The sequence below is a fragment of the Leguminivora glycinivorella genome, chromosome 7, assembly GCF_023078275.1.
Source record: "Leguminivora glycinivorella isolate SPB_JAAS2020 chromosome 7, LegGlyc_1.1, whole genome shotgun sequence".
Classification (NCBI taxonomy): domain Eukaryota; kingdom Metazoa; phylum Arthropoda; class Insecta; order Lepidoptera; family Tortricidae; genus Leguminivora; species Leguminivora glycinivorella.
The window spans coordinates 46,673-190,851 of record NC_062977.1 but is presented as its reverse complement, the minus strand read 5'-3'; the positions used below and the strand labels follow the sequence as shown (position 1 = coordinate 190,851).

At 41.8% G+C, this 144,179-nt stretch overlaps 3 protein-coding genes across 3 annotated transcripts; 1 reads left to right on the top strand and 2 right to left on the bottom strand.

The window, feature by feature from the left end:
• Window positions 1-69,524: 69,524 nt before the first annotated feature.
• LOC125227982 (probable G-protein coupled receptor Mth-like 1) lies at window positions 69,525-75,546 on the bottom strand. The gene is made up of 5 exons (XM_048132417.1): window positions 75,483-75,546; window positions 74,262-75,281; window positions 72,998-73,076; window positions 70,480-70,806; window positions 69,525-70,296 (listed from the first exon to the last, which is right to left on the bottom strand). Exons 1-5 carry the CDS (start codon window positions 75,544-75,546, stop codon window positions 69,918-69,920), a joined length of 1,869 nt encoding a protein of 622 aa, XP_047988374.1. The 3' UTR covers window positions 69,525-69,917.
• Window positions 75,547-82,472: 6,926 nt separating this feature from the next.
• On the bottom strand, window positions 82,473-117,610 carry LOC125228384 (protein-tyrosine sulfotransferase). The gene is made up of 5 exons (XM_048132934.1): window positions 117,237-117,610; window positions 100,319-100,845; window positions 98,585-98,674; window positions 97,236-97,399; window positions 82,473-82,757 (listed from the first exon to the last, which is right to left on the bottom strand). Exons 2-5 carry the CDS (start codon window positions 100,835-100,837, stop codon window positions 82,499-82,501), a joined length of 1,032 nt encoding a protein of 343 aa, XP_047988891.1. The 5' UTR covers window positions 100,838-100,845; window positions 117,237-117,610; the 3' UTR covers window positions 82,473-82,498.
• A 1,243-nt stretch (window positions 117,611-118,853) lies between these two features.
• Window positions 118,854-142,350, top strand: LOC125227981 (helicase domino). Its single transcript, XM_048132416.1, has 21 exons — window positions 118,854-119,433; window positions 123,240-123,439; window positions 125,623-125,845; window positions 128,029-128,223; window positions 128,371-128,511; window positions 129,176-130,186; window positions 132,488-132,684; window positions 132,768-132,957; window positions 133,032-133,168; window positions 133,258-133,426; window positions 133,503-133,731; window positions 133,848-134,064; window positions 134,227-134,755; window positions 134,846-135,007; window positions 135,462-135,683; window positions 135,814-136,431; window positions 140,008-140,052; window positions 140,242-141,187; window positions 141,220-141,420; window positions 141,848-142,012; window positions 142,147-142,350. Exons 1-21 carry the CDS (start codon window positions 119,359-119,361, stop codon window positions 142,314-142,316), a joined length of 6,042 nt encoding a protein of 2,013 aa, XP_047988373.1. The 5' UTR covers window positions 118,854-119,358; the 3' UTR covers window positions 142,317-142,350.
• Window positions 142,351-144,179: the final 1,829 nt, after the last annotated feature.

Here is a 144,179-nt window from a genome sequence, read left to right as displayed (position 1 = left end):
CGGAAATATATCCTGAAGGACGGTACGGTCGACATTTGTCGGGCATGCCGCCGTCCCGGAGAGTCACTCAGGCATATCATCTCCGGTTGTTCTCATCTTGCTAACGGCGAGTACTTGCACAGACATAATCTCGTAGCCAGGATTATTCACCAGCAACTTGCTCTTCAATACGGCCTTGTGGACCGCGAAGTACCGTACTACAAGTACTTACCTGCGCCAGTCCTCGAAAATGGTCGTGCCACGCTCTATTGGGATCGATCTATTATCACTGACAGGACTATTGTAGCCAATAAGCCTGACATTGTGATAATAGATCGACTGCAACGCCGGGCAGTGCTCGTTGACATCACCATCCCCCATGATGAGAATCTCGTGAAAGCCGAGAAGGACAAGTCCAGTAAGTACCTAGACTTGGCTCACGAGATAACCGCCATGTGGGATGTTGAATCAACGATCATTGTTCCGATAGTCGTTTCAGCGAACGGTCTCATAGCGAAGAGTCTCGACCAACATCTTAAGAGACTCTCGCTAGGTGGCTGGATCAAGGGCCAGATGCAGAAGGCGGCGATCTTGGACACAGCGATTTAGTTCGACGGTTCCTCTCTCTGCGGCCCTAACCACCGGCAGCTTGGGCCCTGCTCCGCTGCTGGCGGCACCCTAGGTTAAGTTTCTTATAATATGTTTATATGTTTTTATATTGTTTTGTAAGTGTTTTTTTATTTTACTTTTATACTCATATTGTAAAAAACCTAGCATAAGAGAAAAGATAAATAAAGGAAATAATAACAGCAAGTTATCTCTTAACGTCTCAAGTAAATAGCTCTTTGTTGATGCTGTATCCTATTCTGCAGAAGGCGGACTAAGATTGATTTGTATTCGCTAAGTGGACTTTATCAAACCAAATCAATCACTTTGTACTGACAGCTCATTTCCTTCCACTTTCGTCACTCTCATCTCATATATATATGTATTATACTGGAAATACAGTTGGTAGTACATAGAGTAACAACAACAAGTTATAGACAAGGTAAGGGCACGCTATCTGACGAGGTTACCACACAAGTCACGAACTCGTCGTCTCGTACAATTTCTCCGAATGCGGACTCCGTGCGAAATGCGAGTGATACGCGATCTAGTAGCTGTCGACGTGTGATGGGAATCTCATTTTCTTTGCGGAAAATTTATGAGATCATGACGATCCTTCGTGACCGTTCCTATTAACTCTTTGACAGACTCTACAGCGACAGAAGGCCAATTATCAAGTTATACATAGACAGCCGTGTCGGTTGGATGTTAAGCACAAAACCAAAACTCTTAAAAAAATCATAGCAACTTAGTAACTTGCAACCGAAAACAAAAACAAAACATAGCTGAGCTAGTTATTTAAGACACTTTTTATTCCCGAGCTACGAGAGCATAATAAAGAAAACTTGTCGCATTCGTGCCAAGTCGTATCTCGTAGGTACATTGTAGTTATGCACGGGCGCAATGCAGACATCCTCAATACAATAACAGCCGGAATGCACAATGTGCTGACAGGTGGAGCCGGTACTGTCGCCGGCAGCGCGCGCGGCTGACTGCCGCTGATAAGAGCACCGAGCGTGCAATATTGCTGAGCCAGCGTCAGCACGCTTCACTGCGCCGAACATTCCCAGAGAACGCGCTCCTCACGCGAACTATATGCGGTTAAGTCGATCAACCACTGTAGTATGGCCTCGAGATCCATATTCTTCCTGTAGATTTGTAGACGAGCAGCAAGCGTGTGACATTGCTGCGTCAGAACACTTCATTTCATTACACACGGTGTTCGGGTATTCAAGTGGGATACGCGAATTACGGTATAAAGAGCGATTCAACGTATGCGCGGAAGTCTAGCAGGACCTGCACAATAGGCAGACTTAGCCCGTGTAAAAATTATGAATGAATTCATTGATAAATTCGCCATGCACTTTTGCAGCTGATAGTATTGTACATAATATTTATTTGTTGTCTCAGAGATACTCACATGAGTTTTGTTCCTCCGAGTCCTTACTGCATTCTATGCGCTATCTTTAAGAACTTGGCTGCGGTTGGAATAATCCCTCTGGCAGGATGTATGCGGAAGTGCAGCGCGCCGGCCGCGGAATGGCAATCTAACGACAAACAAACGAACTCGAGTGCAGGGAGCTGTTCGCGAAGCGGACCAGCACTGGGTGCCCGGTAGACTGAAGCTAAGCTGGTCCGTCTGAAGTCTGAGATTTATAAAGAGTTTTAGTTTCTCATTATCTTTTAGGTATATTGTTTTGTGACTTCATGGACAAGCGTAAAGTTCCACTTAGTTAATGCGATGAAATTCATACTACGTAAAACGCTGTCTCGGTGATTCAGTGAATTAAATTCACTATTACTCTTTGGCACGTATTTAACCGGGCGACTAAATAACCATAGAAATGGGTATCAAAAATAATAGTTTGGCGACTAAAATGGGGCCTCAAAATATTTCAATATGAGGTAGCATTTTAATGTCATTACGGCTACGGTTTATTCAGACGCGAGTACCAACTATTTATTTGGCAACTGAATTATTATATTGGAAACAATTTAAGGGATACAGTTTAATAGGAAAACGGCTGTCTATTAATATAAAACTTACAGTTCTTTTAAAATATTTATATAGCAAATTAACATAAAAAGTACATTTATAATTTATACATCGGCACTCATCACCTGAGCTGTCATTTTAATAAACAAAAGGATTCTTATAAAATATAACGGTCGACAAAATATTATACTTATGGGTAAGAAATTAGGTGTTTGTGGGTGCTGGCAACTTCGTCTATACAATTAATTTAACTTTTCATGACGTTTACTCTATCGAATCTAAGGCTGGCCTTACGCAGTCTTAACATCATTCTGAAATATTCATTTTTTTGGCAGGAAACCTTACTCAGAATATGCTTTGGCATAAATCGTTCCCCAGATTTTATAATATCGAATCTTATGCTGGCATAATGTTCATGAGCAAAATAATCTTCTAAATTAAGAGTACTTCCGTAGATTTTTGTTTGCATAATATTTAGGCGGTAAAAAGTTGCCCATCTTCTTCCTATTTCTGTTTTGATAGCGAGTCATGTGTGTTGGGGATGCATGCCTCTGGGACTGTATTTCATTTCCTTTTTGCTATCGTTGTTTTGTTCATACAAAGTACCTAAGAATTATGCCATACTTAGCAAATTTGGTACGACTTATAAGAATAAAAAAATAACCTAATCCTAACCCACTTTTTGTTAGCAGAAAATAATTCTGCTCTTGTATAGGTATACTATACGATTATCATGGCAATTTTTTTGAATACCACGTCGGTGGCAAACAAGCATACGATCGGCCTGATGGAAAGCGGTCACTGTAACCTATGAACGCCTGCAACTCAAGGGGTGTCACATGCGTGTTACCGACCCATTAGAAGCTTATGACACTCCTTTTTGCTGTGTACTTATTATACCTCTAAAATAATTTGGTACGCGTTCCCTCGCTTGCAACTCGCTCGAAAATAGATGTGAGATATTTAAATACTACTTGTGGTTTACGGGTCGCAAATACGATGTTTGAATAGAATAAATATTTATTCGTGAAGGAGGAAACTGGGGCTGGCAGTCCCCGCACATAGACTGCAGAAAACGGGCAAGTCTCTCAAGGTAATGGGCGCTAAAGTGTACAATAAGATTCCTGAAGCTATCAAAAATGTTGACAATGAACGCCAATTTATACATAAGTTGAAAATGTATTGCCTAATGAAGGCCTATTACACAATAAATGAGTTCTTTGATGAATGAAAATTTAGCTAAAAATTAAACATGACCTAAAATGCCATAATAAAATTGTATTTACGAATTCTTATTTATTATTATTATTTTTAATTGTAATTTCATTGATTTTCGAATTGTGTTGTAATTATTGTATTGATATCACTTTTCTGATCATTACTATTATTATTTATTTTTTAATGTACAAAATGGCATCAAGTTCCTTAGATCAAATTAGACATCATTTTATTGGAATTTTATTTGAAAGATTGTATTTTTATTTTTTACATAATTGTAACAGTGTTTGACGGTGTATGATTAGTACCAATAAATGTATCTATCTATCTATCTATCTATCATAGGCAAGACAAAATACACATAATAACAACAAGACAAAAAGGAATGAAGTGCCACGAAATGGCCTCATCTCAGCGTGTTGCTGGTGACTTCCAGCGCTGATCTTCCGATGAAACCATCGTTTCCATAAAGAAACGATTTTATATGTGTTTTAAAAGAATCTACATCCCAATATTTTTTTTAGTTGCCTCCGCAATTTAAATACTTCTTTAAACGATGAGCTAAGTACCTATAATTATTTAGGTGCTAACATCTATATGACTACAAATATTAAAAATTTTACGCTTTACAATACTAGGTGCCAATTATTATTTTAGTCGCCAAAGTATTGTTTAATGTTCCTCGGCAATATTTTTGTCGCTTGAAATTTGCTGCCGTTTTTTCAATAATAATGATGCTTAATATTTGAGGCTCATATATTTTTTTTGTCGCCACAATATTAAAACACAGCCAATTTATATTATTGTATGCCCGACATAACTTCCCGATTAATATTTTAGTTGCCCGGTTAATTATATGCCTTACTCTTTTCTTTCAGGTCGAGGGTTATTTATGGTACTTATTTTGTATTATGCATAAAATACATTTGGTTTAAATGTATCAAACATGCGTCGGTAAGTTAGATCGGCAAAATCGCTGCCCAACGAAGTAAACGTTTAGTGAATGATCGTGCAACACTGCAGCCGCAACGCAACTGCATCGAAGGGGGAGAGGGGGGTGGATAAGGACGAACAGAGATACGGCGTGTCCCGCTGTCCGAGCCGCTCCGAGCCACTTCCGGAAACTGCAGCACGGGTAGCTAAGTTGGAATAGATAACATACGAGCAAGTTCTTATCGTCATGAGGAAAGGCTCTACAACAGTGGCTGCTGGAGTTTAGAAATAGGCATTCTGTCGAATCAAACTCCGTCATTATTCATTGAAACATGCGCTGTCTCAGTGTTAAAAACACTTCGTTAATGAAAAGTTGAGCACTTTTATACTTTACTCATATTGTTACTTATCTCTAACAGGCGGAGCTGAGTTTTTAAAAAAATGAGTGCGTAGCCTTCTCAACGACGCTGTTTTGAGCATGACGTAGGACGATGGTGGTAAGATGATTTCCTGCGTCAATTTCTCTGGTAAATACCCGTCCTAGGGTACAGAGTTGTTACCCCGAAACACTTCTTCACTTTTAAACTATCTCTATTACTATGAAATATTTCCAGATCTGAACTGCCTGATATTACCATAATCCCACGTCCCGAATGGCTATAGCTTGCTGACGTCCGCTATACGCTCGTCAGTCATCACGTCACGCCGTCGCCTATCTCGTGCGCTCGTGACATGCGTGGACCCGTGACTCATTACAACACAGCTATAATAATGACATGCATTCGATGATTTATTACCAACAAACAACATTATCTATTCATTTATGCCTAATATAATTAATTGAGGGTAAAACTCCTAACCTATCTATTACACAAACACATTGCTGTTAGGTGAGCAGATAAGTGACATTATGTTTTATTGTTTTCTTTGAGATAACAAAAAGCCTTTGTACCTTTCAAATCATAAAATACTAAAGCGTTTAGTCGCGCCGCGTTTAACTTCGTCTACATTTAATCAAAGACTGCCCAGTTTCGTTTCGTTTTCTGCAGACTCTTGTCATCTTGTCTACCCCGCGAGTATTTGACAAATTGAAGGCCATTCTAAGTGAGCACCTTAGCTTTATAGTTATAGTCGCCTTGTATGTTATCTTCGCAGCCTCTCTCTGTAGACAGTGGGTCTCGGCGAGTCGGCGCGGCGGCGCTCGCCTGCGCGGAACAGTTACGGCGCGGGCGCGGGGTCGTCAGCCGCGCGTGCTCGCGCTTGCGGCAGGTGACCGCGGTCAGCCTTTACCTATCTTTAAATACCATCGAAGAATAATCATCGCATACTAAAAAAAAGTAACTGATCTAATTCTACCTAATATCAACTTACTTTAAATTGCGAATCTTGTGATCTTCGCACAGGATAAGCCCTGTTGAGCACTAACTTGTAAAGCATCATCAGATATAGGTACGCGACATCAGATAACAATGGTGGCTTGAATGGTTTCAGATAACAAATACTTATATCACGTTGCTTTGATCATTTTATCTTTATTTTGTCAACTAGGCCAAAAGCCAGTAGTAAGCTAGTGAAACCAACAGGAACACGACACGTGGCCGTCGCCGTCGGTCGGGCTCTCAGGAATCAGGGATGCACCACGTGCGCGAGCGCGCAAACAAACGCCCGTTATAATAACAGTTTGTCTTCAAAAACTCACTCCTCGAACACCGCCGTTTTATGGTAATAAACAGATGTAATTGTCTAACTAACGCCGTGGCTTGCGTGGGCGACGGTCGCGCGATGGTCGCGCGACGGCGATGCGAGTGATGCGACGCATACGAAATCAAACCTTATCGATATGGAAGTAGACGATGCGATGAGAATGCGACGGCGACGATCGCGCGACGGTCGCGCGACCGTCGCCCACGCAAAACACGGCGAAAACAATATCATCCTTAAACCGAGCAAAACAGAACGAGCTAAGAACAAGAATGGTTGGTCCCGTGTGTGACCCGTTCTCACCAGGTTGCCTATGTTACAACTACCAAAACAAATGCTTAGGTACATTAAAATTAACTGTATCTTACGTATGTTTAAGTGAAAATTTGACCTTAAAGACGCCACAGGAGTACAATTTATGGTTTTTTGTTTGCAAGTAATGCACATGCCCAATGTTTCTAATAATATTTACGTAACACGAAAGATAAAACATCTAATATTGTCTTCGGTTACCGCGATAGTTACTCATGAAATAAAACTATGGAAACTTTATTAATAGTGTGTGAACCAGCCTTAAAAATCTATATTATTTGTGGTCATGGTTCGTTAATATTTCTTGTGAGTTGGTAGCTTTTGCACATTGTAATTTTTCCTCAGTCACCCGTTGACCACGAACGCTGTTTAGAGTTCGAAACGTCGGGATGAATTTTAAATTCATTATACGCGATTTAATCCGTTTCCATAGTTTTATTTCATAAAAATATAACTCTAATTGTATAAAATTTCTCGTCATACATTTTACTCGTAAAGAACTAATAAGTTCTATAACCATTAGGTGCAGTCACCGACATAAATAAGTGATGATTTCTGTACCTTATCACATTAACATTTGCATCACATTAACAGCGTTGAACTAGAATTAAGTTAAGTAGTAAGATATTCTCATGTAAGTGAATTTGTAATTCTTATGGGAATAAATAATCTTTAACCGTAACATCTTGTCTGAAATGTCATACGAAGTTGTCAATGGTTAAAAGCGACAAGGTACAGAAATCATCACTTATTTACTTTCCTCCCTCCACTACTGCGAGTGGATGTGGATTGGATAGTCGTAACACAAACGACCCGCAATAACAAGCGACTAAACTATTATGTATATGTACTCACCTACCTACGTTACGTTATAAATACATAATTAGGAATGATTTGAGGCTAAGCTTTGAATGAACTCATTGAACGGTAGATAGTGAGTCATTAGATATCATTATTAATGAGCACGTTGTGGTGCCCGTGGCCGCGGTCTAGGCCACGGATAACAACACAAAGCATTCCTTGTATAATCGGATAAGTATATATCGATGCTGCAATGAGAATCGAGAAACTAGACTAGCGTAAAGCAGACAGACGTCATCATGGGTCTGACAAATGAGTACCTATCAAACTTGACAAAATGTCAAACATTGATTGGGTCTTTGACCAATTTAAATTACGGAATGAGAGCTAATTTGATGGCAACCCAGCGTCGTATTTTTAAATACAACGTGATTCCAGTGATCACATATGTTCAATTAAATCTGCCACAAACTGACATAAGTTCATCATCACCGCTAATGGAGGCAGAATTTTGGTAACAACCTGACATATTAGCTAATGAAAACGTCTCTGAGTGACAGACATGGTGTCGATGAGGTGAATGGAAACGTTGAACTCCAGTTGTACGCTGACAACAACAACAACAACAACGGAAACTTTGACCCCGGTGAAAAGCGGGCATGACAACCCTTCTCATCATTTGAATAAAGCAGTCATAAAGTCAATCAGCGGCCCGTTTGTCGCTCGCGTGAGAGATAATAAGTGCTCGTGCTATACATAGAGGTATAGGTATATTTACCTATGAAGAGGCTCGACAGTTTTCTCTCCTCATTCTGATAAATTGCGTTGTAAAATCATGAAGTGATTTTACCAAGAAGTTAAGGGGAGAACTGTAGCCTATCCAACCTAAGTGCCCTAGCACCCTAAACAACCCTACACATCCCTACAGCCCTAGCCCTAACTATAAATTAATAATACATATATTTAATAAGTACAGGATATCTGCACCATGAGACCTAAGGTACAGACGGACAGGGAAGGAAATGGGTAATGGAAAGGATTTTCTCACTGCTACCAACAGTGAGAGGAAAACCTTATACTCAAATGATACAGCCACGATGTCCAGGATCAAAGAGATTTATTTACACTTTTTACAAGCTATTTATACTAAATTATTCTATGTTTGCGTAATACCACGCTGCAGTTTCTTCATATTTTATGGTAGTTTTTGCACGTGAGCCGAGCATGTCCCAGATTGATGCTGTATGTCAGTAACTCACTGATAACATGCGTAAAGCATTGTATTAACTCGATAACCCTTTTATTACCTCTAGTACTAGTAGCACTAGAGATTCGTTATCCTGAACCCGCCATATTATTAGAGAGAGATCAAAGTGAAGAGCTTAAGCAGTTTGTTTAGTCACATCTGTAACTACCTACTAGATACTACTACTACCTACATAAGTACATACCTACTAAAAATATCTGAAACCCGAACGTGACTGCATAAATATACGAGCGTATTGATGTAATGTAACTGAATGCGAATATAATTTGGCTGATTTTAATTCCATTACTCAGGTTCTCAGGCTCAGGCTCGGGTTCGATTGTAATGTTTTGATGCACATTGCAATAACATTTACCTATATCACCGAAGTATAAAATACGTGAAGTTATTTCTATCCATTCGTAAGCGGTACCAGACCAAAGACTGGTGGAAGTGGTGGGTTCACCCTTCGTCCGATAACGGTCATCCGTGTCCGTTTAAATACATGTTAAGTAGCACTCACTCTAATGAGGAGTGCAGCTAATGGCCCGCGATAATGCGCTGTTATGTAAATACTAAATACTAACAGTCACACACTTCACGGGCTAAAGGAGGACCGTATCACGTCGCAGGAAGGTGGAGGAGTGTGCAGCGAATATCAGTGTGTACTCGACGTACTCGTTAGCGCGGCCCCAATCCCGCCGCGGACTCGCGCAAGGACTCGTCCCGGCGGCGGCGCTCGACCGCGACAACTTACGCTCTTTTGCCTCCGCTAGGTGTTTGTTGATAATTAATCGTAACCATTGTGGATCTCTGCCACTACGCGGCTTTGTAGAGGTAATAATGGTAATATAAATCTTTTAAAATGATGAGGCAAGCCAATCGATTGTTCGGGGAAGAAACGTACCTATATGCATGACATAAAGTGGCTGTAAATACACATTACGCGCCTCTAGGGTTAGGTACTTACATAAACACATGCATTCTCAGGAAATATGCAAATGAATACTTAAATAAATATCCTATCCTTATTCGTAGGGGACGGGTATAGGCAGCCGCCAGCGCCACGCCACGCAAGCGAGTAGGTGCGCGCAGTTTCATCGTGATTACACTGATCATCTATTGAGCTCATTATTAAGTACAGTGAAACCTGGTTAAGTGGGACCTGGATAAGTGAGAAACCTTTTTAGTTGGGATCCAAGCTGCGGTCCCGACACTTTCGCACCGATTTACCTCTATTATAGTGAGATCAAACAGACCTCTATAACTGAGATCAGCCTCTTCGATTTTATAGTCACATTTCTCTCTATTAGTGAGACAGAGTGTGTATTTTACCTCTGTTACTGAGACTATATTTGATTTTTTTTTATTTTATTATACATAAATGGGCTTACTCTTGGCCACAGACTAGCCAAAGGCAAAGACGTGGACTACGATGGAGTGAGCCCGCCCAGAAGATGTCTGTAAATGTATATTAACTTAATTGTTTATTAAGAATTTTATAGGAATTTACCTCTGTATCTGAGATACAGTCAATCTATGACCTCTTGTAACTTGGACTTTATTGAAAATCTATTTCCATATTTTTAATAATGCTTAGCCTATCTTTAAATTACGTGATTGATCCTTCGTATTCTGTATTTTAAGTAATTAAAGCTAAAATCTCGATAAGTAACATAAAAATAAAAAATAAAAATACTTTCATAACATACATACCTATAAAATTTCTAAGACACCATGACGTCTTATACGAATGAGTCTTATATTTGATTTAAATGCAAGGTCTATTTAAGTACCTTTTCTTTTAAGTAGTGTGCAACAAATAATAACTACTACATTATGTATATGCAAAACACCTTATTTATCACCTCTATACCTGGCATATCCCCTATTCTGGCCTCTATTAGTGATACCCTCTGTAAATGAGACAAACATTTTATTACGCCTGTCTAACTGAGACCCTGAATAAGTGGAATACCTCTTTAAGTGAGATACATTCTGTCGTCCCTTGAAGTCTCACTTATCCAGGTTTCACTGTAATAGGTAACGGTGTGCAATTGCAATATGAATAATAATAAGTATAATACTCTCTACCTCTGGCTTGCCTTGGCTGGCCATCCAGAGTGGAGTCGTTAGGGCTACATGCCCCAGGGGTGGAAGTGAAAATTTGCATAAGACGCGAGTTGGTACAGTGGCTTAACAGCCACTGGGCAGAAAGCGGTGTACACCTCTCGACACCCTTGAGTTCTCACACCGGTGTTGCCCTTGAGCCATCTTGGATGTCGCCTTTTGTGGGGGCCCATCTTGTGGGGACGAGTCACCGTCTGCCGGAAATAAAATTGGATACCGTTTTATTAGGCAGGCGTCCGGTTTTTTATCCATAGCCCGTATTTAGTCCATCACTTTCATCAAAATAGACCAGTTCATTTTAGATTCCATTAACTCTCAAATAGTCCTTACACCCTGGCGGGTGTTGCCTCTGCGTGTGTCCCATGATATGGGCAAGGGCAACAACCGCTCGGTGTACCCCTTACATTTCATTAAAGTGTCGAAAGGGCCTCTACGCGTTGGCTTCGCCCCGCGATCCCAAAGAACACCATTGTTCCGTGATGGGAAAGACAAAAAAAAAAGTATGATAACAAAACAATATTATGTTCATTTAATTTGTTTTTGATGTAGAACATGCATATTTGCCAGAATAGACAAAAGCAATTCCACAAACAGATATTCGAATAAATAAATAAAACACACTAAACTAAATAAAGCCTCAAAATTTAAAATAGCCTATGGCCCGCCACGTAAGGAACTGGGGCAAGTAGACGAATCCAGTGACTCATCAGGGGCCTGTCCCACGATTCCGAAACAATGCTCAGGATTATATTGGGGCTGCCCCATATCCTGCTCAAGATTGACGCAGACCTCTTTCGCATGATGGCATGGAAACCATCTATTCCTGCATCGACAAACATGTCAGAGGCGCTACAGAAACGAGGCAACCCCGTCAGAATCCTGTACGCATTGTTATATTGCACGCGTAGGTAGAACATTGTAATACCTCTGCCACACACTCGACGAGCGGCGTGGGAAGTAGCGAGGGAAGCAGGCAGAGGCATAGTGTGGCCGCGCTACTCGTCATGCCACTCATGCCGCTCGTCATGCTCCTCGTCATGCCCACGGCTCCCTATTTTGTCGGTTTTTTGGCGCGAGTCAAAGGGACGGAACCAACCTAGTGCGATAATCGCGCGAGTAGGCCGGGGAAGGCAACATCGCGGCAGCGGCAGCACGAGAAGCAGCGCGAGGAGCATAGTGTGGCAGAGATATATGCCTTCTGCGTGTAGTTGGACCCATAGGCTACAGGTACAGGTGTAAAAAGATTGGCAATATTGCCGTAAATAGCGTCGCCTTGACTTGTTTCGTACACCGTGAACCTACGCGCCAACATGTTGCATCTGACTGACAACGCTCTATGCTCACGCTCCATGTCCAGGTTATCACTCAGATCTTCCGTGACCTAGATACTTCAATTTGTCGACTTTATTTAGAGGAGTCTCGCATAGTTTAAGGAGTATTACGTCCGGGTAAAATTTGGAATCAGCCTTCAACACAAGCCACTCACTCTTCTCATAAAAAGCTCAGGTAATGAGAAGCCATTATATCCGGATATTAATCGGAAAATGATGAATGAAATTTGAGTGATGAATACTACTGGTATAACATTTAAGACTTGGCTGTCCATTTGTCAGCCTTGCTACAGTGACATAAATTGTGCCACTGGTCTGCGAGTGTTCACGTCAATTCTAGTAGCGCCACCACCGCACCCTCCCGGCCCGCGCGGGCTCGGGGGCTGCGGACGGTGGTCACCGCCGCTGCACTGGACAGCCGGACAATTTCCCAAGCGGCCCGCCGACATCGCGGACATCGTGCTGCCTAGCTGTGCTGTGCCGTCACGTATCGCGTCCTACTAGTTATGTAGCTATAGTAGGAATTAGCCATATTGTGACAAGTTGACAACGTACTCAAAAAGCATTTACACATCCATTTCATAAAACATTTATAATATATTCATCTCCCATAATAGTACCTACATTAGGTTAGGAATGTTAGGATACAAGTGCGAAAAACAGGAAGTTCGAAACGAGTTGCGATAAATTAAAACACGACCGATAGGTGTTTTAAATCGACACGAGTTACGAATTTCCTTTTTGCACGTGTCGTACGACGTTTTTTCAGTACAGATGGCCATCCTAAGTTTCCACCCACAGACCAAGGGTGTTCTGTGTTTCCACCTGACATATGATGAACCACTTATCGCACTAGTGCGTAAAAAAAAACACCGTCAACCGTCACCGTCACTGTCGTTTCGAACTTCCTTTTTTTCTCACTTGTATCGTAATGTACTATTATGTTATGGCGTAGGTATACGTTGCAGAGGCATTATGTGTGTGTTCCTATGTACATTTCTGAGGTTGTGCAATAAAGTGTATTGTATTGTTTGTATTGTATTGTATTGTATTGTATGGCTCTTTTTAATGCTGACTTCTAGTGGTGTATTTTTTACACCATTTACCAAAAATATTATTGCTTACTTCCTGTGGCACAAATCACACAAATGAAATTGTTACTTGACTTTGTCTTGTCTGCAATGAACACAATAATGCGCAAAATACAATGCGCTGTGAAATTAATCAACAAAATCACAGTTTTCTATGCTGACCATCCTTGCCTTGCTGACAAACCTTATTGCAAGCAAATACATACAAAAAGCCCACAATTAGTAAATGAAGTTGTGCCTGTCAATACTTACAGTAACTGCATGAGGGGATTGAGGGGTGAATATAACTGAGGACGCCGCGCCGGCGCCGCCAGGATTCAGGAAGCCACGTCGCCGTCGGCCTCTTGTCCGGCGCATAACATTTTCATTGTAAACCGAGCGTGAATTCAAGCCGAGTTTGCATTGTGTGCAAGTCGAGACTCAACACTTGGCAAGCGAAGCTTAAGTATGTCGTCCTCTAAACGGATTGTGTTGTGTCAAACTTTGTAACGCGTTCGCGAGCTCAGCAATACTGACTGCCATTCCCTGACCACACTAATGTAAAGTGCGACAGGCAAACAAACAACGCAGCATGCGGTTACAGTTTACCATCTGAACATCAATCATGAAAATCGCCTGGACGTCAAGTAGTTACATTAGATTAAGGTGGCTCGCCTAGGTTACCCGAAGCTCAGGCTGCGTTAGATGGCGTTAATCTGCAAATTACCGGTCTTATTTTTTTTGTGGAGTCGTACAGGCATTTATATACTTTCAATTATGCTTCGCGAACATTTAATATTAAAATTGACGTATTACAACATACATTCAACTTTTCATTGTAACGTAAATCCCCTTAATGTAAACTAATTTACTATTTTACACTATTTTTAAGTACCACTCACACATACAAACAGTGTTTTTGTATTCCTTCTAGTCGATAATTTCACGCGGCGACAGCTTGTTTAAATAGCCTTGCGGTAAATACGTGTTATCGCATGATTTGCATGGAAGTACTGGGTTCGAATCCAGGACTTTTTCTCTTTTTTTTTTAAATACTACGTCGGTGGCAAACAAGCATACGGTCCGCCTGATGGAAAGCGGTCACCGTAACCTATGGACGCCTGCAACTCAAAGAGTGTCGCATGCGCGTTGCTGCCCCATTAGAAACTTGTACACTCCCCTTTGCTGTGTGTGCACAGCAAAAAGGAGTGTACAAGTTCAAAGGAAGGTTTGGGTTGCCGACGACTCAAAGGACAATAGACGGAACAAATTAGTTCCGTAAGTCCTCCCGTCGTCAGCACCCCGCACCCTCGTTGAGCTCTGGCAGCCTTACTCACCGGCAGGAACACAACACTATGAGACACTATTTTTTGTTTTATTATTATACATAAATGTATATGTACTCGTACAGTAGTTACTGAGCGTTTTCCACAAAAAAGATTAAAAACCTGTTCTCTTACATGGTAATAATTTTTGGGTTCGTCGAACTCAGAATTTCTAACATAATTATCCTAATCTGATATTTTAAAAAATTCCAAAAAGTATAGATAAATTTTAGTTTCTAAACTACGATTCGAATGTTTTTTTTTCTAATTGTTTATTTTCGATGGAGCAAGGGTATTCAAATCGCTTTTGAAATCTTAAATTAGTAAATGAAAATGCAATAGTTAACTGAGTAACGTAATGCTTTAAAAACTCAAGTGGACTTTTTTTATCTAAGGAGCAATTTCGAGAAAATATTATATTTAGCGAGGGTATTAAAAGTTGTGTTTTATATCTCAACTTAATAAATAGAAAATCAAAATGACAATAAAAAATTAATATGTTCTCTAAGATAAAATTGATACCTTCGGCTCTCCATTCTTGCTCGGTCAATAAAAAATACGAAATTTATATCCAAAAAAATACAAAAAGTTTATTGAATCCTGGGAATCGAACGCACCTTCACGGCGTGACAGACGACTGTTTCACCAATGACGCCATTACATAACACGCTGTTACCGACGAAATTGGGCTATACATATATAATTATTTAAATATAAATAATAATGTCAAATCCATACTAATATTACAAATGGGAAAGGGTGTTTGTCTGTTTGTTTGTCCGTCTTTCACGGCAAAACCGGAGCGACGAATTGACGTGATTATTTAAGGGGATTTAGTTGAAGGGATGGAGAGTGACATAGGCTAATTTTTGTCTCTTTCTTACGCGAGCGAAGCCGCGGTCAAAAGCTAGTTTATTACAAAAGGGAAAAGCTAGTTACTCTATAATCTGAAGTGGAAGAATTCGTTATTTCACCAAAGATAATGTGTGTTTGTTTGTTTGTCCGTCTTTCACGGTCAAACGGAGCGACGGATTGACATGTTTTTTAAGTGGAGATAGTTGAAGGGATGGAGAGTGACATATGCTACTTTTGTCTCTTTCTAACGCAAGCGAAGCCGCGGGCAAAAGCTAGTACAGCACGGGTAGCATGGTCGCACGATAGACGATAAAATATCAGGCCGTCCCTGTCGCACTATTAGTAAGTGCGATTATAGGGACGGCCAGATGTTTTATCATTTATCGCGCGACCATAATTGCCTGCCTAGACCAGATTATATTGATGATAATTATTATTTGTAACCATTTAGTTAATATTGTCTTCAGTTACCGCGATAGTTACTCATGAAATAAAAACTATGAAAACGGATTAAATCGTGTATAATGAATTTACAATTCATCCCGACGTTTCGAACACTACAGCGTTCGTGGTCTCTGAGCTCAACGGGTGACTGAGGAAAAATTACAATGTGCAAACGCTACCCACATATGTACCTACATACATATTCATATATATAACTATTTAGTTGTTGAAGAAAAACATTCACACAACAATAACATAGGTCAACTAGCTCAGTAAATGTAAGGAAGTCAGCACATTACTAATACTATGCCCACACTATGACCTATGTACCTGACCTGACGTGTAATATTTTATTTTATCAACAAAGGCATAATAAAGATTGTATTGTATTTTGTATGGAAATAAAAAATAGGAAAGAAATATAGTAAGAGTCTTTTTTAATAGAATGTTTATTCTATTAAAAAATATAAAAAAAAAACTTAATAAATCCAAAAAAAGTTCAAATGATTAAAAAGACTCCGGAATGGAACTCGAGATCTCTTGCTTCATAGTCAATGCATTTGACCGAGACGCCATTTCGATTTACACTAGCAGTGTCAGTGTCGAAATACACGATATGTATCTTTATTGACAAAATGCGTCATTATTTTATTTCTGAGTCTGCTTGAGTTAAGTAAACCAATATCTTTAAATAATTACTTGTCAGGAGCCAAGTGTCACTGATGACAATGTCAACTAAAAATGCGCGAAATATGACGGCTCTGTGTCTGTACACAAAATTTGGCACGCACATTTTCGTAAAATTAATAAAAAATTCACATGGATTTATCCATGATTTCTGTATGAAACAATGTATTTCGTTCAATACTGCGACGATGGATAATGTATAGTAGATGTATACGCATATTTTTATTTAGTTGTAGTGTGCGGTGAATTACATATTGCACCATAAGGACAACCACCGAGTCAGCTGCGCACGTTCACCGACCTGCCGCACGAGGCGCAAGATCAGCATAACACGACTTTACCTAACTAATGCAATTCTATTAGCACGCACTCTTGATTCAGACTTCGAACAATTGTCATCGCACTTAGGCTATAATTTTTGTATCTTTGATTTTAATTAAATTAGTAATAAAAGTTTTTGGTTTTTTTTCGGACCTCCGATTGTAGCTATCGTAATTGGCGCAGTCGGTAGGATACTCGCGGGTCGAATTCGTGAATATTTCGGGTTCTCTAAAAATCGAGACCGCGCGTTCGCGAGCTACCCGGGTTGGCTATCAAGCACCGCTGCCGAGTATCCAGAATCTACGAGCTGCAAACCGGAGGCGAATCCAGCTATCGATTCCCGTGAAGGACCAAGAATGAAGCATATGTGAGTACCCCTGAATTGTTCTTGTGTGCTTGCTTCCCTATACTGTATATCCTTATTTTCCATAATTTTTCATCCCAAAAAATCGGGATCTCGAGAACCTGCACCGGGTCAGGTTCGACGGGCAACACTAGATTTACGTAGGAATATAGACAACTTAGAGTTAGGAGGTCCCTTAGATAGTTCAGTAACCTTACTTGAATCCGATACGAGTATATCACTCGAGCCAAGCAAATAATTACTTCGAGGAAATAATCCCGGCAGGCACGTCGAAAATAATAAAAGCCCCGATTAACACCGCAGACGGTGAGGTCTTAGTAAGAGACCAGATAATTAGCAATTGCATGATTCATGCCTGTTTTACAGTGGTTAAAACAGCCGTGGATATATAGAGGTTGAAAACCAATCCCAGAATGACGTCATTTTCTCGCTCGACCAGCCAGCTCAAGCTGACCTCCATAGTATCGAGTGCATGCGCACCGAACTGTGCCCTAGTACACGCGCAGAGGACGTAGTATCGCGCCTGCGCACGGAACATTTGAACGAGGAAGAGGCGACTAATTTAAAATTACTTTGTTCCCAATATGCCGACGTTTTCTATATTGAGGGAGAAGCCCTTACATTTACCAATAAAATTAAACACCGAATTAGGACTACCGACGAGGTACCAGTTTATACGAAAAGTTATCGGTATCCGTTTATACACAGACAGGAGGTTCGAGATCAGATAGCTAAGATGCTCGAGCAAGGAATAATTCAACCCTCCGACTCTGCTTGGAGCTCCCCTATCTGGATTGTACCCAAAAAGGTGGATGCTTCAGGGAAGCAAAAATGGCGCCTTGTGGTCGATTTCCGCAAGTTAAATGATAAAACAATTGAGGACAAGTACCCGATTCCAAACATCGCGGATGTGCTAGATAAGTTGGGAAAATGTCACTATTTTACCACACTGGATCTAGCCAGCGGGTTTTATCAAGTTGAAATGGACCCCCAGGACATACCAAAGACAGCCTTCAACGTAGAGCAAGGTCATTTTGAGTATCTCAGGATGCCGATGGGCCTCCGTAATTCACCCAGCACTTTCCAGAGGGTCATGGACAACGTGCTGAGAGGCCTCCAAAACGAAATTTGCCTCGTGTATCTCGACGACATAATTGTTTTCAGTACATCGTTACAGGAACATATGACCAATCTTGAAAAGGTTTTCCAGAGGTTAAGAGAATCAAATTTTAAGATCCAGATGGATAAGTCTGAATTCCTGAAACTTGAAACACCTTACCTTGGACATATAATAAGCAAGGACGGCATAAAGCCGAACCCTGAGAAAATCTCTGCGATACAAAACTACCCGATACCTAAGACACCAAAGGAAATTAAGCAGTTTTTAGGCCTCCTTGGGTATTACCGAAAATTCATCCCTGACTTTGCCCATACTACTAAGCCCCTTACTATTTGCCTAAAGAAAGGAAACAAGATTACTCTTAACTCTGACTATGTTAGCTGTTTTGAAAAATGCAAAACTCTCCTTACAAATGATCCTGTGCTACAATACCCAGATTTTACCAGAGAATTTATCCTGACAACAGACGCCTCTAATGTCGCTTTGGGCGCTGTCTTATCCCAAGGCCCAATAGGGTCTGATAGACCAGTATGTTACGCTTCCCGAACCCTTAACGAGAGTGAGCTTAACTATAGTACGATTGAAAAGGAATTACCCGCTATAGTTTGGGCCACAAAGTACTTCCGACCCTACCTTTTTGGACGTAAATTCAAAATTCTAACTGATCACAAGCCCTTGCAGTGGATCATGAATATAAAGGAACCAAACTCACGTCTCACCAGATGGAGACTGAGGCTAAGTGAATATGATTACACAGTCGTATATAAAAAAGGTAAATCCAACACAAACGCCGATGCCCTATCCAGAGTGGAAATCCACAATGAGGAAATCGAATCCATCGTAGCCGACGAGCTTTGCTCAATACTACCCAACCCTACAGAAATACCGGAGACGTTAGGCAATTCTTCCACAGAAACTGTGCATACCAGCGAAGAGAGCCCCATATTGGAAGTACCAATTACCGATGAGCCACTCAACAAGTTTCACAGACAGATCGTGCTTACAGTCGTAGATGATGTAAAAAGGAAACCGACCGTGACTAAACCTTTCGACACTCACACCCGCGCATCCGTCCAAGTATCAAATTTCAATTTAGAGACAGACGTTGTTAACGCTATCAAAGAGTACGTCAACCCGAAGGTCAAAACCGCCCTGCTTATACAGCCCCCACTCGCCATGTATAAAATCATCCCCATCATCCAGAGCAGTTTCAAAAGCTCCGCTATGAATATTGTGCTTTCCAAAGTAGAATTGGAAAATGTAAAGGATTATCTTAGACAACAGGAAATCATTAATAACTACCACGATGGGAAAACCAATCACCGTGGCATTGCCGAATGCTACCTAGCACTCTCCCGAAAATTCTATTGGCCTAAAATGAAAGATCAAATCACGAAATTCATTAACGAATGCACTACTTGCGGTCAGGCTAAATATGACCGAAATCCGGTAAGACCTAAATTCAATATCGTACCCCCGCGACTAAGCCTTTTGAGACAGTTCATATGGACCTATTTACAGTTCACAATGAAAAATACGTAACTTTCATGGATGTTTTCACCAAGTATGGTCAAGCATATCATTTACGAGACGGAACCGCAGTTAGTATTCTTCAAGCCCTTTTGAAATATTGCACGCATCATGGAGTTCCCATCACTATAATTACTGACAACGGAACTGAGTTCACTAACCAGCTCTTTGCCGAATTTGTCAGGTTCCACAAGATAAATCACCATAAAATTTTGGCTCATTCCCCAAATGATAACGGCATCATAGAACGTTACCATTCTACGATCCTCGAACATCTCCGTATACTAAAATTAAAACAGAAAGATGAACCTATTATCAACCTTATGCCCTATGCTATCATAGCCTATAATAGTTCTATTCACAGCTTCACTAAGTGCAGACCATTCGACTTATTGACAGGTCATTTCGACCCCAGAAACCCTCTCGACACTGACATAACCGAACGGCTCTTGCAACAGTACGTCCAAAACCATAAGATGCAAATGAAACAAGTTTATGATATAATTAATGATACATCCCTTTCAAATCGAACCTCCCTAATAGAGAGTAGAAATAAAAGCCGCGAACCCGAACCAGAATATACCCCGCAGCAACAAGTATTTATAAAAAACCCTCTAGCAAGCCGACAGAAAACCGCCCCTCGTTTTACCCAAGATACAGTACTAGCCGATCTCCCAATACACATTTATACCTCGAAAAAACGAGGACCCGTAGCTAAATCACGCATAAAACGCGTCCCTAAAGGAGATCATCCCTTGTTACAGAGTTCTTTTGCTGCTGACAATTCCCCTGATGCAGGGCTCGGAGATAAAACTTGAGAGCCTAGATGATGGACCCGGAGTTCTGCCCTACAAACTTGGACCCATGCGACTTACGACTCATTACCATACCTACCTGCAATATATACAACTTGACGAAATAAAAGATAAAATTAGTTTAACCTTTGGACAGCTACAGATATGCAAAGCTAGACTAGCTAACGACACGTACCTTTTATATGAAAATCAAATAATATATCTAGTAAATAAATTACAGAAAGTGGCAAGTCAGCTTGAAACCTTAGAACCGGCACGAGTTAAGAGAGGTCTCGTGAACGGACTGGGGACAGTAATTAAAAGCATCAGCGGAAACCTAGACCAGTCGGATGCCATTAACTATAATAACCTTATCAAAAACTTACAACTGAACCAGAATAAAATAGTTTCAGAGTTAAATAGTCACGTGAGCCTAAGCAAGGATTGGGCAAGTCGCCAAGGCAGTATATTAGACACCCTGGTGGAAAATCAAAAGAAAATTAACGCCACCTTAGAGGTAATTTTAGATAGTAATGCTTACAGAGAAAATAGTTTAATTAAATATGCAAAATTTGCCCAACTTTTAATAATTTTAAGCGAAAACGTGGAAGATTTGAGCCAGGAGCTTTTAAGAATAGAAAATAGTTTAGCATTTATCCGTAGTTCTAGTGCTCATCATTCTATGATAGAGATTAGCGTTCTAAGAAGCATGTTAGACAAGTTAAAATTATTATACGGTAGCGATAGAGTCCTAGACTTAGAGTTGCGAGAATATTATGACATAATACGCCCGGGATCCTATTACACCGATAGCGAAATAGTAATTACATTTCAATTTCCTATAATAGCGTCGGAGGTTTTCGACCTATTTAGACTCTCCATTGTACCCAATCGAAACCAAGAAGTCCTCATCCCACCATATCCCTTCCTAGCAACACATGAGGATTCATTCATGTACATGGAGGCAGAATGCCCGAAGTTTAACCACCACTATGTCTGCGAGAAAGGAGCTAGCCTTCAACTTCGGACATCACCAGACTGCATCAACAGATTGATCAAGAATGAAGACACGGAAGGATCCTGCCATCCCGCTACAGTATCCCTGTCAAGGCCAGCCATGGAGGAACTGGATGGTCAACATTATATCATCTCACTTCCGCGACCAACGAAAATACAGTTATCCTGCAACAGAGAAGATTTCACTACACTACAAGGAAGCTATCTAGTTACTATCCCACTGAAATGTTATCTACGAACAGCGGAGTTTACAATCACCAACGACAAGGATGTAATAAAAGGACATCCTATAAAACTAGCCGACATCCCCCGCGAAGCTAACGATCAAGCTAATACGGTACGCCCTCACATCAGTCTGAAATCCATGGACCTCAAAGGACTACACGACGCCGAGAGTAACCTCATATTCGAGACTCCTCTCCAGTTGGATGCGAGTCCGTCAAACACGTTATACCACACAACTATACCGCTGTACGTCACCCTAATACTAGGTGCAGGCGCACTTACGTTCGCAATCTTAAGAAAATTCTACAGGCACCGTTCAACTGAAATCTCACCAAAACCAGAGCCAAGTAGCAGAACACTCAACGACGGAGCCTCAGTAAACTTAGAGACACACCGAACACAGGATAAACTCCCGTCGATATTTTCACTAAACGTGGGAAAATAATCGCCGATCTGTGGATGGAGGAATTACATATTGCACCATAAGGACAACCACCGAGTCAGCTGCGCACGTTCACCGACCTGCCGCACGAGGCGCAAGATCAGCATAACACGACTTTACCTAACTAATGCAATTCTATTAGCACGCACTCTTGATTCAGACTTCGAACAATTGTCATCGCACTTAGGCTATAATTTTTGTATCTTTGATTTTAATTAAATTAGTAATAAAAGTTTTTGGTTTTTTTTCGGACCTCCGATTGTAGCTATCGTAATTGGTGACTAAATAAATGGTAGATGTTTTTTGTATGGAAAGCGAGCCACCTTAAAGGAAAAATGTAGGAGTTAAGTGTAGGTATATACAAATAATACTTTTTTGGGCTGGCAACACTGCCATTGCGAACATCATATTACGGTTGCTCCGACAATAAAAATAAAATAATGCGGAAATAAGTGCTGTGGACTATGTGAAGTGCTAAAATAACGCGAATTAGGACTAACAATTTATCCAGGACAAATAAAAACAGTGCTAAAACTCCATAAAGTGAAGAAAAAGTCTTATCATTGTGTGGCGGCGTCTGCCGTCAAACATACAAAGGAGGATTGTTTCGTGCATATAAACAAAGTGCAGCGTAAAAATATTATTCTACATAGACATTACCACTAATAAATCGAAAAACCGGCATTAACAAAACAGTGCGAAAATACTAACCTCGAAAATAAATTTCGATCTGTGAAAACGATCAGTCATACCGCCATTACGAGACCTGTGTTGCCATCTATCGGCAAATCTGAACACTACGATTTGTCACCTACAAAACGTCAAAATGACAGACGTCAACCTCGAAACACTAGAGAATCTCATTAAGGGTTTAAGAATAGATCTGAAAAAAGACTTACAAGAATCACTGAACGACACAGAGACCAAACTTTCAAAGAATATAAAGGAACTAAATGAAAAATTGCAAGATACGTTTACAAACATCCGAAAAGATATAGAAAATGTCAAAGAAACAAACACGAATCTTGACAACAAAATGTGTGATATTGAGAGACAAATACGGAAAAGAAATATAGTGTTCTTCGGAGTGGAAGAAGCCGAAAACACATATGAAGAGCTGGAGAAAAATATTATTTCAATAATCACAGAAACCGTGAAAGTTGACTGTAATCATCTAGATCTGGAGATAGTGCGTAGAATAGGAAGAAAAACTGAAAATAAAATAAGACCAGTGAAAGTAACTCTCACAACATTCGGCAAGAAAATATATATTATGAAGAATAGTAGAAATTTAAAACAGACAAATATGTATATTAAAGAAGATTTTACCCCACAAGTACTTGAAACCCGCAAATTACTTCAAGACCAACTACAAAAGGCTAGAAAAGAAGGTAAAAAAGCTTTTATACGCCACGACAAATTAATTATCAAAGAACCAGATAACAAGCAACAGACAGATAGAAAAAATTCCCCTCGAAACTCAAAAAAAAGGGAGTTAGAAGTAACCCCGCCAAACCAGGTAGGAAGTTCTTATCACAGACAGGAGAGCTCGAAGAGGCAAGTAGCCAAAAAGAACAGAACACAACTAGAGAACCAAAACACCATACTTAGCTATATGAAGAATACTGAGAATGGTCCGCACAACCGTTCACCTTCAGTGACATCCATAGAAGATAGCGAGACATAGCAATTACCAAGGCCTCCTTCAAAGACACTAGCCCAAAAACCAAAATCAATACAACATTTAAAATCAAGTTCAGAAAACCGCAATAAAAACCCTCCCCCAATACGGCTGGTCACCGCGGGGGCAGTAGACTTCAACCCTTCAAAGCAAAATAATCCAAGCTGCCACATGATTACACAAAGTACAAACAAAACTAAATTAGAAGAAAATAGCAATCAAATGGCAAAACACAAACAAAAACAAATACTATATGTGACAACTTACAACGTCCGGACACTGTCATCTCACGAGCGACTAATAGAATTAATAGAAGCATTTAAATCAATAAAATATGATATTATGGGAATAGCAGAAATGCGACGTTTGGGAACAGAAATCCAAGAATACAAAGATTTCTTACTCTGCTATTCAGGCCAAACACCAGGAAAATATGGAGTGGGCTTCCTAATAAAAAAATCATATAAACAGAATATCGAAAGCTTCGTGGGACTAACAGAGCGCGTTGCCCTCTTAAACCTCAAGTTTGAAACACACAACATATCTATCATTCAGGTTTATGCCCCTACTGAAGCAGCCACAGATGAAGAAATCACTTGTTTTTACAATACTGTCACTCAAGCCATAGGAAGAGCCCACAGAGACTATATAATAATGGGAGACTTTAACGCAAAAATAGGGCACCCGAAGCAAAATGAATATCTGGCGATGAAACAGTATGGGTATGGTGACAGGAATGAGCGAGGACAAGCCTTGATTGATTTCTGGTCTACGTGAATGAAAGACTCACCGCCGAGGGTCGGCGGTTATTTCGTAACGCTAGAACATTCGCGTCCGACCATGGATATAAATACTGCTGGGTCAATCACGGAACCATATTCATTAGAAAGAAAGACGCAAATGCTGGTAGCCCCGCCATACGAATCAACTGTGATGACGACCTCAACGGCCTCCTCCGCACGGCAAATCCACCGCACCCCGACTCATCCTAACTGGCTTTTCTATGACATTACTTACCGGTCACTACTCAAATTGGCTTTCCTTGTAAATAGTCTCTCATTTTTGTATAACCTACAGTTTTATAATTATTTGTTTTTTACGTTAAACACCTATACTGCGCTACACTCAAATCACCAACACATTTACTTACACACTTTTTCACAACATAGCTTGCTGAATTTTATTATAAAAACCAAAATTAATACTAACACTATCGCACAATTTTCAAACGGTGTAAGCAAATTAAATCTATTTTTAAAAGTGGCAATATTAACCATCCTGTTATGTAAAAAAACTTTTTTCCCAAATTTATACCCCTGGATACCCTAGGTCTTTTAAACAATATTGATTCTTCTTTTACGAGCAGTTGCCACAATATAACGACTTTGGAAAATTGTTCGTATATAATTTCCAAATATAATATGAAAATATTAAGTTTAAACATTAGAAGCATCCAAAAAAACTTTGTTAACTTCACGATTATGCAACAAAGGATGAAAATAGACTTCGATGTTATTGTTTTGAGTGAATGCTGGTTGAATGAGTATTCGGTTCCGGGAGTTATTCAAGGGTATACGTCATTCTACTCAAAAAAATATATAAACAAATCGGGAGGTGTTGCGATCTACGTTAGGGATAAATGGTCACCACTGTTTTCGGAGCTAGACGTCGAAGAGGCAAATTGTATTATGGTAGAGGTCCCAAATTGTTTTAAAGTAATAGCTGCATACAGATCCCCTAGCTTCAAAAATCCTGACCGTTTTATTTCGTCACTTGACGCAATACTTAAAGATATTGGCTCTTCACCTTGCCTTGTATTCGCCGGTGATATTAATCTGGATATCCTGAGCGAAGCATCTTCTGACTCCCACGTTTTGGATTACTTAAATGTTCTGTCTGAACATGGACTCTTTCCTAGCATTGATAAAGCCACCCATGGAAAAACATGCCTGGATCACTTATTCACACCAGCTAATATCCAAACTGAATCTATTATCTGTACGGCTGATTTAACTGATCACGACATTACTATGGCAGGTCTTTCCGTTGAATTTCATTTAAAAGAAAAACCCACCCGTGTGAAAAATATAATTGATTATGAATCTATAAAGTCAGAACTGCAAACTGTTGACTGGTCATCTATACTGAACGATAATAATCTAGACAACGCTGTGAATTCATTCTCCACCATCATTTCTAACACTTTAGCGAAATATTCTAAAACCGTCAAAGTAAGCCGATCCAAGTTCTCTATTCACCCTTGGATGACACCCGGGCTCATCAAGTGTTCTAGGCACAGAGACGCATTACACGCACAATACCGAAAGGACCCCAATAATGAACTAAAAAGGCGTATTTACACCCGGTACAGAAACTTTTATACCCGCCTTGTTAGAAGGTTAAAATTTGAATTCGATAATAAGGAGTTAGCTCAAAACAAACATGCACCTAAAAAACTCTGGGATACAATTAAGCGAATCACTCACAGAACTAAAAAAAGGACTTCAGCCGACGATCTATTGAGAACTAAGTCATCTGTAGAAGAATCTCTCGATTACTGTAACGCATATTTTTCAACTGTGGGCTCAAGTCTTGCGGGATCTATTTTATCTAAAACAAACGTAACCCAGGAAACTCTTGCCTCAAATTTCAGTATTAGTTCTTCTCGCAGCCCATCCTCGTCCTTTTTCATTGAGGGCACTAACCAACATGAAGTCTACAGCCTCATTCAAGCCCTAGACACCACTAGCTCCCCTGGAATGGACGGTATAAATAATAGACTCCTTAAGGAAATTGGTAGCGTCATATCTGAACCTTTAGCTGCAATTTTTAATCTCAGTATATCCACGGGTATGTTTCCGCAAAATTGGAAAACAGCTACTGTTATCCCAATCCATAAAGGTGGACCCAAGGATATACCCAGTAATTACCGACCCATTTCTCTTCTCCAAGCTTACTCTAAGTTACTAGAACGTATAATTAATAAAAGATTAATCAAATTTCTAGAAAAACATAATCTTATCTCTGATCAGCAATACGGTTTTAGGCAAGGGAGGTCCACGGAGGACGCCGTTACACGTTTGACTGAGACGGTCGTCTCCCATTTGGATGAGGGCCAAAACTGTATCGGCGTCTTCCTGGACCTCGCCAAGGCTTTTGATACGGTCTCTCTTCCCATCTTGCTTCGTAAGTTGGAATCCCTCGGAATACGAGGTTGTGCTCTTAAATGGTTTCAGAGCTACTTAAGCGACAGGGACCAGTGTGTCAGTATCAATAGACTTCATAGCCAAAAAGAACGGGTTTCATTTGGAGTCCCACAGGGAAGTATACTTGGTCCCACCCTCTTTTTGGCTTACATAAACGATATAACATCGGTGCACCTTAAAAGTGGCAATATCCTGTGCTATGCAGACGACACTGCTATAATTTTTCATGGTCAGTCTTGGGAAAACGTCCACGATATAGCCACTTCTGGTCTCAGAAATATATCTGCATGGTTGAGTCAAAACCTTCTAACCTTAAATACTGGAAAAATTCAGTTCATATGTTTTCACAAAACCGCTCGATCTATGCCCCCTTCCTCAATTACGTATCTAAAAATACATAATAATGATTGTCGCTCCACTGATCATATGTGTAGCTGTGGCAAGATATACAAAACGAGCTCAATTAAGTATCTCGGAGTAGTGTTGGACGAAAACTTAAATTTCAAAAAGCATGTATGTCTCACAGCAGCACGAGTTCGCAAACTAATTTATACAATGAAACTACTCCGAGACGCTACCAGTGGACACCTCTTAAAAACAGTATATTTTGCCTTGTGCCAATCTGTCATAAACTACTGTATTCTTGTATGGGGAGGGATCGCAAAGACAACTCTTTTGATACTTGAAAGGGCTCAAAGAGCTGTCCTAAAGGTGTCCTTGCGTAAACCCCGCAGGTATCCAACTGTGGACTTGTACAGAGACGCCCAGGTCCTCAGCGTTAGAGGGTTGTTCTTGTTGCGGGCCGCCATGCGCGTACATAAGACCACAATCAACCTCTCGTCGTATGAGGAGATGTTGTCGAAGAGAATTTTTAAAGTTCCCACCGCTGCAGTTAAAACCACTTTTGCTAAGCAATTCCCTAACTTCCTTCTGCCTTTTATTTACAACCAACTCGTCAAAGATATTGAGATTGGAAGCTGCACCGTCCTAGAGGCTAAAAAGAAATTGCAAGTTCTTCTGTTAACTTGGGATTACGATAAAACCGAATCAATACTTCATGTAATATCGTAATATCTTGGCTTGGACGCTTTTTACACACATGTATGCATATTAACATACACACAAACTCACACACATACAACGCTCGCACGCACACGCACACGCACACGCACACACACACACACACACACACACACACACACACACACACACACACACACACACACACACACACACACACACACACACACACACACACACACACACACACACACACACACACACACACACACACACACACACACACACACACACACACACACACACACACACACACACACACACACATTCATTCCCCTTTCTGCACTTCACATACGCGTAGTTACATAGGTACTGCAATGTAATTTAAGTTAAATAGTTTAATACTAGTTTAATATTAACTAGAATAGTTTTAAAATTAATTAGAATAGGTACTTTTTGTTTGCATTGTTTCAAACCTAAGCCGCATGGCCTGTTAATCCGTAATTGCTTGGTTTCCACGGGACAGGCTTCGCCTAGTGTGGGACCATAGAACTAATTGTCTGTAAATCTTTATGTTAAATAAATATTTCATTTCATTTCATTTCATTTTGCTATGGAAAATAAACTACAAATACTTAACACCTTTTTTAAGAAAAAATCAACCCGGAGATGGACATGGCGCTCACCAAATGGCCAGTATTATAACGAGATAGACTATATTCTATCTAACTGCCACAACATGTTCCAGAACATTGAAGTACTAAGTGTAAATTTTCCTTCAGATCATCGGCCTGTCCGAGCAAGTATAACACTTACAAATACCAAGAAATGCAGAACCAGCTTTAGAAATAACTCAATTACAACACTGAAAACGGATGAAGAAACAAACGAATATAGAAAACTACTAGCAACCTATGTAAACAATCGGCAAGAAACGAAATGTGTCCAGAAACAGTATGACATGCTAAATGATGCAATTACTCTAAGCCTTAGAGAAGCTCGCTCAGTAAATTCCAATCAAAGGGAGCATGGAGTATTATCAGAACGTACATTAAAACTTATGGACAGAAGAAGAATGCTACATAAAACCAAAAACAAATCACACAGTGAAAAAAATGAACTCCGTGCCTTATACAAGCTAATCAGTAAGTACATCAAGAAGGACTATACAGAGTACAGGAAGAACACCCTCATGAAGCATATAATGCAGGCAGGAAGTACTAAAAAGGCATTCAAAGACCTAACACAAAACAAAACATGGATCGGAGAACTGCATTCTTTGGGAAAGTCATCGCACAACCGAATTGACATTATAGAAGTAGCAACTACATTTTATAGAGACTTGTATAGTGAAAAAACCGATAAAAACTATACAAATAATATTATATCTACATCCATATCACAAAATTTAAAGAAAAAATTGGAACCTATCTCTGAAACTGAAGTAACAAATGCTATAAGAAGCCTTAAAAGAGACAAGAGCCCAGGCGCAGATCAAATCAGCAATGAAGCTCTCAAAGCTGCAGGGGATATCTTAGCTATACCTATATCAATATTATTTAATAATATAATTGAAACCGCTGCAATACCATTTCAATGGACAGAATCAAATATAATCCTAATATACAAGAAAGGAGACCCTAAAAACATCTCAAATTATCGGCCGATAAGTCTGCTACCTGCAATGTACAAACTTTTTTCATCAATTGTCAATCATAGAATAAGTGCCACATTAGAAAACAATCAACCAGTAGAACAGGCAGGCTTCAGAAAGGGCTTCTCAACCATCGACCATATACACAGCTTAGAACAATTAATTGAAAAATTTCAGGAAAAACAAAGAAGTCTCTATATTGCCTACATTGACTACCAGAAAGCTTTTGATACAATATCACATAAATGTATATGGGAAACTCTGGAAAGCCAAGGAATAGAGCAACAATACATAGAAGTCATCAAAAATCTATATAAAAACAGCACAGGTAGAGTGAAATTAGAAACTATTGGCCCTCGCTTCCCTATCAAAAGAGGTGTAAGACAGGGTGACCCTATGTCCCCAAAACTGTTTATAGCAATCCTAGAAACTGTATTCAGACAACTAGACTGGAAGAACAAAGGAATATATATAAATGGCACATACCTAAACCACCTTCGTTTTGCAGACGATCTGGTAATACTAGCAGAGACAAGCTCACAACTACAATATATGATTACCTCGCTACATTCAGCCAGCGTCCAAGTGGGACTAGAAATGAACCTTTCAAAAACTATGGTAATGACAAATGGAACTGAGAGAACCATAACAGTAGGAAATGAACCACTGACTTACACAAAACAATACATATATTTAGGAAAACAGATAAGTTTCAATAAGATGAACAACTACTTAGAAATTGAAAGAAGAACACAACGGACCTGGAACAAGTACTGGCAACTCAAAGAAGTATTCAAGAGCAATATGCCTGTCAGATTGAAGACTAAAGTCATGAACAGCTGCCTCCTACCCTGTCTGACATATGGCTGCCAGACATGGAAGTTTACACAAAAAGATATGGAAAAAATAAGAACTTGCCAAAGAGGAATGGAGCGCAGTATGCTTAACATCAAGAGGATACAAAAAATCAATCACATAAAGATAAGACAGTACACAAAAAGCATAGATGCTCTCAGCTACGCCAAAAAACTTAAATGGAGGTGGGCGGGCCATATAGCTCGTATCCAAGATAGACGCTGGACACTAAGGCTAACGTCATGGAAGGGCCCCCAAGGAAAAAGAGGTAGCGGGAGACCCACTACGAGATGGCAACACGACATCACCAAAACTGCCGGGCCAAATTGGATACAAGTGGCCAAGGATAGAGATACATGGAAGGCTTTGGAGGAGGCCTTCACCTGTGAAAACGGGGTTCTTGAATAATTTAATAGTAACTTACATTAATACAAATTAGCAGATAAGAAAACTTGTAAAAAATTCAAGAAATAAAAGGCTTTTTATTTTATTTTATTTTATTATTTATTTATATACAAATAAATACATATACAGAGAAAAACATTTATTAATATATTTTTTGGTAAGTTTCAAACTTTCAACAAAAATTGGTACTGGAGCACAGTTTTTTTTATAGTTACACCACATATTAGGATATCTTCTTACACAAATAACATTTCTCCACAGGCTTATAATATGTAGGTAACCACTTTATTAGTTTTATTACCCACCACGACGGCACGGAGAAGGTATACTATATGCGTTTAAGGTGAGAGATTGTGCGTTTGTACTTGTTTGTTTGTTTTTACAAATGGGCGGGTGCAGTGCACTAGCATCTATTTATTCGATCCTGAGTCTCGAAACTCTCGAACCTCTGCTTGACCGACACCACGACACGCACACGCGGCCGCGTCAGCTGGTCATTTCCAATTCGTCACATAAGCTCTCTAGCTTTCTATACTGTTGGGACTTTTGGGCTTTAGTCTGTGCGCGCCTGCGGACATACCAGCGCCGGACAGGAGCTACCCCTGAATTGATTACCATCAATATCGATTGCTTTGTTTGGGTTGAGATGAGATTATTACCGCTACAGAGGTGGATTTTGCGCAAAATCTCCAAATTCGCGGTTTCGACTATGCTGTATGTAAAGCAGCACGACTCGATGTTCAAATCTGATAGTTGACACGCGCCACGCCACGTAAATATGTACATATTTAAAAAAACAAAAGAAGCTAAATATGCCGAGACAGATATTGATCAATATCGATACTCGATACGTTTATGAAGAAATGAGCACTTCTGATACCTCATAACGTAAGATCAGTTTATGATGGGATGTGATGGGATGGGTTTTGCTATCGTATTGAAGTTCATTAACTTGTACTGACATCTCCTATCCACTATGTGTTCATGGGTTCTTTCTTATATATTGTCTACACATAATAGTACATCTACATCTACCTATCTCTCGGATAAGACGCGAAGTGTATCAGCAGCACTCACCCGGCGTAGCATTATTGCTGCCATCATCATTAGCGTATCTGGTGTGTGACAGGTAAAGTTCCACTTCAGCATTGTGTTGCACGCGTTTAGGTGCAATGACATTAGGCGCGGCGGCCATCAAACACCTAAGTACACTCTTCTCGCCTTTGATAGACTTTATTACCATGGCAGTGAGGGTTATCTACAAATAGTCGATGGTCGTTGGCACTCGTGGAAAGGCAATTAGCCTCGTGGTGGTCGTCAGTCGTCACGTTCACGTACCGTCGCCGTCGCCGTCGCGATCTATAGACAACCAACGGCATCCTCACGGCTCGCGCACTCATCACAACATTCACAACACAACCCGTAACCGTAACGGAACCTCACAAACAAACAGAGATGTTAACTATTTGAAATAAAAGCATTTCAAATAGAAATACAAAATATATTTTGTATTTGGTATTTTAAATACTTATATCAAAAACTATTTTGTATTTTATTTGAAATACTTTTTAGTACAAGTATTTTGCATTTTCTACCACTTCAAAATACAAAATGCTTTTTGTCACTTTTTGACGTAAGATAGATGGTACCGAGCGCGTATTCTATTTTTTCTTTGTCTGCCTAAGTTATGTACTGACCGGGACAACACGTTTAGATCAGTCAATGAATGCTCAAAAGGGGGGTCTAGGTGGAATGGCCGAAAGCAGAAAGTTTCACTTCGGGATGTTGTTAGGGGTAGTCAGTAGACATACATACTAAAAGTCCTCGGACTTTGGACGTGAGCTCGAAGAGGGGGATGAAAAAAGGTCCCATTTTTTGGTTTTTTGCTCATATTTCAAAAACTATGCGTCATACGAAATTTTGGTTTACTACACCTTGAAAGCTTATAAAATTCTCTATAACTTTGATCTAGAACCTTTTTTTCTATTCTCAACCATTATCTAGGTATGAGCTCCTAAAAACTGTTAATTTTTTAAAAATCGTTTTCCCCCCCACTTTTTGCTTCATACATTGCTCCATATCTTGAAAAATATTTATCTTAGACAAAAGTTTTCTTAAAAAATCTTGTAGATCATTCAAATACCTTTGATAATATGTGTACATATGCTTCTGGGTCATGTACCGTTGAATAATTATACGACTTTAAAACGAAATGAAACAACAAATGTATGTGATAAACGTGTAAAATATGTAAATATGTATTTCATGAACATGATTGTATTACGATGCTGTATAAATTCATTCACACAACAGGTAACAATACAATTAGCTGTACATAAAGGCCTTGTCATACCCACATCTACCACTACTACAATCTGTAGTGCACCGGCAAAATATTAACTTCAGTATTTCTTCCGGAGCAGCTAGTACTTTGGTTTGTACAGCCCCTCTAGCACAACTTGCCTTGTCGCGCGCGAGTCCATACTTGAAGTCGCGTTTGATGTATGGACTCGCGCGCGACAAGGCAAGTTGTGCTAGAGGGGCAGGAATCAGTAAGTTGCTTTCGTTCCGTGCCCATCCCCATTCATCATCCTCCTTGCGTTATCCCGGCATTTGCCACAGCTCATGGGAGCCTGGGGTCCACTTTGACAACTAATCCCAAGATTTGGCGTAGGCACTAGTTTTACGAAAGCGACTGCCATCTGACTTTCCAACTCGAAGGGTAACTAGGACTCATTGGAATTAGTCCGGTTTCCTCACGATGTTTTCCTTCACCGAAAAGCGACTGGCAAATATCAAATGACATTTCGCACATAAGTTCAGAAAAAAGTCATTGGTACGAGCCGGGTTCGAACCCGCAACCTCCGGATCGAAAGTTAACGACACCCCCAGGATAGAGGAAGACACTGATGATAACGGCGGGGAGGATATTGTCTAAGATACAGTTGTCTCATCTGATCCAGATGACATGGAAGAAACAGTTTCAATTTGTTTGATTTATTTGGGACAACAAACACAGTAACACACAAGGTTAGAGAATTGCAGTGTTGATAGTAGTAAGGTGTGAGACCGACAGCATTTCAAACAAACAAAGAAGACCGATTAGTATCATCCCGCCCAAAGAGGCAGCGAGTAAATTAAAACACGTGTAAGTTATATCCATACCTCCTAAGGATACTGAGGCAAGTGCAAACTCATGATTTTGCAGAGGAGAGCCGCTCAAAGGTACAAAGTAACATAACTAACATATTTGTTCACGTAATAACATAAAAATTCGGATTTGTTTTAACGAAATCATTTCTGCATTCATGAGAATTTCAAATTTATAACAGTTTATGATCTAAGAGTAGGTACTTGGTCCAGTATACGAGTATTTTAGCGCACTTGGTCCAGTATTCGTCAAGTAAAAACCTTTTTTTTTACGTTAAAATTTGATTTAAAGTAGAATAGTAGTAGAAAACTTTTAAGAGTTAGGACATAATTGTAACTTAAGCTGTTTTTACCTCCGAAACTAAGTTCGTTAGTTGTATTAGTATTCCACACTTTTTTTACCTCCCTCACTAATATACCAATGACTTTTTTCTGAACTTATGTGCGAAATGTCATTTGATATTTGCCAGTCGCTTTTCGGTGAAGGAAAACATCGTGAGGAAACCGGACTAATTCCAATAAGTCCTAGTTACCCTTCGGGTTGGAAAGTAAGAAGGCAGTCGCTTTCGTAAAACTAGTGCCTACGCCAAATCTTGGGATTAGTTGTCAAAGTGGACCCCAGGCTCCCATGAGCCGTAGCAAATGCCGGGATAACGCAAGGAGGATGATGAATGGGGATGGCACGGAACGAAAGCAACTTACTGATTCCTGTGCAAACCAAAGTACCAGCTGCTCCGGAAGAAATACTGAAGTCAATATTTTGCCGGTGCACCACAGATTGTAGTAGTGGTGGATGGTAGATGTGTACAGCTAATTGTATAGTTACCTGTTGTATGTGAATGCATTTATACAGCATCATAATACAATCATGTTCATCAAATACATATTTTACACGTTTATCACATACATTTGTTGTTTCATTTCGTTTTAAAGTCGTATAATTATTCAACGGTACATGACCCAGAAGCATATGTAGGTACACATATTATGAAAGGTATTTGAATGATCTACAAGATTTTTTAAGAAAACTTTTGTCTAAGAAAAATATTTTTCAAGATATGGAGCAATGTATGAAGCAAAAAGTGGGGGGGAAAACGATTTTTAAAAAATTAACAGTTTTTAGGAGCTCATACCTAGATAATGGTTGAGAATAGAAAAAAGGTTCTAGATCAAAGTTATAGAGAATTTTATAAGCTTTCAAGGTGTAGTAAACCAAAATTTCGTATGACGCATAGTTTTTGAAATATGAGCAAAAAACCAAAAAATGGGACCTTTTTTCATCCCCCCCTCTTCGAGCTCACGTCCAAAGTCCGAGGACTTTTAATATGTATGTCTACTGACTACCCCTAACAACATCCCGAAGTGAAACTTTCTGCTTTCGGCCATTCCACCTAGACCCCCCTTTTGAGCATTCATTGACATCTATTATGTCAAAAAAGTATTTTATTTGAATAAAGGTATTTTGAAAATACCTATTTTGCATTTTGTATTTCAAATACCTTTTTGTAAAACTATTTTGTATTTTTATTTGAAATAGGTAAAAAACCAAAGTATTTGCATTTTGTATTTAAATACATTGCATTAGGGTCGGATGTCCAACAATTAACCAGTAGTACACATTTAACCATTGCTTTAATTTGAATATGCGACGTTGCCAAACCGTGCTAATAGCAAAAAAATGTTGCAAATTAGTCTCCTTTGACGTTCCCCAGTCGATGACAGTCCAGCACAAACATTACTTGAGAAGTGAGGTGATTAGTGATTTTTGATAACATAACGAAGAAAAATCTTTCTGTATTTTTTCGTTATTTTACTTGCTTATTGTATTGAAACCCTGGAAAATATATATTCTGTAAAATTACTTCTTGAGTACCAATGAAACCTTCGCAAATGCCGCTACCCTGCACTGATTATTTTTTATTTATTTTTAAATATACAGTTTGGTAGGTGGTGCACAATGAGTCAAAATGATAGGGTACACAGTTAACCAGGCAAATGTATTGAGAAACTAGTGTAACTAGATATCACGTATTTACTTGTACTATATTAAAATACCAATACCTAATACAATAATATGTAAGTTTTTCAGCACGTGATTTCATGCATTATAAATGGCATAAATTAAAGTATTAAATAAGAGCAGCTTTTATATCCGTTTATCACCATTAATATACACAATCATAACTTTTTCACATAATAAAAACATTACATAATTTACAAGCGTAATATTATCCTATATTGGTTTTCATAAATACATATATTTAAGGTTATTAAATGCAATGGTTCATTGTAGACTTAGCTGTGGTTGACTGTGTACATATGGTTGTACACAGTTATCCATTTCTCTTTTTTTTCTTAGCCGTACAAAACGTCAACTTCTTTTAGATTTCTATTTAAATTTTGAATGCCAAATTAAAGCCAGATAACCAAGGAATACTCCAGCAAAAACATATTTGCATACGTTTAAATACTTTAAATATGACTGATTTATGAGAGTCCGAATTTTAGGTGGTTAACTGTTAAACACGTCACCCTACCTATTTTTTAACATCTCTGCAAACAAAATGTTCATTCAACATGATTCTTGTTCTTAACCCTGTAGGTGTTCAGTTCGCTTTTTAATAAATTTATTATTACGAAATTATCATTCGTTATATTAAATATTTGATCTGACGCGAACCGATGTAATAAGGCCTGATTCGTAACGGATTTGTCAAATTCAGAGTGCTTTTTCTTGTATAATTTCTAGCTTACTTTATATATACATTACACCATTCAAATTGCCAGATTCACAAAATTATTATGTTAGAATCATGTTTAAAAGCAATTCTCAACTAACTAGATAGATAAAATTAAAGTGATCGCTGAAAATTATTCGGCGACAAATTGCTGTCAAAAACTTGATTCCTGTTGACGAAACTTGCATTTAAATCATTTTCAACACTACCAGGCAACCAACATTATACCTTATCTGAAAGGCAATTTCTTTACGATTCCTATGAAACAATGATAATGTAGATGAGTCTCCAAATATCCACTTTACTAGGAATTCAGTCGATGCAGTGTCCGTTACTAAGCATTTAAAGCAAAGTAACCACTTTTCGATAAAAAATCTACAACAAAAACTGCTGAACGAAGCTGTTCGCAGATTTTATTTAATAATATGATCTTTCAACTTTATTCTGACAATAGCTGGATATCATCCACCACAGCTATGAAGCCAGCAGCCTGCTAAAGCCAACGCTCTTCAAATCGGGTAAAAAACTTAATTTAACGAAGTCTCATAGTATTCACCTATTAACCGGAATAGGATGGAGTGTCTAAGAAATTCATTCATTTAAATGACACCAACCATAAGCCACCAAAATATTTAAAAAAAGATAGTCCTTGATAGGACGAAAACTAAGAATGTGTCGAAAAACACTGTCGGATGTACGATCGAGGGCATACAACAAAACTTACAACATGAGCGAGGAGAAATGGAGAATGATGAATTTACTAATAAATAATAAATTTTAAATACATTTTAAACACAGTATAGAAAAACATACTTTGATTCGGCCGGCTCTGGTACCGTTAAAACAGTTTTGAATTTGACAAATCCGTTACGAGTCAGGCCTTATTCAACTGATGTAAATTTTAATTGATAATTGACTGAATTTGTCGAGTTTCCCTTACAGCAGCCGAAATTGATATTTTATAGGGGATAAAGCAATTACTTCATGAATAGCACTCGAAAGGCCTCGCCCGACGGCCCACCGGCCCAAAGGCTACACAAAATGTTCACTGCTCGTGCTCGTTCGTTTTATAAATCAATTAAAATACAAGAATCCGCCGAGGCCAAACTGCCCTTATACATAGTTGGTATTCGATATTCAAATTCTATACTTTTAACCTGACCTGACACAGTAACATGAGCTGAATGTCGTTTCTACATATAACGACATCTCTGATGCATGCCGATTGCCGATTTTCATGTTCACCGATGTCTGTAAAATGGTGACTGTGATACATTTCAGATAAAATAAAAGCCTTGAAGAGATACATTGTCACATTTTTAGGCTAGCTATGATACATATGTTGCACATCAAGGACGCGTTATATTAAACTCCTGTCTTGAACGTTTTCTGCTGATGGGACATTAATAATTCCGAGAGACTTACAACAGGCTTGTCGAGTTCAGTCCCTGTCCGATATGACAAGTTCCGAGCGGCCGAGACACCTACCTCGGTGCGAGTTTATGTGATCTTGCATCGGTTATGTAGATGTATTAATGCAATCGTCAACACTATCGTAATGGCCTCCAGTGAAAGCTTCGTGCTTGAAATGGTGGTTGCGCGCAATGCTTTCATTTCCGTCTCAACACTCTCAACATCCGGATTTCAGTATTGTATTCCACAGGTATTGTAAACTTGTGAAATTCTATGTTGTGGGTGGTGGTAGTATGACTGGTGGTGGTAATAAAACCGGCCAAGAGCGTGTCGGGCCACGCTCAGTGTAGGGTTCCATAGTTTTCCGTATTTTTCTCAAAAACTACTGAACTGACTTGAGTGGTTCATGTGCTCTGCCAACCCCTTTATGGGATACAGGCGTGATTGTATGTATGTATGTATGTACTACTGAACCTATCAAGTTCAAAACAATTTTCCTAGAAAGTCAAAGTTCTACTTTTATGATTTTTCTCGTATTTTTTAACCGACTTCAAAAACGGAGGAGGTTCTCAATTCGACTGAATGTTTTTTTTTTTACATATGGTTCAAAGGTTAGAGGGGGGGGGACACTTTTTTTTCCTTTAGGATTGGAACCGACAGAGGTTTTTTTTTTTTTTTTTTCAGAGGTGGAGGTAATCCTCATTGGATACTGCCAACCCGGTATCCTGGCAGTATGCCCGACTCAGCTGGGCGTGCTCCAGCCGCCTACGGACTAAAGCCCTCCACCCTGTTCAGTGTAATGTTTTCGGAAACTCGGCGCTATCGGTATACACGTTGTTTCCGGGTGTGTGATTGTGTAGTCCGGGATATAGTGTTTGTGTATTGTGAATGTGGAGTGTAAAGTGTGTGTTTGGAGTTTGTTTGTCGAAAGTTTGTTGACTTGTGTAAGGTAATCGTAGATGCCATTGAATTTTATGTGCCATTAAAAGATTTTAAGTTTTTAACTATGTGTTCTATTAAATCGTGGAAACATTCTGTACTTGATTCTTTAGTGAGTATGGCGTGTAAGTTATTTGGGTCAATATTTAGGTTTTGGCAAGTCATTATTAAATTATGTCGTTTTGGAGAGAATCTGGGGCAGTTGTAGATCAAATGGTCTATTGTTTGTGGGATGTCTGAATTTGGATCGCATGGACATTTATTGTCAGTGATTATTTTAAATCTGTATAGATACGTTTTGTGATAGCCGTGATTACTTAAAAATTGAGTTATAGCAAAGGTAAGAGTCGTTTTTTCTATGTACTTCATGAGGTCGTCATAGGTGGGAAATAGTGTTTTAGTGTAATGGCAGTTGTTCGGGTGGTTATAATAGTCTTTCCTGTCGTTCTGGAGGTCTGATTTCAATTGGTGTTTAATATGACTAATTGGTATTCGTATGTAGTCCGGGGCACGGTGCAGTTTAGTGGCAGCCTTTGCTGCGACGTCCGCTAGCTCATTCCCTCGGATGCCGCAATGAGCCTTGGTCCAAAATAGTTCTACATTTGTTTGAAGTTTTTCTCTGTCAATCAAAGTTTGTATTCCGTTAGTAAGATGGTTGTAACTGCTTGGGTTTGATATTTCAGTGAGTCCCGATTTGCTATCTGAAAATACAAGAATTTTGCGTGGACGAACTTGTTCGCCAAACACAAATCTTAGTCCTTCTCGTATTGCCAGTAATTCGGCTTGGAATACCGAACAGCAGTCGTGCAGCTTCAGTTTCTTAACGATCGGCTGATGGTTGGGCTTTTCTATAACAAAAGCTGCTCCGACTTTTCCATCGACTTTGCTTCCATCTGTGTACATGTGCCAAGTGTTGGTAGTTTGTTCGTTTGCTAAAATATCGTCCAGCTCTTGCTGATTATTAATAGGTGTATATTTGATTGTACGTCTATGGGCTGGGTGAAGCAGAGATGCCGGTGGTGCGGGGGATTCCACAGGTAGATCATTCGGGAGTAAGGTAGAGCATCTGGTGATGCGTGTTGACTCTACTTCCGCCGCATAGCGCACAATGGAAGGTAAGGGTGTTAGTTTGGCTAGTGTGATGGAAAGTGGTGTATTAAGTGTTTTAAAACCGCGGATACATTTAATAGCAAAGAGTCTCTGTAATGAGAGTAATTTTACATTGACTTTTTTATACTTCAGGGCGTCAATCCATACGGATGCAGCATACGTAAGTATCGGCTCCACTACGTGTTCGAATATGGTTCTAATGTTACCAGGATACTATGCGCGAAATATGTAATATTTTAGGTACTAAGCAATTGCAATCAACCGCTTACCACCATGAAAGCCAAGTAAAAATAAATATAATAAATAAATAAATAATACGTCCGTTCCGCGTCTCAGGACATGCGTCGCTTGTGTGTGGATGGTCCCTAAAGCAGACACATAAAAATAACTATTTGAGAATCACAGCCATAAACAAGGTGATATGCGGGGAACACGGGATGTGGCGGTGGCGGCGGAGTGGCCATGCAGGGCTGCGCGTGCACATGTGGCGCGCTCGCCGCGCCGCGACGCACAGTAACACAACGGCGCAAGCGCCTCCGCGGGGCCAGCGACATGCGCCGCACCTCTCCGCCGCGGCGCCGCGCACCGGTGTCGGGTTCCCAACCCAGCCCAGCACACCAACCCGAGACCTCGTTGCTCAGCGTTTCGTTACACGACCTACCTATTCACTAAGGAGTACATTTTCATTGAGTTATTGGCTTCTACTATATGCTGACCTTTGAAACTGCCGATGCCTCTACACTTTGAAACTGTCGACGAGTACATAATCCACCAGCACGGTGTGTAACTGGCTCGACTGAGTTAATCGTCGCCGAGCTTTGTGAACTCGTCGGAGTCTTCTGTTTAACTATGTTTTCTCACAACATTCAGACAATCGGGACGCGCTGTTAGTCGTGATCGTGACACCGTAATCTGCTCATTTCACACCGAATGCGCACCACAGGTTGAGCGAGTACGCTGCCGCACTTAAAATCCCCGTTTCGCACGTCGCAGAAACGCCACTCGGTTACGGGGCCTGTAAAGATATGAAACCCTTGGAACAAAGTTTCGTAACTTTTTTTTCTGTATAATTCTTACACAATTCGACATACTTACGTAAGGACTTGGTAACTTCGAGTCACCTTCGAGTTTACATATTGAGCCGGAACACGATCGAAGCTGACGAAGTTGCCAAATCTATACAATGCGACGGAGGCACTGCTGCTCAACTTGCGACTTGTCAGGGCTGTGCAAACAGGCCGGCATGAAAGTATTCGCTTCTGCACTTGCAACTGTAAATGAACATGCGAGTGATGTTTGTCCAGCGATAAGGGCGCGCTATTTGCTCTAGCGGCTATTATCTACAGCTAGTACAAGGAACAACAGAAGCAAAGGGCAACGACACTTGTCTTGATAACGCTTTCACCGAGTCCCGGCGGCGGAACCAGTACACGAGGCACGCCCACCACTCGCAACACTAAAAACGAGACGGGGACTTACGTATACCTTTCCATAATCCAGCTATCAGGTATTACTATACTATTACTAGTTAACTAGACAAGGAACAAGAAGAGGGCAGCAAGCCAACAACACTAATAGCGCTTTCACTGACTCGCCAGTCGCCAGCTGCGAAATAAGATAAGCCTGCTACACGTGCCCGCGAAACTAGAATTAACTTTAAACGAGTGATCCCTTCACAAGGCACATGGTTTGTTAGATATAGGTACTGCATAGCTTAAGTGTGTGGTGTGTGTGCCTGCGGATAAGTATGTCTGCGCTGCGCCTGCTGCGCCGCCGCCGCCGCCGCGCCGCGCGCGTTCCGGAAGATGCGCAAGAGCACGACCTTCATTGTGCGCTTCACTTGACCTGACCTCCTTTACGCCGAGCCGTTCCGCTTGCCCAGTGCGCTTCTTACAAGCCACATCTTCTATCAATTACTTTTTCATCCAAGTCAATTCTTGCGTTTCACGACTTTATTATTCCCAGAACCATCCAAACTATTTCTAAATTATTTAAAGAATTGCCTATTTAAAAGAAGCTAGTAGTGCTAGTACCTGCCTATAAGTTAGCGAAAGACTAAGATCAATTTGAATTCGATGACGTAAAAGTCTTGTACAAACGGATTATCACCAATCTTTGACCTATTTAAGAGTACAAGCTTGCGAAAGTGAGAACAGCCACCTGGGCGGCCCCGGCGGCGGCGGCGCACCTCCGCGTCGGCGTCGTTGTATGTCAGCGTCTGCGGCCGGGTCTGCTCAGCCCACCCCACCCGAGACCGTGTGCCGTCCGCGTAAAACCCCGTGTCGCCTGATGTGCGCTGTTGCGCAAGCGATCGCTGACGCGTTGTACGTGCATATTTAGCGAAGATGTGCTTTCCAATCCGTGAATCATCGATTACAACACGTTGCTCAATCGAGCCATTGTATTCCAATATGTTCGCACTCTTGTCAAAGTAATTATCCGCTTTGAAGAACAACTGCGTCAACTGACATCTAATTTCGTCGTTTTAAGGAAGTCAGATAACTGAGAGTGCCAAAGATAAGAGTAAGTGCTGCAACTAAATGGTCTGTTATCATAAATACCAGTGAGTTATCGGCAGCGACGGACACAGAGGCGCAGAACCGACACAAGTGCGTACATCTGTGCCGAGGCCGGTGGAACCGAAAGGTAGTAAAGACGTACGCACTTGACTGTGCTTGCTGCCTGTATCGCGGGAGCTGGGCAGGGTGGCGGAATGGTCGAAAGCAGCTATCAGCGACGCCGTGCAGATAACGGACTAGGGCTCCACACATAAACATGCCCGAATGAATATTTGACAAGTTTTAAACATATCTACCTCACGTCACAGATGACTTATATTTATTTTCGGTAAGGGGTCACGATATTCACGATCCTGTTCTGATTGCATAATACAATATTCTGTAAGAGATAGATAACAACATAGCTTATCTAAACAAATTCATTCAAAAACGACTCACCCTTCTGACTTCAATGTACAATTACGTCTGCTTTTTATGTCCTTATTACAGCACAAAATATTCGGATACGATTTTTACCAACATAGTAATTAAGATTCCAAAAGGGGTCCTTCGTGCTATTTATTATTATTTTACGAATCGTCACAGAAAACAAAGTTCACTTCTTTACGCCGAAAAAACTAACTGACAGCCCGCGCTCGCGCCGCCGAGGTTGCCAACATACAAAAAATATATCAATCTTTGGGTAAAATTATGAGATATTTAACATTGTCTTAAAAATATTATATAAATAATTTGTGAAGTTATGAGATTCTTAACACATGGTATTATGTACGTGGTGATATGATAATATGTAGGTAGACACGTGACAAGAGCCGTGTGCTTACATGAGTGCATGGCAGCCCTGTTGATGCGCAGGCGCAGCATCAGCCGCACAAAGAGTCGCTATCCGCGCCGCCGCCGCGCCGGTGACGCGCGCGTCTCGGCGGCCGCGGCGCCTGCGGGAACGAGGCCGCAGAGCCACTTCACAGCTCTCCAAATAGAAAACATAAACGTCAAGTACCCGACATGTTCGATTTTGCAACCCATATTTGTTCTTACAACGACCGCTGTTTTGAGATGAGTCGTGATCGACGCGCCCTACTTGCGACGGCGACGGCGCAAATCGCACCTACGTAGTACGTTGTAAGTATCGCAGAGAAGAACTAAACTGTCGCTTCAAGTATACAATACAAAGTATGTAAAATTGTTAATTTTATGATATGAATATGAATATATTGTAAAAAACCTGTTATCTTACGCCGTTTTCACATTATCCGATCCGATATCGGATGTCGGAAGGATTTCCATAGAAAAAATCCAAGATGGCGCCTGTAATGTATGGGATATCGGTCCGACATCCGATATCGGATCGGATAATGTGAAAACGCACTTACGCTAAAGTTCAAACAGAATTTATTTCTACCATGAAATATTAGTAAGTGTCATCGTCACCATCACTAAACTTCATCAGTAGTTCAGTACAGTATTTTATTCGAAGTGCAATTTTCGCAATTGCAAAACGGAACTGCTGACCGAAGCTCTGACCCCAGCTAGAACAAGGCGACAAACCGCAAATAACTGCTTATCAATCGAGCGGTCGCTACTATTTCTAGCACCGAGTCCGCTGCAGCCATATCACGTTACATAAATCATTGTCATGTTGTCGAAGGTCGCGGCGGCGGCGGCGGCGACCGGAGCGACAACGCTCGGTTTATGTAACCGCATCCTGCAGACGTGAAAACAACGGTATTGTGCGTTCACAATGCCGGCTAAGTAATCGCCATCCAAGCGAACAATGCCGCATTATTTAAGCGATTCCCCTCGCGCTGAACCCAGAGCGCGACCGACACAAGCGCTTTCTTTGTGCAGAGATGTACTCTTCTTGTGGTCCCTTTCATAACGTCTCGTAAAGCACCCATCACTCCAGAACGTTTACCCTTTCTGAACAAGACTCTAAGTGGTAAGGCTTAACCTATCATTAGCCGTGCTCGGTGCTCGGCGAGAAGGACCCTGACCGATGCCTTTGTTTGGATGGAAGGATATTGGTGGCCGCGCCGTGTGCGTGCGCCGCCTGCTGATCGCCTGCAACTTGCAACCTAACAATCCAAATCATTTATTGTCTTAAGAGTAAAATCACGTAAGTACTTGTCTATAGAAGTATAGAACATACTTAGGTAATACAATATTTATTTTGCGAGCATACCCCGATTATATTTGATTGACGCATAAGTATTAAATTTAATATGTGAAATACGTGACCAAACGGTTGGATGACCTGTTGGATAACTGTCCCGAATTCGATACCCGGATGGGCCGGATGTTTGTCTTTATTTTACATACTGAATAATTTTAAAGATTATAAGTTTTATCCTATGGATTGGGTAAACGCCAAAAGCAGTTTCAGAAGGAGCTCCTTAATTTCCTGAGCGTATACTGATACGCGTAGTTACTGAACTACAATGATTGCTACATAGGTACTTTCCAATTTGGAAGTTGCAACACTTGCAACCATATGGCCTCGATCAAAATAACTACATACATATTTCACGGGACGAGTAGCACGAAATGATAAAATTGGCGGGTCGGAACATATGGCCGGCATTTCGCAACGCCCGCGGCCGCATCCTGCCGTGACGACAGGGTTTTCCACCGACGGCGCGAGAATATTCATGAGGTTGCCAACAAGTGTTGACTCGGAAAGAAGAAAGAGCAACTATTTTATGATCAATATACCTCTTGTAAAGACGATACAGTAAGGGTCAATTCTCCATACAAACGCTCTCGACTATTTCCTCCCTGGTTTTTGAAGATAGAGCAATGATTTTTTCAACACAGATTGTTATTATTTTTATCTGTGTCGGACCGTTTTGATTTTTTTGATATTCTGCTTTTTAAAGACTCTAGAGCCAATCAAAAATTTACAAAAACGGCCTTTTTCATTGTGGCGCAAAAAAGGTGTGATACTCAAGATTGGTAACAATTAACCAATAATTTTTAAGAAAAAAAACCGGCCAAGAGCGTGTCGGGCCACGCTCAGTGTAGGGTTCCGTAGTTTTACAGTTAAATCAACCTATCTCAAAAACTATAAGAGATACTTTGATCAAACCAAAAATCGTTGAAAGAGTTAATTAGCATGCATCACCTCTATTTTTTTTAGAATTTTATACCCCGTAGTTATAAAAATAGAGGGGGGGGGACATACTTTTTACGACTTTGAGAGCTGATATCTCAAAAACCGTTCACTTTAAGAAAAATGTTTTTTAGAAAACTTTATATCATTTTAAAAGACCTTTCCATTGATACCCCACACGGGTATGTACATCGAAAAAAAAATTTTCATCCCTCAGTTACACGTATGGGGGGCCCCACCCCCAATTCTTTTTTTTACTATTTAGTGTCATAATTTTGTAGCGGTTCATACAACACATATTCCCATCAAATTTCATCACTGTAGTACTTATAGTTTCCGAGTAAATCGGCTGTGACAGACGGACAGACGGACAGACGGACAGACGGACATGACGAAACTATAAGGGTTCCGTTTTTGCCATTTTGGCTACGGAACCCTAAAAAACCGCCTTCTTTTGGGGTTCTGGTGATAAAACATACTTTCAAATGTTGGATTATGTTATCAATTCGTCTGTATATTTTTTAATGTTTGTTATTCTATATCTCCGTCATTTCTGAACCAATTTTGAAATTTAGATGATTCTGAAATACTTACAGATGAGAATGATTATTAGAACGGAACTCTAACCAGGGGCGGCTCACTCTTCATCAGCAGTTCCACTGCACCAAATGTCACTGTTCTGGACGTAAGTGCATGCTCACATGCTGTTCTTATAAAAATACCAAAGTCACTATAAGTGTGCCGTTCAGATTTGAGGAGTTCCGTTCTGACCATCATCAGCAGTTCCACTGCACTAAATGACACTGTTCTGGACGTAAGTGCATGCTGTTCTTATAAAAATACCAAAGTCACTATAAGTGTGCCGTTCAGATTTGAGGAGTTCCATTCTGACCATCATCAGGAGTTCCACTGCACCAAATGTCACTGTTCCGTACGTAAATGCATGCTGTTCCTTTAAAAACACAAAAATCACCATATGTATGCCTTTCAGATTTGAGAAGTTCCCTCGATTTCTCCAGGATCCCATCATCAGAACTGGGTTCTGAGAAAAATGGGACCAATCTGTATGCATATACATTCAATCAAAAAATTTTTTTCAAAATCGGTCCAGTAACGACGGAGATATCGAGGAACAAACATTAAAAAAAAAATACAGACGAATTGAGAACCCCTTCCCTTGAGATTTGGAATGCGGTTAAAAATGTGCAGCAACATTCTAACGCTTTCTAAGGGTATTATTATTTACGTTTAATCTCGCCACGTAAGATACCTCCTATTAAAAATAACTTGATAGATGATACATCAACGTCAGCAAATAAAATTGACCGTACGGCCGCTGATCCCATTCGTGTGAGCGAGCCGGCACCACAACCGTCGCACTAGCAGTAAGGCCGGTTCATTAAGCATTAAGCAAGTGCGAGGAACCCATTCACTTACAATGCGTGCTGACCAGCTCACCATCGGTGGGCCAGTTCAAGTCCAGCCTCTGATTACGCATAGTTTTCGTGAATCTGGGGGTTAAGTTATGCTGGGCTAGAGGCACAATCGTGTAACTGCGATATCTTGTGAATGGTTGGTGGGCCACGGCGATCGGCATTGTTTCGCATACTTGGAGCACCCGAGCCGCTTGCGGCGGGCGCGGGCGCCGGCGGGGGGGGGGGCATTCCACAGAGGCCTTCGAGCCGGGGAGGGGCACCTGCTCCCCTGCGGCGATCGGAGCTTACTATAACTTCAATAATGCTTCATTCGAAGGATTTCACTTTTTGTGCAACAACATCATCGAACCGGTTTGGATTTGGATCTGGGTTTGAGTCAAAACATAGCACGCCACGTCACACATAGGTAATTTACAAATTTCATGTTACATCATTTTTAACCGACTTCAAAAAAGGAGGAGGTTCTCAATTCGACTGAATGTTTTTTTTTTTTTGTACGATGATTTTGACTATAAATTGTTTTATGCTTCGTTTAGTCACTTAAAAATGCCGTTCAAACTCAGCCTAAATTCTATTTAGAGAACTAGCCCACTCAAGATTTTCTATTTAAGTAGGTACATATTAACTGTCATCATCATCATCAATCATTTAAGAGTTGGACTCTTGTCGGTGGTGCAACTTCCGGTCTTCTGCCTTCCATTCCATTTGACTTCCTGATACCACACGACGTTGATTATTTCCTTTACGTCATATACGCTCATCTTGGTCTCCACTAGAGATGGGCCGAATATCGGTAAATATTCAGTATTCGGCATATTCGGCAAGTTTTTCAATGTTCGTATTCGGCCGAATAGTTCGGTTATATTGCCGAATATTTACCGAATAAACAAAGTAAATAAATCGTAATTCATCGGATAATGTCGTTTCGTAATTCATCGGATAATGACATCCTATATATTTCAGGATTCTAAGGAACGTATTCGGCCCATCTCTAGTCTCCACTATTTAATTCAGGTTTAGCTAAAAAAACAGCACTCTTCTGTGAGTTGTTAGGTAACTAATAAAGACATAGGCCGACAACGGTGACCGAAATAAGTCAATACATATCTGACGTACAAATGGAAACGGTCAGCCGCGGTTACATAACCGCGTGCGCGTGTCCAACAAGTGGCCGCCTCGCGCGCGTCGGCGCGGTGCGGCGTCGCGCTTCCGCGAAACTTTCTCATAACAATGCGTCCGGAATGCGCCGCACACTGCACTGCGCGCTGAGAGGAGAGGTACATATGAGATGAGGCTGCGCGAGAAACACACCGAACTAGGACGAATATAAAGCCACTGTCAGAGCTTCTCCCGAGCCCCGAGCCAATGGGTACCGGTAGAGTAAGCGCCGATCGTCTCCAACAAAATATCAACACAAATTTTGAACAGCGCATTTCTTATTTATTAACATACATATACTATTGGGTTGGTAAGAAAGTAATGAGCGATCGATTGAATTCCACATAAAATTTTTGAGAGAGTTCTAGAATCTTCTATGGTCGAAAGTATATAAAGGGCGAGTCGCACAGTTTCTCGTCAGTCATTCACTAGCTGTCGCCGAGCTAATATAAGGAAGAAAATGGATGAATTAAAAGTGCATGTAAGGCATTGCTTACTATATGAATTTCAGTCTGGCCATTCAGCCGCTGAAGCAGTGCGTAATATATGTCAGCGTGTTGCTCCTGAAGTTGTGTCTGAGGCCACGGCGAAACGATGGTTCCAGCGGTTTCGTAGTGGCGACTTTTCATTATCAGATCAACCTAAGTCTGGTCGACCGGTGAAGATTGATGTAGCCAAATTAACAACCTTAATTGAAGGAGATCCGAGGCTAACGAGTCGTACTCTTGCTACCGAGTTAGGCTGCTCTCATGTCACCATAGAAACACATTTACACGAGTTGGGAAAAAACTACAAATACAGTGTTTGGATACCGCACGAACTTGATAGACATCAACTAAACCGCCGTGCCGATATCTGCATACAACTTCTGTCTTTTCGCCGCACATTCAACTGGTTGGACCATCTTATCACTGGAGATGAAAAATGGGTCTTATATATAAATCACACACGCAAACGTCAGTGGCTAGCTCCAAACGAAAAAGGAATAGAGGCACCAAAAACAGAGCCTCACCCGAAAAAAGTTATGCTGTCCGTTTGGTGGGATATTCATGGTTAGGGTTTGCAATCCGGATATTCGAATATCCGAATTATTCGAATATCCGCCAATATTTTTATCCGAAAATATTCGAATAATCCAAGTGAAATTATCCGGATAAACGGATAATTTCTATAAACATTATTTTTTATTTATAAGTAATATATTAGTAATATATTTAATAGATAGACGTTACTGAAACCAATTTTGATCAATTATTAATACGGACAATGTTATTGCTAACAAGTTAACACCTATTTATCTTCAAAATCAAACTAATATTTACAAAACAAAGAAAGCATTCGTGGACAAGAAGTAAGCAGAATGCCTCACCCTACGCACTCAGTTCTTATCAAATATTCGATTAATTGGATGATTAAAAAAAACAGAAAAACGTTCAAGTATTATTTTTTAATATGAAAACGTTACCCCAACCTACTTTCATTACTGCTAATAGCTAACGTGAAGTTATCTGTAAAACCGTACTTAATAAGGGAGATTTATACCTAGATTTCCTGGTCCCTTGTTTTTTTGAAATTGAAATTTAGCGCCCCACTCCGAATTTAGCTGTTATCAGTTCCATGGCAATTTAGTACGCCAGAATTCCCTTCACTTCACTAATAAATATAAAGCATTTTTCTTTTAAGTCCTTAGTTACATGAATACACAAAAATCGGTCTAATTACTACTTATACTTTGAAATCTTAGTCGATCTACTGATCAGCTTGGAAACTAAAACCCATAAAATCGCTGCCGAGCAATTTGAGGCGTTTTGGATTTGAATATTTAAATAAGTTCGCCTCGTTCCTCCTCCTTCTTCATTCTTTTAAATTTTATGTCTTGTATATTTTATGTTGGTGGTACAATAAAGAATTTACTTACTTACTTATTTATCACCTCTCCCCTTCCATTGGTACTTTGGTACCAGCCACTGTGCAACTAAGGTCTAAAATGATCCACACCTGGATAGGAAGTGTCTTCGACTAATTGGTCTTCTCTTTTTTTGGTTATTCTGTTTTGAACGAGTACCTATATCTTTCCTCATTCCTGTTCTAAGACCCTAACTAGGACGCTTTTGTTTAGAGCCTACGAAAAGAGTTTTCAACTTTTTATATTAAGTATCCGATCCGGTCCAAGATGGCATCTGGTACGGGCGTAGGCATTTATGCAAATGACTAGTGACTACAGTGGTAGTATCAGCATGGGCAATTATGCCACTGTCTTTCAAGCCGAGACATACGCAATAATTACCTGTGTACATAAGAATATAGTTAGACAAACCCAAGAAAAGAATATCTATATACTCAGCGACAGTCTTCTTAAAGCCTTCAGAAAGCCTTCACATCGCCCAGAGTTGACTCTAGACTGATATTAAACGGCATCCAAGCTCTTAACAAGCTTGGAAGGCAAAACAAGGTGCAACTGGTATGGATACCGGGGCACGAAGGCTTCATTGGCAATGAAAATGCTGATGAACTTGCCAAGGCCAGGTCTGAAGACAACGTCACAAGGAACCATTAAAACGGCTATGAAAGACCATACAAAGGCTAATCACCAAAAAGAGTGGGATGCCCTGGTAGGTCTGAAGCATTCAAAGCTCTTTATGCGGAGGGTAGAATCTGGATGCAGCAAAAAGCTAGGAAAGCTAGGCAAAAGACAACTACCCATGAGCCTCATCATCCGATACGTGGAGATGGTCGAGAAGGTCCTGAATAGCTGAAGGATCTTAAGATCGAAGGGGGTAATTGCACAAAAGATCCCGATGGGTCGAAGTGTATCCGGAAGGGCCCCCGCAGATTTAAGATAAGATGAGTATCCGATCCGATCGAGCGAAGGACCGACTCCTATACATTCTCGAAATCATTCAAGGCGCCATCTTTGATTTTTGCCTTTTGACATCCTTCCTATATCCGATATCGGATCGGATAATATGACAACCCTATAACCATCATCATATCCAATGATGTTGTCTCACGTTCCACTCTACAGAAGCCATCCTCTCTACCATCCATTTCCAAGGTAAAGGTGTTGTCAGAAAAACTTCTCGTTATACCTAACACCTAACTAATCACTACTACTAACTGTCTTATATCAACAGCTCACTATCTGATTGCAAGATTCTAGTCATAGAACTAAAGATAGAGAGCTAGGCGTGTTTTAATTTCTACAGTTTGCTGATTTACGCAAAAAATAAATAAAAATGTAGGTAAATTTCGCATTATGGCGCTCATCTATCTCAGCCGTTATCAATTCCACGCTTATACGCACCTGTAACATTAATTTTGTTCCCTTTAATAAATTATCCGAAATTATCCGAATTATTCGAATATTCGAATAATAAAAATTGTATTATCCGAATTATTCGAATATTAAAAATCCGTCGGATAATGCAAACTCTATTCATGGTATTATTCACTGGGAACTCCTACCAAGTGAAATGACTGTTACCGCATCAGTATACTGTAATCAGCTTGAAAATTTAAACCAAAAAATCTGTCAGAATCGTCCACAGCATGCTAAAGTTTTTTTCTTACACGACAATGCTCGCCCACACATTGCAAAAGTGACTCGGCTAAAGCTATTGGAGCTAGGTTGGAAAGTGATACCTCATCCACCGTACTCTCCAGACTTGGCACCTACGGATTACGCATTGTTCAGATCGCTAAGCAATGCCTTGAATGAAAAAAAGTTCGATGATCAAGCCCATCTACGACAGTGCATAGCTGAGTTTTTTGAATCTAAACCTAAGAACTTCTTCGCCGATGCTATTCATTCTTTACCAGAACGATGGAGACAAGTAGTAGATAACGAAGGCCGTTATATTTTTGATAAATGATTAAAATAATAAATTAAATAAAAATTACAATATTGGTTATGATTCGCTCATTACTTTCTTACCAACCCAATAGAAAGGAAGTCGTAAAACAACCGCTGCTACCTGGTCTACACTCCCTACAAATAAACTTCTTGGCGTCTGACACTGAACTGAAAAAAAAAAACAATGCGTAGGTAGGAGGTATTCACTGAAATGTCTGTCCTGTTGCATGATTTAAGGAAATATTGGCTCAATTCCATTATTAAGTAAAGGTACTTCCGACTTGGCCGTAATCACAATTTGAGTAGGTTGTCCTTTCATTTCCTCACTGGTTGCTAGCAGGAAAGACAAATTAGTATACTTACTAGCATAGCATAGCAAGTTATAACTGCATACCGACACAATTGTAATTGTACACTTAATAGAAAAGATTAGCACTAATGTCGGCGGTCATTCAGCATACGAAGATGTGAATGGCCGGTAATGGGCCCACTCGCTCTTAAACGGCGCTTCGTAAGATGAAGACGAAATAAAAGGCGTCTAATAAGGAAGCGGCATGGCATGGAGCGGGCGGAAGCGGCCAGTCTTCCAACTTCCAACTTAATTAGAACAGAAGAGCAGCGCTGAGCGGCCTGCACTTTGTGCTGCACTCTGCACTGCCCACGTACCTACGAGGAAATTAAGTGCAAACTATTGCAGAACTATTAATAAAGTAATACAACGCTATCAACGCTCCGCTTTTCAGTAACACATTGACTATTAAAGCATCATGATCAACAATGTAAATGTTTATATCTTAAATATATAAAAGAAGAAACTGAGTAAACTGACTGACATATCAACGCACAGCCGACACCGCTGGTCCTAGAGATTCCAAATTTGGCACGTAGGTAGGTTCCTTAGAAGGTGTAGAGGAGCACTAAGAAAGGATTTTTCAAAATTAACCTCCTAAGGGGATGAAATGGGGGTTCAATGGTTGTATGGCAAAACAAGATTAGTTTTTAGTACCAACGCGAGCGAAGTCGCGGGAAAAAACTACTTTACTATAAAAAGGTCTCTTACTTTTATAAACATCAAAATTTAGACAGAATGCATACACATCTCAACGAAAGTAGTTTTTAAGTACCGTCTAAAATTAGCAGGCAACCACCAGCCTATCTGTACCTACTCAGGGAGGCGAATAACGCAAGGGAGGAACTACGGAACCCAGCGCCAGCGACCATCTGCTAATGGAATCCCACTCGCACAGGAAAAGCCACTAACCGTAGTCACAACCTCCGAATTGTGAATGAATCTGAACTTCAGATTCTGAAGTCAGGTTCCGTTTGCGCTTATTTGGGAGAGTGCCAGAGCCACAAACTACTTGCCAGCAGCTCCGCGAGCTAGCAGCAAGTACGTGAGAGGTCAGCTGCGAGTGAAGGGGGCGCGAGGAAAGTGCGGCCGGTCCTCCGCCGCCGCCGCCGCCGCCGCCGCCGCCGCCGCCGCCGCGGGTAAGTAGCTGCACTTTCTCACGCCGCCGCCGCGCCAGCGCCAGTCCGAGCACGGAGCCGCGCTCTCTACTCATACTCACTAAACTATACGATTAATTTTTACGTATTCTGTTTTAATAATTATTTGTTATACTCGTACCCCCCCTGTAGGGGAAAAGTTTTGTGTTACACTCGGGTGCAAATGTATTTTACTTCTCGTGTGTTAAAAATCTCGCAAGTTCAGGATTATATTCTCGAACCACTCGCTTCGCTCGTGGTTCAACTATAGAATCCTTTCACTTGCTCGTTTTTCAATTCCACACTCGGCGTTAAAACTTAAAATACAATTTTGCCCCCTTGTATAAAAAGTAACTATTTCAACACACCAACACGAACAAAATACTGACTAAGTATAAACCATCAAACTAAATCAATATTTATGATTCAAAATCATCAATAGGTAGCATCTACCTACTAGGGTAGTTGCACCATTAGATGACCGACACCCAGAAGATGACCGATGGGTCTAAAAATATAAATAATTAATTCACGAATCATTTTACGCACCCGGGAATATTTTTTTCTTAAATGCAGCAACTGATCGCCGAAGCTAAAATTTAAATTCCCATATAAATGAGCCATGCACACGTCCGTGAGCGGTCGTCGAGTTTGCGCTTCACGTAAAAATCGCATTTTGTATGGATTTCTTATTAAGGAAAGGCCTTCAAAATTTAAACTTTTTAATTAGTAAAAAACCAAATACATATTACACTTATTGACGCAGTTTACTTCCGTATGTCTTGTTAAGGCTCGTTTTTTCAAATGGTATTATAAAATTGAATAAAATAGATAGATGTACTATTTTTACATCAAATTGATTGTTTGTTGGTCGTTGATTTTTTAACCAATAGATGAACGGAGCTTTTTTATATAATAAGGATTTATTTAAGTTTTAATTTGTATGTGGGTTAAATTGTGGCACTGAAGCTTCAGTAGTTTCATGTGCTCTGCCTACCCCTTTATGGGATACAGGCGTGATTGTATGTATGTATGTATTTGTATGAAAACGGGATTGTTCAACTAAAGAATCTGTACCCAAAACGTGAACTAGGAAAATTTTCTAGTTCATCTTTTAGGTTGCGTCATTTTAGGATTCCAGTGAAAGAAGTTTGCGTCAAATTAGTTCGTTCAATTCATTAATGTTGTGTCCAGAACATGAACCAACTAAATTAATTCGTTCAAATTTTAGGTAGTGGTTGCAAAAATGAACGCTTTAATTTTCAGAATATTTCTATATTTTTTTAAGTAATACGTGCTGTTTTTAAATATGGTAAGACCATTTTATATTAATACCAATGCATTTACAATAGGCGCGAAGTTAAACTGTTTCCCACAAATGCTACTTTTGTCCCCGTCCGTTCATCTATTGAAGTTACATCGTTCATATATTAGGCACATTATTCTGACTTTATCCTGGTTCATTTATCGGGGTCAAATCGTTCAGAGATAGGGCACGTTGTTCAACTACTGGGAATTTTGACCCCTTTTTAGATATAATATTTTTTATAAAATTACTGAATCATAACACGAGTCCCGAAAGTAGCTTATTCTAAACTCAATTGAATGCGGTATCACATAAAAAAATTAAAATTGTTAAAAATGAGTTACATCATATAGAAAAAAATTGTCAAAGTCTTTTGGTGATTTCACCCTAGCCAGCTTAAGACATGACGTTAAAATTTAGTAAAACTTTGCACTCTTGTGGATAAAATGCAATTTTGCTATCTGTTTTCTAATAGCAAAGACCAGAAGAGAGCCTTTACCAGTTGGTGTGGTGAAAAATCATGATTCGTTCCTTATGTTTTTTCCGTAATGATTGTTGATTGATAACAAAAAATAAAACCGCCTTCAAAAATAAGCGCGTTACAAAACACGGAGAAACTAAAAAGCCAAAAATAATAAACCTTTCAATTCAGATTTGTTATCGTATTGCAATAAGCTAAACATCCAAATTATAAACAAATCAATTATTTTTGTAGTCGGTACCAGACCTATTCGTCGCCTTGCTATATTGCCTGTTTGCCCCACCCAACCATACACAGGCTGGTACCGACTCCAAAAATAATTTATTTGTTTATAATTTGGATGTTTAGCTTATTGCAATACGATAACAAATCTGAATTGAAAGGTTTATTATTTTTGGCTTTTTAGTTTCTCCGTGTTTTGTAACGCGCTTATTTTTGAAGGCGGTTTTATTTTTTGTTAAAAAGTTTATTTATTTGTTGATTTTTAGTGGTTCCTAGTGATATTATATGTATCAGTCCGAATACATGTACAGTAGTGAAAGAATTATCCTTTAACTCCTAACCATTGAGGAGTTGACCTTCCATCATCAGCTCAGCCACATAAAATTATTACCATCAGACGTAAATACTGGTGTACCTTTGAAAAATAGACTAAAAACATTACATGTGCCTATAACATTTGAAGAGTTCCCTCGATTTCTCCAGGATCCCGTCATCAGACCCTGACTTGGTGCCAATGGGACCATCTCGGGGTTATACCGGTTCGATCAAAAAAAAAATTTTGAAAATCGGTCCACGATTCTCGGAGATATCGAGTAACATACATACAAAAAAAAAATAAAAAAAAAATAAAAAAAAAATAAAAAAAAAACATTCAGTCGAATTGAGAACCTCCTCCTTTTTTGAAGTCGGTTAAAAAGTGGACAGCGACCACGAGCCTTGGCTCTTGTTGCCACCTATCGTGATAATTATGATTAAGAAGCAAATAGTTGTTACCTACTAGCAGTAAAATTAGCACACACTGACATCATAAAAAAACATTGTACTTATTAAAAAAACCGGCCAAGAGCGTGTCGGGCCACGCTCAGTGTAGGGTTCCGTAGTTTCCCGTATTTTTCTAAAAAAACTATTCAACCTATCAAGTTCAAAACAATTTTCCTAGAAAGTCTTTATAAAGTTCTACTTTTGTGATTTTTTTCATATTTTCTAAAGTAATGGTACCCTTGTTTCGCCGACAAACTTTTCATCGAATATCATTTCATCGACAACAAATCATAGAAAGTTTAGTTCGAGTAAAATTGTTTCAAGTAATTTTTCCCCTCACTAACTCGGAAACACGTGTTTTGTCCTTCAATGCCAGCGGGTAAAAACGCATTTTATCCACTAGTGGGTAAAGTAATTTGACCTTGAATAAAGTCAAATTAACTGCTTTAAAATTGATAAAAGTAGGTGAATCTAGTAATAAAGATGATTTACCACCTGTGGAACTACTGGAAGCAGTGATAAACGCATTTTTTGCGTTGTAGTTTCCTCGCTATAGTGAGGGGAAAAGTTTTGTGTTACACTCGGGTGCAAATGTATTTTACTTCTCGCATGTTAAAAAACTCGCAAGTTCAGGATTCTATTCCCGAACCACTCGCTTCGCTCGTGGTTCAACTATAGAATCCCTTCACTTGCTCGTTTTTCAATTCCACACTCGGCGTTAAAATACAACTTTGTCCCCTTGTATAACAAATAACTATTGTTTCAACTACTATTTATTTGAAAGTTTCTTAGTTATTATAAATACTATTCAACTAATATTTCTTCATCGCTGATTCGTTTCAAAGTACTTCAAATAGCAGAACTACAAAACATCGCAATTCATTTATTCGACGTATTATTACAAAACTTTCTTATTTGTCGTACTACACATTTATATATGTTTCTATTCTAGGAAACTTCAAATTGTCTATTTTATCGGGGCAGATCACATACGTCCATAATTAAACTATGACCATTGGCTTAAATCCTATCTTAGGTTTAGGTTAGGTTAGAACTGCGATGCTACAAAACGATGAACGGCTTTTAAAGTAGGTTTGGTTAGGTTAGAACTGTGACCACACACAAAAACGACCAGCTTACAGAGTAGGTTTAGGTTAGGTTAGAACTGCGATCCTACACAACAACGAACCTTTTTTAAAGTAGGTTTAGGTTAGGTTAGAACTGTGACCAAACAAACAGTTTACAAATTGTAAAATTTTAGAAAAAATCATAATTGAAATAATACTATGCGTAATGAATTATATTTAATGTAAAACAAAATGAAATGAAAAAACACGAAACGAAATACCACTAAGTATATAAAGTATACTCGGAATAACTTATCTACGAAATAAAAGTCTACGGTTTGATTTTACTTGTATCGATTATTCTACGATATGAACTGTCGATGAAATGAAATTACAGTGAAACCTGGATAAGTGAGACTTCAAGGGACGACAAAATTTATCTCACTTAAAGAGGTATTCCACTTATTCAGGGTCTCAGTTAGACAGGCATAATAAAATGTTTGTCTCATTTACAGAGGGTATCACTAATAGAGGCCAGAATAGAGGGTATGCCAGTTATAGAGGTGATAAATAAGGTGTTTTGCATATAGTTATTATTAGTTGCATACTACTTAAAAGAAAAGGTAAATAAGCCTTGTATTGAAATAAAATATAAGACTCTAACGTCATTGTGTCTTAAAACTTTTATAGATATATTATGAATGTATTTTTTTTAAATATTTTTATGTAAATTATCGAGATACTTTTTGTGTTCAGATGAGTTTAAGGGTTTTCTTGGTTATTTTACATAATTAAAAGGATCAATCGCGTAATTTAAAGATAGGTTAAGAATTTTTAAAAATAGGAAAGTAGATTTTCAACGAAGTCCAAGTTACAGAGGTCATAGATTTACTGTGTCTCAGACACAGAGGTAATTTTTTTTATAACATTCTTATCAAACAATTAAGTTCATATACATTTCAAATATAGTCTCAGTAACAGAGGTAAAATACACACTCTGTCTCACTAATAGAGGGAAATGTGACTATAAAATCGAAAAGGCTTATCTCACTTATAGAGGTCTGTTTTGTCTCACTAATAGAGGTAAATCGGTGCGAAAGCGTCGGGACCACACCTTGGGTCCCAACTAAAGAGGTTTCTCACTTATCCAGGTCCCACTTAACCAGGTTTCACTGTATTTGAAACGTTGTCTTTGAAATAATATTCGAACAAGTGTCTGTCGGCGATTCAAGGGTAAACCAAAAGGGACTCATTTTTTTAAACTTTTGGAGTGATTATTTCCGAAAATAATAACAATATCAAAAAACCATTTTCGGAAACCCGTATTCATTTTTAAATACCTATCCAACAACACGAAGGTTAAACAAACTTTGCCACCGAGTGAAACACAAAATTTTTCACCACACCAACACGAACAAAATACAGACTATAAAACATGAAACTAAATCAAATCCCTCAATTTATTTAATATTTATGATTCAAAATCATCATTTATAGGTAAAATCTACCTGCCCGCAAGTTAAAATTTGTATGAAATTACTTTGCACTCTTGTGGATAAAATGCAATTTTGCTATCCGTTTTCGAATAGCAAAGAATGCCTTTATTAGTTGGTGTGGTGAAAATACATTTATCCTGCTTTTACTGCAGGCATAATTGCAAAAAAACGCACAGACTACGCGGCGCTGGCGGTGACCCGGTGGGCAGTGGGCACTCGGGACTGGCGGGGACTGGCGGGCACTGGCGGGCACTGGCGGGCACTGGCGGGCACTGGCGGGCACTGGCGGGCACTGGCGGGCACTGGCGGGCACTGGCGGGCACTGGCGGGCACTGGCGGGCAGCGGGTCGTGGTCAAAGATGTCAGAGGGTAGAAGCCAGCTGAGCTGGCGCTTGCAACTTACCTAATACAACTCCAGAGATGGTTGATTGTTTTAGTTTATAGATATTTGAGTTGCGCGTGGTTGTGCTGTGGATGGGATGGAGTAAGAGGGTGCGCACACGGGCGACTTTTGGCTGCGACTTTTTTGTCACTCACACCAAAGAAATACACCGATGAGACAAAAAAGTCGCAGCCAAAAGTCGCCCGTGAGCGCAGCCTCTAATGCAAATCCCACATACGAGTACAACAATACAAGTATGTACAGTGTACATAGGACATGTAGTTGTAGGTAGATCTGCTGCATTCCTTGCTATTAGCGGCTAGCCGTAGGAACACGCCCCGAGGCCAGTTTTAATTGATCAATAAGTGCTTCTTGTTCCTAATCGACATCGCAACACGTTCTTAAAACAACACAATTCCTGCGCACTTCAATTAATTCAACTTGCAACGAAGCGTTCTTATACATATCTAAGACCTACCTTCATGTATCTAAGATAATTAGATATGTAATATGTACCTACATATACTCGTATCAATGAATCTTATGAAAATCGCAAACTCCTTGAATTGTATGAAACAGCGTGCCCCCTGCGTGTAAATCATCCGGTCTAGAATGATTCTAGACCAGTTAACGATAACGTCCACCAACGATTAGCACAATGTGTCTTGATAGGCTTGTAATTACAATTACCCATAGAACAACGTACAAAACGGAATTCTGAAGGTATTCTGAAGGCAACGCGGCACTTAAATAATAATGGGCGGTGCATTTACGATTGCATGCCGCGGCCACTGCGTGCTGCGTGCTGCGTGCCGCCGCGGGGCCGCTGCAGGGCTGCTGCGATGCCGCGGGGACCGCGCCAACTTCGCCGGGAGCCAAGCGCTATATCCGTCGTACCTCGCTCCAAAACTCACTCTATTGTGCACCTTGTTCTAACCTTGTTCGGTGCATCACGATCTTCTAATTTTTAAGCGCGCTTATAGTGGTTTTACTCGAATACAACAGACAATAAGTATTATAACAGTTACCAGTTAACGATAACGTCCACCAACGATTAGCACAATGTGTCTTGATAGGCTTGTAATTACAATTACCCATAGAACAACGTACAAAACGGAATTCTGAAGGTATTCTGAAGGCAACGCGGCACTTAAATAATAATGGGCGGTGCATTTACGATTGCATGCCGCGGCCACTGCGTGCTGCGTGCTGCGTGCCGCCGCGGGGCCGCTGCAGGGCTGCTGCGATGCCGCGGGGACCGCGCCAACTTCGCCGGGAGCCAAGCGCTATATCCGTCGTACCTCGCTCCAAAACTCACTCTATTGTGCACCTTGTTCTAACCTTGTTCGGTGCATCACGATCTTCTGATTTTTAAGCGCGCTTATAGTGGTTTTACTTGAATACAACAGACAATAAGTATTATAACATATAGCGCGGTGGACTTGACCAACGGAATGTAAACTATAGGACGAAGTGACTTATTGTTTAGTTAGGCTATTATCTTATTAACAGACAATAAGTATTATAACATATAGCGCGGTGGACTTGACCAACGGAATGTAAACTATAGGACGAAGTGACTTATTGTTTAGTTAGGCTATTATCTTATTGTAAAATTCCAGTGCAATATGTGTGTAGGCTGTAGGTTATGTAGGCTAAGCTTGTATAACATACTTTTGTATATAATGTTAGATTTAGTACCTACCTAGCTTATAAGAATATTTTGCATGCTTCTTTAAGCAAAATGTGCGCACATTATAAATTCTGTTCACCTATTGTTAACAGTGCAATCACTACATTTTCGCAAATAAATATCTCTTCATCTCTTTATGTATAAGAATAAGCATATAATTTGCTCTCTTCGTGATAAGTAACTTGACTTTTATTAAATTACAGAAATCGATGTCACCAAAACGAAGCGAAGATAGACGAAGGTACAGGTACATATTTTAGTGAATGGTAAAGTTATGGAAGTTTATAGTGATTGGTACGAGCAGTTTACCTTCGTCTAGTTAAAAGTCAATGCCTTCCACTACTTACGTAAAACATAAGTATGTCCTGCATATTATATCGCCGGCAATGTGGAAAGAGACAGAAAATTCGTTGACTCGTATCTAAAAATCGCTGATCATTAGAAAGGTATTTTGTGTTCCGCCATTACAAATTCCTCTCCGGTCACTACAACCGTTAATCAACAGGTAATAGCAAATAAGTTCCGCGCAGAACCATAATACTATAATTATGTCTCTTTAAATCTACTGCAAAGGCCATCACGTTCGCAAACCGTGTGCCAATGTGTCTACTCTAAACTGTTATTGCAATAGTTGGTCAGATAATAAGTTTATGCCCGTTGCCCTCACGTTTATGTGGTAATGTAGTACGTGCACTTGTATGATAAAGGCTCATCATACCGCTCATACAAGATAAAGGCTCAGGATGTAGGATGACAGCAGCAGGTAGGCAGTTGCGGGCGCGAGGCGCGACTCGCGAGGCGCGCCCGCGAACAATAGATATAAACGAGCGCGCGAGCCGCTGTGTGCTGGAGGCTCGGCACGAGTGTTCTATGCAGGGACCGGCCCGCTATCCCTTATACGGGGTTTTGTATGGGTATTTCGTTAGGCTTAACTTACCCTACCCTTTTGACGCGATACCCTTTCATTTTGCTTTTAAAGCCCTAACGAAAGCGCTTACCTAAAATAGCCCAATACCCTTTCAAAACCCTTATCATCGGCTCAGCCTAACGCCATAAGGGTAAGCCTTATACTGGGTTTTATTTGCTTTCCCTTATAGCATATCGTGCGAGTTTAAATCCTGTACCTCGCTCATAAAGCACACATTACTCCGAACGAAATAACATACGATCGTTACCTACGGTGGCACTGTGTGTGATATTTGCGCGTTTCTGTTTGATGGAAACGGCTGTAGATAAAATAAGGTTAAATTTTCAATACCAAATACTTATAGTTATGATATGATAGGCTCCTTCTTTGCTCAGGTGTAACACAGGCAAACGCTGCTTTTTAGGGTTCCGTAGTCAACTAGGAACCCTTATAGTTTCGCCATGTCTGTCTGTCCGTCCGTCCGTCCGTCCGCGGATAATCTCAGTAACCGTTAGAACTAGAAAGCTGAAATTTGGTCCCAATATGTATATCAATCACGCCAACAGAGTGCAAAAATAAAAAAAGGAAAAAAAAATTTGGGTACCCCCCCTACATGTAAAGTGGGGGCTGATAATAATTTTTATTCCAACCCCAACGTGTGATCTATTGTTGGATAGGTATTTAAGAATGAATAAAGGGTTTACTAAGATTGCTTTTTGATAATATTAATATTTTCGGAAATAATCGCTCCTAAAGGAAAAAAAAGTGCGTCCCCCCCCCCTCTAGCTTTTGAACCACAAGTTTAAAAAATATGAAAAAAATCACAAAAGTAGAACTTTGTAAAGACTTTCTAGGAAAATTGTTTTGAACTTGATAGGTTCAGTAGTTTTTGAGAAACATATGGAAAACTTCGGAACCCTACACTGAGCGTGGCCCGACACGCTCTTGGCCGGTTTTTTTATCGGACTTGTCTTGATGAGTACCCGATGTCTAGCTGATGCTGAACCCTGGCTGCACCTAGGGGAACTCGGGTTTAGTGTAATACAGGCAAACGCTGATTTCGTCATCGGACTTGTCTTGATGAGTACTCGAGTGAGCAGTACCCGAAGTCCAGCTGATGCTGAACCCTGGCTGTACCTAGGGGAACTCGGGTTTAGTGTAACACAGGCAAACGCTGGTTTCGACATCGGACTTGTCTTGATGAGTACTCAAGTGAGCAGTACCCGAAGTCCAGCTGATGCTGAACCCTGGCTGCACCTAGGGGAACTCGGGTTTAGTGTAACACAGGCAAACGCTGTTTTCGTCATCGGACTTGTCTTGATGAGTACTCGAGTGAGCAGTACCCGAAGTCCAGCTGATGCTGAACCTTGGCTGCACCTAGGGGAACTCGGGTTTAGTGAAACACAGGCAAACGCTGTTTTCGTCATCGGACTTGTCTTGATGAGTACTCGAGTGAGCAGTACCCGAAGTCCAGCTGATGCTGAACCCTGGCTGCATCTAGGGGAACTCGGGTTTAGTGTAACACAGGCAAACGCTGTTTTCGTCATCGGACTTGTCTTGATGAGTACTCGAGTGAGCAGTACCCGAAGTCCAGCTGATGCTGAACCCTGGCTGCATCTAGGGGAACTCGGGTTTAGTGTAACACAGGCAAACGCTGTTTTCGTCATCGGACTTGTCTTGATGAGTACTCGAGTGAGCAGTACCCAAAGTCCAGCTGATGCTGAACCCTGGCTGCACCTATGGGAACTCGGGTTTAGTGTAACACAGGCAAACGCTGTTTTCGTCATCGGACTTGTCTTGATGAGTACTCGAGTGAGCAGTACCCGAAGTCCAGCTGATGCTGAACCTTGGCTGCACCTAGGGGAACTCGGGTTTAGTGAAACACAGGCAAACGCTGTTTTCGTCATCGGACTTGTCTTGATGAGTACTCGAGTGAGCAGTACCCGAAGTCCAGCTGATGCTGAACCCTGGCTGCATCTAGGGGAACTCGGGTTTAGTGTAACACAGGCAAACGCTGTTTTCGTCATCGGACTTGTCTTGATGAGTACTCGAGTGAGCAGTACCCGAAGTCCAGCTGATGCTGAACCCTGGCTGCATCTAGGGGAACTCGGGTTTAGTGTAACACAGGCAAACGCTGTTTTCGTCATCGGACTTGTCTTGATGAGTACTCGAGTGAGCAGTACCCAAAGTCCAGCTGATGCTGAACCCTGGCTGCACCTATGGAAACTCGGGTTTAGTGTAACGCAGGCAAACGCTGTTTTCGTCATCGGACTTGTCTTGATGAGTACTCGAGTGAGCAGTACCCGAAGTCCAGTTGATGCTGAACCCTGGCTGCACCTAGGGGAAATCAGGTTTAGTGTAACACAGGCAAACGCTGTTTTCGTCATCGGACTTGTCTTGATCAGTACTCGAGTGAGCAATACCCAAAGTCCAGCTGGTGCAGAACCCTGGCTGCACCTAGGGGAACTCGGGTTTAGTGTAACACAGGCAAACGCTGTTTTCGTCATCGGACTTGTCTTGATGACTACTCAAGTGAGCAATACCCAAAGTCCAGCTGATGCTGAACCCTGGCTGCACCTAGGGGAACTCGGGTTTAGTGTAACACAGGCAAACGCTGTTTTCGTCATCGGACTTGTCTTGATGAGTACTTGAGTGAGCAGTACCCGAAGTGTAGCTCTGATGCTGAACTCTGTTTGCACCTAGGGGAACTCGGGTTTAGTGTAACACAGGCAAACGCTGTTTTCGTCATTGGACTTGTCTTAATGAGTATTCGGGTGAGCTGTACCCGAGATAGAGCTGATGCTGAAACCTGGCTGTACCTAGGGGAACTCGGGTTTGGTGTAACATAGGAAAACTCTGTTTGCGTCATCGGACTTGTCTTGACGAGGACTTGGGTGCGCAATAGCCAAGACAGCGTTGTAGCTGAGCCCTGGCGGTATCTAGGGCAACTCTGGTTTCGGTGCATTATAATATAGAAATATTTCATGCAATGTCAAGTTAGGCATAAAACATAATATTAACTGAACAAAAATCCTACCAGAAGTGAATATTAACATCAAGTAGTTAGAACAAATTTATTAATTTGCCATACATAAAACACTTTATTTATGTCTAAAAAAATACGTATGTATATCCATTTGAATATCAAAATTAAGTACAATCGATTTCACTAATAGTAACACAGGGAATAAAGAGAATACTGGAGTTCCAAGCGTCCATAGACTGCGGTAACTATTTACTATCAGACGGGCTGTATGGTTGATTGCCACCAGAAAAGTATTTCTGTTTCAAACGATCTTCATAGAATTCACAACAATCAACAGAAATAGTTTGACAGATTCTATGGTACTACTCAACTCAACCAAGTACCAGTCATAAAGACGAGTCTAAGATATTTCACACGAAACATACTATGAACAGAAAACAGCGTTTATTTATATTGCACCGGTACCACCAGGTCTCAGCTACAGCACTGGCTTGGGTACTGCGCACCCAAGTCCTCATAAAGGCAGGGCCTATAACGGAAACCGGGTTTGTCTATGTTGCACCAAACCTAAGTTCCCCTAGGTACAGCCAGAGTTCTCAGCTTTACCAGTACTCATCAAGACAAGTCCGCTGACAAAACCAGCGTTTACCTATGTTGCACGAAACCCGAGTTCCCCTAGGAATAGCCAGGGTTCAGCATCAGCTCTACCTTGGTTACTGCTGACTCAAGTACTCATCAAGACAAATCCGATGACGAAAACAGCGTTTGCCTATGTTGCACGAAACCCGAGTTCCCCTAGGAATAGCCAGGGTTTAGCATCAGCTCTACCCTGGTTACTGCTCACTCAAGTACTCATCAAAACAAGTCCGATGACGAAAACAGCGCTTGCCTATGTTACACCAAACCCGCGTTCCCCTGGGAAAAGCCAGGGTTCAGCATCAGCTCTACCTTGGTTACTGCTCACTCAAGTACTCATCAAGACCAGTCCGATGACGAAAACAGCGTTTGCCTATGTTGCACGAAACCCGAGTTCCCTTAGGAATAGCCAGGGTTCAGCATCAGCTCTACCTTGGTTACTGCTCACTCAAGTACTCATCAAGACAAGTTCGATGACGAAAACAGCGCTTGCCTATGTTACTCCAAACCCGCGTTCCCCTAGGAATAGCCAGGGTTCAGCATCAGCTCTACCTTGGTTACTGCTCACACAAGTACTCACCAAGACAAGTCCGGTGAAGAAAACAGCGCTTGCCTATGTTACTCCAAACCCGCGTTCCCCTGGGAAAAGCCAGGGTTCAGCATCAGCTCTACCTTGGTTACTGCTCACTCAAGTACTCACCAAGACAAGTCCGGTGAAGAAAACAGCGCTTGCCTATGTTACTCCAAACCCGCGTTCCCCTGGGAAAAGCCAGGGTTCAGCATCAGCTCTACCTTGGTTACTGCTCACTCAAGTACTCATCAATACAAGTCCGATGAAGAAAACAGCGTTTGCCTATGTTGCACGAAACCCGAGTTCCCTTAGGAGTAGCCAGGGTTCAGCATCAGGTCTACCTTGGTTACTGCTCACACAAGTACTCATCAAAACAAGTCCGATGACGAAAACAGCGCTTGCCTATGTTACACCAAACCCGCGTTCCCCTGGGAAAAGCCAGGGTTCAGCATCAGCTCTACCTTGGTTACTGCTCACTCAAGTACTCATCAAGACCAGTCCGATGACGAAAACAGCGTTTGCCTATGTTGCACGAAACCCGAGTTCCCTTAGGAATAGCCAGGGTTCAGCATCAGCTCTACCTTGGTTACTGCTCACTCAAGTACTCATCAAGACAAGTTCGATGACGAAAACAGCGCTTGCCTATGTTACTCCAAACCCGCGTTCCCCTAGGAATAGCCAGAGTTCAGCATCAGCTCTACCTTGATTACTGCTCACACAAGTACTCACCAAGACAAGTCCAGTGAAGAAAACAGCGCTTGCCTATGTTACTCCAAACCCGCGTTCCCCTGGGAAAAGCCAGGGTTCAGCATCAGCTCTACCTTGGTTACTGCTCACTCAAGTACTCATCAATACAAGTCCGATGAAGAAAACAGCGTTTGCCTATGTTGCACGAAACCCGAGTTCCCTTAGGAGTAGCCAGGGTTCAGCATCAGCTCTACCTTGGTTACTGCTCACACAAGTACTCATCAAGACAAGTCCGATGACGAAAACAGCGCTTGCCTATGTTACTCCAAACCCGCGTTCCCCTAGGAATAGCCAGGGTTCAGCATCAGCTCTACCTTGGTTACTGCTCACTCAAGTACTCATCAAAACAAGTCCGATGACGAAAACAGCGCTTGCCTATGTTAAACCAAACCCGCGTTCCCCTGGGAAAAGCCAGGGTTCAGCATCAGCTCTATCTTAGGAACTGCTCACCCAATTAACTCATCAAGGCGAGTTGGATGACGAAAACGGCTTGTTTTTATGTTGGCAATTAACGTTTTCAATGTGTATTGTTAATGGTTAATTGTATTGATTTTCGCCCAACACTGTATATTTACATGCATACATACATATTTACATAATTATATTCATACATACATACCTACATACATTCATACATACCTACATACATTCATACGTACGAACGTACATACTGATCTATGGGCGACGATGATCATTTACCATCAGGCGATCCATCACTTCCTTGTCTCCCAGTTCATTAAAAATAATTTCTAGCCGTGTTCTACTTTTATCCAACGAAAACATGTTTCGTTGCAAAATTAAAAATGGGGCGCATAGTGCGGAGTGGCAACAGCGCATTTTCCTTCCTGTTCTTACAATAGCTTAGATTCATAATCCTGTCTCTTTTACGCAAGGCTCGACTACGCTTTAACAAAAGGGAAAGCCTTATAAATAGCGCTTAAAATAAGGGTAACCCTTATTAAAGGCTTGCAAGCCGTATCGGATAGCGCTAAGCCAATGCACAGGGCTAGCTTTATTGTTTTGCTTAGTTTTTTGTAAGGGCTAGTCAAATGAATGGGCTTGCAGTTCGAAAGGGAGAGTCTCTCGATTGGGTCGTCCTTACGTTAGGGATTCCCAATGAAAGGCTTGTAGCGCGGAAGGGGTTGTCCGGTCCCTGGTTCTATGTCACTTTTTAAGGTTCTTTAATATAGTTGATAATAATAACTTTTGTTTTCTATTTCATGCAATGTAATGTAATCCCTGTGGTAATAAATGCCGATGTAATTGAACAGATATTTAATCCTCGATTAATTTGGACACATTATAACTTAATTAATACGGCGAAAATCCGTCGTACGCCTTGAGTTGAGAATGAAAAGTAACTCACCAATAGATAGGTACCCTCGCCGCTAGTTCTCCTTGGAAGGCCGCCGCCGAGCGCCGAGCGCCTACTGGCGGCCGACGGGCGCTACGGAACGTGCGCGGAACCCGGTCACTGGTACCGCTTTACCAACTGCACTCACACACACTTTTCCTATTTTCGATATTAATTAATATTATATTATTCATTTTTGTCACTGCAATGCCACAGTTTTATTTTCTTTTTCATTTTTAAGTGGCCCTGAAGCTTTAGTAGTTTCATGTGCTCTGCCTACCCCTTTATGGGATACAGGCGTGATTGTATGTATGTATGTATATTATTCATTATGCACTTCATTTTAATAAATCTTTATCACTGCTAATATTACATCTTCGCTAGTAAATGTTATAGACTGACGTGTCAAACGTTTGACAGAAGACGTGATGAATGAGTATCAATATCGAGTTAGGTTTTATTTTTGGTTATTTATTTGAAAATAAATAATTAGAGTCAGACCAAGCTAAGTTCTCAGCAATTTTGAAGGCAGTAAGGCACAGACATGGCACCGACTGTGAAAGCGTTAAGTACCTAATTAAACGTCATAATTTCATACTCGTTGGGCACAGGCGACGCTATGAGATGAGGCTATGCTCACAAAAGTGATACAATTCGTAGTTCTTGCTGCTGCTTAGTTAGTTCTGACTCTAATGATAGCGTAAATGTATAATCTAAGAAATAAGTACTCCTGAAATATTTTTTTAATATTTATTATATAACAGTCAATCGATCGGGGCAAGATTTACCAACGACATCAAAAACTACTTCCGCGGGACGAAGTAGACATTCAATTTAAATATTTACAAACGAACATAACATTTACAGCACCGCCTTCTACGGGCACGGTACGGGATCATACAACATACAAATCGTAATCGTTAACAAAAATAATACTGTAGAATACAATAAATATCGAGTACAAGAGGAAGTACATTAAAGCTCGGTATTCGCCGTCTCTCGGCGTCTGTCAGGTCGGCGCGTCGGCGCGGCGCGCACTGCCCGACACTAGGGTCACTCGCGCATTTGTCATTCGCTCGTCACTAGTCACTCGCACACAAGTGTTGTAAACACACAGCACAGCACGAGTTCAACACACGGTCTCCATGGGGAGTTTGGCGGGAGGCGCGGAAGCGGAGGCGGCGCTGGAGGGCGGCGCGGCCGTGGTGTTGGTGAGCGACTCGCCGCAGGAGGGCAGGTGCGTGGAGGAGTGCGTGGCGCGGTCGGGGCGGCGGCGCGCGGGCGGCGCGGGCGCGCGGCAGCAGCGCGCCAGCGCCGAGCGCAGCGCCGCCAGCGCGGCCGGCTGCGCGCCCACCACCAGGAAGATGAGCACGCCCTGCAGCGCGTTCAGCAGGTCCGTGCCGTACCACACGTACTCGGGCCCGCCCGCCACCCACGACACCACGTCCGCGCCCCACGTCACGCCCATCACCACCACCAGCTTGGCGCACACGCGCCCCAAGGCGGCCCTGCAAGACAACATCAACCGTTAACATCGACCTTACACTATGCCCCCCACGTTTCGGAAGGATGTGTATGTATAATATGTACGCAAATTGAACAATTAGGTTACAAACTCGAAACTGTGGATCAATAATTGACTATTCAAAGCGCACTATACAGAAGTTATTTCGTGCGTGGCATGGACTCACCGTTCACTGGTGGACTTGACCTCGTCGCGGCGCCAGAGGCCGCAGGTGAGCTGGCGGGTGGTGGAGACGAAGAGCGCCAGGTTGACGAGCAGCAGCACGCCCACGGGGCCGAAGAAGTAGACGAGGATCTCGGCGTCGCCGTAGAACCAGCAGCGCTGGTCGCCGAAGCGCGGGCGCAGCAGGTCGGGCCCCTCGGGCGGCGGCGGCAGCGCGTCCAGCAACGCCGCCAGCCCGGCGATGCACAGCGGCCCGCCCCACGCGTACACCGTGTACACGCGCAGCCGCCACGACTCCTGCCCGCGCTCCAGGCTCGTCGGACGGAAGTCCCTGAGGATATTACACCCTCACAATACACAAACGACAAGTTTTTTTTACAATGATTACTACCTAATTTTGTTTGTTGGTTTGGTGAATGATGAAGTGGATAAACCAGGAATACCCCGAGCGAGAGGTCCTTACGAGAGCAGAGTGCGTATACTCTTTGCCCTACGATAAGGAAGCAGGAACGGCGAAGACCTACTGTTTCATGTCGTCAAACTGAATTGCATGTCGCGGTATCCTTATAAATGGGATACCCCCATTTGCCAGAATTTCATTTGCCATAATTTTATTTGCCATCCTATTCAACAATCATAATATTGTTTCTCATAACATCTTATGCCATAATCATTGTTTACTATATTAATCTAGTGCCAGAAACTTTGTTTCCCATAAAGTCAGTTTCCATAATGTCATTTGTCAGAATCATCGAAATCCGTAATTACCACATTCCATACCATCATTTGTCATACAAATTAGCGTCCAGAAAAGTCAATTTCCATAATGTGCTTTGGCAGAATCGAAAACTACTATAATAGGTACTATAAGGACTAGAGAATGAAACTGCTATCAGAAAGTAGGTTAGGTTAGGTTAGAACTGTGACCCCCTGGAAAATGAAACTGCTATCAGAAAGTAGGTTAGGTTAGGTTAGAACTGCGACCCCCTGGAAAATGAAACTGCTATCAGAAAGTAGGTTAGGTTAGGTTAGAACTGTGACCCCCTGGAAAATGAAACTGCTATCAGAAAGTAGGTTAGGTTAGGTTAGAACTGTGAACCTCTGGAAAAGGAAACTGCTTGAAAAGTAGGTTAGGTTAGGTTAGAACTGTGACCCCCCGGAAAATGAAAATACTATCAGACAGTAGGTTAGGTTAGGTTAGAACTGCGACCCCTGGAAAATGAAACTGCTATCAGAAAGTATGGTTAGGTTAGGTTAGAACTGTGACCCCCTGGAGAATGAAACTGCTAGAAAAGTAGGTTAGGTTAGGTTAGAACTGTGACCCCTGGAAAATGAAACTGCTATCAGAAAGTAGGTTAGGTTAGGTAATAATATGGGCAACAATTAATATGGCAATAATTGCTTATGGCGTTTGAATATTCTATGAAACCATATTATTGCACTTAATAATATGGCTAACAAATAGTATGGCATTGTATGATTATGGAAGGTAATATTCGGATAAACAACGAGTATGTCATATGATTTTTATGGTAAACAAATCATTCGGGCAAATGAAATTCAGGCAAGTTAGATTCGGGCAAATGAATATTATGTTAAATGACTGTCGGGCAAACAATAGACAACCCTTATAAATTGTAATAATTAAGCAACGTCATTAAAATACACCAGCCTTTACACTTAGACCGCCTACCTCAGAGCAAAATGAATAAATTAGTAAAATCATTAGTAATTCATAGCAGCAAAGGTCGTAAATAACGCATTCAGCGATGAATGATGACCAATACTGCAAAGAAATTCATTGCCACCTGCGAGCTGCGCCCACGAGGGATGGTTAAAGGATAAAAAAGGTGGTGCGGGTTTTCTGTTTCAGTAAGAAGCCTAGCCTAAATAACCACAACGCGTTAAGCTAATAAAGCTAGAAGGCGCTTTAGTTAAAGGAGCTTTATACGGGGACGGGGGTCTCATCAAGTGCAGTGGCCGCGAGTTGACGCGTGTCGGAGGTTCCCGGCAATCCTGGCCAAAAGAGCGAATCACTCAAAGCAAAGGAAGGGTTCCACGGACCGGATAAGTTCTAACACTGACACTGAATAATTTATGTTCTCGCAAAATGAATTCATAAATTTTAAAGGTATTTTCAATATATAAATGCAAACTTTAAACAAATTGAACACGTCCGGACTACTTCCTGTCCGTAATAACATGGCAACATCCATCAAAGAGCTGTCTCTGACTGCTGCTTAAAAGGTCAGTGTTAATAGCCGTCTGCTCCGCCGATACAATTACGATCAATCAAGCGAGGATTGCAGCCGTGTGCGGGGGATACGATACGAGTGTGTCGAGGCTGCTCACAAACTATCAGCGGTGGTAGTTTCCATGCCTAAGGCTTTCAATGTTCAGCCTTTAATCTTGTATGGGTCCTAATTGTATTCAAGTCAAGTACAGATGTTGACACTAGACAATCGTGAATAAATAAATAGTTAATGGTTAGGAATACGAGGAACACGAAGACGGGTACTCACCGGAACGTCCACCAGATGTTGAAGCACATGGTGTTGAGCCAGAAGAAGGCGGCCAGGAACAGGAAGTGCATGCACACCGCTGCCGACAACACACACCGTTACACTCTCACACACACACCGTTACACTCTCACCTCACAACCAACTACTAACTAACTTTGACGACCGGTCTGGTCTGGCCTATCCGGTAGGTACTTAGTGACACTAGTGACCCTGCCTGCTAAGCCACGGTCCTGGGTTCGAATCCAGGTAAGGCCAAGTATTTGTGTGATGATCACAGATATTTATGTATGTGTGTATGTGGTGGCCCCGGCAAGGCCAAAGGTCGCAGGTTCGAGTCCTGCCGGAGGTGTGAATTTTTCCATTTTTCCTTTAATTTAAAAATATGTAATATCGCTCGCAGACGTTTCTGCATGATAAAAAACAAATTTATGTAAGTATGTATTTGTGTATAATTACATATATCGTCGTCTGAGTACCCACAACACAAACCTTCTTGAGCTTACCGTGGGACTCCGTTAATCTGTGTAAGAATGTCCTATAATAATATTTTGTTATATTTATTTATTCATTTATCATGCACCTCTTATTACGATTTGCATTTCATTACAAACGTTTGTAAGTTTGTAAAGTAAGGTTTTTACGAATATGAAGACGACATATTACAAGTGAAGTAACTTTTGAAATACATATTGTTATTTAACTTTCAGGATTCATGTACATGCTTAATAGGTATTTCAAAGTTGTTTGTTGTCCCTATTTAGGCAAGGACATCAGCCAACTTATAGGTCCATACTTGTTTGATTATTGGTCGATTTTCGTCATAAGCATTTATTTACATCCAGCATCCAGATAATTAGAAGTAGCTATCTATTGTTTGGGAATCTGGGTATGTGTCCCACCTAGGAAACACTCTGCAGTCCAAAAGTATGTATTACTTATGTTATTGCGCTATTTTTATTCAACTTGCAAAGGATTAAACTCTGTTTTAAGCACTTTGCCTAAGCTTTCATCCCTTGTATGGATTGATGACACGTTACAGATTTGGGTGCAGGTATTGATTTTTTTCTTATATCTTCCTTAATTTGAAACCGACCAACTATCATGATTGGTTTCAGTTGATACGGAAGATGTAGAACTTTCAACTACAGTCGGCATGACAGCCAGGATGTGAGAAGGGACTACTAGGTGGAAAACACCTTATAAATACAGGCACTCTGTGTGTAGTGTGACTAGTGTGTAATAATTAAGAAGTGAGAGGCTCACCTAGAGCTCGGCACAACGTGGGCGGCACCTGGTCGGCGGCGAGCTGCGTGCCAGCCAGCAGGATGTCGGCCAGCATCAGCGAGGCCACGTACTGCGTCTGGCAGCGCCAGTGCAGCGCGTGGTGCGCCGCCGGCAGCGCGCAGCCCGCCGCCAGCGTCGCCGCCAGGAACGCCGCGCCCACCGCCAGCCCGCACCCGTACAGCAGGTGCCGCGGCGAGCGCGGACTCTCCGGCTGCACGGCCGCGCACGCCAACACGCGCGCGCCCGCCGAGCCCTCCACCGCCTCCGCGCACCACGCGCCGCCCGCCACCTGCAGCCCGCTCGCCAGCCGCAGCGACCCGTTGCCTTCCAGCGTCGCCTTCGCCAGCACCCCCGACACCGAGTACTGCATGCCCGGCGGGCACGCCGGCCAGCCCACGCTCACGTCCGCCTCGCCGGCGAACGAGCGTAGCTCCTGCCACGCGGCCGCCGCGCGCACGTCATCCAGCACGCAGCCTGCGCCGTCGTACACTTTGCCGGCTCCGCAGCACTTGGACGGCGGCCGCTCGTCGTCCTCGAGGCACACGAGCGCGGCGTCGTGGTCGGCGCAGTACCGCGTCGTCGGCAGCACGCGCGGCGGGCTCCGCAGCATGATGGAGCCGTTGTTGGCGAGCAGCGCGTAGGGCGCCGCGGCCGCGGGCAGCACGCGCAGGTCGGCGCAGGCCGGCAGCGCGCCGTCCGCCAGCCGCCAGTGCGGCGGCAGCTGGCCCGGCTTGAGGAAGGAGTTCCGCGCGGGCGCGTACACGCGGGGCGCCCACGGGCGCGCCTCGGAGTCCTCGACGCAGAAGGCGGCGGCGGCGGCGCGCGTGACCACGGCGCCTGCAGCGCGTCGGCGGCCAGCGTGCGCCCGCCCGCGCAGCACCGCGGCACGGCCACGGCCGCCGGCCGCACGCCGTCGGCGCCCGCCACCGCCAGCAACGCCGCCGCCAGCAGCGACAGCATGGTGGTTACCGCGGGATCGAGTCGCACGCACATCGCACACTCTGACACATTATCATCCGAGCACTAGGTTTCACACTACGTCAATCCAGAGAACAGCACGGCAACAGAACTATCGCAATATTTGAACGGTGGGTGTTGTAACATAATTATTATTCGGAAGTCGATCGCAGTAGCACGTGTAGTGGGGCTCGACGCGGCATAGATGCGTGGTGTCGCTCCGAGCGCGCGGTTGACACTGACTGCCGCTGCCGGCTGCAAGCTCGGCCGGCGGCCCCGGCCCCGCTCGCCGCTCCCGCTCCGCCATGCCCTCCTCCACCCGGCGCGCCCCGCGCGCCGCGCCGCGTGCCGCGTACGCGACCACAACAAACACGATCTACCTGCGAGTACGAGTGCAGGACGCAGGACGTCGACGCCACGTCGTCGTTATCAAAACAAAACAAAACACCACTGCAACTATTGCAAGTTAATGAGTAGATTGAGTAGGTATTACCACAGTACTGTGATATTACTTGTACTATTATAGAAACATGTCATTTGTTCTTATATAAAAAATAAAAACAGGAAAAATATGATCGTGGCCACTTCCAGGCTGCGAACAGCGCCATCTAGTTTTAAGCCTAAAAGGCCCATATATTTCAGGGGTACGCTTTTTTGTATGAGTTTTGTTAGTTCGTTCTTGCTAATAGTAAGTTGTACCAAGCTTTGACTGCGATACCTGTTCAAGTGGTAACTTTTCATTCTCAAGTTTGACGTGTTTTAATAATAGTATTTTATACAATCGTGATATAAATACAAAGCTTTTCAGTCGAGTACCATGTTTAGGCCACGAAGCTTGCTGAGTGGCCTTGGCCTATAGTACGGTACGAGAGTGAAAAGCATAATTATATCACTGTTGTATACAATACTTTTTCTACGAGTCATCATCTTCATCATCATCAATGGTCGGAAATATGCAAGTTAAAATTAATGTTAATAGAGTCGTTCACCGTTGTATCAACATCGAATTACCTAGCAAGTCTAGCAACCAATTGTTTGTAATAACCGTCTCAGGTATCGCAAATTAGTATAGAAACTGTATGAAGTTCTATTTTTAGGGTTCCGTAGTCAACTAGGAACCCTTATAGTTTCGCCATGTCTGTCTGTCTGTCTGTCTGTCCGTCCGTCCGTCCGTCCGTCCGTCCGTCCGTCCGTCCGTCCGTCCGTCCGTCCGTCCGTCTGTCCGTCCGTCGTCCGTCGTCCGTCCGTCCGTCCGTCCGTCCGTCCGTCCGTCCGTCCGTCCGTCCGTCCGTCCGTCCGTCCGTCCGTCCGCGGATAATCTCAGTAACCGTAAGCACTAGAAAGCTGAAATTTGGTACTAATATGTATATCAATCACGCCAACAAAGTGCAAAAATAAAAAATGGAAAAAAATGTTTTATTAGGGTACCCCCCCTACATGTAAAGTGGGGGCTGATATTTTTTTTTTCATTCCAACCTCAACGTGTGATATATTGTTGGATAGGTATTTAATAAGGGTTTACTAATAAGATCGTTTTTTGATAAGGTTAATATTTTCGGAAATAATCGCTCCTAAAGGAAAAAAAAGTGCGTCCCCCCCCCCCTCTAACTTTTGAACCATATGTTTAAAAAATTTAAAAAAATCACAAAAGTAGAACTTTATTAAAGACTTTCTAGGAAAATTGTTTTGAACTTGATAGGTTCAGTAGTTTTTGAGAAAAATACGGAAAACTACGGAACCCTATATACACTGCACACTAAAAAAAATTTGGTTGTTCCTATCAATATTTTGATAGTCGTAGTCAAGCATCTTGATTCCATACGAGCCTGATAAGATCTTAGACAAATCAAATAAGGTCATTTTGATTTCTCTTACTTTTACAACGTAACTGATCCGATTTAGATCTTGTTCAATAATTCCATGAAAAATAATTATGCGAACTAAATTACCTTAGTAAGTTCAACTAAGGATTGAATCAACCTATGTTACATAGTTATGCCTAACAAGTTAATAATTGATTCAAGGTGTACAATGGTTAGGAATAACAAAACACCTAAGTTATTAGTTCAATAATATATTCTCTTATTGTTTTTAGTAATCAGCTTTATTTGAATTATATAAGATTGTAATTGTAGTGATTAACTTAACGTCAACTAAGAGAAATGTGCTATTAGTTGGTCTTTATTTTTTAGAGTGTGAGCGTGGCCCGACACGCTCTTGGCCGGTTTTTGAAATTATTACAGTTAACTAAAGTCAACTATAATGAGCTTATTATAATTGAGTCGGAACTGCCATAGAGTATCCAACACTGAAAAGTTAGCACTTATAGTTTAGTTTGTAATAGTGTCCTAATTGACAGATTACAGTCGACAAGTAGAAATAATATATAACACTTGCCTTGCCCGTCCGGGTCCGGGCTGTCAGCGAAGCGAACTACAGCCAGGCAACAACAACACAAAATAATAGGGGCGCCACGCCACCGTCTATGTAGTTAGTTCGTTTTTTTTTTATTTAAAATTAAATGGCTTCAGTCCATTATTGGGACTATTTCGCCAGTGTCAAGGTGATATGAGCTATAATATTAATTAGTGATTTTGGTACGGTAAGTACGAAAGTGTACGGTGAGGTAGCACTTTTAAATTGATAGCTAGATTTTATAAGAGCACTGGACTACCGGCCGTTGATGACAAAAAAGAGGCTAAATGCGTTTCGAGATTAATTCTTCATCAGCTTCTCACTACAACATTAGTTTACTGCATAATAATAAGCTATGGATATTACACTTTAAACAACATTAATGAGCAAAAGAAAAAAAAATATTCACGACACGAGACCTCGTGCGCTCGAACCGGAAGTCACCGTCTATATAAACCGTGGTAACTACTTTGACACTGTGTTGTGTTGCTATGATAAATAAATTGAAATAAAAAATAAAATTAGTTCCATTTCTACTCTTAATTTTGCCAAGCTTTATTATGTGCAAACTCCACATAATGCGACTGGTAGCGACATCTATCGACGCGGCCGCGAAAGGCTCGGCTCCGTTAGCTAACGCTATGCGTTAGGTGACGTTAGAATGGTTCGGAACTCACCCCAGGGTTGCTACTCAACGGAAGATGGCGTTCAAATTTCCGTTTTCATTTTTAACATCGTCATTTCCTGTAAGTTTGTTTTAATCTGAAATAAAAGCGAAAGCAGTATTTTAATTTCGTTGGTTTGTATCTTCATTTATGTATGTTATCACACTGTAATATAATATGTATTCATGGTGTTTTTGATAACATTACAATTAGGTTCCTAAAACATATCTAGATTGGATTTACCCCTCAAGCGCCTTGTTCCAGATCTGTCCCAGTCAATTTAAAGTGTAATTAACTGATGGAAAGTTATTAATTCTGTAGCAAATATTCGAGTACCTACGGCGTTCCAGGGGCTATCTATTCTAATTAACAATGTAGGTAATTATATCGTGGACATTTCCCATCATCCCACCTAAAACTGGTCTTTAGTAGGACCAGAACAGAAGATATATAATGATAATGACTAATACTTTTTTTTTTTTTATGGTAATCCCCGTGATCCGTGATCAACTGTTCGCTCACAAATCCGGATTACATTTTCCCGGAGTTTAAACCGCAGGTACCCTGTAAATGGCTCAATAATAGGGATTAGTTGTCCAAGAGGACCCCAGGCCACAGTATAAAGCAGTAATAATAATAACTCTTCTAACAAACTTCACTCCGCGCGGTGTGTCGAAAACTACTCTCCATATGCACCAAATACATGCGAAACTGGTAAGTATTGGGCTGGACAGTCGGGGCCGCGTTCGCGCGCTGTGTTGACGTGTTGAGTTCGGGAGAAAATGACGTCAGCACCGAAGACATATTTTCGTTACTGTAGTGTTTATGGGTGTATGGAGAACAGTTCTCAAAATGCGGAAATGTCAGAATGTTCTTTAGAATTCCTAGACACCCAGAAAAGTAAGTGGTTGTTATATTTTTGCAGTGTTAGGTACATTATAGCTTACGTAAATGGCGTAAAAGTGAGATTTAAAGCTAGAATGACACATTAAAATCAATAAAGATTTATCTGTAACGATATTTAGGTAGATGCTGCGATCTAGCTCGAAAGTTTGGTACCTACTTAAATATTGTGCAAACATCTATTCAAACATTTTATGTAAATACGATTTCGTCAGTATTTAAGAAACAAACACGTACTTGAATCTTTATTAGATAAAAAGGTAGAAAGAGCGTTGGTACTAGCATAGCGCCATACACAGTTACTACGAGTAGGACAGTAGCACAGGTACAACCCTGCGTGACCTTGCGCAGTAGTAACGACCGCGTCGCCGCTGCCGGAGATTAACTACTGATTTATCCTTATACTGTGCCCAGGCTCCCATGCGCCGCGCCGTGGCGAATGCCGGGACAACGCTAGGAGGATGTAGTTGTCCAAGAGGACCCCAGGCTCCCATGCGCCGCGCCGTGGCGAATGCCGGGACAACGCAAGGAGGATGTAGTTGTCCAAGAGGACCCCAGGCTGCCATGCGCCGCGCCGTGGCGAATGCCGGGGGAACGCACAAGGAGGATGTAGTTGTCCAAGAGGACCCCAGGCTGCCATGCGCCGCGCCGTGGCCGAATGCCGGGGGAACGCACAAGGAGGATGGTGATGGATAGTTTTAAAACAATATTGTTCATTGCACCGATATTTAAAAGTGCTTATTGTAAGCCTATATTTGAATAAAAAATATTTTTAAGTTGAAGATGATATGATATGCATGCATGCATATCATATCATATTAGTCCTAACTGTAATGCTGTGTAAATAGTAAATAAAGAAATGAAATGAAATAATTCAAACTTTAGATATCCCTGACACTTGCATGTTTGAGAAAATTGAATAAGTTGTATTATGTAGTCATTTATAAATAGATCATAGTAATATTAGTAATTATTTGGGTGGCGTACTAGAAGAATATATGCCTATGCTCAGCAATGGGCGTTAAAGGGATGATAAGGGATGATATGATGATGATGATGAATTATTGAGTAAGCTCTTCCAAAATAAACTTTAAAAACAAAAAACCGTTTTGTAATGCGCTTATTATTGAAGGCGGTTTTTTTTTCAAGTTTATTTATTTCTTGATTTTTAAGCTAGTGGTTCCTATTGATATTATAAGTATCAGTCCGAATATGCGTAGTAGTGAAAGAAATATCCTTTAACTCCTAATCATTGAGGAGTTGACCTTCCATCATCAGCTCAGCCACATAAAATTATTACCATCAGGCGTAAATACTAGTGTACCTTTGAAAAATACACTAAAAACATTACAAGTGCCTATAACATTTGAAGAGTTCCCTCGATTTCTCCAAGATCCCATTATCAGACCCCGACTTGGTGCCAATGGGACAATCTCGGGGTTATACACGTCCGATTAAAAAAAAAATTGAAAATCGGTTCACGATTCTCGGAGATATCAGGTAACATACATACAAAAAAAAAAAAAAAACATTCAGTCGAATTGAGAACCTCCTCCTTTTTTTTGAAGTCGGTTAAAAACTAACATTGTTAAGAACTATGTATTATCTACCTACATGATTATAGTTCAGTGTTGGTTCTGACATGAAACGGCTAGCATGCGAGCAGCACATGTCGGCGCTTACGCCCCTTTTCACCGGCGGCTAGTTTTACGAGCTCTGCGTAAAGCGACGAGATGCGATAAAACTGCGTTGACGCGACGAATTACCGATTAGACCATTACTGGCGCATTTTACGCGGCATTATTGCAGTCACACGCTCGACCGCTAATCAGGCATTGCACTCGTGTGGCTAATTTAAATTTAAATGCCTAACAATAGGTATTTAATTGTGTCCTTCATAAATTTATTAATTAATTATTTATTTTAACTGTAATGCACAGTAAAAATTGTACAAAAGGCGAACTTAATGCTGTGGAATTAGGCATTCTCTACCAGCTAACCATTGAGTTAAACAGAGATAAATAGGAACTTTAATAGGTGCAGTGCAGGAAATATAGCAATGACGAACCAAGTAAAGCAAGATAAGTTAGCTTAGCACCGATGTGTGAGAGTCACATTGTAAGATGTGTCAGTGGCCACTATTTTTTATAGCAATCGAAAAGTACAATTCCTTTTCAGTATCAATAGGAAAAAAGATTGATGCTTTTGAGATGTGGTGCTGGAGCCGGATGCTCAGGATCCCATGGACTGCTTTTAGAACAAACGAGTCAATACTGCGAGAACTGAATATCACCAAGCGGCTCTCAACTATTTGTCAGGAGAGAATACTCAAGTTCTTCGGGCTTATCATGCGTTCTAAACAGCACACTCTCCAAAGGAACATTATGCTCGGCAAAGTCGAAGGCCGACGCTCCAGGGGTGGAATACCGCTAAGGTGGGCTGAGACCGTGAAGAAAGCTTGTGGTTCCATGCGGATGGCAGTCCATATGGCCCTAGACCGCGTCAAGTGGAGAGAAATCACTGTTGGTCACGATTCTCAGTCATGAGGGAACGACTGAGAAGATCAATAGTAGGTAAGAAAGGAAATTTCCATACATTGTACGATCATTCTGCCAAGACGACATACTTTTCTCGCGCCGCGATATGTTTCTTCATAAATTAAATATAAATTATATGTTATATTTAATCTATGGTTTCTTCCGAAACCAGTAGGTAAACGCCTATCTTCATTCATTGGAAACCGAGGGAAGGTCTTCTAAGACTGTTTTCAGAAAGCAGCACGCTCACAAAATAGGTACAGTGTAGACACAAAATAGGTACATTAGAGAGCACTATTGAACAATATTTTCGAAATAAGTACGTACTGAGCAGGTCAAATATCAAAGTGATAACAGTTATTGTAGCATGGTTCGCATCGCACGGCGCATGCGATCGAGGCCGTCTGATCCAGGCTATCCAGGGACCCAGGTCGGCGGCACAGTTCCCTAATCCAGTGTTATATGGGAGGCTAGATAATAGATAGTAGAGTTTCAAGCATCTATTTCTCGCTGCCGGTAGCTATGGCTAAAAGAGAGTGACTGCTGAAGTGCCCAAATAATATCGACGTCTTATTACGTAACAATTGACCATATTGATGCTGACAATTCCAATTAACCGTTATGCGCACAGAAAACTGGTCACTCGCTACAGATCGGGCACTCGGTAGCTTGGTGTCCGTCAAAGTTTATTCAGGAATAAATAAAAAACTATATAAAGTACATGGCCATATATTGTTCCCTAGGGCGGCCTGGGCGCGTGCGCGGCGTGCGCGGCGTGCGCGGCGTGCGCGGCGGGCGCGGGGGGAGCGACGGGAGCGCGGCCCGGCTCCGGGTCGGCGTACTTGGGCGGGTTGGCCCAGGGGTCGTAGCCCAGCACGGACAGCATGGGCGCCAGCTCGGCCATGTCGGCGCGCACGTCGGCCGGGATGGCCGCCACCCACTTGTCCAGCGCGTCCAGGTTCACCGGCCGCACCACCTGGTCCGACGACCGCTCCACGCTGCAACACACACACACACACACACCTTCATACACTGCCTTCTAGGACACATTTCTCCAAACATATTAGTAAAGCTATATGTGTTGTCATGGCGATCCGTACTATTTGATAGTTTCTTGACTAAGGGCCACCTGCACCAACGAAAATGGAGGGTTAACCCTCGGGTTAACCCACCATTTTATATGGAATTTGACAGTTGACAGCCCACTAACTCTGAGTAAAGCCAAAGACATATGTAACTCCGTATAGACAGATAAAGTCGTACCTCGAAACCATAGAGAAAAAGGTACAGACAGTCAATTGGAACCCTAGGCCACTGTACAACTATGTCATAGTGACGTTATAAATCAGATTGTAAGAAATCTCTTACTGCTTGTCATTTTGACATGGTTGTAGAGTGGCCTAGGGTTCCAATTGGTTGACTGTACGGCGGGCTAGATAGCGATACACCTTTGAAGCACTCTCGGCTAGATGGCGCTAATATTAATATTTGACATTTTAACACATAACAAACTAAGAATACCTATGGGTCAAATTGTCAAAACTGAGGTTCAAGTTTTAAGCCTGTGTCGAGAGATGGCAGTCTATGCACTGCGACTACACATTTTTCTTTGGCAGTAACTCTCTAGAAACTCGATCCTCTTTGGTTAAGTGGTTGGTGCAAGTGGGGTGGGCCTAATAATATTAGTCTAATTGGCAGGGTGCAAAGCGGGTGGAGGGAGTAGCTAAAACGATCACAGCGCTCACTACGGCCAAAATTGACATCTTAGTCGCTGACTGTCCTGCGCTGTCAAATCCATATTGCAGTAAACATTTTCATGTCGTTTTTGAGATAAATTTAATACGGGCACAGTAAAATTTGTTATGGCGAATTGTAATAACTCCAAGAAAAGTAGCGACTAAATTCTAGCTATTTCCAAGACCGTGGTGGAAACGAAACCACCGTTTAAGTGAATAGTTGCCGTAAGAAGAAAAGTGTCGTCCAATCTCTGAAGTTTTACTTAAAGTGCGTAATCATTTGATACAAGTATTGAATTGAATTTACGGTGAATTTATAGTGAAAATTTTATTGGAGGTAGAAAAGCCGACGTGGAAGCCAATCCCATTTATGTTTGAAAATCATTTTATTTGTTTCCTCATCTGTGCTCCTGCAGTTTACAAATCGAAACGGATTGACGAAAATGCGTAAGTATCGAGGTTTCAATGGGAAGAAGGAGCACGAGAACAATAGAAGCAGAAGCAGTCCATCCACTGAAGGCTTATCACATTTTAAATAAAATTCCTGAGAACTTATTTCATCGCATTCATGATTGTATTTGATGTGATATCTGGTAAACCTCCAATATTTTCAAGTAAATAAAACAAGTTTTTGTAATGTATATTATAATTAAACGTTATTATAGCTAGTTTGTTTTTATTTTACAATAAACCCTGTACCCTGCAATGATATTTATAATACCTATCGTTAGCCTATGAAAATGACAGGATAGCAGTGAACTGATCAACTATTTCAAAAGCCAATGATTTATTTATACTTTATGGTGGACTACACAAATGGTGGAATAAAGTCTTCAATCTGTAGAAAATGCCCAGCTAGCACCAATTTATTGCCTTTATTCATCGTCTCAGGTTGGAAAATGATTTCGTGAGCGATGGCACGAAACCCCGTTTTAGTCACCAGTTTGTTAATTTCTCACTGAAAACAACGATTTTAATGTTATTGGCAGGCCTCGGATTATTTTTCGCATGGTAAGATGAAAGAAAACTATGGAGTCGATATTAAAACTAAACTTTAATTCATATTCATACTCATACTCACTAATTTTCTTAGTCCCGTAATACTTTTGTCCCTTGTGAAGGTTGACAGATCGAAAATGTTAATCGAAAATTAATCTTACTGAATGTAATTAAAATTATTTATGTGGTGTGATTTGGGAAGCCTTTTGCTTGGTAAAGGGTTACATTTACCCTGTAACTAAATCAAATTAGTTACTATTTTGTTTGGTTCAGACTACTTTGTTGCGGTAAACGTAATGCTAAGTACTAGCTGATTTATCAAAAATCATTTGCATGTCAATGTCATGTCAATCATTCACGACGCGATGTGTCACTTAATTATTTATTGCAATCGGTGCGTGCAATAATTACGTAAACAATTATGTCTGATCCGCAAGTTTCTGCAATTTTATACTGGATAGAACCTTACAAAGATCTAAAATACGATCATGAGAAATGTGTTACTAGTACTTAGCATCACGTTTACCGCAACAAAGTAGTCTGAACCAAACAAAATAGTAACTAATTTGATATAGTTACAGGGTAAATGTAACCCTTTACCAAGCAAAATGCTTCCCAAATCACACCACATAAATAATTTTAATTACATTCAGTAAGATTAATTTTCGATTAACATTTTCGATCTGTCAACCTGCACAAGGGACAAAAGTATTACGGGACTAAGAAAATTAGTGAGTATGAGTATGAATATGAATTAAAGTTTAGTTTTAATATCGACTCCATAGTTTTCTTTCATCTTACCATGCGAAAAATAATCCGAGGCCTGGTTATTGGCGATAATGTTGTACCCACCATCGTCCAAAATTGTCTAATGTAGTAAAATAGCACAAGATTTCATTAATCTTTTCACAATGTTTACTTACTTCTCGCTTGACAGCGGTTACAATATTGTCACTGTCACGTGGCGTTGTCGTCGCGCACGGTCCCAATATCATTCCATAAATGGCCCTCAATGAGCAGGCACACTGACATTTTATGCCGCCAGGCGGCGCCTGTGCAAGTGCCTAGGCATGTCACTGTCATTAATATGTGAGAGAGAGAAAAATATCATCTCACTCTCATGTATGAAATTCTTTATCTGTGCAATGGACTAATAAGGTCTTCCCCCGGACCGCTGTAGTGCTAAGACGTGCATTCATCAGTGACAATTGTTACAAATAATAATTTTCAAAAATATTGCAAATTTAAATACAATAAATTCGTACTAATAAATAGGAGTGCAGAAATCAAAGGAGTGCCTAAGTATTCATTCTTCCCCCCGGACCGCTGTAGTGCTAAGACGTGCATTCATCAGTGACAATTGTTCACAGCACTAATAAATAGGAGTGCAGAAATCAAAGGAGTGCAACATTACTGCAGACTACGCTCACAGCACAGGGGACATTTCAGGTGAGGTCAAGTTACAATTGACGGAAAGCGATTTTGTACTAATAGCTCGACCTCGCCAAGTGTAAGTTGACCCTTCATTGACTATCGTGCATCTTGTCAAACCTCCTTCAACGTCTGGGTCCCTGGTACCTAATATCGAAATGTCGTCGCCCAAAAACACCTTCGAGCGCGCGGAATCCCCCGCGCCCCGCGTCGGCCCCTCTGAGCCCGCCCCGCAGCCAGCGGCCGCCACCGCGGGCGTACTTGGAGTTGAATCGGAATATTATCGCCTACAAACCTATGACTCGGACACGTCAGAGAAAAGCGCGGCAAGCTCAAACTATATTACTATGCGGCAAAAAAGGAAGCGAGAGCACGATGAGTTGTCTGATCTTCGAAATGAAATGCGAGGCCTAATGAGCTCACTTAGAAGTCTCACAACTACGGTTAATGAGATTAAGGAAATGACAACTGAGTTGCGCACAAGTGTCCAGTTCATGTCAGACAAGTATGACGGTGTCATGGACAAGCTCCATGTGCTGGAAGTGGAAAGAAGTAAAGATCGACGATACATAGCTGAGCTTGAGGACAAAGTGGAGGGTTTGGAACGTAGAAATCGCATGTCAGGTATTGAAATTCGTAATATACCGAAACTTGACACAGCAGATGGGAAGAAAATAGAAACCAAAAAACAGCTCCTGGATATAGTGAAGAATATAGGACAGACTTTGAACATTGAAATACAGGAGGTGGACATCCGAGACACTTATAGAATAAACTCTGCCAAAGGAGACACAAAACCACTGATTGTTGATTTCAACAGCGTTATTATGAAAGAGCACATTCTGGAAGCCGTCAAAACCTTCAACAAATCTAAACCAAAAGGGGATAAACTTAATACATCACATCTAGAGATTATTGGACCAGCTAGACCGATTTACGTTTCGGAAACTCTCACGCCAAAAAATCAGAAACTTTTCTATATGGCTCGCGAGTTTGCTCGGGACAATGGCTACGCGCATCGCTGGACTTCAAAGGGATTGGTTTATCTTCGCAAAGCTGAAGGAGAAAGACCAATACGCATTGAAAATGAAACGGACTTCTCTAAATTGCTAGAGTCTAACTGACTAGCCTTAGCTCTAACAAGAAATTGTCTCTATATGATTTGAATAATTGTCTCTATATGTATACAACAATTGATTTTAGTATGCTGCATGCCCTCCTATATATATACTTTGAAAAACTTCTAATATATACTGAAAATGTTACCAAACACACAACTTACAGCTTACACACAACTCACATTCCTTACAAAACGCTCAAACATGACTTATCAATTCATACCAGTATCACATTTGTCACCCAAATACCCAGAAAACTGAAGTACCAGCCAGAATATGTGCTAGACTACACTTATAAAGACTTGCTCCTCTTACAAAAATCAAACACCTCTAATATAAATATTATGCATTTTAAAAACAGCGCAATCTTTAGGGTCTTTTGTACTTATACACGTTTAAAATAGATTCAATAAATAATATGAACGACTTAGACAATGTTCAAGTCTCAACCTCATTAGTGTGTAATCCCGAGGATTGCAAAGCGTATCTGTCTCCTCAGCACAATCCATCTTCAATTAATCTCCTCACACAAAACATACGTAGTATATCAGCAAACTTTTCCAACTTTCAGACCTTACTCTCTCGAATAAATACTCAACAGGATATCATTATATTAACTGAGTGTTGGTTATTTTGTAACCCGTTTATTCCAATAATAGATGGATATATGTGCTACTCTTCGAAGACTAACATAAACAAAAATGATGGAGTCGTAGTATACATACGAAGTAATATCACTAATGTGAAAATTAATGAACCAGACTTTGTAGGCGCTACTTGTATTACTATACACATAGGTAGTGAGATTTGCGTAGTGGCTATTTATAGGCCCCCATCAAACAAGAACTTAGCAGGTTTTCTGTCATCACTTGATAACGTACTGACCAATAATAAAGCCTGTAAAACTGTTGCGATTATAGGTGACATAAATATAGATATTCTAGATCAAAACTGTGATTCGAACTCCTCGGATTACCTAAACCTCACAGCTAGTCATGGTATGCTACCAAGCCATAATTACGTCACACACGGAAAGACAAATCTCGATCATACCATTTTGAAAACGAATAAAAATGCGCTTACACTTGTCTTAGATTCAACAATAACAGATCATAAAGCCGTAATCCTTTCCATAGGTAAAACTAAAACTCCAGTCGCTAGTAAACATAAAAAGACTATAAATCATTCTCAATTAGCAATCGATATTAAAAACATTGACTTTACCTACATATATAATTCATCAGATGCTAACCATGCACTTAATTACTTTGTAAATTCATTAAGTAGAGAAATAATAAACAACACTAAAATAAATCACGTACCACACCGAATGCGTATACTTAAACCCTGGATAACACCAGGACTACTGAGGTGTATGCGCAACAGAGATAGAATGTATAAAAAAGTAAAGTTAGCCCCTCATAATTTGGTACTCGGTATAACATATAAACGGTATCGCAATTTTTGCAACAATTTGTTAAAAAAAATTAAACAACAATACGAGACAAATGAATTAAATAAAGCAGGAACTAATACTAAAAAACTATGGAGTACAATAAAAGAAATTACATATACGGCCAAAACCAAATCAACGTCAGAAGAACTCCTTGCCATCAAACAGTCTCCTGCGGAATCCGTAGATCATATCAATGACTTTTTCGTCAATGTTGGTAAAAATATAGTACAAAACCTGATAAGTGAATCCACAGAGACTGAAAATTTGCCTTGCTATCATCACCATAACTCATTTGTACTTTTGGAAACAGATGTAGAAGAAGTAGAATCTATAATTAACTCTCTCCGGTCAGATTGTGCTGCAGGAGTGGACTTCATAACAACTAAGCTCTTAAAAGAGCATAAGGATACTTTGTTAGTTCCGTTGACTTACATACTTAACCTATGCTTGAATACTGGTGTTTTCCCGGATGCTTTAAAAAAAGCCTTAATACATCCTATTCACAAGTCTGGAAATAAAGATCAGGTCAACAACTATCGACCAATTTCCATCTTACCATCCATATCAAAGATCTTAGAAAAAATCATAAACTTTCGCTTAAGAAAATATCTAGAATCTAATAACCTGTTGTCAACTAGACAATACGGCTTTAGAAATGGTATGTCGACTAATGATGCTGTACATGAGCTTACTGATACTGTAATTGAGTCTCTGGATAAGGGATATAAGTGCCTAGCTATATTCTTAGATCTAGCTAAGGCATTTGACACTGTATCCGTTCCTAGACTTGTGAATAAGTTGGAATCGATAGGGATCCGTGGAAATCAGCTTAAACTATTTCATAGTTACCTAACTAACCGCACTCAGAGTGTCAAAATTGGTGACTGTATAAGCAACGAACGTCAAGTTGAATTTGGTGTTCCTCAGGGGAGCATTTTAGGACCTACGCTGTTTCAAATATATGTCAACGATATGTGCAATATTCAGTTATCCCATGGCAAACTTATAGCCTTTGCTGATGATACTGCTCTGGTGTTTAGTGGCAACTCATGGGCTGACACCTTCAGTCATGCACAAGCTGGTTTTAACAAGGTGACGGGATGGCTCGCAGCCAATACGTTGTCGCTTAACGTCGATAAAACTAGGTACTTGATGTTCTCGCTCTCTGCAGCTGGCGCGAAGCTAGCAGAAAACTATCATATTACCGTACATACACATGCAATGGATAATCTTCAAAACTGTAGCTGCCCCAAACTGAACCGAGTTGATTGCATCAAGTACTTAGGGGTGACTATTGACGATAGACTTAATTTCCAGACGCATATTGAAGTACTCACTGGTAGAATCCGCAAATTAATTTATATCTTTAGGCACCTGCGCAATGTTGCTAGTTGTAAGGTAATGAAGATGGTTTACTTTGCCTTATGCCAGTCTCTATTAGGGTATTGTATTCTTTCATGGGGAGGAGCTGCTAAAAGCCACCTCATAAAAGTAGAACGTGCACAGCGAGCACTGCTGAAAGTCAGTTACCGCAAGTCGTACCGTTATCCTACAGAGGTCCTGTATAAACTTTGTCAGGTTCTTACTGTGAGGCAGTTATTTGTGCAGCAAATACTGTTGAAAAAACATGCCGATTTAAATTCCAGTCAAGGTCATAATTCGCATCGGAGAGGTAGACGTACTAATGTTGTAACTAGTAGTCTTATTTGTAAAACCGCGTCTAGTAAAAGATTCTATTACTTCCTTGGACGCTTTTTGTATAATAAGGTGAATAGGGAAATAGCTATTGCAGGAAAGAGCAAGTATCAATGTAAGAAAGATGTAAACACCTGGTTGTTAAGCCTAAACTATGATCGCACAGAAGATCTTCTGCATCCTATAACATAAACTTACCTATTAGGCAGATATATATATATATATATATATATATATATATATATATTCACAATACATAATGTACATGGGTACAAACAACAAGAATGGGTACACTTTAACACACACATACACACACACACACGCACACGCACACGCACACGCACACGCACACGCACACACACACACACACACACACACACACACACACACACACACACACACACACACACACACACACACACACACACACACACACACACACACACACACACACACACACACACACACACACACACACACACACACACACACACACACACACACACACACACACACACACACACACACGCACGCACGCACGCACGCACGCAAACACGCACTCGCTTGTATATTACTGTTACTTTTACTTTGGCTTATTTTTCTTTAATTTCTAACTTTTGTATTGGCAACTAATAATGTATCTTATTACATAATGTTTTAGACATTTGGAAGAAATTGATACTTGTAGCACAGGTTCTCCTATTGCAAGTATCAAAGTCTCATGATTTTGTGTATCGTTTAACTATTCTATTGTAAAATAGTTGTTAAGTGATTTAAGACCAATAAATACTTATTATTATTATTATTATATTTTTTTATCTAACGCGTTTAACACCGTTGACCATGACATTCTCCTTGCCTTACTGAAACACATTAGTGTTTCTGAGATAGAGCTAAACTGGTTTGCTGCCTACTTGCGGGGCCGTCAACAGGCAGTCCGAGTTGAGCGGTCTTTATCTGATTGGTGTGATCTAGCGACCGGCGTGCCTCAAGGAGGCATATTATCGCCACTTCTTTTCTCGACTTTTATAAATTTTATTACTCCTGACCTTCGCTGTTCGTACCATCTGTATGCTGATGACCTGCAACTCTACGACCAGTGTCTCGTGTCTGACCTTCCAGCTTGCATTACTAAACTTAATCTGGACCTTCTACATATCCAGCAGTGGTCTGAGAGGTTCGGCCTCTTTGTGAATCCGTTGAAGTGCCAGGCAATAGTTATAGGTAGTTCCAAACAGCTTGCTAAAGTAGACTTGAACACACTTGCTCCTGTAAACTTTAACGGATCCCCAATACCATTTAATGAAAATGTTAAGGACCTGGGTGTTCTTATAGATAATACCTTGAGTTGGAGGACACAGGTTACTGAAATCAGCCGTAAGGTCATGGGATCACTCCATACTCTTAATAAACTGAAGCGCTTCCTACCAATAAAAACGAAAATTGCATTAATTAACTCTCTCATACTGCCCATTATTGATTATGGTGATGTGTGTTATCCGGATTTAAATGAGGAACTTCTCGATAAGTTGGATCGCCTGCTTAACAACTGCATCCGCTTCATATTTTGCCTCCGCAAATATGATCACGTTTCCTCTTTTCGTTCTCAGCTTGGCTGGCTTCCCATTCGCCAACGACGCAATAGTCGCTTGCTTTCCACTCTTTATTCTGTGCTCAACGACCCACATTCTCCGGTCTACCTCAAATCCTTTTTCCAATATTATGGAGTTTCTCGCGACCGTCAACTTCGCTCCACTGGCAACATGTCTCTGTCCATCCCTCCTCGCCGTACTGGGTTCATGTCACATTCGTTCACCGTGCAAGCGGCTCGTCTCTGGAACGTACTTCCTTATAAAATTAAAAGCGCCCCAACTAAGTTCGCTTTCAAAAAATCCTTACGAGCTCTCTTTGCTAGCAGAATGAAAAACTCTGAGTTTCACATGTTTCGTATGATATATATGTATATATATATATGTGTGTGTATGTGTATACGTGTATATATATATGTGTGTGTGTGTGTATAGTTATATGTATGTATATGTATTTGTAGATTATATGTGTACTTATGTTTATAGTTTATTTAGTATGCTTTCTTTTATTTCCTTTTACTGTTGAAATTGTAGCACCGCTCACAGTCTCTCTGCTTAGCCTCGAGGTTGACTGGTAGAGAATGCCTTAAAGCATTAAGTCCGCCTTTTTGTACTGTAAGATTTTTCTTTTGTGCAATAAAGATTAAATAAATAAATAAATAAATACGCGGGTTTTCCTAAACGTGCATCAGAGAAAATTTCATAATTAATTTACTGAGTTACTTTTCTAAAATCCAGTCTGATAAGCATCAAGATGATAAGATGCTCTAATTGAAACTTGAATTAAATATATCTATTGGATAACGGAAAGTGTAGTATTTCACCGACTAAAACTATCAATTTTACATTATTTTGACGTTTTTCTCGAAAGCAGCCTTAAATGAATAACGAATAAATGATTAATTTTGCATAATAATTTTTAGGAACTTATAGAAATTATCTTACGAGCATACAAATATAATGTATGTTGTTAATATCTATAATACATAGTAATGTTTTCTTATCAAAACATTATCATTAGGTACTAAATACTAGACTAAGAACTTAAGAAGTTATACCTGCCAAACGATATATTATTTTCAAGACCATTCAATTACAATTGAGGACTGGAATTATGTGTTCGAGGTCCTCCTCACAGTCTACACTTAAGTGCGTATCCATGTTGTAAAATGACTGGACTATGGCCACATGTTCCTGGTTTTTCGGAGTGAATCGGTTTCTTAATTTATTGAAGATCCATTTATGAGTGGAAAACGATCGCTCTACATCTACCAATGATGTCATGGTAGCATGTTTAAGGACTTGTTTATAATTTTCCATTGTAGGTAATCATATTCCTTAATTCGTCAGCATCTGGGTTTCTATCTAGAACTAATTCGAGTTTTTTTCGCACAGTTTCACTTCCTTGGAGGCTTAAAATACTCCTAACTATATCTATTACCAGAAAACTTTCTTCTATCGGAATTTTAGTGCATTCTAATTTTTCTATCGATTCAGGTATAATTTCGTAACAATTTTTTATAAAGCTTAACTCGTTTTTTAAATTTTCATTTTCAAACAACTTCTGGGCCTTTCTAATGGCAATAGCTTCTTTACTGTTCAATTGCATCACAACATTTTTAATCACGTCAAAATGTCTATCGTAGTAAAAACTTGCATTTAACCAGGTGCCCCAACGAATGATAATGGGTTCCGGCAGTAAAGGCCCGGCACATTCTGCGCATGGTCCCTGAAAAATCGGACGCGGTGTGGTGATTTTAAAAAAATCTTCTTGACATTACAGTACCGGTCAAAAATTTAAGTTCACTCCTTGTTTTCAGTACAATTGACTGCTTTAGAGAGATAGTTTTTTGTAGTTCAGACGTCAAAATTTGTTTCGTAAACAATTTATATTTTTTTAACATCTGTTTCCCTCAAATCTTATAGGCTAAATAATTATTTGGCCTATATTATCTGGCTAAAACTGTGTTTCGTGTAAAGATGTGTCTCAATTAGTGGCAAAGGCAAGGCCATAAATATAACTAGCATTTTGCCGTCATGTTTATTAGATTTTAGTGAAAGAAAGGTACGTGAATTGTGTCTAACTAGTAAAACAAATCTCCACAAAACAATAAATATAAGTTGAAAACATATTTCGACTACCAAACCGAAGATAATTATCGTACAAAAGTACTCATTTGTACCGAAATCAAAGGGTGAACTCAAACTTTTGACCGGTACTGTAGATATTAAAGAATTGACCAATTTATGTTCAGATCTTGTCTGCTCCGCGACTCTGTGTAGTCCGTGAGCGAAGCAAGTTACGTGGCGTACTTTAGTGTACTTTTTCTTCAAAATCTTGCCGGCAGCAAGCATGTATCCGAACAGAATATTAAAAATGTGTTCATATTATCTGTAAAATTATCCTCCCACAAAAAATTCAAGCTTTCGTCAACCACCGCTGCAATTGAGTTCGCGTTTACAGTACTAACGACTTTACACGCTAACAAATATGGCCTTTGTAAAGCATCATCAAGTGATTTTATAATTACATTTACTACGCAATTACCGAAATTATCAAGAGTCTCATCCACCGCAAGCCATAAATTGGAATCGAAAAATGTATTTCGTATTTGCTTGACGGTCGCATTGTATATTCTGATAAGATAGTATTTTCTCAAAACACTTTCTTCGGGAAGTTTTACGCCTTAATCTAAGTATTTTCCAAAGAACGTTTTAAATTCTGGATGGTTAACTCCTTTCCATGGGATGTTACACGCTATAAGGAAAACGCATAAATCATAGGCAAAGGTGCCATTTTGGTTTCCACAGTTAATTTGGTGTTGTTTACTGTTAACGTGTTTTTCGACATTATATTTTTTCAACTGCGTTATATCCACTTAGCAAGAAATACAGTGAATGCTACATTCTTCTTCATTATATATAAGATTTTCGTACGGTTCTATCATCCGCAGAATTGTTGCTTCACATGGCTTATTCATCTTGATATTTTTCGGTTTTAAATATTTATTTAGCCGACGCAATAATAATTCAGATAATATACTTATAGATGTAAAAAGCAGCTGTCTAAATTGACAATTTCAAATAATTAGTTTCTAAATGTCTCATAAATTTGTAAATTTGTAACTTTTTTAAAAGAAAGGTTGCATATGGTAAAAAATATTATATCGATGAATGGTGACTTTGTTAAAAGAAATTGAAAAATAACCCAAAACATTTACGACATAACATTTAGGTGTTCCTGAAATCGTTTTATGGAAATAAATGTTAAGTACTTACTTCCAATTTACGAGTAGGTACCATACTAAGTACATTAGGTAAATGAATAATTTTATTATTCAAGCCTAAAATAATAATTATAAAAACGACTCCATACCTTTTTTGTGAAATTTGCCACCGGTGCGGTACTCCGCCCTCTAGAAATGACATGACAAACACATGTATTTTTATTGTTTAGCTCAACACCGACAGAATGAAATTAAAAGAATTATTGGAACACCTATAAAAATCTACCTACCTAGCTAGGAAGGATGGTTAATGTCTATCTACCTCCTCTCCACTTGTCTGTAATGTCTAACTAACCCGAACAAAATTCTTCCTATAAATCATGAATTAACATATTAACGTCATTAGCATAATCACAAAAACATTCACGCAGTGTCGGCGTAAAATATGCACATAGACAATGTGTAATCTTAATTCCCCAGACGTAACTTCCTAACAGTATGGCCGAGTGAGATAGAGTGTTGGCAGACTGACTGCGCGCGGCGCGGCGCGGCGTGCGAACTCGCATGCGATTTCAGTTACATTGCGGGCTATTGAGGTTACATACAAATTTGCACAGCCATCAAATACCGCAATGTAATAAAACTCGTGAGCGAGTTCTCGTACCGTCTAAATGGGCCCTAACAGCGCACGGCCCACACAAGGCCACTCATATGTAGGTATGTTCGCTGATTCCTGGCCAGTGGCCACTTTTATAACTGAACATATCTTAAAGCCTTTGCAACAAGGAATCCGAACTGTCAGGTGTTGCGTGTATCTATTGTTATTTCATTCGCTACAGTTTCATGTTAGGAACCGTTTACGTACTTACGATTAAACTTTTATGTTTCAATTTAATTTCCTCAGCTCTGATATTAGTTAGCTTCTTAATGACAAGAAATCTATAAAATATTGGCATAGATAGTGTGTTATTATCCTTTGTTTTTCTTTGACATCTAATTAAACAAAGGCAATTACTATGACCTATGATAGATTGAATTTGATTAGTTATTGGCTACGTGCACGACAATTACGCCCACTACCATGTGAACTTGAAGTGGAAAATGTCAAAAAATGTCATGTAAACAAACATATATTTTAGCGATTTTTTGTTAATTTTAAATAAATCGAATAACAAGAGCTACTATTTCAAGTGTAATTTAGGTAGATAGATTATAAAGACATGGATATAATAATAAAAATCAGTTTCCAAAGCATTACTCACGGTATAAACTTCCAACCCCAGACCACAGAAAGAGGCAATAAATTGGTGCTGGCAGGGCATGTAAGGAATTTTGAAGAACATAGGAGTAATGGTAGAAGTTCTACGAGCGAGTGATATGGTATTCGCTAAACCTCCGTCCCGTTAATGCCATGTAAAACAAATCTACTCGTAAACGTAAGTACCTAGTCATGTCCGCGGCCGCAGAAATATCCGACACGGGCCTATTCCCAGACTAGGCCTGAATCTTTAAGTATAATCTTTTACGGTAGGAAAAATACTAACAGCGTATTGAACAATATTAGGCAAACAGGTTTTGGCATGTCACTTACGTTTTCTTTTTACGGTAGCTATCCATTTAGTTCTTTGATCTAATTTCCAGTGTGCTCTAAGAAACGCATAAAACGTGCAACGACTATTTATGCCATTATTTTTACAATTAACAACGAAAAAACATTGGTGCCCCATATCAAACATTACACATTGTATTATACAGGGTGTAACATTAATGCTGGTGATCCATTTAAGAGCATAACCGGTATCGAATAGCGGTTACGAATACCACTTCCTTTTTTTAAAATAAACACCATGAAAATTAAAGGTACTATAGAAGGTAATGTATAAGCCGTAGGATTTATCTTCGGCAATTATGTTACATAGTGTATTTTATGAGTTTTGATAGATGACAACCACAATCAGTGTCGACTTTGACCACCGCAAGCACTGCGATCGCTTTGCTTACCCCCTCCATGCACTTCGCACGAAGCCAATATGACCTGCAGGAAACATCATGTCTGCGCAGGCAGGGATTCTGCACAAGCCGGTGGCGTTTCTACGCGGATGTTATCTACCACCGACTGCTAGGTTCGAACAGTGAGGTCGATACGATAATTAGTCGAGTACTCGGAGGAGGAGGAGGAGGAGGAGGAGGCGACAAGAGTGCGCTCGTATGGATGGAATAGTTACTCGGAGAGCGCGACGCCGTTGGGCTGGTTGATGTAGCGCTCGTGGTGCAGCACGGCGTCCGTCCACGGCAGCCCGAGGAAGGCCAGCACGGCGCGCAGCGTCTCGCGCGGCCGCAGCACCAGCGCCTCGTACCGCACCGGCAGGCAGCGCGCCGGCCCCAGCGCCTGCGTGCATACACACACACTGCATTACTATACTACCTACACTACCTGCACTACACACACCACACCACTCAACAACTTATAGATATTTGTTTATGCGTATCTAATGCGTTAATGCGACATACGCGAGCGATGTGACCAAAGATGTTACCGTCTTTTGCATGCCGGCACTGCATACTTATCAAAAGAGTACAAGTAGTACAGATGTGATCAATATAGGATGCGGTTCAGAATTCCGCTGAAAACTGGTAAATTTATTAACTTACAAAAAAGAGAATGTGAGAATGAGTTAGGTATTCTTGTTCATTACGATCGTATTTTCGGAGCTAATTGGTTGTCTCCGGTAAGGGTGTCTTTAAGGCTAGCCTCTGTTTGCACAACTGTCACGTGCTACAAGTATCTTGCCCGACCTTTCTTTTGACAATATTTCATTACGATTGAAAACACTAAACCTTACATTTCACGCAATGAAAATGAAAATCGAATGGTATTCCATGTGCGATAATCATTTCTCGTAGCTACTTCCGAATCGATAGTATAATCATAATCGCGTCGGTTATGCAAATTTGCACTTGCGCTTACGTGTTATACCTACGCGACGCGTAGCGCAGTTACCGAGTGCGATAGCGTTTTATAGCCGCCGCGCCGAGCTTTGTGCAGTACGCACAGTGCACACTGCACAGTGCACGGCTCACGGTATCACACAGTTCTGCGACTAGACTACTCAAACAGATGTATTGAATAAATATAATTATCATATGACAATTAAAGGTAATTGTTAATGAGGCTTAGAACAGTCGAGTTCATAAATGTGCATAGTTTTTCACTTTATTGCAATGAGTTAGGGTGAAGAAATGTACACATATTTATGAACTCGACTGTACTTAACCTACTTGCGTTGGCAAGCTGATTAGAAAGAAAAAAGTAACCTGATGGAAGAGAGTGCATGAAAAATTCTGGAGGAGCTTAGGCTATGTAGGTTAGGTACGCACTAAGCGGCTAGCCGCGTGCGGTGCCGGCAGGTTGCATCCAGTAGGTATTTGTTTGCGACTCCGGTTTCGTAGTGCGTACTTTACCTACCTAGCCTTACATTTGCCATAGTTGAAACCGATGATAATGAGAGTGGAGTGGGCAGTGGGCAGGTGGTGAGGAGGAGGGAGAGAGTGAGAGTAGGGGACAGTAGGGTACCTTGCACTGCTGGTACATGAGGCCCACGGCGTGGTTCCACTTGGTGAGGCACTGCCGGTACGACGTCAGGTCGAATCCAGTGATTGTCACCTGCGGAAATACATTTATTTGATTATTATACTAGGCACAGTCAACCAATTGGAACTCTATGCTACTGTACAACTATGTCATAGTGACGTTATAAATCATATTGTAAGAAATCTCTTTACTGCTTGTCATTTTGACATGGTTGTAGAGTGCCGGCCTAGGGTTCCAATTGGTTGACTGTAGGTGTATACTAGTCGGTAGGACAGAACCAGCAACTATTCTCTAAAAATCCACATACAAACATACATATTTGTAAAGTGTAACAAGCGAGATGGTTTACACTTACAGTGGTATTACCTAAACGATCGCTAACAAGTCAAGCTCCATCGGCCACACGTGGGTGGTGCGTATTGTAAATTGTAATATACAGATTTGTATGAGAGACGGCACACCGCTCGCGTGCCGTATGCGTGGCTTTATAGTAAGTAGGTTATAGTTTATATCTTATCTACCTCATTGTTTCTGGCATGCAGCGTCCTTGACATGTTATAACAACTTTAACATAAACAAAGCAGCTGTGACGAATATTTATTCAACAAAAACGCGGACATTATTGTTATATTCTTGCGCTCACAACTCCCTCAGTTTTTATATTCGGCGACGTTTCGCGTGTGAACATAAACATAAGATATCAGATAGCACCGAGTACGAGAGCATGCAACGTATGCTCAATCTTACCCAGAAGTTTGACCGATGAATAATGCATTTTTTTCATTTTCTTTTAAGTATTTTTCCTCTGAACTTAATTACTATTTATAGAACATACATAGAAAAAACTTACGGGAACTGCGTGTGACACGCACGACGGATATTCGCGGAATTCCTCAACTACAGAATCAACTGTTAAAACATGAAAATAATACCTCCTATGAAGTAATTGTTACTCGTACCTATATGAAGGGCAGGGCAGGGGCACCGAACGCAGACCACCTCGGAGTTGGTCGACAGCCACCACACTCGCTTGCCGAGCCCGAGCACGTACGATGTTCGATCCAGGTTAAGCAGTAAGTATACATATAGTAGCGTTCTCTGCTTTTTCAGGCTTGTTATGATTTATGTATCACGACACGCTATATTGGCCCTTGAGAATCTACCGTAAAAAACAAAAACCGACGTTTCATTATCTCAGTTATCTGACTTTCTATCGCTCTTACATAATATTTAAGCGAAACTGGCAATTCAACTTAACTGTTCAATATTTGTGTCCTTGTTCGCGCTACAATGAAAACTCGGCGGCACAGCTAAGTATGTAGGAATTATCGCGAGCCTACGTCTAGTGCGAGCCGACTGCTAGTGTTTACTCTGGCGGCTCCTAACGAGGACCGCACACAGCGCGGCGGACCGTTGAACTCAGCGCCCCTACCTAGTTAACACACACGCTACGCTGTCTATGAAAAACCTAACGGTTTCTATTAAAATCGCGCTGACCATGCAGTACCGCGACTACGTATAACATTAGACCATTTTATAAGTAGCTACCAGGGTAATACCTATATTCGTTCTAACGATCATCATCCTCCTAATGTGGGTAGCTGGGTAGTGAGACTGGCGGGATAATCTGGACTACTTTCTGATCAAGATTATGCCTTTGCCCAGCAGTAGGACACAAAAATAATCGAAAAAAACTCCAATGTGTTAACATCTCACCTTGCGGCTGATGATGGAATGCACGGTGGCACGGCCGTCGCGCATCATGAAGAGGAACTTGGCGTTGGGGAAGAGCTCTAGCACGTAGCTGCCCATCTTCAGCACCAGCGGGTCCTTGTTGCACAGCCGCGGCGCCGGCTCGCCGTGCCCCGCGATCACCTCCAGGCAGAAGGCCGCGATGGCGTTGTCGAGCACCGCCTTAGAGACGCCGGCGGCCTCGAGGCGGACGGACTCCTTGGCGGAGTGCGCCCAGTGCTGGCGCATCTGCAGGATGCGCGGCACGACGCGCGTCTCCTGCCCGCAGCGCACGTCGGGGTGCGCGTCCAGCATGGCGCGCATCAGCGTGGTGCCGGAGCGCGGCACGCCGCCGATGAAGATGAGCGGCAGCTCGCGGCCCTCCACCCACTGGTCGGGCGAGCGCAGGCGCACGGCGCCGCCCGTGCCGCCGCGCAGCGCCCACACCAGCGCGCCCGCCAGCAGCAGCGCCAGCGCCCAGCGCCAGCGAGGCCCGCGCCACATGCCGCCGCCTGCACACACATCACACTCACCGATCTTACCGGGCTCGCCGACACACTATACAATCAATACACTAAACCTACTATTATAATGTAGGTTAACTGACCTACTAATTAATATTTTAGGGCAGCCATTCTCAAAGTGTGCTCCGCGGACCCCTAGGGCTCCGCAAAGCCTCTCTGGGGGCTCCGTGTGAATTTTGGGTACCTGATATGCAACTTCAACTCTCTTCTATAAAACCAAATATTCACCAATTGTTAAAAAATAAAAAACAGTTTCATGTAATACCTCACATTAGAATCTAGTGATTAGATTTTACTATCATGATTGCTTATTAAAATAAAGATTGCAATAGAAAAATAGTTACAGTACAAGGGGGTTATACAAATAGAATCCTGAACATGCGAGTTTTTTAACACACGAGAAGTAAAATACATTTGCACTCAAGTGTAACACAAAACTTTTCCCCTCACTGTAGCGAGGAAACTACAACGCAAAAATGCGTTTATCAGTGCTTGCAGTAGTTCTACAGGTGGTAAATCATATTTATTACTAGATTCACCTACTTTTATCTTATTTGGTATTTTATTTTATTTATTTTTTGGTATTAAAGGACAAAACACGTGTTTCCGAGCTAGTGAGGGGAAAAATAATTTAAGGGTTCCGTCAGATGTTTTACTTTCTAAAAGGGTTCCATGGGAAAATAAGTTTGAGAACCGCTGTTTTAGGGCAAGCGTCTACTGAAGCGACGAATTTGCCGAACACAACGCACTCGTCATTTCATGCAAATATAAATTCTACGAACGGGTGGATTTCATCACTAAAAATTTCACCGTACAAGAATTATAAAAGACTTAAAGTAGGTATATTCAAAGTATTCAAACACGAGTTTTGAATGATTCACGGTTATTTTCATTAGACTTATATTGACCGGGATATAGACCGTGATTACCTTTTTGATTTTTGTCGAGCTCCCGATATTTCGACGCAGTTGCATGCATCATGATCACGGAAAACAGTTTTCCGTGATCATGATGCATGCAACTGCGTCGAAATATCGGGAGCTCGACAAAAATCAAAAAGGTAATCACGGTCTATATCCCGGTCAATATAAGTCTATTCAAACACGTCTTAAGTAAAAGATATGATATAAATAAACATGCTCTGAATGATATTAACGCAACTTACACGCAATTTCACGATGCAAGTTTGGCGAAATACATATATTGGGCTATAAAATAACTATTTAATAGTCTAGGTCACAGGTACAGAGGTAGATAAACAAAAAGTAGACATGCATGACATCAAAAAAATATACATATTATATTTTACATAGGTACAGGAAGTACTTTATTAAAAGACTTTTGATGCAAAAGATTGCTAAGTGCAGTGCAGGGCGTTATTAGAAGCATCGGATATTTACAATGGATAGGGTATTGTTTATTTCAACAAGCTCAGTATCTTTCCTATTAACTTTAAACAATAAAGAAATATCGTTAGCTAACATAACAATGCCTGATCTTCGGCTTATCATATATGGCAGACCATTGACATACACACAAGGAATAGAAATGGCCCCAAAATAGATACTTGAAGTACTCCCATCTCCACTGCTATTTCAGAACAAATGACTCCGTCTGTTTAATGTTACCTTTTGATTTCCGTGTGCTAGATATGATTTCATAAGATCCAATGCAAGTCCTTTAGCATGGAAATTATATATGTTAAGAGTACCGTGATCAACGCAGTCAAAAGCTTTAAAGAGGTCGCAGACTACGCCAATTGCGTCATGCGACTCCTCCCATGCGTGCAAGATGAATTCAGTCAAACGGTACCAGCATCAGTCGTAGACCTGCTTTTCGTGAAGCCAAAATGTTGTTACTGGCTACAAATAAGGAATCAATATTCCCGATTTGTAGCCGGTTACGTATTAGGCCTACGTGGTACCGTAGTAGAACGGGAATACAAAATTCCCTGTTTGTAGCTGGTTATACTTATTGGGCCAGAGTTATTGATAGGAGTTTCTACCAAATCGAAGCTAGGACGGTGTACATACGGACAGACGAACAGAGCGAAACTATAAGGGTTCCTCGTCAACCTAGTTGACTACGGAACCCTAAAAAAAATACTCAATGTCAGCATTATTCGAATAAATCATGTATTCATGACGGGAAAAAAATTCCATTTTGTAACCAGTTACAAATTACAATAAGGGTTATATTTTCCCGTTTCGAAGTTGGTTACCAACCACGGCTAAGAATCAGTAATGATTTAGTCTCATTTTGTAACCAGTTACAACACGGGATTCTTTTTCCCGTTTCGAAGCCGGTTACCAAACGTGGTTACGAATAGGTAATGGGAACGTCCCAATTTGAAGCCAGTTACGATTTTTTTTTCCCGTTTCGAAGCTGGTTACCAATTTTTAGTTACAAAACGGTACTAAAGGAGCAACTCAGCATTATTTTTTCTAATAATTTACTAGCACAGAAACGGCGATAGTTATATTTGGATTATCTCTATGACCTGATTTAATAATAGGAATTACTTTGATGTACTTTCATCAAGTTTTTTTTTTAGAATACAAATAATGGGCGTAGTATAATGCTGATCTTATGATCGCCATGTATTAACAGGGGCCCATTTCTAAAAACTGAAAGTTACAAGTTATAAGTGGAAGTCTCTTTCCAACGTGTCATATTAGACATTGACAGCCGCTTGTAAATTGTAACTTGTAGCTTCTAGAAATGGGCCCCAGGACTTTTATTTTGGAGAAACTTATTTGTTGCTCTTATACAGTGGGAGTCGAACGACTAAATTCTCTGTTAATGAATTGTAAAGCAAACCTATTGTATAAAAACAAAGTCCGCGCCTCTTAGCCACCTGCCAGCTCCTGATCATGACAGCTCTCCCGGCGCACGGCGCGCGCGTCACGTCATTAGCACGTCTTAATTATCGGCCAACGCTTGCGCAAGTGCTTTCTACTACTTAATTGTAACTGCAAATGATAGACCTGCAATAAAATTATTACAACGTAAATACTTTCATTACGACTGTTGCTTTTGATGAGTTTTAACAAGCTGCAGAAATGAGGTTGAAAATATTGATTGACACAGATTTCAACTAATTATATGTTAATTTCGAGTATGCATGTCCTCTGTTTCCAGCCAGTTTAGAAACGTCCTCAGCGATTTCATCATCAATTACAATATTTTAATACCTAATAGATACATGAATGAAATCCGTGAATCATCCGCTCTGTGCATAGTCAGCATCAGCATCAACAGTAGATCAACAACTTTTGATACTGACTGTCCGTGTGTCCGTACCTCTTACATTAACTGCTCGGGTGTCAGACTGATTTTTGACTCATTGGAACTTGGATTTTATTCTAATTAATCAAATTTCAAATTTGATTGACGTAATATTTATTATAAATATAATTATATCAGATATATACATTAAATTCAAGGTATTAAATATCGCATACGCCCTTTATGCAATAATTTCGTGTATGCATATTTGTCGCACTTTGTCCGCATCTATGTTTAATACCTTGACTGCACCTTCCAGTTTCAGATTGTGTAGCCTAGGTCTGTTGAATTGCTGATAAAGGCTAACTATACTATGGTAAGTTATGTATTACCTACAATGTCAATCGATATCAAATTATTCATGTTAGTTAACTAGATTTCATGCAAATATAATGCATATTATTACTACACCACATAAAACATTATTCAAATAGATATCATAGGAGTTACCGGGAAAACTAACACACAAAACATGCTGTTCTTGCTACTTGCTGTTATGGCACAGGGCCAGAAGGAGACAGACACTCGCGTTACAAAGCTATCTTACAAACAGACAACAATATGTGGAGATCTCGAACATAAATGAAGATAATGAATATGTAAGCCATAGATCTGACTTCAAGACTCATACAGTTGGTGTCCCTCAGGGGAGTATTTTAGAGCCGTTACTCTTCCTGGTATATATCAATGACTTACCATTAAGCACAAATCATCATTGCATTATTTTTGCTGATGACGTGTCTGTTATCATATCCAGTGAACACAAAAGCAATCACATAAACGACGTTAATACAGCACTTTCTAATATAATAGACTGGCTAAATATAAACAGTTTGCAAGTAAATTTCAGCAAAACTACATATACTCAATCTTGGAATGGTTATGGAGAAAAACAAAAAATGACAACAAAATACTTGGGTTTCATGTTTGACTCTGGTCTAACATGGTCAGCTCACATAGACCTGGTGTGTGATAGGTTATCTTCAGCGGCGTTTGCATTGTCCAGATTAGCCCCGACGCTTTCGAATGACAATATACTAAAGGCGTACTAGGGGTACTTTCACTCGACAATGATATATGGCGTTGATCTTTGGGGGACGGCTGCGGATCGCGAACGAGTGTTCAAACTCCAAAAGCGAGCCATACGAATAATCGCGGGGAAACCTTTCGACCACTCGGCACATACCCTATTCATTAAGTACAAAATACTAACATTACTTAGCGTTTACATATTGGAAGCGTGCAAGTACGTAAGAAAAAACATCAGCTCGTATAAAACACGTGAACAGCAGTCGGGCAGAAGCACACGCGGTGCAACGCTTCTTCTGGTCCCGGCCCACACCACTGCAAAAGCCAAAAAATCCGTTGGCGTGTTGGGGGTCAGACTGTACAACTCATTGCCTGCCGAGATAAGAGCTGCCCCGAGCGATATCGTATTTTCCAATAAAATCAAAAAAATATTACTGGAATTAGCTTGCTACACCATAGATGAATTTTTCGATAGGGTGTCATTGATCCACAGTCTTACAACATGAAATGAAATGTGAATTGATTTTATAGTGATATGTATAATAAAAATATTGTAGAATTTTATATTGTATTAAATTAATTGTATGTGTTATTGGATATTGATAAAAAATGACATTGTATTTCCTGTTTATAAATAGATATAATTGTAAACTGTTTGAGTGATGTATTTGTAACTTATATTTACATACAAGTGTAAACCATTATATGTACATTTTTCTTGACTTGTAATTAACTTTATCAATAAATATATGAATATGAATATATGAATATGAATATGACTGTTACATATGATGATCAACAAATTACTGAGTCAGATCATGTCAAATTTCTTGGAATAGTAGTTGATGATATGTGTCACTGGAACCATCATATTGAAGGTGTGTGTAAGAAATTAAATAGTTTTGCGTATGCCCTTTGGCGCTTAACTAAGATTTTAAGCCAAAAAACAGCCGTCCAAGCATATCATGGCTACGTGGCGTCTAGTCTGAGGTATGGTATAACGGTATGGGGGAATGGCTCAAATATCCTTGGATTGTTTATACCTCAAAAACAATGTATATGTGCGATTTGCGGTGTGTCCATAATAACTTCATGCAGACCACTGTTTAAAAAACTAAATCTGCTTACAGTACCTTGTTTATATATATTTGAAATGTGTGTATTTGTAAAATGCAACCAAAATGTATATACAAAAAATTATGAATTATGTAACTTAAATACGAAATACCCTAACAAACTCATATGTCCGAGAACACACACAAGTTTACATAAGAAAAGTTGCTATCCTATGAGTATACTTTTGTATAATAAGCTCCCAGACACTATCAAAGGCCTTACTTTAACATAACATAACATAACATAAATTCACGCCTGTATCCCATAAAGGGGTAGGCAGAGCACATGAAACTACAAAAAGTCTCAGTGCCACTCTTGGCATTAAATGGCAATTAAAGGGTTGAAAGGAAACGAAAATTGTGACATTGCAGTGACAGGTTGCCAGCCTCTCGCCTACGCCACAATTTAACCCAAATCCCACAGTCGACTTCTACGACACCCACGGGAAGAAAGGGGGTGGTGAAATTCTAAACCCGTCACCACACGGGCCTTACTTTACATTTGTTTAAAAGAAGATTATTTGAATGGCTAAACGAACAGACTTTCTACTCTGTAAAGGAATATTTGGACTACTAAACCGCAAAATCTGTGACATCTCAATTAAGTAATTTATTTATATTCGATGATTTGTATTGTTTTGTATATTAATATTGCTATGTAAATATAATCTAGCTTTAGATATAGATAGTAGATTAGTAGTTAATAGTACTAGACCTAGGTACAATCTGAGATTTGCATGTCACTGTGTGACAAGGTAGATTGGCTCACTTTATTGTAAACTATACTCCAATTGCTAATTCGAGTCCAAAAAAACTACTACGATGTTGCCACTGCAATAAAATGTTTGTAAAGTAGTATAATCCTTTTTTATAAAAACACACGCCAAGATAAATTATTTATTATTTATTTCAATCCTTTGATTTATATATTTAATAGTCTTTTATTATTTACATAAATACTAGGTCGCTCGATTTTTTTTCTTTTTTCCGTGATTTTTAGTTGTAAAGTTGGTATTGCGCTTGTATCACTTCAGGTATCAATAACATTTGGTGCTATATTTTGCGGTATAGAACAAACTATTGATGATATAGATATTGTGACCAATTTTTTATACATATATTTTACAATTAGCTAATCAGCGAAATAGTGTAATAGTGGGCTTTATGGTTGCCACGGCCGCCATTGTTTTGGAAGCGGCCATGACACCATGGTCTGTCAAACTGTATTTGAATTTGACATTCTTATTCGACGTCTAACTTCTGTTCTGATTGTTTGAATGTTTTTTTGCTCCGTGGTGATTTTTTGCCTTGTTGAGTTTTTGTTTTTTGTTAAGTTTTTGTTTCCTGTTCAGTTACTGTTATTTCAAATCGTTGTTAAGATTGTGTTTTCTACGAGGACTTTGCGTGAGCGCAAGCGCAAAAATACGAGTATGATGGAACCTGAACCAGATAGACAGACGTTAATATGCAAGTAGCGCTTTATTGACAACCGACACTTATTAACCTTTTAGATAAAAAATGGCACATGTAATGATCTATTGTTTTACCTTAAAGAAAGTATTTGCGAGTATGTAAGTAAGTTTGAGTAATGTTCTTCAATGTATGGTTCCAAATCTCCTGAGGAGTCTCAGAGATACATTGGGCACTCGTTCAATACGCTAAGGAAATACCTTTCGTGAGCCCCTGACTTCGCCACGCGCCATTCTGAGAGCCAGTTCAGGTGCTACCCTTCAGCAATAACTTTCTAATATTGGTAATTGGTTGTTAGACTCCAATGACTAATTTAATAAACATTGGCGAAAATTGCACCTGACTGAGACAGGGCATCTTTAGTGCATACATTTGTCTGGTTTAAGTTTTATTATTATTAGCAACGTGAATGAAGGTGATGTTGATTGTCACAAATACACGTAATATAATGCGAATTACCAACATTTATCATTAGTGGCGACCGGTGGAACTAATTTGACATATGAGAATTAAAACAAAAAAACTAAAACGAATTTTCTTCACAATTTTATCATCAAGTATTCTTGGATTTCTTACGTGCCAAATAAAGAATGTAGAAGGTTGGCGAAACCTGAAAAGTATTTTGACAGTGACATAAGTGACATTGACAGCTGTGACATTGACGTATCTGTCGTAGTTTTTTTGGACTCGAATTAGCAATTGGAGTATAACACCTATTAGACCAGGAAAAATAGCTTGACCTGGACATAATTCGATAACCGTAATTTTCTTTTTCTGTCGTATAAAGTATCATTAGTGATAGTTAAAATACAAATTATTAATCAAATTAGGGTTCTGATTCAATTTAAAAAAAAATAAAAACGAACTTTGAATATTTTTTGATTTTATAACTAAAGTATTAAATGTAATCCGGAAAAAGTGCTTGTATTATGTTGTGACACCTGCATTTCATATAAAAACATCTAATTTTTATAAATAATTCATACAGAACTATCATTTATAAAGAAGGTTTAGTAAGTTACACATTTTCAGGCGTATTTCACTAGAAAATATTGTTAACCGTAATCCTGCAATTTATTATGAATATAATATTACGTGTGTTGATAAATTATTAAAACTTATACCAATACTTTTGGCGCTTGTTCAAAATCTTAAATATTGATAATTTTAGGAAAGGAAAAATACCTAACTAAATTGAAAGATGGTAAATTTTGCCGTTAATATATTCTTAGTACTATACGAAATCAATTAAACAACAAATATGTAAGATTCATTACTTAATTGATATTTTTCTTACTTGCGCTTTAATATGAACGTTATTACCTGCAGAATAAGGTCGTGCACAGAGTAGGTATAGCTAGTATAGTAATAGCGGGAACGGGCGGCGAGTCGTCAACACGTGTTTCGCTCGGCGATATCAAGGGCGCCGCGTTTTCGAAACGCTTCGGTAACAAATATTTCACCGTCCAGTATAAGAGAGCTCCCTTATTACAAGTGACAAAAGTCATACAAATCAATTAGTCCGATAGGTCACGTTAAACTGGTCAAGTCGTTAGCTCAATAATAGTACCTATCGAGCTTGACGAGATGCTTGGATCACAACAACGTAATATGTATGAAAGCTTGCGGCGCTTAAGACTGTATTCTTTCGAGTCGTGTGTAACGTATTTTGGCGAGGCAAATTTGAAGCACAGTGCGTGTCTGTCTCACTCACTCTTACGGTAAACCTAATGAACTGTTTCACTTTCAGAGGATTTTTGAAGTAATTTGGGTAATGTGACATTGTCGCGGTGAGGTCTTTCCGGTACAAATTTATCGGTGGATCTTTTCGGATTTGTGGATGATGAGCCGATGCGATGTCGCTTCATTTTGAAGTGTCGACTCTTCCGAGGGAGTTCTTAGAGGACCGAGTTCTTAGGTAACCGGTAACCGGTATCCGGTATCCTGTATCCTGTATCCGGTATCCGGTATCCGGTGACCGGTAACCGGTAGACGGTAAACGGTGACCGGTAACCGGTAGACGGTAACCGGTATCCGGTAAACGGTAGACAGTAACCGGTAACCAGCATCCGATATACGGTATCCGATATCCGGTTTCCCGTGTTCGGTTTCCCGTTTCTGGTTTGGTTTTGGTTTTGGTTTTAGTTTTAGTTCTGTTAGTTTAAACAAAAACAAAACTGAAAACGAAAACGGAAACCGAAACGGGAATGGAAACGAAAACCGAAATCGAAACCGAAACCGACACCGAAACCTACACCAAAACCGACACCGAAACCAAGACCAAAACCGAAACCGAAAAAAATATTTAAGTTCCTAGAAGTAAACAGTGACAGAGATAGCACTATAATCATTTAAGTTCCTGGTAGTAAAGAGTGACAGAGATAGCACTCATGTTAGTCAAACTCGTGGTATGTGCACTTCCCGCACACAGTAAAGAGTGACAGAGATAGCACTATAATCATTTAAGTTCCTGGTAGTAAAGAGTGACAGAGATAGCACTGTAATAATAAAATTTATGTTCCTGGTAGTAAAGAGTGACAGAGATAGCACTATCATAATTAAAGTTCCTGGTAGTAAAGAGTGATAGAGATAGCACTCATGTTAGTCAAACTCGTGGTATGTGCACTTCCCGCACACAGTAAAGAGTGACAGAGATAGCACTATAATAATTTAAGGTCCTGGTAGTAAAGAGTGACAGAGATAGCACTATAACAATTTAAGTTCCTGATAGTAAAGAGTGACAGAGAATAGAGATAGCACTATAATAATTTAAGTTCCTGGTAGTAAAGAGTGACAGAGATAGCATTTTTGTTATTTAAATTTCTGTTAGTAAAGAGTGACAGAGATAGCACTATTGTTATTTAAATTTCTGTTAGTAAAGACGTAAAGAGTGACAGAGATATCACTCACGTTGGTCAAAGACGTGGTTTATGGACTACTATTTGGACCCCCCAATGTCACGCTTTTTAATCCTTTAACATGGATTGTCACATTTAGTATGACGTAATATATGAATGACGCCTAAAGATTGAGAGAGACAGCAATATTGTTCTTCAAATTCGTGGTAGTGAGAACAGGGTGCGTAGCCGAATGGCACAAACGCTCACGAAACGAAACGCTAGTAGATATCTATCTCTATCGCTCTTGCGTATTGGCGCGACAGAGCCAGACTGCGTTTCGTTTTCGTTTCGCGTCGGAGAAATGGCATTCGGCTACGGGGCCTGAACAGAGACAGCACTATGTATCGCGCGGCCGCCGACTACGCAAGTCGCCGCGTAATTATAATAACCGTTCGGCTCCTTTTTAGATCGTGTACAGTCAACAACACAGCTGGCAAGACAAAGTGCCAAAAATATGTATAGAGTATTTTATTTCCTGTACAAGTGTTGGTACTTGGTACATTAAGGTATGTGTATACATATATTTGGCACTTTATCTGTATTCACAGCTGAGTTGCTGACTGTACCAATAACGATCAACTATGAACTTTTGTGGTTTGTTTTAAATAGTTCTATGCAGATATAGATTAGAATACCTATTCTATCGGTACTTTTTGTATAGGTTATTATAATAACTGGACAAAATAATTATAATCAGTGCCGGCGCACTCCGCGATCACGATTCTTTCGCCGAGCTACAAGGCCTTGATATATAGGATGTATTATTTTATCAGCAACAAAAATATGTGATGATATTGAATTAAGGCAAAACAAGACATATAAACGCTCTCCATTATTTCCTCCCTGGTTTATGAAGCTAGAACAATGATTTTTAACACATACGAAATTCGTACACTGAAATAAAGTGATGATACTATAAATATACTCGACATTCAAAGTCGATAATCTAGTGACGTGAGAAGTTATTGATATAACAGAATTTTGCACAAAATAGGCTCACCCTTTGATGTTGAAAATGCCGCCACTCTATAAAACAAACAGACCGCACACGAGCAGCCGACATTAAATTCTATTGCACGGCGCGAAGGTCGAAAGCCGCGCCCGCACCTGGGCGCAGGTAGCGAGATCGGGTGCACGTGCGCTTACCTTTGAAATCGCCGACACGCAGGTGTCGCCGTTCGCCCTCTCTTTTCATTTATGTTTCTGTTTCAATCGGTTAGCCGTTTGCCGGCCGGCAATAAAGGTTGTTTTTTTAACCGACTTCAAAAAAAGTAGGAGGTTCTCAATTCGACTGAATGTTTTTTAGGGTTCCGTAGTCAACTAGGAATCCTTATAGTTTCCCTGTCTGTCTGTCTGTCCGTCCGTCCGCGGATAATCTCAGTAACCGTAAGCACTAGAAAGCTGAAATTTGGTACCAATGTATCAATCACGCCAACAAAGTGCAAAAATAAAAAATGGAAAAAAATGTTTTATTAGGGTACCCCCCTACATGTAAAGTGGGGGCTGATTTTTTTTTTCATTCCAACCCCAACGTATGATATATTGTTGGATAGGTATTTAAAAATGAATAAGGGTTTACTTTTACTAAGATCGTTTTTAGGGTTCCGTAGTCAACTAGGAACCCTTATAGTTTCGCCATGTCTGTCTGTCCGTCCGTCCGTCCGTCCGTTCGTCCGTCCGTCCGTCCGTCCGTTCGCGGATAATCTCAGTAACCGTTAGCACTAGAAAGCTGAAATTTGGTACCAATATGTATATATATCAATCACGCCAACAAAGTGCAAAAATAAAAAATGGAAAAAAATGTTTTATTAGGGTACCCCCCCTACATGTAAAGTGGGGGCTGATATTTTTTTTCATTCTAACCCCAACATGTGATATATTGTTGGATAGGTATTTAAAAATGAATAAGGGTTTACTAAGATCGTTTTTTGATAATATTAATATTTTCGGAAATAATCGCTCCTAAAGAAAAAAAAAGTGCGTCCCCCCTCTAACTTTTGAACCATATGTTTAAAAAATATGAAAAAAATCACAAAAGTAGAACTTTATAAAGACTTTCTAGGAAAATTGTTTTGAACTTGATAGGTTCAGTTGCTTTTGAGAAAAATACGGAAAACTACGGAACCCTACACTGAGCGTGGCCCGACACGCTCTTGGCCGGTTTTTGATCATATTAATATTTTCGGAAATAATCGCTCCTAAAGGAAAAAAAGTGCGTCCCCCCCCCCCCTCTATGAACCTTATGTTTAAAAAAATATGAAAAAAGATCAAAAAAGTAGAACTTTATAAAGACTTTCTAGGAAAATTGTTTTGAGAAAAATACGGAAAACTACGGAACCCTACACTGAACGTGGACCGACACGCTCTTGGCCGGTTTTTTTGTTACTCGATATCTCCGAGAATCGTGGACCGATTTTCAAATTATTTTTTTTAATCGAACGGGTATAACCCCGAGATGGTCCTAGTCCCAGGCGGCGCGGCGCGCGCCACGCCGCCGCCACGCCGCCTGGGGCGCGTCTTACGTCCTTCCTATACAAAATGTACTGAGGAGACGATTTTTGAATTACACTCAGGTGGCGTGGCGCGGACGTCCGTTGCGCGCCCCGAGACACGCGACGCTCTGGTGTGGCCGGTACATTACGTCCCTAACCTATTAACCGATCCGCCGCGGTGACGCGGCCGGTGCGCGGCGCGCTCTCCCAGGCCCGCGCCCCGCGCGCTCCCCCGCCCCGCGACAGCCGCTCTACGACAACTTTGCACCCTTTTAAATTACTGACATTTACAGTTTCTTAAGCGCGACCTTCACAGTATTAATTTTGATAAAATCATGATTATAGTACACAAAAACCTGGTCTTAAGCAAAAAAATCTCAGTTACAATTTATACCTACTGAGAAATTCATGTTTATTTAAGCGTTAAAAATATATGTTTAAGATCGGTGTTAAATGTCTATATATACTTAATACAATGCAAATTGATATATATATCATGGTCACCATTTTTACCTACCTAGATATTCACATTAAATGAAAACGGTAAAAAAAAGTACACAATCAGATTTATTTTCTGTGTAATATCGCTAATAACTGATCGCATCTGAGTGCACCACAAAGTTAATCTAACAAAGTTTTCGGTTAACTATTTTGCTGTTAGCGAAAAGTGGGATAATGTACTTTATCTCATGATTTTTATAAGATATGAATACGATCGTATTTTTTTTTTATCTATGTACATAATTACTATTTGATGCTTAATAATAATACCCAATAAAATATCAAAAAGGACGAGTTATTGAATTATGTCCAGGGTACCTTACTTTTACTCCACTATATGTATACCCTATCTTTCGCAAATAAATGACTTATGACTTAAGGGCATGGAGGTGGTCTCAGTGAATGGATGATTATAGATTGATATATGTGGTAAAGTAAAGAAAGCCAAACAACCTACACAGAGGCTTCTGTTATGAGGATAACAGAAAGGTGATGATATGCAGAAAGGTCAACCTCGGGGCACAAACAATGGCTCTGTTACATATATTGCCATGCTCAGCAAAGTTTTATGTTTGTATAATCATGATCATTTGTCTGTCTCTCCGGAGTTACAGCATGTTCGGGCTCAGGAAGGCTATTATCCAGTTAGTCTGTGCCAGTTGTTCTTCCTGTGAGGTAGCTTTTTTTTATTTGTAAACCAGTGCTTCTCTCCATCACACAATCATTAAGAACATTGAAATGAATCCTAATCAATATAACCCATTGTATGCTTTGTCTTACAAATTATTCAACATGAACTGAAACTCCCTTTTCTAGAACAATCTCCACTTATGTGCATTAGAGTATCATGCACAATACTACATTCTTATGTAAATTGAATTCATTCAATAATAGGACACATGCCCAGACCCATCTCTACACTTTTGAAAGATACTAAAGGAAGAACCTTCTAAACATTAAATACATTTGCTTACTATTCTTATGATTTATCTAGTAATGATAACTATTATATTATTGTGGGTGGAAGATCAAAGAGAATATCTTTATATAAGTCTGGTTATCTAAAGAGGTAACGCTGCCAGCCTTCTGGCTTTCTTTATATTATAGTTTTGGATCTGCTCCTACAAGTCCCACAGACAAGCATACACAATATGTCAATTCAATACATACTTCTCCTTCCTACCTGTGAGTACTACATGTAAGAGGCAAACTTCCACTTTATTATAACTTCACTTTTATGCAATCATGAATAGGGATTGCAGTCCGGTCTGATATCCAATCCGGCCGGATTGGCCTCGAGGATTAAAAGTGGCCAAATAGTAATTTTTTTTGCATGTTTCAGCATAATATGAGAAGTATGACGGTATTTTGCTTAACGATTAATAAACCAACAGTTGCAAGCTTAGAAATCAACATTTTTACCAGGTAACAAGTAAATTTTACTATAATAATCAGTTGCAAATCAAATTCGTTCGTTCTTTTTACGTTCTTAAACTTTTATAGGATAACAAAATTATTTTTACTGTATTGTTTTACAATAATACCTATAGAGCTTTTAGATACGATTAAGAACGGACATTATAATATTAAACTAAATGCATCATGAGATCGGTGTTTAAAAAAAGATATGTATTGTGTCATTTTACAATTTACTCAAATGCAAAGTAGAACAAAAAAAATAGTAGCTACTTATTACAATCATACATATTAAGCATAACTATTAAAAGTCTGCGTTCAGTTTTTCTCAGTATGTATAAAAATATCCAGTCTCCGATTAACAAAACCACAGTAGCTAAATTGAAGTCAGCAACAGTAATTGACCTAAGTATTATTTGCTATTGCTGAATCCACAATCTTACTGGATACCTTTTAAAAATGTTCATCTTTAAGGCTGCTTTCAAAAAAAACGTCAAAAGAATGTAAAATTGATAGTTTTAGTCGGTGAAATACTACACTTTCCGTTATACAATAGATTTATTTAATTCAAGTTCCAGTTAGAGCATCTTATTATCTTGATTTTTATAAGACTGGATTTTTGAAAACTAACTCACTAAATTAATTATGATTTTTTCTCTAATGCACGTTTAGAAAAACGCACGTATAGAGCTGAATCAGTCGATCTTATTTGTAAAATTTGGACAATTTTGAATATTAAAACGGGTAAATTTATAATTCGTATATCCTGTACCACAATCATTTCAGACTAGATTTTCATTTTAAGTTTTTGAAAAAGAGTAAACTAGCCTAAGACGAATTAAATTTTTTTCAGAAATTACCTAAAATTAAGTGACAATTTCTTTGAAAATGTACATCACATCGAAGTATGTTTTGTACTAAATTAATCTGCAACGTTTACTTAAATTGCTGTTATGCCTTAGTGATTATAAATTGCTATTATTGATTTTTGCCAAATTTTTGAAAACGAGCCTTCACCGGTACAATTATTACCACTTTTGGACATTTTCTCATATTTTGTTAGACCAAGTAGAAAAAGTTCTATAATGTGATATATATTTATAAACTACTCGCAAAGCCCTTTAATTTGATACCACACACGGTATGATCGAGCGCTCGGTTGCGATTTCACTATTTTTAACACGAAAGCCCTCTTAAGCTTTGAATTGTTGTTTTACTTCTTATATTCTCAATATACCCTCATACTTAATTCTCATATTATGCTGAAAACATGTTATTGTTCTTGGAGTCCTATGTCACCATAGAGATGCAAAGGGCCTTCACGAGCTCACACCACGCCTTACGATTTTCAGCCACCCTCGTGGCCTCGCTCCAGCTCGACCCGGTCGCTCGTAGTTCATCCTCGACGGACCGCTTCCATGTGTTTACAAGGGCGCCCGGAGCCACGGCTTGCATTTTGCGATTTCCAGCCGAAAGCAATGGTTGCGTTATTTCGTTAGAGGGCACTCTTTCTTTATATCTAGGTCTTGATTTCGGATAGTGTTTGGCCAGAAAACGCGAAGAATCGACCTCAGTGACATGTTAACAAAAAGTTTTTTCGTATGGCGCTTTGTTACTCTCCACTACGTACTCCACATTTTGCATTCAAGTAAACAATTGCACAGATTTCGCTACGGATTCAAAGATGGAAATGTTGACGCGTCACTTGAGCATATTATTTGACTTCCAACGTCCTATAAGTGCAAAGAACATACGTATTAAGTTATTTTTTTGATTGGAAATCAGACCGGATTGAAATCCCCTATTGAGCGACGTTCAAATGTTGGCGTAAATTATAATTTCTTGCACAATTTTAACATATTAAGTTACACTACCGGATCCGGTACCGGATCCGGTGAAAATCGCCGGATCCGGTAGCATGAAAAAAGCACCGGATCCGGCCGGATTATCGGATCCGCCGGACCGGATTGCAATCCCTAATCATGAAGCACCAACATATTTAAGATTCAAGCCACTTTGAATAGCATGTTCCAATCACTAATGATTATCACTACACAGACACACCTGCTCATTCCAAAGAACGCAGCACTCTCATAAACCTAACAAGAAACATGGTAACTTGTCATGTACTTGTACACGTTGATAATGTTTTGAGATTGTGTACTCACCTACATAAAAATCCAAACTATCCAAAAACGACAGTTACTCGCAATAAATCCATTTCTTCGAGTGAGCTTCACGCAAATCTTGTTAAAGTGCAAAGTGCGGGTGCCGGTGCCGCGCCGCAGCCCGCGCTCGGCCTGGCTTCCACCACAACACGTAGTGGGCTCAACGACCAGCGGTTCGGAAGCTTGCAAAACAGTTCTCAGTGTTCTCACACACACCAACCGTATTCATGCGCCTCCAATCGATTACACTAGCGTTTGATAGGCAATTACGGCTCTTAACAAAAAAGATCCGGAAATAAAATTTAGTCTTTTGTTTTTTCAATTAAATCCAATTTGACTGTGTCTGTCGAAACCTACTCTTGCTGTGCCGTCTCACTGACATTGACAATTGACTTGAATGAGTTGACAAGTGTGACATTAATGACAGTATAGCAATGTGTTGACAGTTGGTTGACAGATCTGTAGATATGTTCCAAAACAGATTATAAATTCCCCCTTCATAGTTCATTTATTTCATATACAAACAAATCAAACAAATAAAAACCATGGACCATCAATAGGTCATACTTTTTTTGCCATACTAAATTGAACCTTATCACTTATCCAGAAAGGCGTTCGTGTCACACTGCAGACTAGCAAAAGTGTGTCCACATGAGAGGGTCAAAGTTGGGGCTGGTGCAGGTGTCCCTCTCGCACGTGTGACCAGTGTTAAAGAGATCACTATAGTAGTAGTATTTTTACCTGTATGATAACTAAGTTTATAAACTTCTTAAATTATTGTTGTATTATATCGAGGCAAGGGCCATAAAACCAAAGATTTGCGCAATTAAAAAAACCCAAAGACCTTTACAGGGGACAGCTCAATCACATTTTTTGCCATACGAAATTGAACCTTATTACTGAAACAGAAAGTCGATCGTATCAGACTAGCGAAAACGGTCCACATGAGAGGGCATTGTTTGGGCTGGTGTCCCTCTCGCACGTGTTGCCAGTGTTAATGAGGTTCCCATAGTAGTAGTATTTTTATCTGTATATTACCTGATTTTATAACTTCTTATATTATTTTAGTGTTATATTCTAACTAGGGTTTCGATATATTTCAAAAAATTGGAAAATAATTATAATGTAATTATTTTGATGCCAATAAATCAAAGATTTGTATAATTAAAAAATATGTTCAAATGGGTATTAGTAGATTTGGTAGTAACTTTGAAAATTGACTGGTATCCCCAATGTATGACAGTGATGACGTCACTGAATAATGATGACATTGTCAGTAAGTGCGAGAGGGACACCAGCCCAAACAATGACCTCTCATGTGGACACACTTTTTGACCTAACTAAACAATCTAGTTTAATAATTATAAATCTATGTACCTAGGCTACCTAGCCTACCGCAAATATGACGCATTTTAAAAGTCGTAATTAATAAATTTTAGATTATACCGGATGTGATCATATTTGATTCATTTCATACCATTCCAGAAAATTTGTAAATATTGTCTCCATCAAAAATTTATCCACTGACTGGAAAAAAAATATTCAGTTGTAAACCTGCCTCTCGTTAAATATGTTTTTCTCATATGGCAATATTGTCAGTAAATGGCAAAATGCCAAACGCCAAACTGAACAAAGATCGGAGACATCCAGAAAAAACTATATTTTTCTTTTCGGAAAGTCAGTGCTATTCTATAAATATTATTACATTAATTTTGCTGGGAATTCTCAAAGTACAATTTGTGATACTCTTCGGTGCGATGTACGAACTTAGTCATGTTAATTAGTGATTACATACTGCAGTGTACTCAGCGGCGCGAAATCGTTCAATATGGCCGCCGGAACTGGAACTGTTTCTCAGATTTGTTTACTGCGGGTCCGGCTGTGTTATTTTTGTTAGTAGGCAAAGAGTGATAGTGTATCATTAGTAAAGTGGCTAATTTTTTAGAGCAGATTTGGTTATTTATATGATCTTCTCCAAATATTAGATTTTAAGAAGTGCATTGAATTAAATTAAGTGCATTAGTGATCATCTTTCAATTTACATGGGCTGGTCGAGTCGAGGGTGTTTATTGAATAAAAATACATCATTGTGAGCGCTTGTGGTCCCTCGCCATGTCTCAGCATGAGCGGTCGGAGCCGCGATGAGCGCGCCACGGCCGCGCCTGCAGCTGTCGCCGCTGCCGTGCCGCCACTCATGGTATTTTTTTTAATTATATTTATGATATTATGTCTAGGTATACAGCTTGTAACCTGTCCCTAAATGCTGTACAGATAATTCTCCAAACACATATAAATAATATGTTACTTAGCTAACTCTAAGACGGTAAACTTGATGGAAATGATGGTCCTTATTTAGTTGTTAAACTGGCCAGCAGCATTATGTTTTTGGTAACGCGCCAGAGACACAATTCGCTATTGTTTTTGTATAGGTAATCTAGAATGTAGTACAGCATTCATGAACAGAAGGGTTACTGTTCATCATGCTTTGTTTTTATTAGCCTTTGTAACCAACAAACATTTGACAGTTAGCTCAAGTGGGTATAATTCTTTGTCTACGGATCTACTCACATGTGAAAATTGATATAGAACATACCAGGAGATACTAGAGTAGACAAACTAAAAGGTAAAATGTTAAATTAGTAAAGCACTATAGTGAATCTGGTTTTCTGTTGACAAAAACGTGGAAGCCTCACATTTATAAATTAAAAAATAAACTATCATCACTACGAGGGTGTCTCTTTAACACGGTGTATTGTTTTCCGCGGCAGGTAGTATACACTATATACAACTCTCTGGTGAAGTCTCTCCTAAATTATCTAATAGAGATATGGGGAACTGCGAATAAGACCACGCTAAAAAGTTTACAGATAGCGCAAAATAAAATTATAAAAACACTTTTTCGATACGACTTTCTTACACCAAGCGCCAAAATTTATTCGGAAACCAAAATAATGAATCTTAATCAGCTTTATTTTAACAACATATGTATACTTATAAAGAAAATAATAGATAAGAAAATTAAATCCCAACTAACTTTTAAAACCAAAACTGAATTAGGCAGCGTTCCCACTTATGCGTCGCGGCGTGTCTCGGGGCGCGCAAAGGGCGTCCGCGCCACGCCACCTGAGTGTAATTCAAAAAGCGTCTCCTCAGTACATTTTGTATAGGAAGGACGTAAGGCGCGCGCCCCGCCGCCGCCACGCCACCTGGGGCGCGTCTTACGTCTTTCCTATACAAAATGTACTGAGGAGACGTTTTTTGAATTACACTTAAGCGGCGTGGCGCGGACGCCCCTTGCGCGCCCCGAGACACGCGACGCATAAGTGGGAACGCTGCCTTAGGTTTACGACCTTTACATAACTCTAATAGTAACTCTAATAGCCTCCAACCCACGAGTACTAAATTTGGACAAAGAAACATTGGATATGAAGGAGCACAGTTTTACAATAAAATACCAACAGAAATTAAAGAATGTAAAAACATTACCACATTTAAAAGAAAAAGAATTTGTCTGTCCCCAGAACTCAAGCGATAAACAACATGGTCGCGCGTACTATTGTGAATCTTATTGACAAAATCCTAAGGATACAATATAGAATAACTAGCGTATTTTGTAGTCATATTGCATATAATTCCCTACCCGCCGCTGGTCACTGGTTTTGTTCTGTTTTGTTTTGAATTAGTTATTTATGTAATTGTACTTAATGGCTAAGTTAACTAAAATTGTTTTATACCTAGTAAAAAATGACGCAAAATTTATGAAAGCACATGTACCTACTTAAACGTTATTAGCTAGCTAAAAACGTAAAAAGTAAATAAAGCTGGCATTGCTTGTACACAATTGTAATTGTTGAATTACAAAAAGACGCGTTGTACTATAATATATTTAATTTAAGTTTTAGTTAAAGTTATTTTTTTAAAGCGAGTGTGCACTCGTTATACTTACTACCTAACATTTTATTATGTTTTAGTTATATTTCTCTAAAGTGAAATGTATAATTTCTTTGAGAAAATAAAGATCTATAAACCTAAATTATTATAACCAAGATAAATAGAGTCAGATGGAGCTAAATAATTAGCAACAATATTGGTAGCACTGCCTGTGCAAGGGCTAAGGAAATTTCAAAACTTCACCGATGTTTGACTCTTAAAATAACATTTTCACCAGCAAGCACACAACTAAATGCCATCAGCGGGATTGGAACACTGGACTATTGACTATATAGGGAATTGTGACCACTACCTACTAATAAATTAATTTAAATGGTAATTATGATTAGTTGGCAGACTAGTCAGCACAGCTGACTAAATGACCATTCAAATGCTGACTGTTTGGTAGTCAGCTAGTCAATACATCACTACTCATAACTGAATCATTTATATATTTGTTTATTACATTCAAAATGAGTCAATGTAAAATATCACATGCCATATTTGTGTGGTATTTATTTCATTGCTAATTTATGCCATAATAGCATACTTAGTCGACCATTTAATTAATAAATAGATGTAGATAAAGTTTAACATTTTTCTGGTAGACTTATATTATTTGCAATTAAATGATTACTGGTTGGTACTTATTTCCCAGAGACACCTTTTCTATCTGTTTTGGGCCCTGTTGAAACAGTGTCTCTGCCTGACCTTAAAAAGAGTATTTCAAGTCTTACACTAGTAAGGTTAACACATGTCAAAACAAATAACATTAGGAAGTGGTAAAGGCTGTCACACACATGTTCAGTAATTATTTTTATTTTATTAATAGCTCGATAACTGTAAGAGTTAAGACGCTACTTTCTTAGAGAACTTAATTGTATTTAGTCTAAAGAACCATCCCTTAAAGTTAACGGAATTCAATAAAAACAGGGTGTACATATATGGGAAAAGTTTTTTTCGATTTGTGGATTTTCTAGGTAGAATATTTTTTTTGTTCTATACAAACTTTTGATCCTTGATAGGAATGGGATTGTTTGGCATAAAAAGAAGTATGTGAAATTGAATGTTTTTCTAAAATCTGTAAACGCCAGTCACCACTTTGATAAATAAATTATAAAGCGAAGAAAGGTCTTCTGAGACCATTTTTGAGAGCACAGGATCTGTTAGCCTAGCCTAGGCTGCCCTCACTGACCAGCGGGTTAATAGTGATCAAAAATATCAAAATACACCTTGTATAGTCATCTACATACTGTATTATAGGCATTTTATGACTGTTAACATTGGAATCTCTCCCTTGCTTGTATCAATATTGGCACAGTATAATAAAGAGTACTATCATACAGTATGGCCACTTCCGCTCCCCGCTAAAAATGCCGCCCATCCGCTCTCGGTTACCTCACAGGTACCGCCTGTCAAAAACGCGAACAGTCGACATATCTCACTCATACAAGCATGGTACGCGTTCACCTACGCGAGCTTAGAATGTGTGCTAGGAACGCGCCTCTTTCATATATTTGATCGGCACTCGGGTGCGTACTGATTCAGGTGCGTATTGATCGATATAACTTTTTTTGATATATTTTTAGTCGTTATAACGATCATTTGATATAATTATTGAATCATATAACAACAAATAATATAGTTAATACAAATTGTATAATTCTTATTTAATATAATAATCGTTTTTTCGAATAATATTTAATTTATTATAACATACTTTGAGTATAATGCTTATTTCCGATAATAAATAAATTGTATAACACAAATTCTTTCTAAAGCACAGCTAGAATAAAAAAAAAGTACAATAAATTAGATCCATCATTTACCAGAAAAATAAATTAGGTTAGAGGGACTTGTTGACGAATACTTGGAGCTTTTTCGTTAGGCCCTTTGTCACTCTCCACGTTTCGCAGCCAAACAGCATGTGTGAGCTGTGTAACTCGGGGAGTATGAATATTGTAAACTTTCGTTCGTAATATTCAACTTCCTCCCCTTGTTGTAAAATGTAGTATAAGTAAGTTGGGCCCCTGCCCCTGGTCTGGTGTTGAATATGGTGATGTTTTATTGCAGGGGGTGGAGCGCGTGGTGGCCGTGGTCGGGGTCGGGGGCGCGGGCGGGGGCGGCGCGGAGGCGCTCAACGGCGCCGCCGCGCCGCCCGAGCGCGCGCCCGACGAGCCGCCGCGCAAGCGCACCAAGCTGGAGGAGGCGCCCTCGCTGCGCAAGCGCGTGCTCGAGTACAAGCTGCTGCGGCTCAAGACGCTGCGTGACCGGTAAGTCGGCTATGCCTTCCTCCGCTCCGCTATCGTTTATTATGGCCGCTGTACACATGTGGCCAACGGTTCCACCAACCTTCAATCACAAATTTGATTAAAAAGTAATAACCCCGTAGTAAAATTATTAATTAAAAATTAAAAATTAAAATTCGTTTATTTCAGACCAAATGATCCATAATTTTGTTAGTAAAATATACTAGACTTACGGACTATGTTAGTATGTACTTATATCTATATACATATAAAAAATAATACAAAATAACTATATTTACATACTTAAAATTAGTGAGAGGAGACAACACCGAGCCAGGCTATTTGTCTGCGCCTATCACCACCTCTACCCAGTATTTTGTGAGGCGGCAATCTAGGCGTTCAGACAACACCCTCAGGAGGCTGTTGCTACTGCCACGCACGCGCTTTAGCAGGGACGCTATTCTTTTACGCCTAATGGCATAAAAGTCATCTATGCGTAACTCTGCAAACATGCCCGAGGCACTACAATACTTTGGCAGTTTCATCAGCATCCTCAGGATGTTGTTGTACTGAACTCTCAGAGTATTGTAGGCCCTCTGCGTAAATGTTGCCCACAGACTGCACGTGTAGAAGGTTTGACAATATGCCCTGAAGAGTGTTAACTTTACTTGTGTGTTACAACGTGCAAATCTGCGGGCAACCATATTGCCCCTCACTGCCAAAGCCCTCCTCTCCCGTTCCATATCCGCATCATCCTTCAGATCTCTGGTAAGCACATGCCCCAGATATCTGAAGCTCTCCACCACTTTGAGGGGCACTCCATCCAGCACAATCCTAGGCACACTCACTTCTGAATTATACTTAGGAGCCTTGAAAATAAGTACTTCACTTTTAGCTGAGTTGTACCTAAGACCATGCTGCCCAGCGTACTCCTCACATATGGCTATCAGCTTTTTTAACGCACCCACTGAGGGGCCCAGCAACGCCATGTCGTCCGCGTAACTTATATTGTTAAAACATGTTCCCAACACATAGCATCCGACACGCTCGCCGCTGAGTCTCCCAATGAGCTCGTTGACATACAGGTTAAATAGGGTGGGAGATGTCAGCCCCCCCTGTCTCACGCCACACTGCAATTTATACTCCTCCGAGTACTCCCCATCCCATCTCACCTGATTGACCTGGCTGTTATACCAATACTTTAACAGATCTATACATTCCCTGGGTATTCCAGATTTGGCTAGCTTGTCCCACAGTATGCGGTAAACAACAAGGTCGAAAGCCTTTGACAGGTCCAGGAAACACGCGTACACAGTCGTGTTCCTATCTCTGTAATACCTGACAGCTTGCTTAAGGCACAATATTGCGGTTTCAGTTGACAGTCCAGGCCTAAAACCGAACTGCGCATCGTGCAACTTTACATGGCTCTGAAGTTGTGCATTGAGCAAGCTGTCAAGAACTTTAGCCATTATGGTAGCAAGTGAGATGGGTCGGTAATTTGTGAGACTAGAAAGATCGCCTGTTCTGTTTTTCGCGAGCGGTACCACAACGGTGCGTGTGAGCTGGTTAGGAAGATACGCGTGTCTTAAACATAGCGTATAAAACATTGCTAACACGCGCGGTACGTGTTCACCACCATACCTAAGGTGCTCAATACTGAGACCATCATGTCCTGGAGATTTGCCCCTCTGCATGCTTTTTATGATGGCTTTGACATCTTTAGCCATGAAGGTCACAGTAGGGGGTCCCATGACGGCCTCAGCACCAAGCACCTCCGGCGGGTCTATAATAAGTGGACTTACCGCAAACGCCTAATAATATTAACAATTTTTTTAATATTCTGATAAGCACATTTATCTTGTTTAGGCAATACATTAAACATTTACAAGGTTATTTTATTTCCTAAAATCAACACTATTATTGTCATAGATAAACTTATTATTTTCGTAAATATTTCACTACTGTCCTCTCTGACGGCTGACGACAAACTGAATGAAGCGCCAACGTGTGTAAACGCAGTTTGCCATTGGCGCCAAGATCTTTTGATGTGTGGACAAAAAACCGACACCAATCGGTCGGCCGGCCAGCGCTAGCGCCAACTGTAGCCCTCTACACGCTCGGCCAAGGGGTTGGCCGTTGGCCACATGTGTACAGCGGCCATTAGATGTGCAGAGTGGGCGGGTGTCTGTAGTGGTTATGTGGCGCAGGTACACGGAGCAGCTGAGCGAGCTGTACTTCCTGCAGGCGGGCGGCAACATGATGGACTACGCGGCGTGGCGCAAGCGGCCGCCCGCGCCGCAGCTGGTGTCGTTCCTGGAGGCGCGCCGCCCGCCGCCCGCGCTCGCTCCCGCGCCCGAGCCCGCGCCCGCTCCTGCGCCCGAGCTCGCGCCCGCGCCCGACCCGCCGCCGCCCACCGAGATGGTCGAGAAGGTGACCCTTTATCGTCTCCCTCTATATACACTAGAGATGGGCCGAACCGCCGAATATGGGGGTCACTATCAAGTTTACCTTATCGCTAAACGACTATTTCGGCTAGATGTCAGAAAATTTAAATACACAGTCAGCATAAAGTCAATTCAGCTGGGATGACATGAAAGTAGAATACTCAATCAGCAAAAAGTCAATTTAACTGGATGGCTAAGACTTAGAATGAATGAGTAGCCAAACGTCTGGAAATATACATAGTCCGTATGATAGCCAAAAGTGTAGTTAGTTAATTAAATTGACGTCAACACAGAACGATACAGTAGCAAAACATCCGGAAATATAATGTGTCATGGGCGCCATGGTTTATAAATATGTAACAGAACAGTTCTTATTAACAGTGCGAGAAGGTTTGAATTCTCAAGACACTTAAGCATATTAAAACCAGACGTTTTGCTAACGGGTCGTTTGGCGTTTATTCTATTTAGCAATAAAAACATTAAACAATCCAGATTTTTTGCTCCTTGACTGTTTAGCGTTCATGTCTGTTTTGTAATACAGACATTCGAAGATGAAGATGTTTTGCAGTTAGATCATTTTAAATTGTTACGTTTTAAGATCCAGACGTTTTGCTAAAGACGCATTTAGCATTCATGTCTATGTAGCCCCAAAGACATAACACAATCCAGACATGTCAGCTATATAGTCTTTTAGCGATAAGGTAAATTTGATAGTTACCCTTACTAGAACTACATAATGTTATTACAATCCACTAAGGATTTAACTAAAGGCTTGGCCAAACACGGCGCGACGCAGCGCCGCGGTCGCGCAGCGCGACCGAAGCACGTGCTAACAGGTTAGCGACGTCAAACAGACTGCGTCCCGCCGTCATCGCGCCCCGCTTCTGCCGCGTGGACGCGCGGGGCCGCGCGGCGCGGACGTCGCGGCACGCTGCGCCGCGCTCACTCACACAGTCAAGGAATGAGCGAACCTCCGCGGGCGCATGGTGTAGAGGCGCGAGTCGCGCCGGCGCCGCGTTCGCGCGCGCGATGAGTGTTGAGAGCGCGAGGCCGGCGTGATTCGCGTCGGCATCACGCGGCGCGGACGCCACGCTGCGTCGCGCTGTGTGTTTGGCCATGCCTTAAAACTTAGTTGAGAAACTAAAATTACGGTTTTTTCAACTTTGTATTTTGACGCATAGGCAATTATCTCTCTTTAGTAGTTCCTTAGATTAGCTTAGAAAGTTTAGAAATAGGAGCTTATTATCCAAAGGAATACGTAAGATCATCTTGTTCCGAGGATAGCACTCAGGCCGCGACGACGCGACCTGTTGGCCGTGCCGCCGGCGCGTACCGTATCGTACAGGAACTCGCCGCTGCCCCGCGCCCTCTCACAGCTCAATGCGCTCCTAACATCGACACCTGAGTGCGACCTGTTTGCGTGGCGATGGGCGGCAATATGTAGTGAATGCTTGAGATTGTGTGAGGCGATGGATGCGAGGTGTTCAACTGTTCCTATATAAAATGTATGTTAGGTGTATGCCTATTATTGTAAATGTATATGTCTATTTTGTTTTTCTTGTTATGTCAGCCTAAGATACGTGACGCAATGGTTAGCTGTAAAGTCATGTAATCATGTTTACCAATAAATAAAATCTTCATTATTTTTTTACTTTGTTTATTCGGTAAATATTCGGCAAAGCAAAACATTGCCGAATACGTACATTGAAAAACTTGCCGAATATGCCGAATACCGAATATTTACCGAATATTAGGCCCATCTCTAATATAGATCCGGCCCATCTCTAACCTCTCATATAGCTTTTATTGCCGTAATACTTTTCCTGCTTTACGGCTCAGCCACGACATTGGTCTAAGCGCGACAGCGGTGAGCGGCGGCCATACATTGGAGCGAGACACAGCGATGGGACTTTTCATTCGCACGTATGGCTGCCGCTCACCGCTGTCGCGCTTAGACCAATGTCGTGGCTGGGCCGTTAGCGTCGTGAGCTCGGGCGCTTCTCTGCTCGCATCTCGCTGGTGCGTCCTGCAATTTTTTATTTATTTATTTATTTTAGGTTATGGGAAGTTTACGAGTATTTTATTTAGGTAATTACAACGTAAAAGTAACTGGCGCCGCGCCGCGCCGTAGGGTAGCGGTAATAATGTATTGTCGGGTTGTGGTGGCAGGCGCGGCAGGAAGCGTATGTGGCGGCGCGCGTGGCGGAGCTGGCGCGCGCGGGGCTGTGGGCGGAGCGGCGCCTGCCGCGCGTGTGCGAGCCGCCGCGCCCCAAGACGCACTGGGACTACCTGCTCGAGGAGATGGCCTGGCTCGCGCAGGACTTCGCGCACGAGCGCAAGTGGAAGAAGCAGGCCGCCAAGAAGGTACCTCCGCTTTGGTTTTACTCTACCGTACACTGTAGCACTGTACGACATCCGACCGAAAGCAAATGAAATTCCTTTTGGTCGGTAGCTAGGAAAATGAATTAAGAATCCGATGGAAAAACCAATTTAGTATTTTATTTTTGACAGTGTGCTCGAGCTGTGCAAAAATATTTCCAAGACAAGGCGGCCGCGGCGCAGAAGGCGGAGAAGGCGCAGGAGCTGCAGCTGAAGAGGATCGCCGCCTTCGCCGCCAAGGAGATCAGGACTTTCTGGCTCAATGTGGAAAAGGTAACATTTGCCTTTACGAAAAGCTCATGTTAAATAATCGCTTCCAAGCTAGGCTTGTGTCGTTCACGAACTATGAACTGTTAGGAATAAAATCCCATCAATGACCGAAATGAACTGAATCTTTCCGTGGTCTGAGAATCGGTCTTTGCTCATTTAGTTCAGTATAGGATCGGCGAGCGCGAGCGGTTTGGATCGAGAACGAATGTGTGACTGCGCCGACCGAGAGCGAGAGCTACTTAGCAGAGCAACAAAAAAAGTCAAGTTTTCATATTAAACTTCGGTTACTTACAACCTTTCGGCCCGGAATGTTACTACCTGTGGACTATTCGTATAATTTTGACACTATTCGGTCCCATTCGTTCTGATCTTTCCGACCGCAGTGATCGCTGGTCTGGCTGAACTAAATGAGCAAAAGACCTAAAAGAGCGAACTAGTTCATGGGAGCGATTGAACGAAACGGCACAAGCCTATTCCAAGCAGTTGCCGAACCGAGATTCTTTTAACGAGTAAACCACAGACTAGTGCGAGACAGTTTGTCTTTTGGTGAACTCTTTTGCTTATTTGAATAGATAGATTTGAAAGATAAATAACTTTGTATCCACAACACGGAATTGTGATGCGGTTACCTAGTAGAGGCAGTCGTTTAAACATATCTGTGTGGCAGCTGGTGGAGTGGAAGCGGTCTCGGCGCGTGGAGCGCGCGCGCAAGGAGGCGCTGGACGAGCAGCTGTCCATGATCGTGGACCGCACCGAGCAGTACAGCCGGCAGCTCGCCGCCAGCCTGCAGCCGCAGCCCGACACGCCGCCCTCCGACGACGAGTTCACGCCGCGCGGGCCCGAGGACGACGACGAGGAGACCATCGCGCAGGCCGAGCGCGAGGCGCAGCACGACGCCGCCCACCACCGCGACGAGATCGAGGCCCTACGCCGCGAGTCCCGGCTCGCCCTCCCCGACCTGCTGCCGCCCGGCTACACGCTCGGCTCGCCTCCCCCCAGCCCCGGCTCCTCCGACTACAGCGCCGGCGCCGACGCCGACTCCGCCGACGACGAGGACACCATCGCCGAGCAGGAGCGCCAGGAGCGCACCGACCACGCGCGGGAGATCGACGACCTGCACGAGGAGGCCGACCTCGACATCGACGAGCTGCGCCGCCGCTACCAGGCCGCGCCGCCCGCGCCCGATCACCACGACTCGGACAGCGACGACTCGAGCGAGCCCGACAGCGACTCGTCCTCGGCGGCCTCGTCGGCGAGCGGCGGCTCGGAGCGGCTGGCCACGCTGGTGGAGGACGCGGGCGCGGGCTCGGAGCGGCGCGTGGAGGCGGCCGCGTCGCTGGCGGCCACGCTGCAGCCCACCGGCACCACGCTGCAGTCGACGGCCGTGGCCACGCCGGTGCCGCGCCTGCTCAAGCACCCGCTGCGCGAGTACCAGCACGTGGGGCTGCACTGGCTGGCCACCATGCACGCGCGCGCGCTCAACGGCATCCTGGCCGACGAGATGGGGCTCGGCAAGACCATCCAGACCATCGCGCTGCTCGCGCACCTCGCGCTCGAGCACCGAGACTGGGGGCCGCACCTCGTCGTCGCGCCCACCTCCGTCGTGCTCAACTGGGAGATGGAGTTCAAGAAGTGGTGCCCCGCCTTCAAGATCCTCACCTACTATGGGACTATCAAGGTAATGCGCTCACACTCTACTACAATTACTACATTCTCACGTCAGAACACATAGCATAAGTGTAAACGTGGAAAAGCGCAAGTAAAGGTTGAACACGCCAAAAATGGGGCACACTTAAATGTTTATTATAAAAAAAATATAATAAATAAATAAAAGATGTTTGATTTAAATATGAGCAAATTTAATGTATTTTAAATGCAAACTATAATTAGTCAAGGTTTCTCGACGAATAAGCCCTCGATCGTACTTTTCTTCGAAGACGACTCATAAGAGTTTGCACCATCACGTCAGGATACCTCTTTGTCGCCAGTTCCACAGTTTTCGCCGCTCCTCCGCGGAATTAACCTCCCCGCCTCTCTTTTTAAGAAACCCTTTCATTATACTCCAATATTCCTCGATAGGCCGGAGTTCTAGGCAATTTAGTGGATAGCTATATTTCGGTACCACAGCTACACCATTTGCTTTGTACCACTCCATGACAGGTTTCGCGTAGTAACACCTGGCAAGGTCTGGCCAAAATAAAGGCCAGGAGTGGTGTTTCTTAATAAACGGAAGTAATCGCTTTTGTAAGCAGTCTTTTTGATAGATGCTGCCCTTTATTGTTCCGGTAGTGACAAAAGAGCTGCTTCTTTTCCCGCAACTGCTAATTGCCTGCCAAAGTAGGTATTTTTTTTGGAAACATAGATCTTTTTTTATTTGACAGTCTTTGGGAGCCTCTGGGCTACTTTTGCTAGTATAAAACTCTTGGCCAGGGATTTCTTAGAAATCGGAATTTATGTAAGTTTCACCATCCATCAGAACGCAGTCAAATTTTATTAATAAATTTTCGTATAGTTTCTCAATCGAGTTTTCTGCTGCTGATTTCTGTCTTATATTCCGATCTGGTGCCGTTCTGTGCTTTAAAACTTCTTAGCCCTGCTCTACGTTTCACCTTTTGAACATACGATTGGGACATCTTTACTTTTTAGCCACGTCACGAGGTAATATCATACAATTTGAAGCAAATATCCTTAAGATGCGTTCCTTCTTTTTTTTATCCTTTATACCCTGCAACTCACCAATTCCTGGCTTTCGTTCTAAAGTTAGGCGTTCCCGAGACCTTTTCAATACGCAACAAACAGTGGGTTGTGGAAATTTTAATCTTTTACCCACATCCCTGTAGCTGAGTTTTGGATTTTTTGTGTTTTCGTGCAAAATAAGTTGACGTTGTTTCAGTTGCCTGTTCGATATCGCTACATATATAAATCTTTCACAAAAGTAACTGATATATTTAAAAACTATACTTTTTTACGATTTATTTGGCATCAAAAAAAATTTTATACCTTTTATTATAACGAAGCAGCAAATGAATTTATATGCCTCAGTTTTGGCGTGTTCAACCTTTATATTTACGCTTTCTAATCTAAAACGCGACGATTGAGAGGCTACGAGGCCTGCGAACACATACAATTTGGCAAACGAAGCGTCGTCGTTGCGTATGAGACACATAAATCAATTCTGCTTACGCTCCATGTACTGTCTTAATTTTACGCGAATAAATCTCATGTCATAATGTGTGAAAATCTGGCCGTTTAACTTTGGAAGTAACTCAAATACTTATGAAATCACTATTTCTCAATTAAGTAGGTTTCAGTGGCGGGGCGTGAAAATTTTCGTTGGTAAAGCCGGAGGGGTTTTTGGCATATGTTTTGTATGGACTTCTACAGAAAATAGAAAATTTTAGGGAACCCGTTGGGGATCGAGTTGTATCGACGCTCCGCCACTGGTAGGTTTAGGGCCAGTTGCATCAAAGGCAGTTAACAGACACATCATCGTCACGCGGCAGAGGTCTATGGAACTTCTCATACAATAAAATTTAGCGAACGTTTTGACGATGACAAACGTTTGGTGCAACCACAGAACTTTATTTATATAGAAGAAACAAGTTCATCTATTTGTATAGGGGCCGAGCGTGTCAAATTTTGTACTGAAGTTGTTTCTTGCCTGTAATTTTAAATATGTCTCAGGCTCTTGATTGTTCATAATTTTTGTGTTGTTGCAATTGAATATCATGTAACAAGGCATTTTTTATGTTTTGATTGACTTCAACTTACAAAAATTGACGCCCGAAAGCTGCAAGCTACGATTAAAGACGGACAACTCAGTGGATTTCACTGAGTTCATTTGACACGCTAAGTAGATACGTTTGCTTGATCTATGGTATATATGACATCTGTGGGTGCAACCGACCCTTAGTTTAGGTAAGTTATGTAGTAAAAGAATATGGTTCTCCATGTGTTTGAATGTGTGTGTTGTGTGCAGGAGCGCAAGCTGAAGCGCGTGGGGTGGACGAAGCCGAACTCGTTCCACGTGTGCATCACGTCGTACAAGCTGGTGGTGCAGGACCACCAGTCCTTCCGCCGCAAGCGCTGGCGCTACCTCGTGCTCGACGAGGCGCAGAACATCAAGAACTTCAAGAGCCAGCGCTGGCAGATGCTGCTCAACTTCCAGACCGACAGGTGTGCCACATATACTGACATCCGTACATAGATCCCGTACAGACATGGCTCCCCCCCCGTTAACATGGCGTGTCGTGTTTCAGGCGGCTGCTGCTGACGGGCACGCCGCTGCAGAACAGCCTGCTGGAGCTGTGGTCGCTCATGCACTTCCTCATGCCCGACGTGTTCGCCTCGCACTCCGAGTTCCGCGAGTGGTTCGCGCCCGTCGCCGCGCTCGCGGGCGAGGGCGGCGCCGGCGCCGGCAACGCGGGCCTGGTGCGCCGTCTGCACGAGGTGCGTACACACACACACACACACTTGTAACTAGTGTGCGGCTGTATCATCATGAGAGTGTGTGTTGCGCGCAGGTGCTGCGGCCGTTCCTGCTGCGGCGGCTGAAGGCGGACGTGGAGCGGCAGATGCCGCGCAAGTACGAGCACGTGCTGCTGTGCCGCCTCGCCAAGCGGCAGCGCTGCCTCTACGACGACTTCATGGCCAGGGCCAAGTCAGTGCACCTACGTCCTTGTATATTATACCGTAAACGACCACCTCGAGCGCGGTCTACATGTTGACCCTCGCGTGTTTGATGCGCAGGACGAAGGAGAGCCTGGCGTCGGGTAACCTGCTGAGCGTGATCAACGTGCTGATGCAGCTGCGCAAGGTGTGCAACCACCCCGACCTGTTCGAGCCGCGCGCCGTCGCCTCGCCCTTCCACATGGACGCGCTGCGCATGCGGGTGCCCGCCGCCGTGCTGCTCGACGAGGTGGGTATTCCGTACGACACTCGCCCTCGCTCGGAGCGGTTCGTCGACATATAAATAACTTTGAACTTCGCCACAGGTTCGGGAGCGGATAGCGTGCGCGGCGCGGCTCGGCGGCGACCTGGCGTCGCTGGAGGCGGCGGATGCGGGCGCGTTCGCGGCGCACCGCGCGCGCCACCTCGCGCCGCCGCGCCGCCTGGTGCAGGAGCTGTGCGCCGCGCCGCCCCCCGACCCGCCGCGCCCGCCCTCCACCCGGCTGCGCATCCACCTGCGGCTCGTGCCGCGCGCGCTGCCGCCCGCCGCGAGAGGTCGGTCACACGCAATCTAACCTTCTAACCTTTGTCTTTTTGACGATGTTTCTCGTTCCGTTCGATCTGCCGCTAATATTTGAAATGAGTAAATAAAAAATAATATATTCGATCAGGTGCCGCCACGGCGCCCCGCTGCGCGTGCGGCCCGCGCGCCGCGCCGCGCCGGCGGGCGCGCCGGCCGTGGGCCGCCGACGGCGCCGGCGCCGGGCGCGGGCGCGGCGGCGCGGCTGGAGGCGCGGCGGCTGGCGTGCCTGCGGCGCCTGGCGGCCGACAACGAGCGCCGCTGCTGGCGCCTGCCGCTGCTGGGCGCCGACCTGCGCCGCGCCGTCGGCGCGCCGTCTCCCTCGCCGCCTTCCGTCCTGCACCCGCCCGACCTCGCCGGCCTGCTGCACCGCATGCACGACATACTAGACAGGTCACTATTTTGATGCATCTTTGATGAAATAATCGGGAACTTTATTTATATTATCATCACATGAAATTCCAAAACAGGTTCAGCGTGTGTTGGCGCGCTTGCGTAGCGGCGGCGCCGACGCTGGAGGCGGGCTCGGCGAGCGGCGCGCGCGCGTGGCGGTGGGCGGCGCGCGCGGCGGAACACGCCGCCGCGCCGCCGGCCAGGGCGGCGCTGGCGCTGCTGCACGCGCCCGCCAGCCGGCAGGCCGTGGCCTTCCCGCACCCGCGGCTGCTGCAGTTCGACTGCGGCAAGCTGCAGGCGCTGGCGCCGCTGCTGCGCCGCCTCAAGGCGGGCGGCCACCGCGTGCTCATCTTCACGCAGATGACGCGCGTGCTGGACGTGCTGGAGGCGTTCCTGAGCCTGCACGGGCACGCGTACGCGCGGCTCGACGGCGCCACCAAGGTGGAGCGGCGGCAGGCGCTGGTGGAGCGCTTCAACGCGGACGCGCGCCTCTTCGCCTTCATCCTCTCCACGCGCTCCGGCGGCGTCGGCCTCAACCTCACCGGCGCCGACTGCGTCATCTTCTACGACTCGGACTGGAACCCCACCATGGACGCGCAGGCCCAGGTACCTATACTATACCACCCCGCTAGCGTTAGTACTCGCACACACACACGCGTGTAACAACTGTCTGTATACATGCGACTGTTTGTGTAGGACCGCTGCCACCGCATCGGGCAGACGCGCGACGTGCACGTGTTCCGGCTGGTGACGCAGGCCACCGTGGAGGAGAACATCCTGCGCAAGGCCACCGAGAAGCGCCGCCTCGGCGAGCTCGCCATCGACGACGGCCACTTCACCACCTCCTACCTGCGCGAGGTGACCTCTCCTCTCTACTTACTACCACACCAACTACCTCTGCCACTATATTCCGATGTTGCTCTCTCGGGCCGCGCGATTATCGCACTAGGTTGTTGCCGGCCCTTTGACTCGCGCCAAAAAACCGACAAAATAGGGAGCGATTTGCATGACAAGTAGCGCGGCCACACTATGCCTCTGCCTACTTCCCACGCCGCTCGTCGAGTGTGTGGCGGAGGTATTCCACTCGGTTGACACAATACCCACAGTCCCACACCACGTGGAGTTGTGGACAATGCGATGCGATAAAGGCTATGAGTTTGCTCTTGAGAATGTTTTCATTTCACTAATTAAGTGTCAGTATTTACTCGAGTATCCTGCGTACGCTTGTACACTTTTCAGATTTGGAATCGCAGCTTCCGGAGCAATATTTTTGTAACGAGCACCTAAGTAATAGATGTTTGTGTGTGTGCAGGCGAGCATCAAGGAGCTGTTCGGGTCGGGGTCCTCGGCGGCGGCGGCGGAAGGCGACGTGGAGAGCGCGCTGGCCGCCGCCGAGGACGAGCAGGACGCCGCCGCCGCGCGCCAGGCGCGCGCCGAGCAGCAGGGCGAGCTCGCCGAGTTCGACGAGGCCGTGCCGCTCGCCCCGGACGACCAGCCCGACCGCAAGGACGAACTCGCCGCGCTCATGACGCAGGTACACGATCGTCTGGCCTAGCGCGTAGTGCCCGGGTTCGAATCCCGGTAAGGGATCCCACCTCGAGCTTACCGCGGGACTCGGTCATCCGTGTGAGAATCACCTGTAATATTCATTTATTTATGTTCAGCTGACCCCGATCGAAAAGTACGCGATGCGCTGCGTGGAGAGCAGCGAAGCCGGCTGCGAGGCGGAGCGCGAGGCGCTCAGCGCCGTGCGCCGCTCGCTCGGCGACTGGGAGCGCCGCCGCCGCCGCGACCCCTCGCCCGAGCCCGAGCCCGCCGACGCCGACGCCGAGCCCGAGTCCGAGCTCACGTACACGCGCCGCGACGCCGATACCAAGGTGCGCCGTCCGCCCCGCGCCCGAGTGCGCGTCCGCCGCCGCGCCCACCCGCCGCCCTCCCCGCCCGAGGAGCGCGAGCGCGAGGGGGAGGACACTGTACAGACCGAGGAGACGATAGACACGAAAGAGACGATAGACACGAAGGAGACGATAGACACTAAGGAAACGACGGACAAGGATAAGTCGGACACTGTAGAGAGTGCGGCTAGGAAGGCGGGCACGCGCGCGACGCGGTCGCGCGGCGGCGTGCACATCGACCTGTGGCGGCTGGACGCGCGCCGCGCTCGCCGCGCCGGCGCCGGCGCCGGGGACCGGCCCGCGCACGCGCACGCGCACGCGCTGCGCAACGGCACGCTGGACGCGTGGCTGGCCAAGCCGCGCCCGCCCGACCTCGAGCATAATAAATGATTTGATACGAGCCCGAGTTTTATATTCCTGACGTAGCCGTTTTGGTGCCGCCCGCCCGCCCGTGAATGCTCTCGTCCGCGCCCGCGCCGGCGCCCGGCCCGGGCCCGCGGCACCAAAACCGCGACGTCAGGGATGCGGCTCGCGAGCATTCACGGCGGGCGGCGCTCCACCGTGCCCTGTGTGTCCCTGTGTCCCTGTGTCCCGGTGTCCCGGTCCCCGGCGCCGGTCAAACCTACTGACGGGTCGCTTCCCCACGACACACTGTAACAGACATTCAAATCGATATACATTTTGTTTTTTTACTGGTTATACACGGTGTAACATGACGAACCTCTAAAAATTTTAACCATGGATTTCTGAGGTCAAATGAGGGAATCAAAGTTATATTACTTAAGATGGCGGGTATTACCAGCTAAGATATTTTAGCTGGTGATTAATTTTAATTTTATTTATTTAGGATTACCAACAGATAATACATCTTACATGCTCTTAAATCTAGTTAAAAAAGTCTAAACTGATGCTTATCCAATTATAGGTAACCACAACTTACATAGGTGTCTTTTACCAGTGAACTTTTACAGCTAAACATGCAATACCTAAACTTATTATTACCTAATAAGTACATAATTTAATACCGATCCATTAAATTACAAAAAAAAAATAGTTTTACTATTTGGTAACTATTATAATATATTATATTACGCATTTTAAGGTATTGGTGGCTGTATATGGTACTATGTGATACCCAGTGTGCTAACATATTTTGTCACTTTCCTTTTGAATTGTACTAGTGTATCGTTAAATATATCAATTCCCGCTGAGCTTGGGATATGATTATATAATTTAGCCATTCTTAAAAGAGCAGAATTGCGACCCAAATTTGTTTTTCCAAATGGAATGCTAAATAACTTGTACAAACCAGGACGAGGTAACTTAGCAGGATAAGTTATTTTTATTTTACTTAACAACTCTGGACAATCTAAACCCTTATTATTAACTAATTTATAAAGGAACATTAAATCTAGTACTTTTCTCCTATTACTAAGCGAAACAAACCGACTTATTGACAAAATACAAACAAATATATATTTTTAGATGTATTTTCACATAAAAACATAATGATAAGCATAAAATTAGCACTTTATTTATTTTTTCTTCAAAACTACTTTTCACTTTTTGACACACTCGCAATTAGATTATGTCCCAATGGCATCATCAAAAAAAAATTAAATTAATACCAAAAAATTTGTAATAAATTGTTTAAGGTTCCGTACATCAAGTATGTACAAGTGGCCAAGCATTTAAAAAATATTTTTATTTTCAAGGCAAGTAATTTCAGCAAAAAGGCAAAAATTTAGGCAGGAGTATTACCAAATCTCTTGAAATTGTGTGAGCGCGTTTGAATATTACATATAAATTCATTTATGTTTCGTTTTCTATAGAAATTGTTCAAAATATCGATAATTTGCAAAAATGACTTAAGTGCCTTCAAATAAGGAGGCTCTTAAGCCCTTCTTGCGGTGTACGGAACCCTTGCGACGCGAGTACAACTCGCACTTGGCCGGTTTTTTTGAAATGGTCTTTACTCTGAAACTAGGCGATATTCAGAATATAAATTACATTTATAAATTGAAATGTGATTAGGAAACCCTTTAAAGTGATTCGGTTTGTTCATGTTACACGGCGTATAAGCTACAAACGGCAGTCCTATTCCTAACTCGTCCGCCGCCACGGTGTCACGGGGAAGCGTCCTACACAGCGCCGTAACACGCAACAGGAGCAGTATATTTCTCCATACAAACGCCCAAGACCGTTTCCTCCCTGGTTTTTGAAGCTAGAGCAGTGATTGTTTTTTAAGATTTATTATCGCTACCTGTGTCGGACTGACTGTTAGTTCGTGATATTTGAATAACGCTCATCATTGTAATTCAGTTTACAAACGTTACGTTTGGAAGGAGGAAACAGTCGACAACGAAACCTCTATTTTTGCTATATCTTCCACCTAAGTAGTCCTTATCGACTTTTCTATAGTTATATTCAACGATAATGTAAATTTCGCTCCTGTTGCGTGGCGAATAGCGGCCATGCGCTGCGGGCTGCGGCCCCGAGCGCTCAACAGCGGCTTCCAGGTACTGCGCCATGTTGCCTACGGTACTGCGTTTTCACGTTTTCCGATCCGGTATCGAATCGTGTAAAACCCTCTTAAAACGCCCCTGTTCGTCGCTCGGGGTCGCAGATGAAAGCACGCGCACGCTCGTAGACACGAGCAACACGAGACTCGTCTCGACAAAGGAACCAGCCGTCCCCGAAGTGATGAACCAAAGCAGTTTTTTAGTAATGGAAAAATCATTGCCTCAAGCAACCATGACAAATTACCATCTATATCTGCTTACTACAAAAATGGTTATTTACAGCTCATATAATTATGTGTACTTACTAAAAATCGTTGTACGACGTATATGACTTAAAGGGTCGGCTACTTTGCGTACTAGTGTTCGTCCTTCATTTTAGTTTTATAAACTTGTTTCACTATACCAAGAACGAGGGACCAGTCTATATAAAGGGCGCCCCACACAAATAAATCGAGACATGAGACATAAAGTACCTAAAGTGTAGGTATCAGTGGCGGCTGGTGAAAATTTCTACTAGGCAACACTGAGCAAAAAGAATCCTACCTTAGCATTAGGTACTTTACTAGTAATCAATTTTAGGCAAGCCGGTGGTAATCGGCTTATATGGACCTGCCGCTGCTGGTAGGTATACGAGTATGTACCTCACGTGGCGAAAAGCGGCCTCGGACATCAGTCCACCCCACTTTTTTTTAAATTTGGAAAATTTTATGTGTTTTCCACTCAGAATTGCGAGCTCTTTCAATCCTATTAGGAGAAAAAAAGTGTCCCAAGGTTTTTTTCTCATTCCGTTACCACTTTTTCATACATTTTGTATGGCGGTAACGGAATGGAAGGTTCGAAAAAATGTATGGAAATCTTGGGACATTTTTTTTCTCCTATCAGGATCGAAAGAGCTCTCGATTCTGAGTATGAATCGCGTAAAAAATACCCATGTTACAAAAGTGTTAGTGGGGTGGACAACTTAGAAAAAAATGGCCCCAACTACAAGATAGGGAATTCAACGTTTCAATGAAAATCAATAATTTATGATGATCTACAATGGCGTCAATTTATGACATTCACAAGCAATAGACCGCTACTATAAGGTCGAAATTTGTTCGTATTTTTATAACAATTACCTGTAAGAATGCCCTTCTGCATAAGCGATAATGTGGTACCTTTTACGAGAAGGCGGCACTTTTATTTGAGCATTCCCGGAACTGACAGTCAATGCGCTTGACCGTTTAGTACTAGGAGGTAAGTATAAACCAAACTTATATTGAGCCAAGATTATTCTTGTTTTGTATTTATTACAGTAACTAGAAATTACGCGTAGTGGCAAAAATTTGCAATGAAATGTAGGTACCGGATGTTATCCGGTTTTTATTCCTATGTTATTACTTATGTACCTCGCTGACAATGTCCCTATTATAGTACTTGGCTAACGAGGTGTCCTCCGCAGGTGTGGCTGAGCGGCGGCCGCGGCGCGCGCGCCGAACGGATGCCGGTGAGTTCACTATATATTCTTATTCAATTTCTCGCTCGATTACGTACTAACTGGCCTCGAGTAGAATACCAATCTTTTTGTCTTATTTTAAGAAACTAAAAATAGTGCAACAATGTTCCAAGTTTTAGAACCACTTAAAAAGCATTATAATATATAAAAATATGCTCGCTATGATTTGTGTGCGTACAGATCTGGTCCCCGCCCTCCCCGCCGGCCAGCGACGGCGACGGCGAGGCGTACCGGCCGCGCTGGGCGCTCGCGCTCTACCGCGCCGGGCCCGCGCCCGAGCACGCGCTGCCCGCGCTCCCCCGCGCGCGCCTCCCCCGCGCGCCCGGCCCCTCCGCCGCCGCGCCCACCGCGCACCACGCCCGCCTCGTCCGCCCGCCCCGCGCGCCGCCCTCGCTCTTCGAGCGCGCCGCCGCCGGCGCCCGCGTGCGCGTGCGCGTCCGCGCGCCGCCCGACAAGCACAAGGACGCGCCCGCGCCCGACTGGGCGCCCGCCGAGGACGCCGCCCTGCGCCGCGCGCTGCGCCTGCAGCGCCTGCCGCACGCCGCGGACGCGCCGCCCGCGCGCGCGCCCAACTGGGAGTGGGCCGCCGAGCTCGTCGCCGACGTCGCCCGCGCCTACCGCGCGCCCCGCGCCTGCCGCGACCGCCACGAGCGCCTCGCCGCGCCCGACGAGCGCGACCGCCAGGACCGCGAGCGCGACCGCGACCGCGACCGCCAGGACCGCCACCAGCGCCGCAAGCAGCGCAAGCCGGGCGCGCGCCGCCGCGCCGACGACGACGCGCCGCGCCCGCCGCTCGCGCGCCTCGACGCCATGCGCGAGGCGGCCGAGCGCCGCCGCGCCGCGCCCAAGCGCCGCCTCGACGACGCGCAGCACCACAACCCCAAGCACGCGCAGCTGCTCGCCGACCACGGCCTCGACTACGACCGCCCGCCGACGCCGATGGAGGTGGCGTCGCGCCGCGCCGACCGCATCGCCAAGGAGAAGTCGAAGGCGGCCGGCGCGGGTGCGGGTGCGGGCGCGGGCGCGGGCGCGGGCGGGAGCGGCGCCACGCCGGCGCCGGCCGCGGCCCCGACGCCGGCGGCCGCGGCGCCGGTGGCCGGCGTGGCGGGCGTGGCGCCGACGGGCGGCGCGCGCGTGGTGGTGGCGGCGCACGCGGCGCACGCGACGCACGCGACGCACGCGGCGGCGGGCAAGGCGGAGGCGGCGCGGCGCGCGCGCGCGGCGGCCGTGGCGGGCGTGGTGGCGAGCGCGGCGGGCGCGGTCGCCGCGCAGCCGCAGCAGCTGCTCTACCGCCACCAGCCGCTGCAGGCCCGCCACCACCTCAAGATCCTGCACCACGCCAATGCGAGCACGGCCCAGGTAACTATACACCGTCCACATACGATATATTCGATGATCTCGGCGGTCTCCTAATTGAACCATCTCAGATAAATAATGCATGTTGTTGTCTACTATTTTAAGGTGCACATGGTTTTGTTTTGTACACATTTCTTTTCTTTCTTTCTTTTCATTTATTTAGGAAACAAACAGTCACGTACAAAAGTATTTAAATTCTTAGATTACAGAAAGACCTATAGTTCCATTTACTATAAAATACAAGTAAAAATATTAACAGGTGTCGAAACAGGGCTACACATATATTTTTTATAATATGCTACTTGTGATAATACCCAATTTGTCTTTTTCTCTTCTTCCTCGGTTCGTCATGGCTGTCATCTGCCATGAGGAAACCGGTTTGTAGACCGCAATAAAAAAATTTAAAACAATAATTGTGATTATTTTGCAGGGCTCCGGTGGCAGCGGGGTGACGGTGGCGAGCGTGGCGGGCGAGAGCGCGCTGCGCACGCTGCAGCTGCAGCAGCTGGCGCTGCGCCGGAGCGCGCTGCCGCCCGCCGCCGCCGCCGCCGCCGCCGCCGCCGCCGCCGCGCCCGTGCCCGGCGCGCAACAACAGGTGCGTTACGACCCTTTTACTTCCTACTTATGCAAGTAGCAAATGCAAATGTTTTTTTTTATAACTAATCAAACCGAAAACAAAAATTTTTCCTTACAACCGTTTTTAACTTACAATTTACCGATTGTGTATAGGTCGCGACTGCGGCCGGCGCGCGACTGCTGGCGCGCGCGGCGGCGCCGCACCCGCACGTGGTGGTGACGCACGCTCCGCACGCTCCGCACGCGCCGCACCCGCCGCCCGCCGACCACTGACCGGGTGTACAGAATACCCTCCCGCCCTCCGCGCAGGCGCCGACCGTTAACTGAAAAGCGAACAATAAACATTGACTGATGTTATTTATATCTTTTATTTTTACCAACCTCCCATACTAATTAAATATGCATCACGCTTTAGATACATTATGGTGCTCCCACGCTGGGCTGTTATTAATGTACCTTACCTTATTGGGCGATAATTTGTTGAAATAATCCCTAGTGTAGGAGCACTATTAGCACAAGCACACACACATTATCAATGTGATTTTTTTTTATTAAAGAACAAACAGTCATACAATATACATATGTAAACTTAGCTATATTGCCAAAATTTAATTTATTATAGACCTATAGTTCTCCAATTTACAAAAATCGAGTTACAATAAGAGTATTAAAGTATATTTACACTGTAATAATTGTCATAATATGAGACTGTTTGTTTCTTAAGAAATAAAATAAATAAATATTTATTACCTACTATATGATAGGCAGTGTAGTTAAATACATTAAGATGTGTAAGAGAAATTAATTCAAAATGGAAGTACAGTCTGAATACTTATAATATAGGTACTAATTATTTTTATTTTAATAGAGAATATACGGTACTTTTAAAGAGTCCTAGTGAACTGCCAAACAAATCTGCGTCCATACACTGCTTACATGCGCGCCCTATATATGAATGCTGTGCATATTTTGTTCTACTGTTAGGAATGCTAAATAATGCCTTACTGCGACAAGTACGTTCATTTCGTCTGGGGACACGAAAACCTATTTTATGTAATAATGCGGGAGCATCTACAACGTTATTTATCAATTTATATAAAAATACCATATCTGTACAAGACCGTCTAAGTAAAAGCGGTTGGATGTTATGATGTTTAACCGAGGAAGAATAATTAGCATAGCTACGACCGACTCGAAATTCCAGTGCTTTGATGAACTTTTTCTGCACTCTTTCAATGCGGGTCTTATGGACATTAAATAAAGGATTCCAAACCACAGAAGCAAATTCTAGTCTACTACGAACGTAACTATTATAAAGCAGAACTATTATAAAGATTTTATACTTGTATTAATCACTAATAAGAACTTATGCTATAATCAGCATTATGAAGGCGGAATCCGCGGAATACTATCGCCATCTATGAGCACCGGTATATAACACTTTCCTTCTACTCGACACTAGATGGCCCTAGATGTAGAGGTTGAAGAACTTGCTGTCGAAGATTATGCGTTTTCTCCTCGCATACAAAAAAAATCAGTCGAATTGAGACACTCCTTTTTTTTTTTTCGGTCGATTAAAAGAAGGTAGTGCCCTTGAGCTTCGATCACATAACAGTGATTTAGAAAAACAAAAAAAAAATGTTTTAATCAAAATGCCCTTTTTTTTTTTTGTTAATTTGAACCCAAAGTCCCGATAGTCCTATAAATTGTCACGACCACGCAAGGAAAACATGCAAAGGTTTGTTGTGGGTCATCGCGCGATAGATGGCATCACTCGAAAATACATGTGTAAAGATAAATGGCGCTATTAAAATTTTCCTCAGAATCATATGGTGATTTTGAATTTAGGGTGGTTAGGTAAGGTTCGGAGTTAGGTTAGGTCTGAGTTAGGTTAGGTCTGAGTTAGGTTAGGTCTGAGTTAGGTTAGGTCTGAGTTAGGTTAGGTCTGAGTTAGGTTAGGTCTGAGTTAGGTTAGGTCTGAGTTAGGTTAGGTCTGAGTTAGGTTAGGTCTGAGTTAGGTTAGGTCTGAGTTAGGTTAGGTCTGAGTTAGGTTAGGTCTGAGTTAGGTTAGGTCTGAGTTAGGTTAGGTCTGAGTTAGGTTAGGTCTGAGTTAGGTTAGGTCTGAGTTAGGTTAGGTCTGAGTTAGGTTAGGTCTGAGTTAGGTTAGGTCTGAGTTAGGTTAGGTC

Excerpts from the sequence above, each read along its gene's own strand:
- LOC125227981 (XM_048132416.1), top strand. The coding sequence starts at position 119,359 with ATGAGCGGTCGGAGCCGCGATGAGCGCGCCACGGCCGCGCCTGCAGCT. Across the intron at positions 133,732-133,847 it reads GCTGCCGCCCGCCGCGAGAG|GTGCCGCCACGGCGCCCCGC; the intron begins GTCGGTCACACG and ends ATATTCGATCAG. Across the intron at positions 141,421-141,847 it reads CCAATGCGAGCACGGCCCAG|GGCTCCGGTGGCAGCGGGGT; the intron begins GTAACTATACAC and ends ATTATTTTGCAG.
- LOC125227982 (XM_048132417.1), bottom strand. The coding sequence starts at position 75,546 with ATGGCGGAGCGGGAGCGGCGAGCGGGGCCGGGGCCGCCGGCCGAGCTT. Across the intron at positions 73,077-74,261 it reads CACGTTGTGCCGAGCTCTAG|CGGTGTGCATGCACTTCCTG; the intron begins GTGAGCCTCTCA and ends TGTTGTCGGCAG. Across the intron at positions 70,807-72,997 it reads AACATCTGGTGGACGTTCCG|GGACTTCCGTCCGACGAGCC; the intron begins GTGAGTACCCGT and ends TAATATCCTCAG.
- LOC125228384 (XM_048132934.1), bottom strand. The coding sequence starts at position 100,837 with ATGTGGCGCGGGCCTCGCTGGCGCTGGGCGCTGGCGCTGCTGCTGGCG. Across the intron at positions 97,400-98,584 it reads TCATGTACCAGCAGTGCAAG|GCGCTGGGGCCGGCGCGCTG; the intron begins GTACCCTACTGT and ends GTATGCACGCAG. Across the intron at positions 82,758-97,235 it reads AACGGCGTCGCGCTCTCCGA|CGTGGAGCGGTCGTCGGACC; the intron begins GTAACTATTCCA and ends TGTGTGTTGCAG.